This window comes from Mesoplodon mirus (genome assembly GCF_964341445.2).
Source record: "Mesoplodon mirus genome assembly, chromosome: 10".
Lineage (NCBI taxonomy): Eukaryota > Metazoa > Chordata > Mammalia > Artiodactyla > Ziphiidae > Mesoplodon > Mesoplodon mirus.
In genome coordinates this window covers 70,253,560-70,397,738 of record NC_138986.1, presented here as the reverse complement: position 1 = coordinate 70,397,738, position 144,179 = coordinate 70,253,560, and the positions used below count along the sequence as shown (strand labels likewise).

The 144,179-nt window shown below is 42.1% G+C and overlaps 1 protein-coding gene across 1 annotated transcript; it reads left to right on the top strand.

Annotated features, from left to right (window-relative positions):
* Positions 1-123,766: 123,766 nt before the first annotated feature.
* On the top strand, positions 123,767-125,624 carry LOC309811498 (NEDD4-like E3 ubiquitin-protein ligase WWP2). The gene has a single exon (XM_082634299.1). It carries the CDS (start codon positions 123,783-123,785, stop codon positions 125,427-125,429), a length of 1,647 nt encoding a protein of 548 aa, XP_082490425.1. The 5' UTR covers positions 123,767-123,782; the 3' UTR covers positions 125,430-125,624.
* The last annotated feature ends 18,555 nt before the right edge of the window (positions 125,625-144,179 follow it).

The window sequence follows — 144,179 nt, the reverse complement described above, 5'->3', positions numbered from 1 at the left end:
AAATGACTTTTTCCCCTTCCAAGAAGACTTCCAATGCATGGCTCACGGTAGGTTGGTTTGTATTTGTTTTTTAACTAAAATGGCTTGTACAAATTGAATGCATTTCTGTCATCTCTGCCTGCAGCTCATTTACCCAAATGGAGCTCAGCTCAACACAAGCGATATACTTGCTACAAAAATTGTTCATCGCATCTCTCATGGCTCACCGCTGCTCCTTCCATCAGGATCGCAAAATTCGCCTCCTTCTCATCTGGGGGCAGGCTCCATATGTACCATATGAAAAAGGAGTTAATAAAATGCACGTTGGAAATATAAAGCAAGGTCAGGGGCGACCGTTTGGCTGAAGGCCTTTCTTTAAGTGTGGAAAACAAAAGAACAAAATTGCTTTAGCAGTTGCAGCTGTGGGGAGAGGCAGCTTCGGGCGGGGAGTGGCAACCGAAGTCTTTGCTACCTGTTTCATGCGTCCATCAGAACCACTGTTCTCTCCCCAACACAAATATCTGCACAGTCGGTGCCCCAACCTTTAGAAAGTTTCAACAGGAAAAAAGAAGAGAACAATCCCCATCTTGCTCCCCAAGGGAGCCCTGGGGATTGGAGGGATGAAGAGTGGGAGGTGTAGGGTCAGCTGAGGGTGGGAGGGCCTGCCTGAGACTTCAGGCTCTAACCTCCCCCCCCACCCCCCGCATCCTCATCAGCCAGCAGTGATGAATGACGTTACTGTGTGCACCGAGAAAGCCACCCGGATTGGACGCAGGTCAGCGGGTAGGTTTTTAAAAATAAGTACTTAAGATTCTGTGGTCAGGTTCATCCAATGCCAACCAAACCGGAGGAAAAGAAAACAACATGGTCAGTCAAGCAGTTGCTTGTTCGGCAAGATCTCAAATACGCCACTTGACAGATTTGTTTTCTTAATGAACTGACTGGTTACTTTGGCATCGCTTAAGAGCCGCCGAGCAAACAGTGAAACTCAATCAGAACTTCATCCTTTTTAAATGAAGATGAAAGAGAAAACACTTAATAATTATGTCACGGGACAATGATAATGAACCCACAAAACCCTTTAAAATATGTGAACATAAATCAGTTTACCAGAGTAGCTGTGACCCAGCCAAAGAGAAGACTGTATTGTCTTGACAAAGAACGGGAAGATAGGTCATCCCAACGGGACAAGCCAGGCTCCCAAAGAGGGACAGGTACTGTGGCTGGCGCAGGGAGTAGCCGGGACCCCAAAAGCATGGATGGACAGCACAGAGACATCATCCCCACCTGCAACCCGTTATTCTGTTCTTGGTGGAGTAACTTCTCCGCTTTAGCCATGGTTTCCGCATTTGTGAAAAGGGAGACAGAATCTCACCTTCCCAGGATCAATCGCACAAGTACACAAAGAACTTGGCATAGCCCCTGGCACATAGTAAGGGCTCAAGCAAGGTTAGAACATGTGTTTCTCTTTCCTTTTGCTGCCTCTAGCCATCCCTGGAAACACCTTAGCTTAAGTGAACCACCACTTGGCATGGTGCATTCGAGACCAGATCGTTGTTGTCTGAGGAAAATCTTAACCTTATAACAGGATTTACCTACACTAGAAGCAGTGAAAGGATCTAAGCCAATGGGCTCAGAAATTCCACAGTGTGAGACTTAAGAGGACAGTGGAAAGAGCCTTCCACACCACCTTCTGTCTCCCTTCCATATCGACCGTCACAGTTCAAAGATTCATCTGAAACACCCATTGCTCAAGAAGTGTGTTCTCAGAGCAGCGGCAACATCACCCAGGAGCTTGTTAAAAATACAGACACGCCCCCATGCCCTCCTACGGAGTCAGTTTTTGCAGAGATTCCCAGGTCATCACTATGCACATTCAAGCTGGGTAATTTTTTTTTTTTAATTCTAATCTGGGGATCAAATACTAGGCTAATTATTATCAGAACCTCTGGGGTTGAAATCCAGGCATCAGTACTTTTGAAACTTCTCCAGATGATTCCAATGTGCAGCCAGGTTTCAGCACCACTGCTCCAGTCCCATGAGCAAAAATCAGCCTCGAAAAAATAACAAAATACCGAAACAAGAAATATAGGTAGAAGGGACTACCCTTCAAGTAGATCCATCAAAAAAAGAAGCTTTCACATTTATGCTGAAAGATATCTACATTTCTAAGATCCTAGTGATAGAAGGAGAACTGGCAAACATCTTCGTTTTTAAACCTTGGCCCTTACACACCTCTCGGGTAACAAGGTACCCAGGTGGGCAGAACATTTATTGACCTAAGTCCCCGTGTTTATGGATGCTGCCCACTTTCCACTGATTTTAGAACTCTGTAGGGGAGGTGCTGTGACTTTGAAAAGGCTATTTTTTATAATCAAATTGTTTTACTTAAAGGTTTATATAACATGCTATGCTATTAAACAGTAAATAAAAGCTACTGATAAATCCCGGGTCCCCCACAGGTAGTTTGGCACATGCTTAATTATCTGGTTTATGAGCAAACTGCCACCTCAGCTTTTGTTTTCAGCTTGTTAGATGCATGTGTGTGCACACACTTTTTACTTGGCAACCTCTCAGCAGATTCAGTCTTTAAATGACGTTGCCAAAATATGTCAGGGGGAGTGCAGGGAAGGTAGTTGTCGAAAGCAAAAGGGCTGAACTTTGGGGTTGGAGTTTTGCTCTTTTTGTTTTTGTTTGCAGCAAAGACTTACTTTGATGAATTTTTTAAAACAGTGCACACGAGAACCAGAAAAGTTTACTGGTGACAGCTGACTGCATCAAAATAAATCCACTTATTACACTGAAGTTTTCTGTGAAAGCCGAAATGCCTCTCCCACAGCACCCCTACCTGTGTTTGCTACATCCTACTTTTGTGCTAGCAAGAACTGCTCGGCGGCTCCCCAATCCCTACCAGCAATTCAACCTTCCAAAGAGGAAAATCCTTCTCTGTGCCTTCAAACTTAAACTACATAGCATTCTTCAATGGCATTAGATGATTTTCGTTTGTACTTTTACTGTTTTACAAACGTCTGCACTCATTGAGTCTCCCAAGTGTTTACAATCATCTCTAATCCCAGAACTCCATGAAATCAACGTTTGTCTTCTGGACCTCAGTGCGTCCTGTGGGTTCTGACCGACGGGCTCTCCCTGGCAGCTGCATCCTGCTTCTCCTCTGCTGTTCTCATGGGAAAACTCTTAGGATTCACTGAAGGACTCAGAAACAAGAAGTGTGAGACAAAAGGAGGGAAAACAGTGGGCTGTCCAGCCTCTTTGGGAATCGGTTCTTGTGACGAAATGTCAAGAATTAGCTTTTTAGTCAAGTTCCAGGTCCTAGCACCTTTACTGCCCAGGCACCAGAGGATGCACAGGACGAGCATTTATGGACGCCCCCTTCCCCAGGCCATGGGCTCAGGCTGTTTCAACAAGGCACGCGAAGTATTTACAAACCATTGCAAACTCCTGCATCCGGTATTGATTAGACAGTGTCTGGAGCTGGCAAACATTATTAATATATAGAATGCTGTAGAGATTGATTGCTCTACTTTCGTTTTCTTCTTCCTGCCAGCCCCCTATAGGAGAAAGCCCCGCAGCTGTTCTGAATCCCATGGTCAGAGGCATATTATAGCTTGTTTTGATGTTTCACCAGCAAGTCCTGTTCCTCGTACAGGCATAAGCCAACGAGAACATCCCAAGTTCCAACCAGAGGCCGAGGCACAATCACCCTGTCAGGTATTGTTAGTAAGTCAGGATCATAAAAGATAATAAACTCTCTCCCATCTTTTATGACGGCACACCAAGATCAAACACTTTCCATACCAGAGCACAAAGCCCCCAGGACCCGTCCTCCCTGACAGATGTTCATCTGCTGTCTCGGTATCGACGTGTTGCTTAATTTATTGATCCACAGAGGGAAGGAAATACAAAGACTCTAGAAATCTGGTATTGTACAAGCTGCTTTCCAGGGCTGTGGGCCCTAGAAATAAAGTGGAGACTTGATGTCATGTTTTAGGAGTGGTGTGAATATTGCCCTTTTATTGTTTTTTTTTTCCAGTGTTTAAATCAAAAAAAAATCACTTAAAGAAAAAGGAGTTGAACAAAAGAATCCTTTTCTTGTTTTTCTTCGTCTTTCATCCAATGAACAATACACTTAGCGCTGGCCATCATGCTTTGCTATTCTTTGTTAACTTGCTTGACACTCACCTGGTTCCCTCAATCCCAGGTACAAAAAGCCTGGCTCACCCTGGACTACAGAGTATGATGAAGCATGGGGTACAACAGGAGTTCACAGTGCAATGCTACGAAATCCAGTGTTTCTCACTGTTCCATTCTGCACTTGACCTCCGGACTGCTCACGTTAAAGCAGCACTCTGACTGCATGTCTCCAGGTGGACAGACTCTTGGCAGCCAAAGGGAGGACACACACCAAAGGGTGTCCAAGGGCTTCCTCCTTGGGGTCCCCATAGCCTCACCAGTCTTATCTTCAAAGATTCACTTTCCCATGTTTATGCCCCAGCCCAACTGGATTAATTACTCGTTCCTCTTTTTTTTTTTTTTTTTTTTTTTTTGCGATACGCAGTCCTCTCACTGTTGTGGCCTCTCCCGTTGCGGAGCACAGGCCCCGGACTCGCAGGTTCAGTGGCCATGGCTCACGGGCCCAGCCGCTCCACGGCATGTGGGATCTTCCTGGACCGGGGCATGAACCCATGTCCCCTGCATCGGCAGGCGGACTCTCAACCACTGCGCCACCAGGGAAGCCCTCATTCCTCTTTCTTAACCTCTGACTTTGCTCTTAAAGTTCTCGCCCATCTCTACAAATAAAAATCCTTGAAGGGTCAGGAAAACTAAATCTCCCCTTCCTCTGATTGCTTGTAAGCCCTTCTTTGTCTTACTCCAGAGGCTACTAGTGTGTATGGTTCTCTCTCTGGACTTAAGAAATCTGAGTAAAGAACCAGATATTATGCATCTTTTGACCTCACTCATCCCTTCTCTTCATATAGTAAGTGATTGCTAACTCTGTTCAGTGAAAAAATAAATTAAATACCCTGCTCATCTTGGAACCCGTCCCAAAGCCTTCCATGATTTTGCCAGACTAAGAAGAAAAGTCAGACTCCTTGGACTACCCTCAAATTTGGCCCCTAGAGTAAACTTTAGAATTGACTCTAAACTACCTAGATAAAAACCTTCTGTCAAACTGTCCACTCACTGTCTCCCATCACATTCTACCACCAGCCTGGACGGCCCCCACCTCCCCTTCCCACACAAACCCACACACCTTCTTTCGGTTATGGGCTCGAGCACACCCTAACCCTGTCTTTCCCATGCAGCTTTCACAAGCAGTCCCAGCCCTCAGAGATCTCTGGAGTCATCCAGCAGCCCATATCTGTTCCACATATTTGTCAACTAGAACCTGCAAAGCTTCATCATCATCATCAGCCAGAATTTGAAACTTGCATTTCTTAAATTCTGAAGGCATGAATTATATTCTCTTCATCTTTAAACTCCCCACAGCTCCTAGCATTATGCCTTGTTCATAATCATCAAGCGTTCTGTCACTTTGTAAGAACCCAGAGAAAAGTGGTTGAGTTATAGATTACATCGAGCCGAAGGTTTTTCCATGTGATGATTCCAAACCAAATGATTTGCCAGTAGTGACTAGCCAAAATTTCTCTTTCTTTATCCATAAAGAGAAGTGATCTTCAAAATTTAACCAGGATTTTTTGGAAGACATGACAACCCATCACACAAACACACCCACACACACATAATGAAAAGTTCTCAATTCAATATTTACTCCTACTTTGTGTGATGCAATCTAGTATTTTCAATTTTATTTCATTTCATTAAAAAAAAATACTGATCATGGCTCACTAATGATTTTCTGATCTACAAATGGGATACAACTAATGTGCCAGTGTTGAAAAACATTGATCTAGAGACTCCTAGATGTTTCTAGCTACTAGAGAGTCTCCAAAACCTTTTAAGGACAGAGAAATATGGATTCTTTTTTCCTGTCCTAAATGAATAATCAAACTCCAAGACCATACAATAAAACAGCAGCAAGGCGTCAGTAGCTTCCATGGTAATTCCAGTAAGGAATTCCCAAGCTGAAGTGAAATAGCCATGGATGGTCCTGTTGACTTCCTAGCCAGAAAGTGTATTGCTTGCCATTGTCTTTAGCTGATTGATTAGGGAGTGAAAGCATCACGCTGGTGTTGCTGAGGTCATGGGTCAATCAATTTCTCTATTTAATTTGTATCACACCAAGCTCTTACCACTATCAGTTTCTTACGAATGGGCATCACTGGCCACTTGCAAAGAATTGTTTAACTTACCAAAGAGAGTGCTTTTATTATCGCTTTTTCTTAGGAGTGGTTCTCAGCAAGGTCTGATTTTGCCCCCAGGGAACATTTCATAGTGTCTGGAGATGTTTTTATAGCTGTCACAACTGTGAGGAACGAGTAGAGTACTACTGGCATCTAGTGGGTAGAGGCGAAGGATTTCACGAGGCATCCTACGAGGCACAGGACAGCTCCCAAGGAATCACCTGGCCCAAAAGGTCCATCATGCCACTGTTGAGAAGCCGTGTTCTTAGCATCGTTATGCATCTTGTTTCTTTATTACGGCGATACCATATTGAAGTCCACCTAGGCACGTGAACAAGGAGGAAGAGCCCTGATCATCACTCAGAGACCTCAGTCGGTATCATCTCTGCCTGTGGGACTTCAAATTAGACTCTCTCAGCAAAGTGGAGACCTGTCCTTGAAAGGTTCCCGTCATCTCCAGCCAACTGTGTTTACAGAGGACCAAAACCCCCACAGCTTAACTACTTGCAGCCTCCAAACTGTGGGACTTCCAGACCACAGCTTAACAGTGGGGCACAGCTGCAGCCACCAGAAACTAATCAGGGAAATGAAGACGCTCTTCCAACATCTGTAAGAAATGTAATATCTGGATCCCTAATTCAAAACACATTACTAACCTGAAAACATGTCCCCTTTAAAATGGTCCTTGCTGCCAAGTCCTTTGTTGTGCAAAGGTGTGTTCGCAGCTGCTAAGGTGTTCTCTACAATCACCCAAAGGAAGCCAATAATTATTTCCTATGTATCTGTATATTGGAAATCTCAGCGGGCACCCAAGCTGTGACCTCTTCAGCCTCAGGAGTGTCTGTAGGGCTGGAACCTCACGTTCTCTGTGCTTTCTACCTGACAGACCAGGACACTTCCTCAACAAAAATTCCAGGATTTATGTCATATCTTCCCAAACAGTTCTCTGACCACCAGTCTCTCCTGCCTCTATTCTAATCTGTATTCAACTACCAGATGGAATTTTTCTACACTATTTTGTCTTATGATTTTTTTAACCCCAAAACCTCCCATGACTTCTCCTTTTCACAAGACTCCAACATCTTGGTATTTGATGTCTTCCTACCTGGCCTCTACCATCTTCTCCAAACTTACCTTGTGTGGTACATCCTCTCACTTAACCCATTCCTCTGCTCTGACTGGGTTTGCCCAAGCTTGTTTCTGTGCTTGGTCTCCATCCATTCTGTTTTCTGCACCTGGAAAACCTCTGATGTCAATCAGAGTCCCAGCAGGAGGCAGGACAGTGGCACTCAAAAGCCGTAGCAAATGAAGGGACTCTTTACAGAGGTGTGGTCAGCGTTTGGGAATCCCAGCAAGGGAGAGCTGTCACCTCGTCCACCTGCCCAGCAAGAGGAGAGAACAGGTCACATGGAAGAGGGGCTGCCTAAGAAGAGCTATGGCCAGGGACTTCCCTGGTGGCGCAGTGGTTAAGAATCCGCCTGCCAGTGCAGGGGACATGGGTTCGAGCCCTTGTCCAGGAAGATCCCACATGCTGCGGAGCAACTAAGCCCGTGCGCCACAACTACTGAGCCTGCGCTCTAGAGCCCGCGAGCCACAACTACTGAGCCCATGTGCCACAACTACTGAAGCCCACACGCTTAGAGCCCGTGCTCCGCAACAAGAGAAGCCACAGCAATGAGAAGCCCATGCACCACAATGAAGAGTAGCCCCCGCTCACCGCAACTAGAGAAAGCCTGCGCGCAGCAACGAAGACCCAACGCAGCAAAAAATAAATAACTTTATTTATTTATTATTATTATTTTTAAAGAGCTATGGCCAAAAGTGGAGAGGATGAGGGAGAACTACACCAGCCTCTCCACCTGCCTGCTGTTGGCAAGCCTCCCATTGGTTGAACCAATAGGAAGCCAGAGGGCAAGGGAGCTGGTGATGCAGTCCATGGAAGTCAGCCTTCCAAGACTCAGGAGCAGGGCAGAAAATGGGTGTGTGTGTGCGTGCGTGTGTGTGAATAACCAACACATAAAACTTTCTCCACTCCACCAAATTGCCACCTCCACATCTGTGCTCTCTCCTCCCTCTGAGCCCCTTGAAAATGCACTGACGTGGCTCTCATTGTATTTAATATCTTCATTTGTTCTTTTACTGATTCACTGTTACTTAATATATTGTGTTTTATGTATTTTCTCCCTAATTGCAACTGTGAACAAATTGGGGGTGGAGTGCTATATTCTACGGCTTTGCTTTCCCCTCTGGCTAAACCAGTGCTGTGAATATTGAGATGCTTGGCAAGTGTGTATTGAATGAATCGGGGGAATCAGTAAGAATCAGGAAGTTCTTTGATGGATGTTGGAAAATAAGTACACATTGTCCAAAATTACATATGGAGGACAAAATATAGTTAAAATATAGTTACATTTACATCCTAAATTCTACCAGAGATGGTGCCAACCTCTCTGAGGCCCACCACCCCCATCTCCCTTCTGCCTCCAATGCTGATCCACTTCAAAGATAAAGCAAATAATTCTCAAAAATAGAGCAGAGATGTGGTCAGAGCTGATGAAGTCTTGTGACTCTTTCTGTCCATTTCAAGTCCTACCCAGTGATATATAATACCTTCTAGCACAAGAGGGGAACTCAATGAGTATTGAGTTTTAATGATGTAGAAAATAGAAAAGTGTAAAAGACATATATTTAGAATCCAAGGAATTAAATAATATAAATCCTGTGGCTATGAGAACAAGCAGTGAGCTCTTAAAATATTCCAGTTCATTTTGATGACTATAGGGTCTTTCAATTATCTTCAAAGCCTGTCTAATTTTCTTCCTCATCTTGAAAAGGATCTTTATTTTTAGCACCAGTTCACTCTCTGAAACACTTAGAAAAATCATAAGTGTTTGTTCTACTAATAGTGCAGTTTGGGGAAATTCAAGTAGATAGATATGTGGCATTCTACAGTAAAGTGCTTCAGGAAAGATTTAGCAAATTCCATGTGGTTCCACAGAGCAAAATCTATTACTCGAGAGATTTTAAATGAATAGGTGTGCATTTTGGCAGGTCGAACAGAGGAGAAGATATCACGTGAAAAGTTTCAGTGGGAAAAGTGAGTATTTGCATAGTCAGGGAATCTGAAGATAGAGCTGAAAGAAACAGATACCAACATTATTATTAGCTAATTTCCTGTAATAATATATCTTGGGAAGATTGGGTGATGGAGAATGGCCATCCCCAGGCAGAGACCGTGAGGAAACAGAGTGCTTGCTGGTACCTGAGTTAGGAAGATTAAAGGATTGGGGGTGTAGGGGAACAGCTGGGAAGCCCAGAGTGAGAAGGGTGACAGGTGTAAGTAAAAGAGCAGATTCTCTAACAGGGCAGCCTCTTGCGGTCATGAGCAAGTCTTCCCAGCTCAATCCTTTGATTGCCAAAGGATTCTAAATCTTTTTTTTTTCAATCTAGCAGCTCTTTAAAATTTTGCTTGAGCTTTTTATCCACAAGGTTATAAGAGGTAAAAATGTTAAGAAATTTTTTAACCTAAAATAGGTGTTTAGGTGCGATCCAGAAAGCAGAGAGCTTACCCTCTAGAAAACAACAAAGATCAGCGAAGCAAGGCGATTCATTTTTACTTGGATAGCAGTGATTCTCGCCAGAGCCCAAGCTTCCAACAAAGCACATGATGTGGAGAAGAAAGCCCACGATGCCTTCCACCATTCCCATGCAGCCGCCTTCAACTCAACTCAATCCCACGTGGTACAAATGCAAATAAATGTTATAATGAGAAAGAAGTTTTCACCACTCTGGTCAGCTAAGCTTTTCCAAAATGATTTTTTGAAGCAAAAGGGTGTTTTATTCACTTAGGAATTTTTTGGATGCTTTTTGGATCTCACTAAGAATTTTTTTAAACTTTATTTGTAAGCTTCCAAACCTGGAATTAATTACATACAGTGATCCTGAATAGGAATAAATCCCAGGCCTCTTTAAATCTATCTGTTTTGGAAATAAATGAAGGGAACATTTATAAATATGAAGTGTATTCAGAATGTGATTCCTAGTTTCTCTACAGAAGTCCTTTTTAGATCTGTAGGCTTTTCTTCTGACCTGTAAGGCCAGGAAAGTCACACTGATGGGTTTGCTCAGCACTGCCCCCTTCAAAGAAAAGTCACAGAAGACAAATGTTCCCTGACAACAGCCTGAATCCACCCCTCAGAACTGTGTGAAAGTAAAAAAAAAAAAAAAAAAAAAAAAAGTTTATTAAGCTGTCTTGATGTCACAGTAGAACTCACCCACATCTTCTCACCTAACCTCATGATAGTCCTGTGAGGTGGATTTTATTCCCATTTTCACAGATTGACAAAGCGAGTCTTAAGATAGATTAGGAACTGGTGCAGAGTCGGAACTTAAAAGCAGATTTTTAACTTGTCCTCTCTGGACTCTCCCATAGTGTGTTTTACATGCTAGTGTCATGCTCCTAAAGTCCAGATGATTCTAATCTCCTATTTAATTAAGAGAAAGATAAGGTTTAAACCTTATTTCCTTAACAATGCGGCTCCTTGAGCATCTCCCCAGAAAACTAGCCACACTTAAATGTGTGTGAGAACCAGTGGTCGTCGCCCCTCTCCAGCATCCTCCTTCAAAGCTGAACAGCCTCTTAACAGAAAAAAAAAAAAAAAAAAAGAATTTCTAAAGGGCATATTTCTTGGTGTTCTAAGCCCCCAAAGTTTCCTCTGGTGACAGAGAAGTATATAGGAGCACAAGGAATTCTGTCACATTTCATGGGTAACTTGAGTCCCCAAATTTCTTCCTGGAGTTTTAGAAAGCCAGCCCCCAAGTTCTGAAAGCATAAAAATAGAAAGGAGAAGCTGAGTTGGGGAAAAGGATGGAAAAGAAAGGCCAGGGGCGATGTTTGTATCTATTCTTCAACCCACTCACTATAGAAAATTACAATTCTCTCCCTCACCGCCACTCACCCCGAGACACACACGCTGCAAGATATGCTCCATCGTCACTGCTCCCAGACCAGAGCACAGCAAATCAGGCAGAACCATATAATTTATTGCACCAAACTGGAATTACCCCCATCCACTTAAAAACTCTGGCTTCATTTCAGGGTAACAGCAGCCCGGCTCTGGCAGAGCTCAGTCAACGTGGGTGATCTATGACATGTGGCAGAACTATAGAACTCATCAGATTTAATAAACCAAAGTTCCACACACGACTGGAAGGACTCTCTCAACAAAGGCCTGGAGGAGTGACTGCAGGATGTCCCCAGGCTTTCTGGGGAAGCCACCTCCTCTGAGTCCAAAGCTCTCTCTTCACTCAGAAGTCATGAAAGACCAACGGGCTGTCCCGGCACACACGGGAGGTGGTGGAGTCAGGAACCAACGCGGGGAAAACACATGCAACGTTTTGCAGCAAGAGAAGTGGAGGTTGCAGCAGTGAGTGTGGCCACCGTGGGCGATGGGTTATTTTTCATCTCTCTGCTCTCTGGGGGAGGGGCGTGGGTGTCCCTTAGCATTCCGGGCGCAGGCGAGAGGTGCCCTCTGCTGTCAGCCAGCTACAGTACACCAGGACGATGTCAAAACTGGTCCCCGCACCCCGGCCATGAGTCCCGAGAAACAATGGGGTGCCTGGAAATCCTGTTTCTACTGCAGTGACACTGGTCTGTGGTATGCATAAGCCACTGCCCAGATCCTGCCAGGATAGCTGTGGCTTCCCAGAATGCCCACACGGTTGCACTGCACATTTTAGAGAACACAGCTCTAGAGGCCACTACCAGGGGCCCCAGAGCAGGAGGGAAGCACTTGGATTGCATCTCCCTGCTGATCCAATCAGCAAAATGGAAAGACAGGCAGAGAGAGCCAGACAGAGGCTTCGCAGGTGAAGAAAGAGAAGAAACGCATTTTGGGGGACATTCAGTCCCTAAATATTGGTCATTGGGACCTGGGCTGTGTAGGACCCCACCTTCCACTTCTTGGGACACTTGTGCCTCTGGGAGCATTAATAATAGCTCCAATGAGTCACCTGCCACGACACCAAGCATCAGACCGCAGCTCTGGAAGGTACTGTCATCCTCACTTCACAGATTAGGAAAGCAAGTTCACAAAGTAATTTGCAGAGGATACATAAGTGCCCCCTAAGTGCTAGAGTCAGGATTCCAACCAACGTCAATGCAGCTGCAAACCGCCCCCCGCCTTTCCTCCACACGACACCACCTCCTATGTTGTTGAACAATCGACTAAACTCCCCACTGTGGAAGGTCAGCCAATGAAAGCCTAACCCCAGTCCTGCAAAAAAGAAGTCAACTTCAGTGAAATCAGACCCCACGGGCAGGAGGCATGCTTCTGCATGTGCTGAGCTGGCACTCTGACTTTCTTTCTTTTTTTTTTTTTTAACATCTTTATTGCAGTATAATTGCTTTACACTGTTCTGTTAGTTTCTGCTGTATAACAAAGTAAACCAGCTATACATACACGTATATCCCCATATCCCCTCCCTCTTGCGTCTCCCTCACACCCTCCCTATCCCATCCCTCTAGGTGGTCACAAAGCACCCAGCTGATCTCCTTGTGCTATGCGGCTGCTTCCCACTAGCTATCTACTTTACATTTGGTAGTATATATATGCCCATGCCACTCTCTCACTTCATCTCAGCTTCCCCTTACCCCTCCCCATGTCCTCAAGTCCATTCTCTACGTCTGCGTTCCTGTCCTGCCCCTATGCTCATAAGAACATTTTTTTTCTTTTTTCCTGCCCCTATGTTCATAAGAACATTTTTTTTTTCTTTTTTAGATTCTATATATATGTGTTAGCATACAGTATCTGTTTTTCTCTTTCTGACTTACTTCACTCTATATGACAGACTCTGTCTAGGTCCATCCACCTCACTGCATATTACTCAATTTCGTTTCTTTTTATGGCTGAGTAATATTCCAGTGTATATATGTCCCATACCTTCTTGACCCATTCATGTGTCGATGGACACTTAGGTCGCTTCCATGTCCTGGCTATTATAAATAGAGCTGCAGTGAACATTGTGGTACATGTCTCTTTTTGAATTATGGTTTTCTCAGGGTCTATGCCCAGTAGTGGGATTGCTGGGTCATATGATAGTTCTTTTTTTACTTTTTTAAGGAACCTCCATACTGTTCTGCATAGTGGCTGTATCAATTTACATTCCCACCAACAGTGCAAGAGGGTTCCCTTTTCTCCACACCCTCTCCAGCATTTATTTTTTGTAGATTTTTTGATGATGGCCATTCTGACTGATGTGAGGTGATACCTCATTGTAGTTTTGATTTGCATTTCTCTAATGATTAGTGATGTTGACTATTCTTTCAGGTGTTTGTTGGCTGTCTGTATATCTTCTTTGGAGAAATGTCTATTTAGGTCTTCTGCCCATTTTTGGATTGGGTTGTTTGTTTTTTTGATATTGAGATGCATGAGCTGCTTGTATATTTTGGAAATTAAGCCTTTGTCAGTTGCTTCATTTGTAAATATTTTCTCCCATTCTGAAGGCTGTCTTTTCGTCCTCTTTATGGTTTCCTTTGCTGTGCAAAAGCTTTTAAGTTCCATTAGGTCCCATCTGTTTATTTTTGTATTTATTTCCACTTCTCTAGGAGATAGGTCAAAAAGGATCTTGGTGTGATTTATGTCATGGAGTGTTCTGCCTACGTTTTCCTCTAAGTTTTATAGTGTCTGGCCTTAGATTTAGGTCTTTAATCCATTTTGAGTTTATTTTTGTGTATGGTGATAGAGAGTGGTCTAATTTCATTCTTTTACATGTAGCTGTCCAGTATTCCCAGCACTGCTTATTGAAGAGGCTGTCCTTTCTCCATTGTATATTCTTTCTTTTTTTATATTTGATTTAATTTTTAGAGAAAGCTATACGTTTTTTCAATATCTTTATTGGAGTATAATTGCTTTACAATGATGTGTTAGTTTCTGCTTTATAACAAAGTGAATCAGCTATATGTACACATATATCCCCATATCTCCTCCCTCTTGCATCTCCCTCCCACCTTCCCTATCTCACCCCTATAGGTGGTCACAGAGCACCCAGCTGATCTCCTTCTGCTATGCGGCTGCTTCCCACTAGCAATCTATTTTATATTTGGTGGTATATATTACTCCATGCCACTCTCTCACTTCGTCCCAGCTTACACTTCCCCCTACCCATGTCCTCAAGTCCATTCTCTACGTCTCCGTCTTTATTCCTGTCCTGCCCCTAGGTTTGTCAGAACCTTTTTTTTTTTTAGATTCCATATATGTGTTAGCATACAGTATTTGTTTTTCTCTTTCTGACTTACTTCACTCTGTAAGACACACTCTAGGTCCATCCACCTCACCACAAATAACTCAATATCGTTTCCTTTTATGGCTGAGTAATATTCCACTCTATATATGTGCCACATCCTCTTTATCCATTCATCTGTTGATGGACACTTAGGTTGCTTCCATGTTCTGGCTATTGTAAATAGAGCTGCAATGAACATTGTGGTACATGACTCTTTTTGAATTATGGTTTTCTCAGGGTATATGCCCAGTAGTGGGATTGCTGGGTCACATGGTAGTTCTATTTTTAGTTTTCTAAGGAACCTCCATACTGTTCTCCATAGTGGCTGTATCAATTTACATTCCCACCAACACTGCAAGAGGGTTCCCTTTTCTCCACACCCTCTCCAGCATTTACTGTTTGTAGATTTTTTGATGATGGCCATTCTGACTGGTGTGAGGTGATACCTCATTGTAGTTTTGATTTGCATTTCTCTAATGATTAGTGATGTTGACTATTCTTTCAGGTGTTTGTTGGCTGTCTGTATATCTTCTTTGGAGAAATGTCTATTTAGGTCTTCTGCCCATTTTTGGATTGGGTTGTTTGTTTTTTTTGATATTGAGCTGCATGAGCTGCTTGTAAATTTTGGAGATCAATCCTTTGTCAGGTGCTTCATTTGCAAATATATTCTCCCATTCTAAGGGCTGTCTTTTCCTCTTCTTTATGGTTTCTTTGCTGTGCAAAAGCTTTTAGTTTCAGTAAGTCCCATTTGTTTATTTTTGTTTTTATTTCCATTTATCTAGGAGATGGGTCAAAAAGGATCTTGCTGTGATTTATGTCATAGAGTGGTCTGCCTATGTTTTCCTCTAAGAGTTTTATAGTGTCTGGCCTTAGATTTAGGTCTTTAATCCATTTTGAGTCTATTTTTGTGTATGGTGTTAGGGAGTGTTCTAATTTCATACTTTTACATGTAGCTCTTCAGCTTTCCCAGCACCACTTATTGAAGAGGCTGTCTTTTCTCCATTGTATATTCCTGCCTCCTTTATCAAAAATAAGGTGACCATATGTGCATGGGTTTATCTCTGGGCTTTCTATCCTGTTCCATTGATCTATATTTCTGTTTTTGTGCCAGTACCATACTGTCTTGATTACTGTAGCTTTGTAGTATAGTCTGAACTCAGGGAGCCTGATTCCTCCAGCTCCGTTTTTCTTTCTCAAGATTGCTTTGGCTATTCGGGGTCTGTTGTGTTTCCATACAAATTGTGAAATTTTTTGTTCTCGTTTTGTGAAAAATGCCATTGGTAGTTTGATAGGGATTGCATTGAATCTGTAGATTGCTTTGGATAGTAGAGTCATTGTTACAATGTTGATTCTTCCATTTCAAGAACATGGTGTATTTCTCCATGTGTTTATATTATCTTTAATTTCTATCATCAGTGTCATAGTTTTCTGCATACAGGTCTTTTGTCTGCCTTAGGTAGGTTTATTCCTAGGTATTTTATTCTTTTTGTTGCAATGGTAAATGGGAATGTTTTCTTAATTTCTCTTTCATATTTTTCATCATTGGTGTATATGAATGCAAGAGATTTCTGTGCATTAATTTGGATCCTGCTACTTTACCAAATTCATTGATTAGCTCTAGTAGTTTTGTGGTAGCATCTTTAGGGTTCACTATGTATAGGATCATGTCATCTGCAAAGAGTGACAGTTTTACTTTTCCAATTTGGATTCCTTTTATTTCTTTTTCTTCTCTGATTGCTGTGGGTAAAACTTCCAAAACTAAGTTGAATAATAATGGTGAGGGTGGGCAACCTTGTCTTGTTCCTGATCTTGGAAGAAATGGTTTCAATTTTTCTCCATTGAGAACGATGTTGGCTGTGGGTTTGTCATATATGGCCTCAATTATGTTGAGGTAAGTTCCCTCTATGCCTACTTTCTGGACAGTTTTTATCATAAATGGGTGTTGAATTTTGTCAAAAGCTTTTTCTGCATCTATTGAGATTATCATATAGTTTTTATCTTCCCATTTGTTAATATGGTGTATCACACTGAATGATTTGCATATGTTGAAGAATCCTTGAATTCCTGGGATAAACCCCACTTGATCATGGTGTATGATCCTTTTAATGTGTTGCTACATTCTGTTTGCTAGTGTTTTGTTGAGGATTTTTGCATCTATGTTCATCCGAGATATTGGCCTGTAGTTTTCTTTTTTTGTAACATCTTTGTCTGTTTTTGGTATCAGGGTGATGGTGGCCTTGTAGAATGAGTTTGGGAGTGTTCCTCCCTTTGCCATATTTTGGAAGAGTTTGAGAAGGATAGGTGTTAGCTCTTCTCTAACTGTTTGATAGAATTCTCCTGTGAAGCCATCTGGTCCTGGCATTTTGTTTGTTGGAAGATTTTAAATCTCAGTTTCAACTTCAGTTTTGTGATTGGTCTGTTTATGTTTTGTATTTCTTCCTGGTTCAGTCTTGGAAGGTTATGCTTTTCTAAGAATTTGTCCATTTCTTGCAGGTTGTCCATTTTATTGGCATATAGTTTCTTGTAGCAATCTCTCATGATCCACCATATTTCTGCAGTCCGTGGGTACTTCTCCTGTTTCATTTCTAATTCTATTGATTTGAGTCTTCTCCCTTTTTTTCTTGATGAGTCTGGCTAACGGTTTTTCAATCTTTTTTATCTTCTCAAAGAACCAGCTTTTAGTTTTATTGATCTTTGCTATCATACCCTTCATTTCTTTTTCATTTATTTCTGATCTGATCTTTATTATTTCTTTCCTTCTGCTATCTTTGGGAGTTTTTTGCTCTTCTTTCTCTAATTGCTTTAGGTGTAAGGTTAGGTTGTTTATTTGAGATTCTTCCTGTTTCCTGAGGTAGGATTCTATTGCTATAAACTTCCCTCTTAGAACTGGTTTTGCTGTATCCCATAGGTTTTGGGTCATCATGTTTTCATTGTCATTTGTTTCTAGGGTTTTTTTAATTTTCTCTTTGATTTCTTCAGTGACTTCTTGGTTATTCAGTAGCATATCGTTTAGCCTCCATGTGTTTGCATTTTTTAGTTTTTTTTTTCTTGTATTTGATATCCAGTCTCATAGTGTTGTGGTCAGAAAAGATACTTGAAATGATTTCAATTTTCATAAATTTACCAAGGCTTGATTTGTGACCCAGGATATGATCTATCCTGGAGAATGTTCCATGAGCACTTGAGAAGAAAGTGTATTCTGTTGTCTGTGGATGGACTGTCCTATAATTTTCAAATAAGTCCATCTTGTTTAATGTGTCATTTAAAGCTTGTGTTTCCTTATTTATTTTCATTTTGGATGATCTGTCCATTGGTGAAAGTGGGGCATTAAAGTCCCCTACTCTTATTGTGTTACTGTCAATTTCCCCTTTTATGACTGTTAGCATTTGTCTTATGTATTGAGGTGCTCCCATGTTGGGTGCATAAATATTTACAGTTGTTATATCTTCCTCTTGGATCAGTCCTTTGATCATTATGTAGTGTCCTTCTTTGTCTCCTGTAATAGTCTTCATTTTAAAGTCTATTTTTTCTGATATGAGAATTGCTACTCCAGCTTTCTATTGATTTCCATTTGCATGGAATATCTTTTTCTATACCCTAACTTTCAGTCTGTATGTGTCCCTAGGTCTGAAGTGGGTCTCTTGTAGACAGCATATATATGGGTCTTGTTTTGTATCCATTCAGCTAGTCTATGTCTTTTGGTGGGAGCATTTAATCCACTTACATTTAAGGTAATTATCGATATGTATGTTCCTATTACCATTTTCTTAATTGTTTTAGGTTTGTTATAGTAGGTCTTTTCCTTCTCTTGTGTTTCCTGCCTAGAGAAGTTCCTTTATCATTTGTTGTAAAGCTGGTTTGGTGATGCTGAATTCTCTTAGCTTTTGCTTGTCTGTAAAGGTTTTAATTTCTCTGTCAAATCTGAATGAGATCCTTGCTGGGTAGAGTAATCTTGGCTGTAGGTTTTTCCCTTTCATCACTTCAAATATGTCCTGCCACTCCCTTCTGGCTTACAGAGTTTCTGCTGAAACATCAGCTGTTAACCTTATGGGGATTCCCTTGTATGCTATTTGTTGATTTTGCCTTGCTGTTTTTAATATTTTTTCTTTGTATTTAATTTTTGCTAGTTTGATTAATATGTGTCTTGGCATGTTTCTCCCTGGATTTATCCTGTATGGGAGTATGGGACTCTCTGCACTTCCTGGACTTGATTGACTATTTCCTTTCCCATGTTAGGGAAGTTTTCAACTGTAATCTCTTCAAATATTTTCTCAGTCCCTTTCTTTTTCTCTTTTTCTTCTGGGAGCCCTACAATTCGAATGTTGGTGCATTTAATGTTGTCCCAGAGGTCTCTGAGACTGTCCTCAGTTCTTTTCATTCTTTTTTCTTTATTCTGCTCTGCAGTAGTTATTTCCACTATTTTATATTCCAGGTTACTTATCCATTCTTCTGCCTCATTTATTCAGCTATTGGTTTCTTCTAGAGAATTTTTAGTTTCATTTATTGTGTTGTTCATCATTGTTTGTTTGCTCTTTAGTTATTCTAGGTCCTTGTTAAATGTTTCTTGTATTTTCTCCATTCTACTTCCATGGTTTTCTATCATCTTTACTATCATTACTCTGAATTCTTTTTCAGGTAGACTGCCTATTTCCTTTTCATTTGTTTGGTCTGGAGGGTTTTTACCTTGCTCCTTCATCTGCTGTGTATTTCTCTGTCTTCTCATTTTGCTTAACTTACTGTGTTTGGAGTCTCCATTTCGCAGGCTACATGTTCATAGTTTCCATTGTTTTTGGTGTCTGCCCCCAGTGGGTAAGGTTGGTTCAGTGGATTGTGTAGGTTTTTTGGTAGAGGGGACTGATGCCTGTGCTCTGGTGGGTGAGGCTGGATCTTGTCTTTCTGGTGGGCAGGGCTGCATCCGGTGGTGTGTTTTGGTGTTTCTGTGAACTTAGTATGATTTTAGGCAGCCTCTCTGCTAATTGGTGGGGTTGTGTTCCTGTCTTGCTAGTTGTTTGGCATGGGGTGTCCAGCACTGTAGCTTGCTGGTCGTTGAGTGGAGCTGGGTCTTAGCACTGAGATGGAGATCTCTGGGAGAGCTCTTGCCGAATGATATTACATGGGGCCAGGCGGCCTCTGGTGGTCCAATATCCTGAACTCGGCCCTGCCATCTCAGAGGCTCAGGCCTGATGCCCAGCTGCAGCACCAAGACCCTGTCAGCCACACGGCCAGGTACATGGGGAGTTTTTGCCTTTTGGGAAGTCTGAGGTCTTCTGCCAGCGTTCAGTAGGTGTTCTGTAGGAGTTTTCCCACACGTAGATTTTGTTTTGTTTTGTTTTGTTTTTGCAGTATGCGGGCCTCTCCTGTTGCGGAGCACAGGCTCCGGACGCGCAGGCTCGGCGGCCATGGTTCACGGGCCCGGCCGCTCCGCGGCATGTGAGATCCTCCTGGATCAGGGCATGAACCCGTGTCCCCTGCATCGGCAGGCAGACTCTCAACCACTGCACCACCAGGGAAGCCCTGTAAATGTATTTTTGATGTATTTGCGGGGAAGAAGGTGATCTCCATGTCTTACTCCTCCGCCATCTTCAGAGGAAACCCCTGGGAAGAGTCTTGCCCTCATATGGACTTTGGAACTTTGGCCTCTGGAACTCTGAGGAGCAGATGTCAACCCATTTCAACACAAAACATTGAGAGTTGCCCCATCTCTTTGTTTCCTTTGCCCCTTTGATGGTCCTGCCACAAGGCGCAGACTCAGCTGTGGGAGGCGACTGGCCCCAGGAGAACGAGACACTGGAGCAAAGTTGAACTTGACCCCAACCAGTGGTTCAATGCTCAGATGCTGAGTGTGGTTCCCGGGAAAGGAGGGAGCTTGGCGGGGCTGCTCTCACTGCTTTGTGTACTCACTGCCTCTGTAAAAGCTTAGCTCCCTGCTAGCACACTAACCCCAATCTTGCTTCTTGCAAAAAGCACAGAAGTTCAGTTGAAGGTGCTGAAACATTACCAGAGAATCCCAGAGAGTGAGAAGCACAGGGACTTTTATCTCCTCTCTATGGAGCCTCATCCTCAGCACTCGGCTGGCTCATTTGCTTCCACCTTCTGCATGCATGTCTCTGATGCTGAACACTGAACTGAATCTCAGAGACAGGGTTTTGGGTGAAGTAGAAAAGAATAGCTTTATTGCTTTGCCAGGCAAAGGGGGCCACAGTGGGTTAATGCCCTCAAAACTGTCTGTCCCCTTACTTTCTTATTTTGATGACTTGTGCCAGGTGGCTAAACATCCCAGGACAGTCCTGACTCAAGTGTGCCTGGAGAAGGGAGTCAGTGGGCTTGACATTGAGTTGAAACTGGGGGCGAGGGGGGTGTTCAAAGGGCCTGGGACTCAGACAGAAGCCCTGTGCTCTCATCCAGGCTGTGCCTCTCAGGAACGTCAACTTTTCAAGTTTGTCAGTCAATTTCTCCAAGTCCCAGTTTTTTCTTTAATAAAATAGGCATGCCATTTTATAAAGTTAATGTGTATGTAGATATGTACATATGTATAGAGGTATATGTATTATATATGTATATATGAATGATATTATTTTATAAAGTTACAGGAATTAAATGAGAACATGTATTCCTATTCATACGTGTCTACCTTTACATACATACACCCACACACATCCTCACTCACTAACTCTGTGAAATGAAAAAGTGAGGTGTTAATATATAACCAGAGCAAACAATGCTTTCATATTTTTCTCATCTAAATGAAATTGATGACATGTTCTATGAATAACCATAGAAGAGGGGCAAATATTAAGGTTCTTAAAGAATCCATAATATTTGTAGTTTGCCTCTCTCACTTGGGGGGTAAAGTTTGGGGAGAAGATGCATTGGGGAGGCAGCTTCTGTAAGAGCATATGCAATCCTGCTCCGGAGTCCCTGCCCACAGACCCCCCAGACGTCAGATGAATTCTCTGAAGGCACAAGGATGGTCCTTGTAGTGTTGTACCCCTTCAGCTCTGGGCTCCATCTAAGACTGAGAACAGGCCCCTTGCTTCACTGTCCGTGGTTTGGCACCTGCGACACAGAAGCTAGGCCGTGTCCAGAGGCTTAGGAGGGCGAGGAGGGTGGCAGCCACCCTGCACCCCAGCTGCACACGCCCTTGCTGCAGTCCTGACTCCTGTCCGGTCCCCTGTCTTCTGTGACTGTCAGGACCCAGAAGTGTTCTGTGCTGTGGACAGCTGACCTTTCCTCACCACTGACCAGCACTTCCTGTATTACTGAGGAGACAGACATCTGCAGATTCAGTAATATTTAAGAAGGATCTGGAACACACGTGTGCTCTGAGCCTCCATTTTTCTGATTTTGCTTTACTAAGACAGACTTTTTAAAGACACTATTAAAAAATAAAAATTAAAAAAATAAAATAGACTATTAATAGATGATACAAACCCCCTTTTTTAATTCTTCCAGCTTCCCCATAATATGCACCGATTCCTCTGACACTTTGTACCAGTGGCAGTCTGAGGGTTACCATACTCTCCCTGCTCACAAGCCAAGTGCTCTTCATATTTTGCAAGCCTATCTGCTCCCAGGACTTTTAATATTACATGCGGTATTTGCCAGAGAAGGGCATTCCCAGCAGTGAAGTCATCCAGAAGAATTTTAGCTTATCCCCTGCCACAGAAAGTCACTAGGACCTGAGTTGCTCAAATGAATTTTAGCATCAGAGAAACTAGATTAGAAAGTTGTTGCCCCAGGGAGATCAGCTCTGTGCTTTGTGACCACCTAGAGGGGTGGGATAGGGAGGGTGGGAGGGAGACACAAGAGGGAGAGGATATGGGGACATATGTATACATATAGCTGATTCACTTTGTTATACAGCAGAGACTAACATAACATTGTAAAGCAATTATACTCCAATAAAGATGTAAAAAAAAATAAAAAGAAGAGTAAACCTGAACCTGTCAAAGGGAATTAAATGATATGTTGCACCAGGAAGAAAAGAAAAAGGAAGTTGTTGCTCTACCAACAAGATTATATGAATGACTAGGTAAAGTTAGTTCTTTATCCACATATTCCAATAAAGAAGTACACTGTGGAAAGTATGGCATTTGTCCTACACAACAGATAAGATCTTTATTTATTTTTTGGATGGGGCAGTGTATTTTTTTTAATTTTTATTTTACATTGGAGTAGAGTTGATTTACAATGTTGTGTTAGTTTCAGGTGGACAGCAAAGTGATTCAGTTATACTTATACATATATATATTCTTTTTCAAGTTCTTTTCCCATTCAGGTTATTACAGAATATTGAGTAGACTTCCTTGTGCTATACAGTAGGTCCTGGTTGGTTATCTATTTTAAATACAGTAGTGTGTATATGTTAATCCCAAGCTCAGATATAATTTTTAAAAGATATGTCTTGATCTTATTTCAGCTACCAACTCCTAACTTGGGGGGTGTGTGTGTGTGTGTGTGTTTGTGTGGGTAAGGACTACTATGGTGAGTCTTCTTTTAAGGAGGCATAGCTGAGTGGTTGAGCATTCATTCTCTAGTACCAGTCAGACCCAGTTCTAATCCAGGCTTGGTCCCTAACCAGATGGTGACTTTGGGCAAGCTACCCCAAGCCTCTGAGACTATAAAATGGAGATAATACCAAATTCCGAGATTTACTTATTGAAACATATGAGGAAATGTTAACTAGTAATATTGCCACCTAACCTACTTGTTTGGGAAATTAGTATTTTTATTGCTTGTTTTTTGAAGTGAAAATCTCTTTTTTTGATGCTTCCTCTCATCACTTATTTGGAATTTTCAGGTTCTAGACAGCTTTTAGTGACAACCTTATCCTGATGGGCTAGAATTTTTACCCAACTCCAAATTGCTGTCACCAGGTAGAGATGGAGCCAAATTCTGAGAACATTGCATTACAGCCGCCTCTGCCCATGCGCTCTCCCCATCAGTCAAGTGTGCTGGGCTCTGCTGACTGCTGGTTCACAAAACAAATAAAAGTACTGTTGTGGTTACCTGCCCCCTGCTGCATTGTTTCTTCTATCCTTTCAGATCTCACTTATTTAGGATACAATCAACTCCACACAGCCAACAAACATCACACGCACACACACACACACACACACACACACACACACACACACTGGTTATGCAGGAAGAAGTTAAACTAAAGCTGAAATATTCAGCAAGAGCTCATTCTCTACACACTTGGGATTTTCAGAAGGAAACACGTCTCTAACCTTAGCTGTCAACACATCAACAAAACTGTTCCAAAATTCTACGATAGTTTTCTCTGGCCCCCTGGAGAACGCTTAGGAGCAGACTTTTCTCCATGTCAGTTTTCTTCATCTTCTAGCCCCATGCTAGGGTCATCCTTCCCGGACCTCTACTGTGCTCCACTCTGGTGGTTCTGCTCCTTCAATCAGAATCTTTATTGCTCAACCCCTATCTCCCAACCCAAACACAAAGTCCAGAGTCCGCCCCCACCATTGCCAAGTCCCCAATCTTTGTCTCTTGGTCCCAAATTGAGTTCATCTTTTTCTTTGTAATTCGAAACAATAAACTTCCAATTGGAAGTGGACAAATAAAGCACAACTGTTGAATCAGAGTTCAACATCATTGACCTGGTAATAAAGACAACAAAATTAATCAAGAAGGGAATAAAGACACAGACCTACTAGAGAATGGACTTGAGGATATGGGGAGGGGGAAGGGTAAGCTGTGACAAAGTGAGAGACTGGCATGGACATATATACACTACCAAACGCAGAATAGATAACTAGTGGGAAGCAGCCAACTAGTGGGAAGCAGCCGCATAGCACAGGGAGATCAGCTCGGTGCTTTGTGACCACCTAGAGGGGTGGGATAGGGAGGGTGGGAGGGAGGGAGACGCAAGAGGGAGGGGATATGGGGACATATGTATATGTATAACTGATACACTTTGTTATAAAGCAGAAACTAACCCACCATTGTAAAGCAATTATACTCCAATAAAGATGTAAAAAAAAAAGAAGAAATTTTTTTACTTATCACCTAAGGTGCCTCAGATATTTCAGAGATACTCTCTATTTTAATTGCCACAATAATCACTAAATTAAGAAATTGGAGCCAGAGTGGTCATTGACTTTCCCAGAGTCACACAGCAAGTAAGCCACAGATCAAGACTCAAAGCTCGGACCGTCGGATTCCAGAGCCTGAGTGTTTGAACTATTCATCACCACACTTGGTTCCTCAGACTTACCAGGAACACTAGAGCTTCACACAGCACAAGAGAAAGTCAAGCAACAACTCACCTAGTTATTCATACCCAATCTGTGGTTTAGGAAACAAGGAGTGTGAGGCAGCATCAGCAGGGACCCCTTTACTTAATGGGATCAGGTCACCTCAGACACTCAATCCTGCAATCTCCCTCTCCTCAGACACAACACAGCACTTGCCACAGTGCCTGGTATTTACGGGGTTTGTTCTACACATCCGCCACCTAACCAGACTGTGAGCTCCTTGAAGGCAAGAACTATTCTTGTTTATTTATGCATCCCAGTGCCTCACTTAGCAGATGTCCCACTGCATGTTTATTTATGAAGCCAAACTGAGTCCAGCATTTCTGATTATGACATCTCTTCCCTGACTTTCTCCTCCTTTCTTATCTGCTGCCATTGCTTTTTTAGATTTATATTCTTTTTTACCTATTTTGTATGGGGGGTTTTGCTTGTTTCTATTGTTCTCATATGTTGGGCTAAGATAGAAAGCAATCCCAACATACACACACTACTATATATAAGAGAGATAACCAGGGCTTCCCTGGTGGCGCAGTGATTGAGAGTCCGCCTGCCAATGCAGGGGACACGGGTTCGTGCCCCGGTCTGGGAAGTTTCCACATGCCGCAGAGCGGCTGGGCCCGTGAGCCATGGCCGCTGAGCCTGCGCGTCCGGAGCCTGTGTTCCGCAACAGGAGAGGCCACAACAGTGAGAGGCCTGCGTACAGCAAAAAAAAAAAAAAAAAAAAAAAAGATAGATAACCAGAAAGGACCTACTGTATAGCACAGGGAAGTCTACTCAATATTCTGTGATAACCTATATGGGAAAAGAATCTGAAAAAGAATGAATATATGTATATGTAAACTGAATCAGTTTGCTGTACACCTGAAACTAACACAACATTGTAAATTAACTCTACTCCAATAAAATTAAAAAAACAAAAAAAGAAAGCAATCCCAGAAAGACAGTCCCTTTTCACTAAAGGAGGAAACTGAGTCATGGGACCAGATGCTTCTAGCCTCATGACTGTACAAATAATCCCTTCTCCTATTGAAATCCAAAGTATGTAGAGAATTAAAAGAAAAGTTTAAAACACTTCAAAATATGTAAGCAACTTCAGTAATAAAATCTCAAAATACAGAAGCCCAAGGATGAAAGGGGGAAAAGTTTCCAACTCAAGCATCCCATTTCTGGTGCTTTGGGTTGAGAATGACTCTAAGCCCAAGCTAAGGCTCAGTGAGAAACGGGGCTAAGATTATCAGGGGATTGGGAGATGGCCCCACAGACGTTTTGTATTTGCCATCCGTGGGATAACATAATAAAATAGTATTAGTTAACCATCGCACAATTTTATATTTTTTAGTACTGCTCAGCAGGACGTAACCTGAGGATTATGAGCATACCTGTTTGCACAGAGGGCAGTGACAATCCATCACTTTCCGTTGTTGTTTCATCTCCCAGTTCTGCCTTAAGTAACTATATTTTATATTCTTCCTTGTTGATAATAAAAATCAGAAGTCCAGAAATGACTGGTGAGGAGAAATACAGAATTTCCAGGAGGGGCCATTCTGTCATTAGTTACAATCAATATGCAAGGCAGCTAATTCCACACCATCAGGGAAGACCAACAACAGGCCAGAGGCACTTCCTGACCAGGACTAGTGAAAACAGGCACACAGGGAGGGTGACTCATATTTCTAGCAAGTGACCAGAGTACGGGTAATAATAATAAACAGCAGCTGCTCCCACGTTTGACTGCCTCCTTTATTCCAGGCCCCAATCTAGGAGCTTCACATACATTAAGTCCAGAATAATATCCCTCAAATGTTAAGGTGAAGAAACTTGCTCAAGGTCAAAGAACAAACCACATTCCCAAACAAAGTCTATTAAATACGCCAAACTGTATCCTGTACCAAACTATTTAATAGCCGACAGAAAGGATCAAACTGTGAAAACACCCTGGAATAGCCTTTGGGTAAGAGTAAATAAATAAATATTTTAAAACTCACCTTTTGCTGTAATTTTTAGTGACCTTTGTACCTAGAAGTCTTTTTTTCCTAGATGTTTCTATTTTTTTATTTTCTCACAAGTCTTTTTAAAAAATTAACTAATTCTAGTTTGTCATTCTAAATAATTTTGTAATCTACTGGTGAGCATGTTTGGAATGGGTCAGTCCTCATCTTTTTTTCTATTCCTGAAAAATCAAAAGAAAACACACACACACACACACACACACACACACACACACACTCTACTTCTTGGCTACCATACGAGTCTAGCAGACAGGGTTCCGGCTACAAGTGGCCAAACATCCCATTCAAACCACTTAAACGACTTTATTATTTTTTAACATCTTTATTAGAGAATAATTGTTTTACAATGGTGTGTTAGTTTCTGCTTTATAACAAAGTGAATCAGCTATACATATACATATATCCCCATATCCCCTCCCTCTTGCGTCTCCCTCCCACCCTCCCTATCCATCCCTCTAGGTGGTCACAAAGCACCGAGCTGATTTCCCTGTGCTATGTGGCTGCTTCCCACTAGCTATCTATTTTACATTTGGTAGTGTATATATGTCCATGCCACTCTCTCACTTCATCCCAGCTTACCCTTCCCCCTCCCTATGTCCTAAAGTCCATTCTCTACATCTGCATCTTTATTCCTGTCCTGTCCCTAGGTTCATCAGAACAATTTTTTTTTTTTTAGATTCCATACATATGTGTTAGCATATGGTATTTGTTTTTCTCTTTCTGACTTCCTTCACTCGGTATGACACACTCTAGGTCCATCCATCTCACTACAAAAACCCAATTTCGTTTCTTTTTATAGCTGAGTAATATTCCATTGTATCTATGTGCCATATCTTCTTTATCCATTCATCTGTTGATGGACACTTAGGTTGCTTCCATGTCCTGGCTATTGTAAATAGAGCTGCAATGAACATTGTCGTATATGACTCCTTGAATTATGGTTTTCTCAGGGTATATACCCAGTAGTGAGATTGCTGGGTAGTATGTTAGTTTTATTTTTAGTGTTTTAAGGAAGCTCCATACTGTTCTCCATAGTGGCTGTATCAATTTACATTCCCACCAACAGTGTAAGAGGGTTCCCTTTTCTCCACACCGTCTCCAGCAAAAATATGGAATGCTTCACGAATTTGCATGTCATCCTTGCACAGGGGCCATACTAATCTGCTCTGTATTGCTCCAATTTTAGTCCAGCACTGTAGCTTGCTGGTCGTTGAGTGGAGCTGGGTCTTAGCATTGAGATGGAGATCTCTGGGAGAGCTTTTTTCATTTGATATTACATGGAGCTGGGAGGTCTCTGTTGTACCAATGTCCTGAACTTGGGTCTCCCACCTCAGAGGCACAAGCCTGACACCTGGCCGGAGCACCAAGACCCTGTCAGCCACATGGCTCAGAAGAAACGGAAGAAAAAAAGAAAGAAAGAAAAAAATAAAATAAAATAAAGTTATTAAAATAAAAAATTTTAAAAAATTAAAAATAATTTTAAAAAGAAAGAAAGAGAGCAACCAAACCAAAAACAAATCCACCAATGATAACAAGCACTAAAAACTATACTAAAAAAAAAATGGACAGACAGAACCCTAGGACAAATGGTAAAAGCAAAGCTATGTAGACAAAATCACACAAAGCATACACATACACACTCACAAAAAGAGAAAAAGAAATATATATATATATATATATATATATATATATATATATATATATATATATAGAAAAAAAGGAAGAGAGCAACCAAATCAATAAAGAAATCTACCAGTGATAATAAACTCTAAATACTAAACTAAGATAAACATAAAACCAGAAACAAATGAGATGTAGAAAGCAAATCCCACATCTACAGTTGCTCCCAAAGTCCACTGCCTCAATTTTGGGATGATTCATTGTCTATTCAGGTATTCCAGAGATGCAGGGTACATCAGGTTGATTGTGGGGATTTAATCCGCTGCTTCTGAGGCTGCTGGGAGAGATTTCCCTTTCTCTTCTTTGTTCGCACAGCTCCCGGGGGTTCAGCTTTGGATTTGGCCCCGCCTCTGCGTGTAGGTCGCCTGAGGGTGTCTGTTCTTCGTTCAGACGGGACGGGGTTAAAGGAGCAGCTGCTTCGGGGGCTCTGGCTCACTCAGGCTGGGGGGAGGGAGGGGTACAGATGCGGGGCGAGCCTGCGGCGGCAGAGGCCGGCATGACGTTGCACCAGCCTGAGGCACGCCATGCGTTCTCCCGGGGAAGTTGTCCCTGGATCACAGGACCCCGGCAGTGGTGGGCTGCACAGGCTCCCGGGAGGGGAGGTGCGGATAGTGACCTGTGCTTGCACACAGGCTTCTTGGTGGCGGCAGCAGCAGCTTAGCGTCTCACGCCCGTCTCTGGGGTCCACGCTGATAGCCGCGGCTCACGCCCGTCTCTGGAGCTCCTTTAAGCAGCGCTCTTAATCCCCTCTCCTCGCGCACCCCAAAACAATGGTCTCTTGCCTCTTCGGCAGGTCCAGACTTTCCCCGGACTCCCTCCCGGCTAGCTGTGGTGCACTAACCCCTTCCGGCTGTGTTCACGCCGCCAACCCCAGTCCTCTCCCTGGGATCCGACCAAAGCCTGAGCCTCAGCTCCCAGCCCCGCCCGCCCCGGCGGGTGAGCAGACAAGCCTCTCAGGCTGGTGAGTGCTGGTCGGCACCGATCCTCTGTGCGGGAATCTCTCCGCTTTGCCCTCTGCACCCCTGTTGCTGCGCTCTCCTCCGCAGCTCCAAACCTCGCCCCCTCTGCCACCGCAGTCTCCGCCCGTGAAGAGCCTTCCTAGTGTGTGGAAACCTTTCCTCCTTCACAGCTCCCTCCCACTGGTGCGGGTCCCGTCCCTATCCTTTTGTCTCTGTTTTTTCTTTTTTCTTTTGCCCTACCCAGGTACGTGGGGAGTTTCTTGCCTTTTGGGAGGTCTGAGGTCTTCTGCCAGCGTTCAGTAGGTGTTCTGTAGGAGTTGTTCCATGTGTAGCTGTATTTCTGAGGTACTTGTGGGGAGGAAGGTGATCTCCACGTCTTACTCCTCCACCATCTTGAAGGTCTCTCCTAAACCACTTTATGCAAGAAAAGATCATTTATTGGCGGTGCAACAGAGAAGACTAGCTTCACATAGGTTGGTTCAAGGCTCAAACAATGTCATCAGGGACCAATTTCTCACTCTTCACTCCTCAGCGTTGCTCCCTTGGCACTGGCTCCAGATTCAGCCTCCATGTGGATGCAGGATGCTCACAGCAACTGCCTCCTCTCCTCATAAATCCAAGGACGCCCCCTGCACATTTCCTAGGAGCCCAGGAAAGGTCTAACTGCATCTAATGGACTCTCTGCTTCAAGGCTGGTCCCTGAAGCAGCCCTTGTGGCTGAGAGGCTCCGAGGAGCTGACTTACCCATAGAACCCATACCCACCACTGGGATCAGCACCATCTACATCACACGGACTAGGGGAGGGAAAAGGACGACTCCCCAGAGGAAATTAGAGGCAGTATAGGTACCAGGAGAGTTTATAGACACCAGAAGTCAGGATGCATAACAGAAGGGCCCCCCGCAGTCTCTCAGAGGCAAAGTCACAGTGGGGGCCCGGGAGGGTTTTTGACCTCACTGCAGGACACCCACAGAAACCCCACGGCAGGAACATCATGTTTGAAACCAGCAAATGTTGTCTGAGATAGAGTCCAGAGCCTCCCACAAGGGGAGGAGAATTTTCTCCTTTAGTGAACATGAATGATATGGCTCAGAAATGTGCCACATCCCAGAGAGAAGTTCTAACCCCAAAATGAAGAGCTTTGCTGTCTGAGGCCAGTGGGAGGAAAGTGGACCCTGGGAGTTATCACTGAAATATGCATGTGTCCTTAGCGGGAGAGTCACATGAACGCTCATGCTGTCCTCTCACAAAACAAAAAACATAAAAAAGAACCCAAACCATCATTGAAATATTCTCCAGGAGGGAAGAACAATGCATCAGGAAACTCAGGAGGCAAGGTTTAAGGAAGGGCTCATTAGTCTTAAGCCTAAAAGGAGAAAGTCACATTTCTCCTCACCAAGAGTCTGTTATTGTCATAAATGACAAATAGAAGTGAGTGGAAGATTTTTCTTATTAATGGGGAAACAGCCCAAGATAGCAATGAATAGTGCTGGCCATCTTAATGATCACCAATTTACCCAGTTTTGAAAGGTTTTATGAAATGCATCTCTGTCCCCTTGATAGAAGAGGGAGATTATAATTTTTGAGCAACAGACATCTCTGTGATGCCCCACATGGACCGTTAGTCACTCACTAAAGAAAGCAGCAGAACAGCATGTTTGGGTGCAGTGACCTCTAAATGGGACAAGGGGGGTTCCTGAGGAGCTCAGATTTATTTAAGGTGAGGGCAGGGAAATCCCAAGGGGCACATGGTAGGAAAGAAGGGAACCAGAAATAACTGGATTAGGAGGAGGGAGACTATTCATAGGTGAAAAATGAGAAGGGCTATGGGATCTTTTCCATCTGGATCCTAGTAGAAAACACACACACACACACAATAAAATTAACAGCTATATTTATCACCTTGGACGAACCAGCTGATCTCTGAAACCTCAACTGCCTCATCCATTGAAAATTCGATTCAAAACCTTCCCTCTGAGAATGATACACTGCATCCTTTGTAGTTAAGAAATCTGACTTGAGTCTCTTTGTCATCCACATTACTTAAATGCTTTTGGTCAGATTTTGGGAGACATTTTCAAGATGTTTGTTTTTCTAGTAATCCTTCTATGTTTAATAATAAGTACTGGATTATGAGATTTTGAATTTTGTTTCCAAATTAAGGCGGAAACGGGGCTAGGAAAGGGAGAAGAAATGACACCAAGAGAATAACCTGATAAACACTCTGACACTTGTTTTATAACCACAGAAATGTTGGTACTTTGAAGTTTATCAAATAGTTCTCGGGAGAATCCAATAAAAGCATTTGCGAATAAATCTGTACCCTAGAATAGCATTCACAGAAACACAAGATCTGAAAACTGCCTTATGCCATAAAGCAAATCATATCAGCAGATCCTCATGGGTCTCATCCTGGAGACTGAGGATTCCGGTCTGTTCACACTGCTCCTCACAAGATGTGGGGCTTCCTCTAGGCTTAGACGGGTTTCTGCCTTTGGTTCTAGGGTAATTTTGGAAAGAAAAGTTCAAAGGCCTCCAGAGATAGTACCAAAAGAATAGAAGAAGAATTTATCTAAAGTTGTGAGTGCATCTTCTCTTCAGTGAAGAGAATAAATAATTCATGTGACTTATTCAATTTTAACAAGGGCTATTTCTTGCCAATGTTGAGGATGTCAACTTGACTCTGAAATCATCATGCCTTTAAAGAGATACAATGTTATCTCAAAGAATAGGGATGAAAGGAAAGTAAATTCTGCATCAGAGCAGGGATTAGCAATCTTGCCAAGGTTGGAGGCCAAGTCTGTTCACAAGCTCCCTTCTAGTAAGAGGGTATCAGCAGTGGCAGGAGACAGGCCTCAGCTGCCTTTGTCCTCATAGAGATTCTGCTCTTTTGGCCAAGTGTAGTGACAGTGCTGCTTGGGAATGTCCCTAAGACCCCAGCTCTAATCTGTGCCACCCCTCAAGAGGCCTTGGATGGAAGCCCCAGGGAGGCCAAGGTTGAGGACCCTGAAGCAGGCCTTCCCAACCACTCTGTGCCCACCATCCACATGCCCCTGCGGGCACTGTGCCCAAGTGCGGAAACCCTCTATCTCAAAGGGCCCAGAGCTGCTCCAACAAAAGAAAAGACTTATTTGTTATTGCCTTTAGTGTTAGCATATTCGTATTAGTAGGAGTGTTAGTATTCAGAGAACCAAAGCACACCCCAAAATCAGTCTGTCATCCTATTAAGCAGAATATGCCTGGCCGTACTTGGGGAGGAATACGTTTAACAGATTTTTAAATACTCATATTTTATATCTTCTGGCTTGCAATGAATAGACTCTGGATGAATGAGCTTTAACATAGCTAATGAAAGTGCTCATACTATCTGAAAGCCTGAGTTTCAAGAAGAAGTTAAAAATAATTAAAGTTGGGCTTCCCTGGTGGCGCAGTGGTTGAGAGTCCACCTGCCGATGCAGGGGACATGGGTTCGTGCCCCGGTCCGGGAGGATCCCACGTGCCGTGGAGTGGCTGGGCCCGTGAGCCATGGCCCCTGAGCCTGCGTGTCTGGAGCCTGTGGTCCGCAATGGGAGAGGCCACAGCAGTGAGAGGCCCGCATACCACACACAAAAAAAGGAAGATAACTAAAAATCATAATGATCATATGGAAGAGAAGTTATACCTACTCATTGATAACACATGGACAATTTTGAAAGTCTTCATGTTTACTAATAGAAACTTTAATTTCTAAAAAAGGTAAATCAGCTTTGAAGAGATGAGCAAATGATAACATCGAAAATATAATTAAAGCTTTTAGATGAAGGACCGAGGTAAATTTATCATCACCTGATATGATTTTCAGAATAATTTAAATAAACAATGAACACAGAATCCTGTCCGGCTCACACATCTAGACCCGTATCTGCTGTGTTTTATGCTACGCCAGCATTAAAAAGAACACCCTAGCCAAATTTTTCAGCATCTTTGCTTCTTAGAAATGTATCCTGTGTCTGTCTAATAGAAGCCCTACCTTTATACCATTATAATATATTATAAATTATAATATATATTATATTATAAATGTGTATGTTTCCAAAAGCAAAACCATTATATTATAAATGTGTATGTTTCCAAAAGCAAAACATGAGGTTTATTGAACTTTATTCACATGCATTCATTCAACAGATACTTACTGAAGTTCTTCTCTATGTTAGATTCTGTGGGGGGATGCAAAGCTAAGTGAGACAATCCCTCTATGCCAGGAGCTCACAATATTAAAGGGCAGCCATGCATACACATTAGCCACAACCTTCCCCACTCCATTCTCCCTCCTCACCCAGATCCAAGCCCGCCAGTCATCCCAGAACTCCAGGGGACAGTGTGGGGAGGGGGGGAGATGGGCACTTTGGTGGGAAGGATGCAGGGGTTACTAGGCAAGTTCCCTCTTTTCTTCTTCACCCATTAGGGCTGCACACAGTGTTCCTGAACTACCTTTATACTCCCATGGCTTCAGCCACCAACCTGAGACTCTGAAAACTGTATCTTCAGACCTCAGTTCTCCTGATCCATGTATCCAACTGATGCTGGCATTTCTACCTGCATGTCCCATGGGCCCATCATCCTTCAAAAGTGGAAAGTATTGTGTCCCTCCCCCTCCCTCCCCCGCTCCTCTTTAACTAGTCTCTGTATTGGCACATTCTCCTGCAGGGGCTGCTGCCTGGATAGAATGCCCACCCCACTTAAATTCCTGAAAACACCCTCCCAGCCTCAGCTAAAGCAGCAACTCCTTTAGGACAGTCACTCTGAGCTGAAAAGCAGAAATGAGGGTCTTGCTCTCTACTACCAGGGGACCGTGTCCCAATGTCTGTTGAGACCTCTCATCACACTGTTTTGCAATGACATGTTGACTGACTAGTTTGTGATGCCGTGGAGCGGCAGCTCTCAGCCCTGGCTACACTTTGGAATCCTCTGGGGAACATTTAAAACACATCTGAGATTCCAATTTAATTAGTCTGAAGTGCAACCTGGGCATTGTGATTTCAAAAATCTCCCCAGATGATTCTTGTGCCCAGCTAAAATTTAAAATTTCTGGCCTTGAGGAGAGTACTTTTATCTTGATTACCTATGTGTGTTACACAAGGGGCTCAATAAGTATTTATTGAATGAATGAATAATTACAACATCTACCCAGACACCTGAATGAAAAGCCACGGAGTCCCAAATCCCATCCATCACAAAGGTAAATCAAGAGGAATAAAAATACCTATGCAAATCAAAAACAACTAAATAAATGGAGCGATGTTCCATGTTCATGGATAGGAACACTCAATATTGTCAACAATCAACAACTGTCGATTCCACCTCTGAGAACTCGTTTTTATCCACGCTCTCATGTATACATAGAACTACCACCTTGTTTCAGGTCCTCACTTTTGCCTACCAGGCTATGATGTCTCATCTTCATTTTATCCTTGTCTTAAAGTCCTTTAAGGTGTCCTCTAAATTACTGCTAGAGTTATCTTTCTAATAGTCCAACCATGTCCCCTCCTGCTTAGAATGGATTGATGTTGCCTACACAATAAACTCTAAACTTTGCCAAATGAGCACCTTAATTTTCCTCCATCTCTACCCGGCACACTTCTACTCTTCCTTCAAGACCCATCTCAAACATCAACTCTTCTTCCAAGCTACCCACCACCAACTCCCCCAGAAGAAGTTACCAAGTCCCCTCTGAGCCTCCACAGTACTAGGCATGTTGCTTTTCCTACTGTGTTGACATTATTTGTTCACATATCTGTCCCCCACATGAACTCCTTGAGGGCAGAGGCTGTGCCCTGTCATCTTTGTGTCCCTACTGCCTAGTACAGGGCTAGTGGGTAGCCAAGCAAATATACACTGGATGGAAGGATAGATTAATGAGAGTCAGAGAGAGAAGTGTGAAGGATGGTATTTCTGTTTAGAGGAAGAAGCAGCCCAAGAGGGTAAGGATGGAGACAGGAGGCCCCTGGGGGAACCTTAGACTCCTACTCTGCAGGGATCTATTCCTAGTCACAAGAAACCCTGAGAGATGGTGTCAGAGGCTAGAACACCTGGGTCAGACATCACTGGTCGCCCACCTCCACAGCTTTTATCCACAGCCTCCTTGTCAGCTCAGTGTTCCCTATGCTGATGGTCACCAGGGCAAAATGACTCCAACCTGAGTATATCCACCATTAGAAGTAAATCTGAACCACAGGAAGTTCTGGGGAAAGCTTCTGGCCTCCCTTACCCAAGATGATGTCTACACATTTAAAATTAACTTGTCACTCTAAAGGAACAAGAATTTACAACTTGGATTCTTTCAGTCTCACTTCTAAATTGCTCACACATCCTATAATTTGCTGCATCAACTTTGCACTGTGGGAATGCTCTCTCCCCAAAGAGCAACCAGAGGTGATTATTCTTTAGGCACTGGAAGAGCCATGATCAATCTGAACACTTGCAGATCCACGTTTTATTAGTGGGAGAGGGAGGAAGCTATAACCTTCCTCTCTGGCCCAAGGAAGGGTGGATCCACTTGCCTGTAGCATTGGCAACTGGTCTACACAACACATCCCTCTCCATTGTTACACTTCTTGCCTTAGTCTGTCAGGGGAATAAGTATGAAGCCATTGTCTGTGATGATTACATGTTAGATGTGAACTATACAGTCAGTGACAATTATGGATTATTGAGGTGGTTATCTGTGTTTGATTGACAGAATGTGTGCACCTCTGTGGAAAGCTTAGTGTTTCTTAATTTCTGGCACTATATACTCTACAGAAGAAAGTACTGTATTTCTGAGGAAACATGAGAAAATATGTATAATAAAAGTTGTGCATTTCTGGGATAAGAGGGGATCCTTTCATAAGGATCTACCTGAGATAGGTGATTTAGAGATGGGAGTGGTGGGGGAGAGGGGAGTTTGGAAAACCAAGAGTGACCATGGGTTTAAAGCCAAAGAGTCCGTGAACTGACCCACACCAGCCCTACCTCTGCTCCAGTCTTAGAAGAAGAGGCAAACACCTTCTTGAGAAACACCTTTGTTATCCTCTGAAAGTGAGTAAGAAGTATTAGAAGACCATTTCCTTAGCATTATCAAGCATTAATTGTTCAATACAACAGTCGGACTACTGACTCTACATCAGATTTTAATTAGATACTATTCAGACCTATAGCTTCACAGGCAAACACACACACACAGACACACACACACACAAACAAACTGCTTTATTCCACCTCAGAAATTGCTCCTTATTTTCCTGTAACCTTCAAAACAATAAGAAAAACAAGCACTGTCACATACAGGCAGGGTTACTGTCTGTGTGGCTGGCTCCAAAATGAATACCAACAAGAAAAGGAAAAATGTCTCACTGGAGTATGGAGTTCTCTGTGCAGGTATTTTCTGGTGGCACAAACTGAGGGTCCTGGGTAAAAACTGTCAACTATTTGACACTTTCTGATTTCCAACCTTCTCCATCATTGTGGAAGAACAAACTTGAGTGTTACTCAATGATTCTAACATGATTTTGTGGTTTTCTAATTTCAACCTAAAACTAAAAAATGAGTATAGGCACAGATCTCACATAGATTATGATTCTGTAGTAGCTCTATGTAAGCCAAAATTACCCCAAAACTGCCTAGAAGTTTGCCCACTGCCCTGCACTGCCAGTCAGCATCACTTGCCTAAATGTTCTGACATTCATATGACAGAGAAAAATCTTGTTCGGGAATTCCCTGGCAGTCCAGTGGTTAGGACTCTGTGCTTTCACTGCCGAGGGCCCAGGTTCAATTCCTGATCAGGGAACTAAGGTCCCACAAGCCACACGGCCAAAAAAAAAAAAAAAACTCTTGTTGATTTGTGGTTAGTGTTCTCATTAAATTGCCATTGATTCAGGGAGAAGGGGTTTAGTGGATCAAAAAGGCCAAAAACGTACACCTTTTTCATACAAGGACAATTAAGAGGGCAGTGGAATTCCAGGAGGATGACTTAGGCACAATGGTTTTCTAAGCAGAAACCCACGTGATGAACACTGGGACTTTTCCAATACTCCCTCTCTCCGGAATTCTATTTATTCCCCACAGACTGGAAACCATTCACCAGAGTGCTGCATCTGTGATTTCTCCCATGCCATTTCAATGCAGCAGGACATTTAAATCCAGGCTGCAAATCCAGCCCTGAGGGAAACTACCTCCTTAGATCTGCAGTGGCTTTCACACTTGAGGAATGAATTCAGTTGGGAGTGGAGGTGTCCATAAAAGTAATATATTCCCAAACAGAAAAAGCCGCCCTGAGCAAACTTTCTTTTCCGAAAAGGTTCTATGAGGTGCCAAGAGAATGACTTTAAGAACTGTTTGTGGAACTTTCTTGACCCCAGAATGTTTTCAAGGTGTCAATTTGGGCTAATCCCCAATAACAGCAATCCATAGTTTAGTCAGATGTCAGGTTTGAAAGTGTGTGGCTTTTTTAAGCTGGTTTTTGTTCCTCCTCTCCCTTCAGTCACAGGCCCAAAGTAAACGCTAGTTCAAGTCCATTATTTGTGCTTTGCAATTACAAATCTTGTATCTTTTTTCCTCTCATCTCTCCGCCACCACCTCAAATGAAATCAGCAGAAGACAGGAGCGAATAGGAACCATCCAGCACTGTGGGATCCCACTCAGGGGACATCTTGCTTAAACTTCCCAAATCTTCTAGTACATGCATTCATGGATGACCATTTATTCAGGGGAAAAGTTGAGGTTTAGGTTTCTGATTTCCAAAACTACAAGAAGTCAAGTCAATGAAGTAAATTATTCCCCAAAGCATAGAAAGAGGCTAAATAAGCAATGTAACTAGAAATTTCATCCGATTTTGAGGGTTCCCCGAGGTATTCATCTTCTCTCCACAGATTTGTGTGTGTGTAGTCCTAAGTGGCAGAGATAACTTTGATTCATTAAATCTTGTTTTATTTTCCTCCTGGGCATACGTTGAGACTACACTTCCTAGCCTCCCACACAGATAGGTGGGGTTCTGTGACTGGCCAGTGGAACAAGGGCCAGAAAGGACGTTTGCCACTTCCAAGCCTGATCCATAAAAATCGCCCACTTCTCATCTCTCACTGCAGGCCAGATGCAGAAGATCCAGAAGAGGCTTCCAAAGGCCTGGAGATGGGGGACTTTTCTGATGAATGAACCTTAATGACCATGTGAAGTAGACCCCTCCACACACACTGTCCCTTCAGCCTACACTGTACCATGACAGAAGCAAGAAATAAATGCTCACTGTGTTAAGCCATTAAGACTCTGGAATTGTTCATTACAGCAGTGAGCTTGTCCTGGCTAATACTTGGTGCATGGAAAATACTGAATTATATTTCTTCCTAGAATAAAAAGCACTAATATGTAATAGGATAAGCTGCTATAACTTCAACAGAGTATTAAGCCCGAGCTCGATGATTTAAAGCCTTTTATAAACACCAAGTTGTGGTTAATAAGACTGATTTCCCCATTTCATAAAAAACCCTGACCTCAAGGCATAGACCAAGTACCTTTCCTTACCCTTTTGGGAGAGTACTTCCTAGCCTCTATGATATTGTTTCTTCAAATTTACTTCCTCCTGAAATGGGATTCACTTTTTGAAGATGATCAATGTCATAAGATGTTGTGTTTTTCCACCCACCCCACAAAAAACAAACATCACATGTTATTTGGATAACTATTAACCAAATTTCATCAACATTCATCACCTCTGGAGCAGGTTTATGGTAGGACAACTAAGAAAAATGGAAAATGCTGACTGTTCTAGCTAAAAAATGACCTTGTTTCCTTCAGTCTAGAAAATACAAGCTTCTTTAACGAAAAGAAAAAACTCGTGTCATCCAATGTTTCCCAGCAAGAATATTTTATATATATAAAGTTTTCCTTTAGTAGAAAGAGGGGCAATCTTTGCTATTGAGGTAGCAGAACTGAGTGGGGGGGCTTGAAAGCTCTAGAGCCTGGGTGCCATAGTATCTGATCCAACATGAGCTCTGAGCCACAGTACAGCCCTCATCTTCCTAAGCAAGGTAAGAAATTGTTTCCACTATGACATGCCACTAGCTGTGTGGCAGCCAGTATTTTAAAGTGGTAACAAAGATTTGCACTATACAACTCTGTATTTAGAATATGATTAGAAAAAATAGTCTTTGGCCTTTAAACAGTGAATATCAAGTTTCCCTTTGGAATTTAAATGTATAGTCAGCTTTATCACTTAAACATTAAGGATTTTTAAGATGCAAAATCTAGCCAACTTTTAGCTGTAGTTTAAGTCTGCCTAACTATAAAAATAGATACTTCCAGAAAAGACTGCAAAAAATAATTGCTCTGCTACAATAAAAAGCAGTAAGGTATGTTATATATACTCAGGCATCAATGTAACCTCAGCACTTTTAAAGCCCTTACCACAAGTTTGCAGCTAGCTGCATTTCACTGACCTATATATGTAGCATAATGTCTTTTAGGGAGAAAGAGAACTGTTTCCAGCTCTACAAAAGCAGTTCTGGGAAAAAATACTTGCAAAATACATATCTGATAAAGGTCTGGTATTCAAAATATACAAAGCATTCATAAAACACAACAACAAGAGAACAAACAATCCAATTAACTATGGACAAAAAAACCTGAAAACCTCCCCAAAGAAGATATACAGATGGCACATATAAACATACAGAAAGATACTCAACATATATGTCATTAAGTAATTATAAATTAAAGTAACAATAGGAAACCACTACATACCTATTAGAATGGCTAAAATTAAAAAGAAACTGGCAATACCAAATGCTGGTGAGAACACAGAGCAACAGGAATTCTTATTCATTGCTGGTGAGATGCAAAATGGTACAGCCACTTTGGAAAACAGTTTGACAGTTCCTCACAAAGCCAAGCAAACCCTAAGATCCAGCAATTATGCTCCTATGCATTTACCCAATTGAGCTGAAAGCTTAGGTTCACACCAAAACCTGCACACATCCTGACAGTGGAATATTATACAGTGCTGAAAAGAAATGAGCTATCAAGCCACACAAAGACATAGGGAACCTTAAATGCATATTATGAAAACTATACACTGCATGTTTTCTATGACATTAGAGAAAAGGCACCACTTTATGGAGAGACAGTAAAAGGGTCAGTAGTCGCCAAAAGTTTGGAGGGAGTGGAGATGGATGAATAGGTGAAGCAGAGGGGATTATTAGGCCAATGAAACTATAATTTCACTTGCTATAATGGGATTCATTGGCTTTTTTGTGAAATTGGTCCACATTCCTATTAATAACATCATTGTTCGTGGCTGAATACCTTTTTAGAAAATTGTTTTTCAGACTTCCCTGGTGGCGCAGTGGTTAAGAATCTACCTGCCAATGCAGGGGACATGGGTTCGAGCCCTGCTCCAGGAAGATCTCACATGCCGTGAAGCAACTAAGCCCGTGCGCCACAACTACTGAGTCTGTGCCCTAGAGGCCACGAGCCACAACTACTGAGCCCACGTGCCACAACTACTGAAGCCCGTGCGCCTAGAGCCCATGCTCTGCAACAAGAGAAGCCACTGCAACGAGGAGCCTGCGCGCCACAACAAAGAGTAGCCACCGCTCTCTACGATGAGAGAAAACCTGCGCAGGGCAACAAAAACCCAATGCAGCCTAAATAAATAAATAAACAAATAGATTTTTTAAAAGAATTTTTAAAAATAAATTAAATTGTTTTTTAAAAAAAGTGTTTTTCATCTTGGGTATGGTGAACAAGTGAGGATTGAGAAGCTCATGGAGTAAAAATTTCCTATATATTTTGTGTTTTTCTTTCTTTTTCTTCTTTCAATATGCTTTCTATTTCTAAATTAAAATACTTTCAAAATAATATATATATGTTCTATATGATACTGTAATGGTTGATTCATGACACTACGCATTTGTGAAAAGCCATAAAACTGCACCATGCAAAGAGTGAAATTTAATGTAAACTATGGAATTTAGTTAATAATAATGTATCAACATCTATTGTTAATTAATTGCAACAAATGTACCACACTAATGCAAGAGGTAATAGGAGAAACCATAGACAGGGGAGGGAGGTATATGGGTATGTACCTGTTCTATTTTTCTGTCCTAAAATATAAAGAATATTATTTTTTTTAAAAAGCAAGTCAAGAGGCCCTGATTATAATTTAGCTGATTTTTCCCTGATAAGGCATTTAACACATGGTCTGACTCTCTGCTCTGTGAAGAGAAATGTTAATTTTGTACAAGGCCTGGGATTGGTTGTCAAGGGAACTGCAAGCCATTCACTGACATCATGTACCATGTTAGGTTAATAATACACATGCTGATTCTGCTTGAGCATCCTGCATGCCTGAGCACACACAGCAGGGACAGAGAGCAAGGGAAGAGAGAGGAAGTGTTGGTACCTGCCTTATCCAGGGGCTTCAGAAATGTCTGCACAGAATTCAAGAGCAGCAACTGTTAATGGTCCCAAGTCACCTCTTCGGGGCCACAGGACCGATGGGCTTTACAGAGGATGGTGTCACTGAGGATGCCCGCAGCAGTGGACGCAATGGTGAATGCTTTTGTCACCAGCCCCAGTCACCTGGGCATGCACTCCCAGCCCTGCAGAGGAAACAAAGGGATCTCAGGTGCCTGCATGGTGCAGGAAGATCTCCTGTGATCTGGAGATGACCTTCCCTCACACCATGAAGGTTGGGACATATTTGGTGGGCAAAATGATCAACAAGGGCTCTTTGCCAAAGTGATGGAAAAGCTGTGTGTGTGTGTGTGTGTGTGTGTATCCCAATTAACCATGTTAATATATATTAAAATCAATTCATTTTCACAATTGATAAAAATAAATCCAAAAATACAAGATAAAAATAATCACAGCATAACTTCTATTTGGTTTTCTTATTCAAATAAAATCCCTCTTTATCTGTTCCCACTAAAAACAAAGGGAGAAATTCTTGCTGTCAAACTAACAACTATTAAAAGAATTAAGGAGGAATTTTAACGAGTTTTCCTAGAATGCCTTATAGCTAATTTTATTGGTGTATAGGATTTCTTTCCAAATTTAACTATTTTTCTTTCTGAACTAATTATGTCTTTTGGTTTTTGTTGATATGCATTCTAAGATATAAACCATTTATTAATTTTTTATTAATAAATGTGTCCTCTACAATTAAAAGGCTAACCCTATCAGCTTTGTTGACCGCTATGTCAGAAAAGTCCACACAGTGTAGTTAATAGATTGCTGAAATATAATTACATTTCAGTATAGCTACTATCAATCCTGACCTTCTAAAAACTTCAGCTTCAGGTATACATAAGAATATAGTGTCTCATTCATGTCCCAATTTAACAAGGTTACATTAGTTTAGAAAATGTCTATCATTATGCATTCTCCCTGTTGTATGTTTGTGTGTGTATGTGTGTGTGTGTGTGTGCACGTGTGTGTGTTTAATTGAGCCTGCTTTGGCTGTTTTTATTAGTTAACCTTCGCTGGGCATCATTTATATCTCCAGTGATGTAGGTAGCCATCAAAATCATCAACAAGAAGAAAGCAAGTGAGACTTCTATGTTCTAAAGGATATAAAGTATGAATCTTGGATCCAGCAAATGGTTAAACACCCTAAAATTACCCAGCTGTGTGAACACTGGAGACAGACATCTCTTATTATATGGTGATGGAGCTATACCTTGGCAGCAACCACCTGGATGAGATCTGGGATCAAAAGAAACTAAGTGAACAGCAAGGTCCTACTGTATAGGACAGGGAACTATATTCAGTATCTTGAAATAACCTATAATGAGAAAGAATATGAAAAAGAATATATATATATGTATAACTGAATCATTTGCTGTATACCTGAAACTACCATAACACTGTAAATCAATTATATTTCAATTAAAAAAGAAAAAGAGGGACTTCCCAGGTGGTCCAGTGGTTGACACTCCGCCTTCCAATGCAGGGGGTGTGGGTTCAGTCCCTGGTTAGGGAGCTAAGATCCCACATGCCTCCCCGCCAGAAAACCAAAACATAAAACAGAAGCAATATTGTAACAAATTCAATAAAGACGTAATGGTCCACATCAAAAGAAAAGAAAAAGAAAAAAAAAAAACGGAGTGAAAGGGAAGTGAAAGTGTCAATTACTGACACTGAGCCCAGCACAGGGTCCATAGCCAAGTTCACTGGAGGGAAGATCAGTGTCCTTGAGAAGCTCGTCACTGGATATGCCATCGAGAGAAACTGAGCACCAGCTCCCACATCCATGTGAGAACAGAACTGAGGCAACAGCGGCCATCTCTTCCTCTCCTTTCCAGGGCTCAGTTTGAGCTCATAAGTAACTGTGTTTATGTGAAAACTAGGACTACAGTTTAGAGGGAGATTTTTTTCTCTTTTTATAAATAAAATATATCAAAGTAACAGAATGTGGCACTGATGAATGTGAGAGGGATTCAGGCAAACTTTTATGGGTTTACTGATTGGGGGGAAACTCTATTGAGGCCAGCCTATGGAATTAGCTGGTTTACAATGTGTCTATTATTCCCATCCACCCAGATTTTTCAAATGCCTTATAAAGTGTCTTATGATTTGGGAAAGATCACAGTAACTTATTCCCAAGATCCCGACTACACTAAACTATACATAGCTCATTTCACGTCACTGTTCTCCATCTCTCCTTTTCAGTAGAATTCCAGAGGCTAGAAAGGGATTTCAAGTCCTCCTATAACTTAGTGCTATAGCTTTTCATTCCTGGTCATCCTGGCATTCCTATATACACGACCCCTTTCCATAACACACAAAAGGCACTGATGTACGGGCTCCTCAAATGGGACAGACTCCAAGAAAGGAGAATAATGGACTTCAAATAGAAGAGATGCTGAAGATACTCATCTGAGCAACGGGGGAGATGGTTTCTGACAAATTTAAAGCAACTCGTTCACTTAATTGCCTAATGGCTGTCAAACGTTTAATCACTCAAAACCACTTGGATGGGTAAACACAGCCATGACTAGAGGAAGCAGAAGGCTCTGCTGTCCTTCACAGCAAGGTCAGGGCAGAAGAAGGCAGCAGAGTCCCCTGCAAGGGCCTGCCAAGCCCTGCTGTTCCAGCTGGGTTCCCATTCCCACCCGTACCATCACCTCTCCCTTGCATAAGCCTATACACCAAAGAGAGGAGAGATGAACAGGAGAACAAACAGCCCTGATAGAATGTGTGGCAGTGGGGAAAAGGAAGCAAACTAGGTCTGAGAATGTGTTCTTGTTTCTAATGATCATATTTTAATTATTTGTTTTAAGTCCTGCCCTGATTTCTTCTCCCTCGTTATATTTCTGGCTAAAATATACAGAGATCACCTACTACATTATCTTTGTACATAATGGCGATGATACAAATCTATCATGTTATTTAATGCCCTTGAAACTCCTGGGAACATTACCAAGGAAACCTGGAGTTGGCCATTCTGCCTTTGGTGCCTTCCAAGGGTACTGCACATTAGGGGTCTTTCTTTGGACCTCCGCTTAGGGGACTTGGCCCTACCAAATGAATCACACAATTGGGTGACTGAGAGAAAATTAGAAGAGTTTTGTTCTAGTTTTTCAGTTAGCTGATTCTTAAAAAAACCAAAAAAAATGTGGCTTCTATGACACTTGATGACAATACTTCTAAATTCTTCCATGCAGACTCCTGAGAAGACCCTTCTCAGATACTCGGGGTGTTCATTCATTTTAGCCAAATTTCACCTGCCTGAAATACTGGGCAGGAGGAGAGTCCTCTGCATGATTTACCCTGAGTCCCATGCCTCTAAGAGACAATCCCGAAAACAATGCTATATTTAGACAGGATTCTGGATGGTCGCCTAGGAGCCAGTCAGTGATTTTAACTGCATTCTTTCCAAACATGATTTGATTAGAAAAGAAGAAGCTCCATTTGTCTGGTCAATTTCTTAATGATTCATATAAAGACTGCTTATCATTCATTTCTCAACAAGCTTCCCACTTTAAAATGAGATGATTCTCAAGTTAGTAGGCTGTCGATGTCAAGACAAAGCTATGAACAGAAATCTGAAAGCATATTGCCCTGTTTTCTGATGTTTTTTCTGGGAACTCAGAATTTTAATCCATTATCACTTTTAAGACTCAAGTCAAGAAAGAATCCCCGGGCTTCCCTGGTGGCACAGTGGTTGAGAATCTGCCTGCCAATGCAGGGGACACGGGTTCGAGCCCTGGTCTGGGAAGATCCCACATGCCACGGAGCAACTAGGCCTGTGAGCCACAATTACTGAGCCTGCACATCTGGAGCCTGTGCTCTGCAACAAGAGAAGCCGCGATAGTGAGAGGCCCGCGCACAGCGATGAAGAGTGACCCCCACTTGCTGCAACTAGAGAAAGCCCTCGCACAGAAACAAAGACCCAACACAGCCATAAATAAATAAATAAATATTTTTTTTAAACAAAGAATCCCCTTTAGCCTACAGCTGCAATATTCTCAAATACAAAACACTAATATTAGTAGGTAACACTTACTTTTCTTGGTCTATTTAGGGACTTGAAGGCTGAAATTTTTCTTCTGGATGAACATAGCAACATCGAAATTGTTAGTAAGTATAAACGTCTATGTCTACTTCATCACTCCAGCCGACTACGACGTTAATTCTTTAAAACACAGTCTCAAAGAATCTCAGGAGGCAGCACTAAGAGTTATGGCATTTTTCTCCAGGTGAAGTGATATTATTTCAAAACGTAGTGGAGGGCTTCCCTGGTGGCGCAGTGGTTGAGAGTCCGCCTGCCGATGCAGGGGACACGGGTTCGTGCCCCGGTCTGGGAAGATCCCACATGCCGTGGAGCGGCTGGGCCCGTGAGCCATGGCCACTGAGCCTGCACGTCCAGAGCCTGTGGTCCGCAACGGGAGAGGCCACAACAATGAGAGGCCCGCATACTGCAAAAAAAAAAAAAAAAAAAGTAGTGGAAATTTAATAGTGGATGCTTTGATGGAAATATATGATACACATGCAGAGTCTATTTTCATATTATGCTATCATGTAGTATGTTAATTCAAGTGATGTCCCATTTAAAATGTTGTATAAGTGCAAGTGAAAAAAAAATCTAAATTCAGGGGAATTCCCTGGTGGTCCACTGGTTAGGACTCTGCATTTTCACTGCCGAGGGCCAGGGTTCGATCCCTGGTCGGGCAACTGGGATCCCACAAGCCATGCGACCAAAAAATAATTTTTAAAAATCTAAATTCATCATTTTATAAGTGCAGTTACTCTGTTGTCTGTAAAACCAGTCTGTGATTTCTCTCAAAATGTTATCTTATTCCAAATAAGCTTGACAAAATAATCTTGAGAGGAAAAATTCCTCATGCTTAAAAATTTTTGCTGTTTTTCAAGAATTGCTACCTGAATTCAGAGAGATTCCCACTGAAGTAATAAAACCGTGAAACCAAACTGTGTTGTTACAGCTGAGAGGTCTGCTGTGTGGGCTTCAGAGGAGCCTGGCTGTCAATCTCACTGTGCGATTCACTGATGGTTTACAGCTTTGGGGACACGGCCCCCAGCCCTGAGTTTTTCAGGCCAGTCATGCTCACTGGTGGGTTTTTTTTTTTTTTTATGAAGATGTTGGGGGTAGGAGTTTATTTGTTTATTTATTTATTTTTGGCTGTGTTGGGTCTTCGTTTCTGTGCGAGGGCTTTCTCTAGTTGCGGCGAGGGGGGGCCACTCTTCATCGCGGTGCATGGGCCTCTCACTGTCACAGCCTCTCTTGTTGCGGAGCACAGGCTCCAGATGCGCAGGCGCAGTAGTTGTGGCTCACGGGCCTAGTTGCTCCACGGCTTGTGGGATCCTCCCAGATCAGGACTCGAACCCGTGTCCCCTGCATTAGCAGGCAGATTCTCAACCACTGCACCACCAGGGAAGCCCCCCTCACTGGTGGTTTTACATAGACCAAGACCCCAAGGAACAAAGCTCTGTCTGTCCCGCTGCTGCCTTTGTGTCTAGGGGAAATTCTGCGGGCCCTGAATTGGGGACCACTGGGTCCTTCTCTCCCTCTGACCTCTCTCAGGCCTTGGCTGTCCAGGTGGAGCCAGCTTTTTCCTGCTGAACCATAACTGCCACCCAGCAGGCACTGTCCTCTCCTCTTACATGTAATGAGCAGCAAAAGCTGTTCTTCTTCCTGGCTTTGTGGAAACAAATTGTGCAAGAAAAAAATAGTGATGATAATAATAATATCAATAACAGTCACTGATATCAGTGGAGCACTTTACAATGTGCTCTAAGCACTTAACCTAGGTGAATATTTTCAAACCATATAAAACCCTATGAGGTAGACAGTAATATCCCATTTTACAGATGAGGAAATGGAGGCACAGAGAGGCAGAGCTGAGATTCCACTCTGAGAAGAATTAGGCAGAAAACAAAAATGAGTCAAGGGAGCCAGTTTCCCAAGGCGATAGGGAATGGGGGTGTGGAGGCGGGAGAGGCAATGTTTGGATTAAAAGGCCGATATTATTTGGCCTCATCGTGGTTCTGCTGTCAAATAAGAAACTTTACAATCTACTGGAATGTAAATGACAACTTACGAAATGCCAGGCATAAGCTAAAGCAAACATTCCTAGAAAGCTGACTAAAAGAAAAACTCAAGAATTTAAAGCCAAAAATCAAGCGATCTTATGTAAAGACAGTGTCTCACCCCATTTTCCTGCATCTCTATTCCCATGAGAATTGCTGCTATTAAAAAAATGTTTTTACTGACTATTTTATCAGGTATTCATTGACCCTCTTTCTCCAACTGCTGCTAAGAAGAATTAAAGTGTTCTCAGCTGGAGGTGAACTTTTTGCTCCGCTGGTTTGTAAATCCTTCAGATTTTGGATTGAGTAATACCATGAAGTTGGAGGGTCTTTCTCAGGAGCAGTTAAGCACTCACTGTGCAAGCCCTGCCTACATGGCCTCTGAAATGCTTGTTCATCAGAAAAACCGTCCAAAAGTGGATGTCTGGTCCATGCGAGTAAATCACCAAATCCCCGAGTCAGGTTAGGAACCCTGAGTGATAATCCCTGCGGATTTAGAGCTAGGGAACCCTGGCCAGTGAGAAGGATAGGGTGTCACGGAAAGCATTTCTCCCCACCTTAAGTTTAAGAAATCACATGTATGCATCACCTACCCCTGGGCAAAGCTGCCACACAGCTGTCCTGTTGAAGATGTGGGGTATCTTGAAGATATGAAGCCCCTGTGATCTTGTGGTCAACTTTTTACTTCAGTCTCAAATCCAAAGCAGCACAAGAATTTGAAAGGAACACATCTTAAAGTCCTCCTGATCGGTTCTTCAAGGCATCACCCAACGTCACAGCCTCCATGAAGCTATCTCAGACAATCCTGATCCTCGTGCCAGGCTGGTTGAGTGCCCTGTTCTCCAGCTCCAACAAGTTTTCTTTTCCCTGCCTTGGAGCTCTTACCACCCTGTGGGGTCATCATCTTTTGGCTCATGGGTCTCCCCATTATACACTGTCCTGTCACCATCACTGCCGAGCTAGCCCCTATACACCACCAGGGCCTTAGCAGGGATTTCCTAATTCTTTATTGAATGGACTTCTGAATCATCTAGAAATGTCCACAAGCCATTTGTCTTCCATCCGCCATTAAGAGTTCAAGCAGAACATTCCAATCACAAAGCTCAAGTTTAAAAAATTTGTGAAACTTGTACGAAAATATACCAGTGCTCACCAATTGAGTCCAAGAAGGCAAACAGGATGGCTTTAAGGAAGAAAAGCCCGTTATTAACTAATGTGCCAGAGTTCTATAAGCACTTCATCATCTTATTGCCTGGTGCAACCTAAGATTCAATTGTCTGTAGTAGCTTACAGTCAATGGAGAAAGTCTGCAAAGGACTTTATCTTCTTTTTCCCCTTTGATTGATTGACTGATTTTTTTTAGAGTACAGACTTTATTCTATAAACTCAGGGTCAGCAAGTTACAGCCTGCTGGGGTGAAGTTTTTGTAAATAAACTTCTGTTTTTTTATACATACACATGTATCTATCCTTAAAGGACTTTATCTTCATTTTAAAACATCCCTCGAAAATCATGTTTCCACTCTTCATTCTTTTAACAAGCCTTTTCCTTCATAAAAACTGCAAAGAATGTTGTCAGAATCATTGTATCCAAAAGGCCACAATGTCCAATCCAGAAAAGCCTAAATTAATTTCATTTTATTATATGAAGAAAGACAGTGGGCTGAAATAGTTTTCTTTTTAACATCTTTATTGGAGTATAATTGCTTTACATTATTGTGTTAGTTTCTGCTTTATAACAAAGTGAATCAGTTATACATATTCATATATCCCCATATCTCTTCCCTCTTGCATCTCCCTCCCACCCTCCCTATCCCACCCCTCTATGTGGTTGCAAAGCACCAAGCTGATCTCCCTGTGCTATGCGGCTGCTTCCCACTAGCTATCTATTTTACATTTGGTAGTGTATATATGTCCAATCTACTCTCTCACTTGGTCCCAGCTTACCCTTCCCCCACCCCGTGTCCTCAAGTCCATTCTTGAAATATAGTTTTAATGGCCAAAAAATAAATAAGGAAAGCAAAGAAAAGAAAAAATGAGAAGGTAACAGATGGGCCCTAAAGACTTTTTCCTCCCACGGCTTCTTCAGCCACTTTTGGATTCTGCCAAATTTCAACCTAGACTTGGGGAGTTTGTCAAAGCATAAATTTTTACCTGTAAATTTACACATTTAAAAGAAACCTACTAGATTAGCAGTCCTCCTAGCTTTGCCAGTCTTTGATTAAGTACTTTTTCATGGCTAATGTGCAAAGATGAACGTAATCAGAATATAGTGAGGTTTTGTTTTTCTCATTTAATTGTTTTGTTTTGGGGGAAACCAAAGTGTGCATTAGCTCTGACTTCCACTCAACACATCCAACACAAGAATCCACAAAGGAAACACCCACAGTCACTGTGCTTGTTCATCATTTGTGCGCATCTAGTTTTAAGGTCCTTCGGAGGGCTGAGGCATGATTAAACTTCACGTAAGTTGACTAAATTAATAAACCAGCTGTTGTCTTTAAAGCATGTCAGAGATTTCAGTGGAGTGGAAGAGTTACTTTCTGCTACAGCTAATAAATTTTCAAGTTAAGGTATCATCGGGTCTCAGTTAAAATTAAATCTCAAATTCACAGTGGTTGTACTCAACACACACAGTGTGTATCACCTTTTGAACCACTGCCTGTAGAAGTCGAACCCAGCTGCTTGTTTATGTCTAGTTCCTCTTCTTTGCAATGTTCATACTCCAGTAGGTGCACGGGAAGTATGAGAAACTTGTGCTCCACTCACCTCTACGAGATGTGTGTCTTCAGCAGACGGTGCTGATGGCCCAGGAGCACAGAGACCATGGAAACGACCACTGTGTCATCAGAGCAGAGATTTCCCAGTCACTCCCCGGTGTGCAGGCTCTCCCCACCTGATTGTTTAAGTCTAAGCCCCGAACTAAAAACATGACCTCATGCGGGTGCAGGCAATCTGCTCAGAAGTGCTGCTTCTCTCAAATACTAATACTCGCCACCTCCATCTCAAAACAGCTTTTGGCACAGCCTGGCTGGAAAACAGCTGAAAAATATTTAAATCCAGTGCTTAAGTGGCCTAGAGGATTAGTAGTGGGATAAAGAGTTTTTGCAGCTCAAGGTGTCTGATTCAGTGACAAACTTGGTTGATGGTGCATGGAAATCCTGGTTGCTGGTGAGTGTGAAAGTCATTATTACTTCCTTACAGGTCTTCTTGGGCCTGATCATTCCCCATGGTTCTGGCTCCTTCCTCGGTCCCTTTACAAGAAGTCTCACAACTACAAGATGATAAAAATGTCTCTGAGGAACATCTGCATGTTGGTCACAAATTCCAAATGGATTTTGTTCTGCTTTCTTATAAGTCTCTGTAGTTTTCAGAAGTTTCTAATCTCTTTGGCTCAACCAGGTTTAAATGCTGGAAATCCCAAGATTCCCACCAAACGAATGGTTTCTCCATTATTTTGTGGCCTGGACACATAAAGGACACTAAAGGCGACGCACAGTTAAAGACGTGCACATAGTGGTTGAGAGCCTGGAGTCTGATGTCAGACCCCTTGGGTTGAAAGCCTGACTTTGCTACTTCCTAACTGTGAGTGCTTGGAAAATCAGCTTAATCTACTTGCTGAAGGGGCCATGGCACACACACTTCTGACAGGATGCATCCAGGGTGGGTGGCAATGTTTATGGAGAAATTCTTTTAGGTAGAGAAATAACAGCACTCTTCCACCCCCTTCATTATGCCAAGGATAATTGTCAGAGATAAGCAGGGGTAAAGCATTGTGATGCAGCCCACACTTGGCTTTTGTACATTCCAACCTCCCCCATTCTCACTATGCTTCAAAAATGGCCCCGTTTCTTTCCCTCCCTTCAAATCTCCAAGTTAAAAATCCTAGATTCCTTTTTTTTTTTTACCACCGCACGGCACGTGGGATCTTAGTTCCCCGACCAGGGATCAAACCCATGCCCCCTGCAGTGGAAGCGCAGAGTCTTAACCACTGGACCACCAGGAAAGTCCCACTCAGATTCCTTAAAATCTGATTTGTCGTTCATAATCTAGTATGAATACAGGCTTGACCCTACTGGGATGTACTTCCTTGGTAAATGAGGAGCTTATTCACCAAATAACTCATTTAACTAGTGAGTTCAAAGAGGGGGTATATTAGCCAGGGTCCTAACAAGTCAGATAATGTGTTCAAATGAAGATAAATTAAAGAGAGATCATTTACAAAGAACTGATCACAAAGTCGTCAGCAGCTGTACGGGAACCACGAGGGATAATGCGGGAACACGGGGCTGACAGTAGCAGAGTGCCCACCACTCCTAGACCCAAGGGACATAGGGCAGAAGAGGGTCCCAGAACCTGGAAGGAGAGCCGTGGAGCACTGGCTTTCTAGACAGGAGAAATTACCTTATGTCAAGGGAGCAGCCAGTCTAAGACAGCCTAACCGAGACAGGGACAGGGAATAACACCTTGACCTCACCACCTTCCTTCCCTCCAAGCCCCACTGGCTGAACCCAAAAGAAGCCAGAAGTTTCCAGAGTCCACCCGTTCAACCCACACACGTGGGCCTCGGGGCAGAAAGCAGGCTGGAGAAGGGTGGAGAAGAGAAGCAGAAGAGGAGATGGGAACATCCAGCAGAGGGGTTGTGAGCCATTCGGGGCTGGACCATTCACTCCATCCTCTCCCATACCCCTCATCTCTGTTCTTCTCATCTCCCCCATAGGTTCAGGAGTCAGCAACTTGGCACACAGCTTCTGAAGTTGTGTGTTCACAAAGGAGTAGAACTCTATATGTCTTCTTCCCACCACCATACAGCTCCCTCAAAGTTTAAAAAACAATCTAATTTTGACCGTCAAGCAGGCAAAGTAACTGTGGGAAAGGCTATATACCCCTTTGGCACACACCCATAGCTTAGCGCCGGCCTCTGTCCTAAAAAGGCATTTCTTGAGCAGTCATATATCTCCAGGCTTTGCGTGGAAGCAAGGAAATAAGCAGAACATAAATTTAACATCAAAAATGAACCTAAGAGTCCCAATCAAATCTCAGGAAAAGGGTGCTTTGTAGGGAATCAGAGACCGTGACTCACACCTAAGGCAGGATATGGAAGTGGGGAAAGAGACCCAACTTGAACACACACACCATGTAAATCCTATTTTACTGTCAGCTCACGTCTGAAGGTCAATTCTAAATGCATTTTGCAAACATCACAATGCAATGGAACTGCATTGAAAGAGAAAAAGTGTTGGCAGTATGCTTCTGGCAGGGGTCAACGTTATCTGCGTGGAGATGGGTCGGGCAGGGTCCAAGAACCACAAATGCACGAAGGCAGATGGAAGCCGCTATGCTCTCACTGGGTGAAAATAATGTTCTGAGCCACAGTTAATACGTGGGGCCCTTAACTGAACATACAAAGAGGTGAGGTTGGGACCTGGAAAAATGTACTAAATTTGTTCTATGGCTTCAAGACTGGCCGTCAATATGATACAATGAAAACTCATTTGCAACCCCGGAGAACTGGTTTTTTAGGATGTATTTTTGGATTTTAACTTGTCTAGCCCTGGGTGGAAAATACAAAATTACATTAATATAACATAAATGTACAAGAAATAGAACCAGACCCATTAGGAATTTGTGACCAACATTCAGATTCTCTTCTGAGACATTTTCAACATCCTTTTGTTGCAACACATAGTGCTACAAACAGACACACATAAAGAGCCAAAAATACAAGTCCCAGGGAGTCTTTCATGGGGCTGGAGAGACTCAAACTCCCCAGTTATTTTTAAGAAATATGGGGGCTTCCCTGGTGGTGCAGTGGTTGAGAGTCCGCCTGTTGATGCAGGAGACACGGGTTCGTGCCCCAGTCTGGGAAGATCCCACATGCCGCGGAGCAGCTAGGCCCGTGAGCCATGGGCACTGAGCCTGCGCGTCCGGAGCCTGTGCTCTGAAATGGGAGAGGCCACAACAGTGAGAGGCCCGCATACCAAAAAAAAAAAAAAAAAAAAAAAAGAAAGAAAGAAATATGATCTGGGCTTAACTATTCTTATTTTCTCTATGAGACAGAGTGGTACACTAACTAGGAAAGTATCATGCATCTTATGCTGTTGTTGAGAGATTATAGCATCCTCCCGGTCCTAAAGCAGAGTTTCTTTTCAGTTCAGTCCTCTCCTTTTCCTTGATAGCGGGGCGAGTGTGCTTGCCATGTTGACTGGCACCTTGTCATTGAAGCCATTCAGTAACAAGCATCTTCTTTGCATCAGAAGATGGCAAATGGTGAAATCTGCAGTGTTCTATCTGGAATCTCTTTTGGTAACTTGCTCTGGTCTCTACTTTGGGTAGCAAACCTCAGGAAAGAAAAATGGCCAGATTCCAAGGGCACAGAGTATCTTGGGTTACTTTGGAGAATTCTCCATTTCATTTTTCAAGTGTTCAATATGAACCTTTTCTAGGAACATTTATATCCCGGTATGATAACAAGAAACCCACAATATTCATTTGAGATCTTTTGAGATGACGGCCCAAGGATGGTGATTTTATAAGAACATCACTGCTTTTGGGTTAGCCAGTGGCTTCTACTGCCCGTCTTGTAGTATACAAGCCAAAAGTAACTGAATGACGGTCAGAAAGCATTGCCGATGCTACTGTGTGTTAGGACTTACACTGTGCAAACTGAGCATGGACCAGTTGTGACTACTGCCACTCATACCATCTCTAAAAGGTTGCCTTCCTTACTTAATTGAACTGCTTTCATGTTCAATTTTCTGTCCAAACGAGGATGTGCAAGATAAGATGGCAAAAATTGCCTGGCAAATCCACTAGCCCAAGCTCCCTCTCAAAGAACATAAAGAGAAAATGAAATTTGGAAAATTGAGAGATACATTAACCGTTGGACAAATAATCTTTTCAACTCTTTTATGACCGCTGTTATGCAAGAGCTTTACAATACATCAGTCAAAACTATCCTCTCGTTCTTTCCACCTCTTCTTCTCCCTTCTCCTCTTCCCACTCATCCATATACTAATTTTCCAGAATAGGAAGGAAGACCCACAAAATTTAACTGTCTAAAATAAGCACTCAAATCTTCACAAGACATGGTGAAGCTTTAGTTTGGGGATAAATGTTTATCTAACTACTACAATTAGAAATTGGGTAATGGGCAAAGTTTTTTCCTTATAGTTGATTTACAATGTTGTGTTATTTTCAGGCATATGGAAAAATGATTCAGTTACACATATATACATAAGTATATGTATTTAGCCTTTGGGTGACTCTAAGATCAGTGGATTAATGCACAAAACCTCAGGGTTTTTCCTCGTTTTTTTTGTTTTTTTTCACTGTTGTGGCCTCTCCCGTTGCGGAGCACAGGCTCTGGACGCACAGGCTTAGCGGCCATGGCTCATGGGCCCAGCCACTCTGCGGCATGTGGGATCTTCCCGGACCAGGGCACAAACCCGTGTCCCCTGCATCGGCAGGCAGACTCTCAACCACTGTGTCACCAGGGAAGTCCTTTTCCTCAATTTTTAAATCAGGATTTCCCTCCAGGAGCTGTGAATTTCATGACCTTGCCAAACATCCTGATATAGAGGAAGCAAGGAGAGACAAATGGCTGAATGAAGGAAGTAAAGGGAAATGACTGAGTTTGCTAATGTACAAAAACAGGTAATTAATTCTCACCTTTCTTATGCCTTATTAACCATGACCTGTAGGACACCTTCAATATGGCGGAGGAGTAAGATGTGGAGATCGCCTTCCTCCCCACAAATACAACAAAACTACATCTACCTGTGGAACAACTCCTACTGAACACCTACTGAACGCTGGCAGAAGACCTCAGACTTCCCAAAAGGCAAGAAACTCCCCAGGTATCTGGCCGTGTGGCTGACAGGGTATTGGTGCTCCCGCCATGTGTCAGACTTGAGCCTCTGAGGTGGGAGACCCGAGTTCAGGACATTGGTCCACCAGAGACCACCCGGCCCCATGTAATATCAAACGGCGAAAGCTCTCCCAGAGATCTCCATCTCAACGCTAAGACCCAGCTCAACTAAACAACAGCAAGCTACAGCTGGACACCCCATGCCAAACAACTAACAAGACAGGAACACAACCACACCCATTAGTAGAGAGGCTGCCTAAAATCATACTAAGTTCACAGACACCCCAAAACACAGCACCGGAAGTGGTCCTGCCCACCAGAAAGACAAGATCCGGCCTCATACACCAGAACACAGGCACCAGTCCCCTGCATCAGGAAGCCTACACAACCCACTGAACCAACCTTAGCCACTGTGAGCAGACACCAAAAACAATGGGAACTACGAGCCTGCAGACTGTGAAACGGAGACCCCAAACACAGGAGGATAAGCAAAATGAGAAGACAGAGAAATAAACACCAGATGAAGAAGGTAAAAACCCTCCAGGCCAAACAAATGAAGAGGAAATAGGCAGTCTACCTGAAAAAGAATTCAGAGTAATGATAGTAAAGATGATCCAAAATCTTGGAAACAGAATGGAGAAGATACAAGAAATGTTTAATAAGGACCTAGAAGAACTAAAAAGCAAACAAATAATGATGAACAACAAAATAATTGAAATTTAAATTTCTCTAGAAGGACTCATTAGCAGAATAACTGAGGCAGAAAAATGGATAAGTGACCTGGAAGATAAAGCAGTGGAAATAACTGCAACAGAGCAGAATAAAGAAAAAAGAATGAAGAGAATTGAGGACAACATTAAATGGGCCAAAATCCGAATTATAGGGGTCCCAGAAGACGAAAAGAAAGAAAAAGGAACTGAGAAAATATTTGAAGAGATTATAGTTGAAAACATCCCTAATATAGGTAAGGAAATAGTCAATCACGTCCAGGAAGCGCAGAGTCCCATACAGGGTAAATCCAAGGAGAAACAGGCCAAGACATATATTAATCAAACTAGCAAAAATTAAACACAGAGAAAACATATTAAAAGCAGCAAGGGAAAAACAACAAATAGTATACAAGGGACTCCCCATAAGGTTAACATCTGATCTTTCAGCAGAAACTCTGCAAGCCAGAAGGGAGTGGCAGGACATATTGAAAGTGATGAAAGGGAAGAACCTACAACCAAGATTATTCTACCCAGCAAGGATCTCATTCAGATTCGACAGAGAAATTAAAACCTTTACAGACAAGCAAAGGCTAAGAGAATTCAGCACCACCAAACCAGCTTTACAACAAAGGCTAAAGGAACTTCTCTAGGCAGGAAACACAAGAGAAGAAAAAGACCTACAATAACAAACACAAAACAATTAAGTTAATGCTAATAGGAACATACATATTGATAACTACCTTAAATGTAAATGGATGAAATACTCCCACCAAAAGACACAGACTGGCTGAATGGATACAGAAACAAGACCTGTATATATGATGTCTACAAGAGACCCACTTCAGACCTAAGGACAAATACACAGCGAAAGGGAGGGGATGGAAAAAGATATTCCATGCAAATGGAAATCAAAAGAAAGCTGGAGTAGCAGTGTTCATATCAGACCAAATAGACTCTACAATAAAGACTATTATAAGAGACAAAGGAGGACACTACATAATGATCAAGGGATCAATCCAAGAAAGAGATATAACAATTGTAATTATTTATGCACCCAACATAGGGGCAACTCAATACATAAGGCAAAGGCTAACAGCCATAAAAGGGGAAAGCAACAGTTATACAATCATAGTAGGGGACATTAACACCCCATTTTCACCAAAGCACAGGTCATCCAAAGTGAAAATAAATAAGGAAACACAAGCTTTAAATGATACATTAAACAAGACGGACTTAATTGATATTTATAGGACATTCCACCCAAAAAAAAACAGAATACACTTTCTTCTCAAGTGCTCATGGACCGTTCTCCAGGATACTTCATATCTTGGGTCACAAATCAAGCCTTGGTAAATTTAAGAAAATTGAAATCATATCAAGTATCTTTTCTGATCACAACACTATGAGACTAGATATCAGTTACAGGAAAATATCTGTAAAAAATACCAACACATGGAGCCTAAACAATACACTACTTAATAACCAAGAAATCACTGAAGAAATCAAAGAAGAAATCAAAAAATACCCAGTAACAAATGACAGTGAAAACATGATCACCCAAAACCTATGGGATGCAGCAAAAGCAGTTCTAAGAGGGAAGTTTATAGCAATACTACCTCAAAAAACAAGAAACATCTCAAATAAACAACCTAACCTTACACCTAAAGCAATTAGAGAAAGCAGAACAAAAAAACCCCAGAGTTATCAGAAGGAAAGAAATAATAAAGGTCAGATCAGAAATAAATGAAAAAGAAATGAAGGAAAAAATAGGAAACATCAATAAAACTAAAATCTGGTTCTCTGAGAAGATAAACAAAATTGTTAAACCATTAGCCAGATTCATCAAGAAAAAAGGGAGAAGACTCAAATCAACAGAATTAGAAATGAAAAGGGAGGAGTAACAACGGACACTGCAGATATACAAACGATCATGAGAGATTACTACAATCAACTATATGCCAATAAAATGGACAACCTGGAAGAAAAGGATGAATTCTTAGAAAAGCACAACCTTCCGAGATTGAATCAGGAAGAAACAGAAAATATAAACAGACTAATCACAAGCACTGAAATTGAAACTGTGATTAAAAATCTTCCAACAAACAAAAGCCCAGGGCCAGATGGATTCACAGGTGAATTCTATCAAACATTTAGAGAAGTGCTAACACCTATCCTTCTCAAACTCTTCCAAAATAGAGCAGAGGGAGGAACACTACCAAACTCATTCTACGAGGCCACCATCACCCTGATACCAAAAACAGACAAAGATGCCACAAAAAAGAGAAAACTTCAGGCCAATATCACTGATGAACATAGATGCAAAAATCCTCAACAAAATACTAGCAAACAGAATCCAACAGCACATTAAAAGGATCATACACCATGACCAAGTGGGGTTTATCAGGGGAATTCAAGGATTCTTCAATATACGCAAATCGTCAATGTGATACACCATATTAAAAAATTGAAGGAGAAAAACCATATGATTATCTCAATAGATGCAGGAAAAGCTTTCAACAAAATTCAACACCCATTTATGATAAAAACCCTCCAGAAAGTAGGCATAGAAGGAACTTACCTCAACATAATAAAGGACATATATGAAAAACCCACAGCCAACATCATCCTCAAAGGTGAAAAACTGAAACCATTTCCACTAGGATCAGGAAGAAAACAAGGCTGTCCACTCTCACCACTCTTATTCAACACAGTTTTGGAAGTTTTAGCCACAGCAATCAGAGACGAAAAAGAAATAAAAGGAATCCAAATTGGAAAAGAAGAAGTAAAACTGTCACTATTTGCAGATGACATGATACTATACATAAAGAATCCTAAAGATGCTACCAGAAAACTACTAGAGCTAATCAATGAATTTGGTAAAGTAGCAGGATACAGAATTAATGCACAGAAATTTCTTGCATTCCTATACAATAATGATGAATAATCTGAAAGAGAAATTAAGAAAACATTCCCATTTACCATTGCAAAAAAAGAATAAAATACCTAGGAATAAACCTACCTAAGGAGACAAAAGACCTCTATGCAGAAAACTATTAGACACCGATGAATGAAATTAAAGATGATACAAACAGATGGAGAGCTATAACATGTTCTTTGACTGGAAGAATCAACATTGTGAAAATGATGATACTACCCAAAGCAAGCTACAGATTCAATGCAATCCCTTTCAAACTACCAATGGCATGTTTCACAGAAGTAGAACAAAAAATTTCACAATTTGTATGGAAACACAAAAGACCCCGAACAGCCAAAGCAATCTTGAGAAAGAAAAACAGAGCTGGAGGAATCAGGCTCCTGGACTTCAGACTATGCTACAAAGCTACAGTAATCAAGACAGTATGTGCATTAATTTTGTATCCTGCTACTTTTCCAAATTCATTGTTTAGCTCTAGTAGAGTTCTGGTAGCATCTTTAGGATCAAGTTGGGAAAGTAGCAGGATACAAAATTAATGCACAGAAATATCTTGCATTCCTATACACTAATGATGATAAATCAGAAAGTGAAATTAAGAAAACATTCCCATTTACCAATGAAACAAAAAGAATAAAATATCTAGGAATAAACCTACCTAAGGAGACTAAAGACCTGTATGCAGAAAATTATAAGACACTGATGAAAGAAACTAAAGCTGATACAAATAGTTGGAGAGATATACCATGTTCTTGGATTGGAAGAATCAACATTGTGACAATGACTCTACTACCCAAAGCAATCTACAGATTCAACGCAATCCCTATCAAACTACCACTGGCATTTTCCACAGAATTAGAACAAAAAATTTCACAATTTGTATAGAAACACAAAGCAATCTTGAGAAAGAAAAACGGAGCTGGAGGAATCAGGCTCCCTGACTTCAGACTATACTACAAAGCTACAGTAATGAAGACAGTGTGGTACTGGCACAAAAACAGAAATATAGATCAATGGAACAGGACAGAAAGCCCACAGATAAATCCACGCACATATGGTCACCTTATCTTTCATAAAGGAGGCAAGAATATACAGTGCAGAAAAGACAGCCTCTTCAATAAGTGGTGCTGGGAAAACTGGACAGCTACATGTAAAAGAATGAAATTAGAACACTCCCTAACACCATACACAAACATAAACTCAAAATGGATTAAAGACCTAAATGTAAGGCCAGACACTATAAAACTCTTAGAGGAAAACATAGGCAGAAAACTCCATGACATAAATCACACCAAGATCCTTTTTGACCCACCTCCTAGAGAAATGGAAATAAAAACAAAAATAAACAAATGGGACCTAATGAAACGTAAAAGCTTTTGCACAGCAAAGGAAACCATAAACAAGATGAAAAGACAACCCTCAGAATGGGAGAAAATATTTGCAAATGAAGCAACTGACAAAGAATTAATCTCCAAAATTTACAAGCAGTTCATGCAGCTCAATATCAAAAAACCAAACAACCCAATCGAAAACTGGGCAGAAGACCTAAACAGACATTTCTCCAAAGAAGTTATTCAGATTGCCAACAAACACATGAAAGAATGCTCAACATCATTAATCATTAGAGAAATGCAAATCAAAACTACAATGAAATATCATCTCACACCAGTCAGAATGGCCACCATCAAAAAATATAAAAACAATAAATGCTGGAGAGGGTGTGGAGAAAAGGCAACCCTCTTGCACTGTTGGTGGGAATGTAAATTGATACAGCCACTATGGAGAACAGTATGGAGCTTCCTTAAAAAACTAAAAATAGAACTACCATACGACCCATCAATCCCACTGCTGGGCATATACCCTGAAGAAAACATAATTCAAAAAGAGTCATGTACCACAATGTTCATTGCAGCACTATTTACAACAGCCAGGACATAGTAGCAACCTAAGCATCCATCCGACAGATGAATGGATAAAGAAGATATGGCACATAGATACAATGGAATATTACTCAGCCATAAAAAGAAATGAAATTGATTTATTTGTAGTGAGGTGGATGGACCTAGAGTCTGTCATACAGAGTGAAGTAAGTCAGAAAGAGAAAAATAAATACTGTATGCTAACACGTATACATGGAATCTAAAAAAAAAATGGTTCTGAAGAACATAGGGGCAGGACAGGAATAAAGACGCAGACATAGAGAATGGACTTGAGGACACAGGGAGGGGGAAGGGTAAGCTTGGACGAAGTGAGAGAGTGGCATGGACATATATACACTAACAAATGTAAAATAGATAGCTAGTGGGAAGCAGCTGCATAGCCCAGGGAGATGAGCTCGGTGCTTTGTGACCACCAAGAGGTGTGGGATAGTGAGAGTTGGAGGGAGACGCAAGAGAGAGGAGATATGGTGATGTATGTATACGTATAGCTAATTCACTTTGTTATACAGCAGAAACTAACACACCATTGTAAAGCAATTATACTCCAATAAAGATGTTTTTAAAAAAAGAAAAAAAACAAAAAATTATGACCTGCACGCTCACTTCTCTGAGTTTCTCAGTACCACAGGGATAGGCTTTAGCCAAACTGGAAATATGTGCCCTAATAAAGGTTCACTATAGACTCATTGAGAACAGGCCTGTTTTTAATACTGAAAATAGAAGAACCGTAGAGGTGTCCACATGGAAGAATTTCCTGTTCCTGATTACACTGTGTGGTTTGGGTTCTACACTAAGCCTAGGAGATTTAATCATTTTTGTTTTTAGAAGGAAGGAAGAAAATCTCACTTCTCTTCCTATCTAGGTTTAAGGTCATAGTACATTCAAGGCATCTGCAAATCAGCCCTGGATTCTATACACTTTAGTCAAAGGTCAAATACCTTAGCCTAACAATCCACTCTTCTGTCCAGAAAAGTTTTGTCCTTAGAATCTTCTTACAGTTCTGGAAAATCGTTGATTTTATCTAATATTTTAGATTAAAGAAATGAGGGGAACTACAAAAATCTTTCTTTCTCTTTTGCATTTTTAATCTCAAAAAAATAAAAATAAAAACTTTCTAACACAGTATCAACAATAACACAATAACTTGATGTGCTCCACCATCTTTTACTTATTTTAATGACGTTCTCTTCGAGAACAGCCCTGAAATGACTTGATTGAAATGGGGGAAATGTTGGAGGGTCTAGAAGACCTTGTTACTTTTGTTTCAGAAATGTTCAACTATAATTGGCCGAAACTTTGAAAGTTTTAAAGTACAACTAGTCCCCAACTTTCAAACACTAGGGGAGTTATTCACTTCCTGGTCCCTCCTCCCTACTCTACCTTTTGGGAGAACTTGGAACCTTTAAGGAATCTGTGGGATCATACAACAAAAAAACTGGGAAACTCAGAAAAATGTCTGTGTAGTGTTTCTCCAATGTTTCCTCTGAGAATCCAGGATAGCAGAGCTGCAAACTGGTACCCTGAAGAGTCTGCTGGCATAGCTTGAAGTAGCCCACTGTAAACAGGAAATGTAATTGAAGTCTAGCATTTTATTCAAACGAGTCTGCATTCTATCACCAATACTTCTGTATTTGCTTCAGTATTTATATACTTTAAATTAATTACCATGAAGAAAATTGACACTCCAGGAATATATACCACATCCCCTGCCCAGGCCGACATATGGATGCCAGTTTTAGAAGCAAGACTTGAATGTCTGCTCTGAAGGACAGACTAGGATTCCTTACAGAGTGTTTCTCCCATCCAAAGTACACTTACTTCTGCCCCAATTCTGCTTAAATGTATCATTTCACTTTCTTAAATTCTCTGGAATTCTGCTACTTAAGCATTTGTTTGACGTTTCTTTAAAAATATTATACCACTAGAAGAGTTAAGTAACTACCAATCATTGATATATTAGTATGAAGAAATTCAATCAGACTGTTTTCCTGTTAGCTTGTAGTTGGCACCAGCTGCCCTCAGGATATTCAGTGGTAAACTTGTGATTTCCAGGAAAGGAAAAGTATATCATTTCTGCAGCCCAAGAGCTCCAAAGATAGGAGAGCTGGGGAATAAGCCGGGGTGCAAAAAATGTAATAGGAAAGTGACTCCCTCCAAAAGCATATCCATTTGGAAATCTCATTGAACTCAATCTTGTACCCTGTAAAGGATAAAGAGCTTTCTATCTCCTTCCCTCCTCCTTTACTACATGCCCCTGATGTCCACAACCTAGAATGCACAGTAGTATAATAAGCATTTTGAGTTTACTAATGGTTAGTATTAAATATATTTGATTGGGCTTGTCTAAAAACTGAAATGCCATTTATAGAATTATATGGAGAAATTGGAAAAGTTCCGGACATTTAATTTATACATGAACTTTTGGGATACAATTTAATCTATAAGATAGATTCTGTTATGAAAGCCTATAAACAGCTAACAAATGTCTGAGTTTGCTGGATGTGGGGGGGTGGAAATGAGTTATATTGAGGAACAATCTACTTCCTTCAAGTTCTGGCACTTTTCCTCCATGAAAAGTAATGAGTGAATGGAGAGATCCATAGGAGAGGGACAGGTGTATCAAGACAGAAATACAAGTCATCAATTTAGTGAACTGAAAGGAATCACAAAGGATCTTATAAAGCCCCCCCCCCACCTCCCTGGCCAAGATCAGGTCCAAGAGCACCTTAAACCACACCAGAATGTCAGAAAGGCTATCTCACTTCTAAAGTATGTCAGTGAAATCTTCACCATCTTCTTCAACAACTCTTGAAACTATCACGATATAGATTTTCAAGCTTACCAATTTTACCTGGAAGAAATAATAGCTAACATTTATTGAGTGCTTACCATGCTCCAGGCATTGTGCTAAAGTGTCATCCATATACATAAAGTACTACATAGATTCATCCATTTAATTTAATCCCATAATCCTCTGACATTCTGAGACCACAAGCAATTTCGAATAAGAGATTAAGTAAAAATAGTCAGTCAGTAAACTGAGTTAGAATTCCAGTCTCAAACAGTCTGATTCCAGAATTTGTGCTATTAGCCATTCATCTATGTCCAGAATCAGGGGGACAGACCAGATCGCTGTCTCCCTGAGTGTCCCTGCCTCTTCCCATATCCTCAGGACTATCATCCTCTGAAACTTCACAGCCAATCCCAAGTCTCTTATGCTGCTAGTGCACAGGGGCTTGGGGGCGGGAGTGGGGATAGAGCTGGCTAGATTGTGCACAGGACAACATATGAGGATCAAAATAGCTCAAAAGCATTGCTGGGTACACCACTGCCTCTGACTTCTCCATACATACACAGCCACAAAAATGAAGCTTTTGCAAATACACTGTACATTCCTAGTGGCACTGAACCAAAGTCAAAAGATCTTACTTGCCATAGTAACCAGCTACAACTAATTTAGAGCGTGTTTATATTTAACTTAAGCCCTCTTTCTTCATTGTGGGTCCTAGTTAAAGACCTCTCTACTCAGGGAAGATGAAGCAATGATGTGTACTTTTTTATTACCTAAATATAGGTCCTTAACAGTCAAGGATTTTGCAATTATATAAAGTGCAGACCCACTGAGGATGCCTTCAGAACATTAAAGGAACATGGTGGTGACTGGGGTAGGTAAATGATGCACCCCTCTTGTGCATGCACAGTAACTCACATAAGAATGATCACAGGGCTTGAGGCCATGCAACCACCCACAGTGAGCATTGCACTTCTCAGGGAAACGCATCTGAGAAGGGCCTGGTTGTCATTTCATGTCAACCTCAAAAGTCGTATTTCTAAGGGAAAGTTCCCTTATTCTAGGAATTCTCTTGTATCATTCTCAGTATGTAAGGAAAACCAGGTAAAACTTTATTTCTGGGAGAATTTTACATCATACTGATGAACTTTGGTGCATGGTCATTGAGAAGAAAGCATTATGGAAACTTGGTTCATTTGGGTTCATGACTCTACTTTCACTTGTTCAGAAAACGTTTCTTTCCTTGGCATTTCAGACTCCAACCTGAAGATCTCAATGCTGCTGTGGTGAACTACACAGCAAACACCATAGAACCTGGTCTTTCAGAAATCATCAGTGTCTTGGTGAACAAAAGGCCTTCTTCTATGATGACTTCATACAACTGGTTATTGAAGAAATTAGTCAAGTATCAAAAAGAAAACAAAAGCTTGAAAGTAAAATGTCATCTTCGGATTACATTATGACCTCCAGAAGCATTAAAAAAAACCTTGACAATTAAAATGACAGAGCTACCTATCTCATCAAAAAAACTTCAGATATGATTTTTTTATATAAATTCAAATGGAAATCTAGCTCTATATACATACATAATATATAATGTATATATAGTACATATATATGTCATTAAGTGCTATTTAATGATGTTGAAACTGGGTTAGTTTCAATTAGTTCATATTCATATTTAGCTGTATAAACTTGAAATTGTGGTTGGAACTTTCCCAGCCCAAGAGGTTTTCACATGGTTTATTCCATTCATATTGGAAGGTTTACTATGGGCAATGCATCTGGTGAATAAAAAGACATTCAACAATATGCTATGGTGGGCAAATTGTGGTCTTTAGAATCAGATGATACAGTTTCATATAGTGGGCCTCAACTTCACTATCAAAGTGACATTTTTTAAAAAGCTATTCCCTCTTTTGAGCTGCAGTTGCTGCATCTGTAAAATGAGAATAAATGTAACATGCACAGTTGATTATTGTTATTCATGCTAATTATGTTCTATAAAATCCCCATGAATATAATTAGCACAGTCCAACTCCTTGACTGTGCTAGTCAACTTCAAATCCTTTTTTTAAATTTAATTTTTATTTTATATCAGAATACAGTTGATTAACAATGTTGCATTAGTTTCAGGTGTACAGCAAAGTGATTCAGTTATACATATACATATGTCTATTCTTTTTCAGATTCCTTTCCCATATAGGTTATTACAGAATACTGAGTAGAGTTCCCTGTGCTATACAGTAGGTCCTTGTTGATTATCTATTTTATATATAGTAGTGTGTATATGTTAATTTTCCATTGAATTGGAAAATGCTAAATTCTTGTTCCTAGGGGAAATATAGGGTTGATCCTAGCAAATCTCTGCTCACAACATTTTTGTCACCCCTTCAGTACATATGTGTGTTTGTACTTAAAGACACCTTATTTAATATATATTGTTGATTCATGAACATTGAAGTGATGGCCAACAGTGCCATAACTCATGCTTGAACAGAGCTTATCTAACACGGGTGTTTTCTCCATAAGGCACATCACAGCCTTCTTGCACTTAGGAACACTAGATAGCACTTCAGCACTACACTGGGGAGCCATTGTAAAAAGTGAAATCACCAACAGAAAACACAGAAATGCAAAAAACACAACACTAAATAGACTGTGCAAAGGACACTTGTTGTCAGCACGAGAGCTAAATAAGAAGGCTAGAGTTGCTTTGATCAGTTGCTTTGGGAACGAGCATGAGAGGCGGCTCAGATTTTTCACTGTTCTAAGCACACACATGTCCATGAATGTCCATGAAAGCACAACTGTTGATTCTAGGGTTATGAGTAAATTTTAGCAAGTAGGCAAATTAGCAGGTATAGGATCTACAAATAACAAAGATCAACTGTATATCAAATCGTTGTTATTAAAGACTAAATCACTTAGGAATTAATGTATAAGAAAATTGGTTTATAAATGATAAAATGCGAAAAATTGTAGTCTAAACTCCTTGACTGTGCTAGTCATCTTCAAATCCTTTTTTTAAATTTAATTTTTATATCAGAATACAGTTGATTAACAATGTTGTGTTAGTTTCAGGTGTACAGCAAATTGATTCAGTTATACATATACATATATCTATTATTTTTCAGATTCTTTTCCCATATAGGTTATTACAGAATATTGACCTACTGTGCTATACAGTAGGTCCTTGTTGATTATCTATTTTATATATAGTAGTGTGTATATGTTAATCACAAACTCCTAATTTATCCCTCCCCCCTACCTTTCCCCTTTGGTAACCATAAGTTTGCTTTTGAAGTCTGTGAGTCTATTTCTGTTTTGTAAATAAGCTCATTTATATCATTCCACATATAAATAATGCAATATTACTCAACCATAAATAAGAATGAAATAATGCCCTTTGCAGCAACATGGATTAATCTAGAGATTATCAGACTAAGTGAAGTAAGTCAGACAGAGAAAGGCAAATATCATATGATGTCATTTATATGTGAATCTTCAAATCTTTCTACACTAACAGTGACTACAATAATCAGAGATGCTCAATAAACAACTGTTGAGTAAATAAATGATGAATCTGGCTTGTGCCTCAAGCTTCTGGTGATCTCGATAGGGAAGCATGGATAAAACACATGGGAAGTTACAGTTAGATGACAGAACAAGGCACCAGTTCAAGAGATTCTGAACCCAATTTCCCACTGGAGGTACTTTCCTCTGAATTGTTGGGCTCTTTCCATTTTTGGATCATATTTGGACAGTCTGGGGTACCCAAGAGGCAGCACTGTCACCTGGTTTGCCAACGTGGCACAGATACCTGGGTGAACCTAGTAGTGAAAGCCACGACTCCACCCCTAACAAGAAGAAGAGACAAGCATATTCATGAGAAAGACCCCAAGATCCTTTAGCACCTCACTCCCTTAGAGATTTCCCAACACGTTCTCCTCCCACTGTCTAGACTATTTCAAATCCTTTCACCAGCTGTAAACTAGCCAAAAACCAGGGTATATGGTATATTTTCTATAGACTGCTAGGTTAAAATAACTTTCCCTTCCTGGCTCCCTCTTTGCTTTGCAAACCTCTTACTGATTTTCCATCTTTCCTTTTAAAACCATCATAACTGGAGCTTCTCTACAGCTTGATCATTAAAATCAGGCAGGCAGCGATTTGGCAGGCAAAGAAAGGGTTTCAATTCTAACATCCAAGGCACATGTGCAACAGGGAACTTCTCAACTTGAAAAAGAAGAGAGATTAAAATTTGGCCCACAGCTGATTTGATCCCTAGAGAATTTTTGTTTCTTTCATCCAGAACTGCTTTTCAACTATAGAGTTTACTCTCTTTCCACCCTCACCTCGCCCTTCAACTGAAATTCTGCAGGTTTTGTTCCTTTGACTCTTGGGACACTTTCCTCCTTTAAAATTCCTCCTTTAAAATTTGAAAACTGAAAATGGATACTATTCTTTATGCTAAGTGTCTAAGATGGGTTCTTCATTTCATTTGTTCTACTGTCCATGTTAAAAAAACATTGCACAGAACAATAAACTTTGGATTTTGCATATTTATAGGATTCAGGTTAATTGTAAGTTTATCTATTCCTCCCCCTCTCTTTTGCCTTTTCTAATCAGTATCATCAAAAGTAAAAGAAACAGGGCTTCCCTGATGGCGCAGTGGTTGAGAGTCTGCCTGCCGATGCAGGGGACACGGGTTCATGCCCTGGTCCGGGAAGATCCCACATGCCACGGAGCGGCTGGGCCCATGAGCCATGGCCACTGAGCCTGTGCGTCCGGAGCCTGTGTTCCGCCACAGGAGAGGCCACAGCAGTGAGAGGCCCATGTACCCCCCCCCAAAAAAAGTAAAAGAAACAAAATTACCAATTACCTTATTAACTATCATCATTTGACCCTTTAAATGCAGAAATTCAAGGTAATATGGGGCTCTATGTTAAGTCTAGTGTGAACAAATACCAATACTCCCCTCCTCGTCTCCATGAAGGCTTTCCTTTAATGATTCTTTTGTCATTAAATCTGGAAGAAGATGGAAAAGGAAGAGGAGGAGGGAAGGGAAGATGACATAAGACCAACAAAAATCTGGAACTTAGAAAACAGATGCATAATAGGTAATTAACCTGGGAAAGGACTAAGCCAGGTGGAAAATCCATGACTCAATCCAGTTTCCACTGTAGAATACCCAAAGGCTCAAGAACTAGGGACACCAGATACTTTGGAAAGTGATATGGTGGGGGGGGGGGAGTAAAAACTGGAAGATTGGATGAATGTCCAATTAAAAAGAGATCACCTCCCATCTCCTCCCTCATGTCAGCAGCAGACTAGAATTTTATTATCTGGAGAAGATAAAACAGGTTTCTGGACTGAGGAACACTAGGCACAATTAAGAGCATGTAATATTGGATGAAAACAAGGAGATTAAACGACACTTTACACACTGAATACTGAAACTCCCCACTCTTTCTCCACTTGGCTCTCAGGATGCTGGCAATCAGGCAAAGAGCCTCTAGACTGGATACTGGAATAGTCTTCCCTGGGGAGTCTAACCATCTCAAAAGAAATGACCTAAAGATACAAACGTCAGGGTTCCCCAAGGAAATTACACAGTCATGCTGCCGTGAAGTCTGTCACGGAGACCCGCCCATTGGCACACATTTTCCAATCAGCCTTTCAGGGCTCCACTCTTATATCTCACTAGGCAGACACAGAACAGCCAGCAAACGGGGAAGGCTTCTAGCTTTAAAGTAAGGGCCCAAAGCAAACAGGACAAGAGCAACTTAAGGAAATAAAGACTTTGAGAGCGAAGGAGAAATACTACGATAATCGTCATCAAACAGATAAACAATATTACAACTACAAAACAAGAATAGGACACTATTTTTAAATTACTTTAAAGAAATATTCAGAGAATAAGAAGAGCTCTTGGAAATTAGCAACATAGTTTATCGTATAAATGATAAATTCGATATTAGACCTGGTAGGAAAATTTGAGAAAAATCTCACAGAAAGCATATAAAAATATTAAAAGATGGAAAATAGCAAAGAAGGATGTTCTAGGAAATCCTATATTCAAATAATAGGAGTGTCAAAAGGAGAAGACTGGAAGGAATAATTGAAGAAACCATTCCAAAAAAGTTTCCCAAAACTAAAAGGCTTAAGTTTTGAAATTTCAGTAGCCCACCGCACAAAATGTGGTGCAACTATGTAGAAAAGCAGAAACTGAAAAACACACACAGTTTAGAATCATGCTCACCCATGAAAGGGAAGGACAGGCAATGAAATTATAAAGCAGCATACAGGGAACTTCAAAGGTGAAAGTAATATTCTTTTATGTATAACTGGGTAAAAAATGCTATTGGGGCTGAGATTAACACACAGAGCTCTGTTGAAGTCTTACAGAGCAACCTACCAATGCTCTGTTCCTCTTAAAGAACAGGGTAGAAAGGCTTGAGTGGGCAAAGAATTGTGAAAAAGCTAAGTATTGGGTTGGCCAAAAGGTTCATTCGGGTTTTTCTGTAAGAAAAGATAGGAAAAACCCAAACGAACTTTTGGCCAACCCAAAACATGTAGGAAGTTGTCTTTTCTATAGCAAACATGTAACCCTAATGACACCTGGCCCCATGTGGTTCAGTCTTGGAGTGGTAATGCATTCAAAAAACACAGTTCAATAGCCAAAAGTAATTTAAAAGGAATTCCACTCTTTGCTATATTTCTAGAAAACCATAATGAGGATCCCAATTCACAGTCCTCAGTAACACTTACTAAAGCTCCACATCGCTCCTGTCCCCGTCCTGCACCCCTGTAGTTCCTTCCACACCAACTATTGGGTTAACAATTATACGTCTCTTTGTCAGATTGGGGGTATGGAGAAGTGTGCTGTGAACACCCATCTCACAAATTTTGGCCACCATAAATTAAGACAAAGATTGTATAAGAGATGTGACAATAGGACTTCCCTGGTGGTGCAGTGGTTAAGAATCTGCCTGTCAATGCAGGGGACATGGGTTCAATCCCTGGTCTGGGAAGATCCCATATGCCACAGACCAGCTAAGCCCATGTGCCACAACTACTGACACCTGCTCGTCTGCAACCCGTGCTCCACAACAAGAAGCCACCGCAATGAGAAGCCCACGCACCACAACGAAGAGCAGTCCCTGCTTGCCGCAACTAGAGAAAGCCCACGCGCAGCAACGAAGACCCAACGCAGCCATAAATTAATTAATTAATTAATTAATTAAAAGATATGACAACAACATCAAAGGTTCTGAGAAACATAGGTATGAAACTTATCAGGCGTGGCCTTATTTAAAATATACTAGTCCATTTTCTCCTCCTCCCTTCTCTAATTTAACAACTTAGGAGAATTAGAAAGAGACAAAGTTTAGGCCATCAAGTCCCTTTCTTATCTAATGGTATGAAATAATACATTCAGGGAGAATTTGTGGTAAGAAAAAAGTATGTAAGATTAATTTATATGTTTTAAATGAATATAAAAAATTTAGACCCAAAACCAGTAAGAAATGTACTCCTTTAGCGCCAAGTTATGACCGAGAAACTACTTCCATATTCCAAATGAGGCTCTGCAATTTCTTCAGCTTACACATTAGTATTTTTGTGTGCTCTGTAGTAAAAAAAAAAAAAAAAAGGAGGGCCTGATTACAATTCACTATCCAGAATTTTATGGCTAGAACTTGAAGGAAACAGAGTTTCTGCCAAAATAGCTTCCTGCCCAGGTGCTGAACCAATTAACTCTTAAGCAATCAGGCAGTAAAACCAGTAATGGTGAATTTTCTGAAGTGCTATATGTAAGGAGACAGCTTGGAAAAATAAAGATGAAAATTTGTTTTCATAACCAGGAGTGTTTAAAATCCTGAGAGACTGTTTGAACGCCTTGCTGAAATGTATGTGACATTGAAAATTCCCAAATGATCTGATGGTTAAAGATCTCTGCAGTCAACACTCACACTTTTTTTCCTAAATGTTGAGAAAACTATTTTATTATAATGTGTAATAGAGAGCCAGTGAATAAATTTGCTTTTGGAAAAAAAGGTATTTAAATGTAAAGTTGGCTATTAAAATATTTCATCCAACTAGCAGCATCAAAATAAAATCACAGCCACATGGCTTCTCTTAAGAATGAAAAAGAAGCTGGTAGTCAACTAGCAGCATTATCTTCTAAGTCTGCTACCAATATAACATTGTACTCTTTTAACAACTCAGAAATAGTACCAATGTTTACAGAAGAAGAATGTGATTGTAAAACATGATGGTAGGAAGCATATGATTCCAGAAGCAAAAGTTCCAGGTCTTTGCAAAAATGACACATCCAGGTTTGCCAGTCTCCAGAAGCACTGCAATGAGCTCTTTCCTTCTGCACATCTTACAAGAGGATGAAATTGATATACTTTGGAAAACCAAGGTACTGAACACAGGTCTGGCTTGATTTCTTTCTTTCCTTCTTTCTTCCTTTCTCCCTTCTTTCCATGCTTCCTTCCTTCCTTCCTTTCTCTCATTCTTTCTAGTAGTCTTCTAAGGATAATTAGGGGGGTTTAGAGCCCCAGGTAACACACTAACCTGAGAATTGAAAAGTCTACTTGTTTTGTTGATTTTGCTATTAATTGGCTTAATAACCTAAAGTAGATACTTATTATCTGTGCATTGTGACATTAAAAAAAAAGGCATTGAAATCCACATACTCCTTCCCAGGGGATTATGAAGATAGGGTTTCATCATACACCATGCTTCGTTCTGATTGTACAGAAAGTACAATGGGAATATGAGTACAATAAACAGTAAAAGTCCAAGGGAGAAGATTCTAATCAGTGATTGAGCAAAAGGAGGAAGATCTAGATAATTATAAGCCCTCTCCAGCTCTAACTTTGACAATTCAATGGGAACAAATACATTAGGTGAAGATCAGCAAGTGTGGAAAGTGATGATTGCAAACAGTTATTTTGATGGAGAAATTAAAACAATAGGTACCATGGGACAGGCTGGCAGCAAGACCACAGGAGGGCTGAAGAATAGAAAACCAAAGAGAGAGAAAGGAAAAGGATTTATTTATGTGTGGGCGGCCCTACTCAACTCCACTCTTCGAGCATTTATGGAGCACTTCTTGAGGCCTGGCTCTGTGTTAAGGGCTGGCCTAGTCCCAGGCCCTGCTTTGGGAAGGCTACAAATGTACGGGGGCAGAACAATATGCAGGTGGTAAGCTGCCCAAAGTGTGGGAAGTGATATCACAGAGATGGTAAAAAATGCTAAGAGAGCAAAGAGAAAAGACTAATCCATCGACAGGGATTAGCAGAGGTCATGAGACCACACTACAATTATTCAAACCTATGATTTTTTTCAAGACAAAAGATCAACATTAGATTTTCAGCTCAATTTCATTTTCATATTTCTCACATTTTCTACGTGATACAGAAAGCTAAACCCTAAGTATAATCTTCAGCTTCCATGGGCTTCAGGTGATGCAAATGAATTCTCCCACTCTACCAGAGGTCTCATGAGTTGTCTATCAAGTAAAACCTTGCCTGTCCTTCAATGTAGTGAATTGCCAATTCTTCCATGAGATTCAGAAGAAATTGAACACACACACAAGAAAAGTTTTAATTATAAACTCAAGCCTACTTGTTGTCTCAATCCGTTAGACTTACAAGCTTTATTCTACAAAACACCAACTCTCATATTAAAGTTTCCTTCACAAATCGCAAACACAAAGGTTAGTAAATAAAGAATGAACAGTGATGTGTGTATCATTTCTTACTGGGCCTCGTAAGATCACCTGGGAGGTATAATAGGAAACAGCAGGCAATTAGTAAAAACAAAAACAAAGGGGTCTAGTTCCTAACTCAGTTCTCCACTTGACTTTGTGCATAGGTGAAATCAGACAGACCCAATTGTCTATCTTGTCTGCTAAGTAAGTCACCTTTGTTTATATGTCCTTCATGTGACCAGAGATTTCCTTATCTTGTTTGTTAAGATGGAGAAGGAGGTTTCCTGTCAGCACCTTCAAGCTGCAATTGTAAAGAGTTCGGGAGAGCCAATGACTTGGCCTCTTCCTCTGGGTCTCCCAGAGACGCTCTATGGCTTAGTGACCTCCCCAAGGCCAAAACTCACATCTCCCTGAAGTGCCCCTTCCAGGGCTGAATGATTACCCAGAGTAGGTGCAAACCAGATCTCCAAGAGATGGTGGAAGCAGCAGAAGTATCCTCATGGGTCCCCATCACTACAGACTAAACAGCTTCATGAAAGCCATGGATGAGAGGCTCCCAACATCATGACCACAGCAGGACTGGGAGAGGAGAGATCTCAGTGAATGGGTCTCCATCACTTTCCCCAGAGCCCGGACTCAGACACCCCACCTTGAGAAAACCTTCATTGATAAACAAGTTCTGGAGTAGAACCTCACACGAGATGCCAAAGGAATCATCTTTTTTCATGGTCAGCAAATCCCGGCCAGCTATGTGCCCCACCTCACAGACAGAAGTCCAGGCCAACATAAAGAAAAACAGAAATACTGTTAACTGCAAGAAGACAAGGATAAACTTAGGAGAGCAAAAACATATCCCTGAAGCAAGAAGTCTTAGCCTCCCGGGGTTACTTCTTCCACCCAGACTTGGTCAGACAGAGAGCCCATGACCCCAAAGTTAGCTTGTATGATGGGAACATCATGTTTGCAGAATTCAAAGGGCCTGAGGTCAGGATGGCTGGGGCTGGAGGTAGTATAGGAACTAAGGGTGTCAGGAGCCTAAATTATAAAGTCAAACCTATGACTTTAGCCTTAAGATTTCAGTGTATCCTTAAGTTCTTAGTTTATGCCTTCATATCTCACTCATTTTCCACATAATGCAGCAAGGAGAGATGAGGTTCTGCAAGGACAAATGTGGAAACAACCTGGAGTTTACGCCTATGAACAGTTTTGAAACAGTCTGTGCTCAGCCTAAGAGTTATCTCTATAACCATGAGGGACAAGTAGTCACCCAAAGATTCTGAAAGGACATTTTAATCCTCTGTTTCTAAATTCACCAGTTAAAGCATTAAATGCAAATGTTCACATGGGAATTCAGTTTCACTTAATAAGTTATATACTTCCTCTCACTTATGGTGACAAAGGATAGCTAGAACTAGATTCTACAACGGGTTCTAGCACAGACCCAGAGCAGATGTACAATGGTTCCAGACTAGGGTCTGTCCTCCAAACTCCAGCCCAGAGATGGTGAATATGGAATATGACCAAAGTCATCCAAAGAGGCTCCAAAGCCTTCTGGAACATGAGGCTCACTTTCGAACATGGATACAGCTGCTCCCAGGGTGTTGAATATGATACTAGCCTTTAGCCCACTCAGCAGCAATCTACCAGCCAAATGTTCATGTTCAGAGAAGTAAACCCTTGCTGCCATCCCTAAAGTTACTCCGAGAGGTGACAAGAAGGAGAGAAACAGCACACCCAAGAACTTGATCTAAAAGTGACTTCTCGGTGTGTTATGTATATACAATGGAATACTACTCAGCCACAAAAAAGCATGAAATAATGCCATTTGCAGCATGGACCTAGAGATTATCATACTAAGTGAAGTAAGTCAGACAGAGAAAGAAAAATATCATATGATATCACTTATATGTGGAATCTAAAGTATGACACAAATAAACTTATTTACAAAACAGAAACAGACTCATACACACAGAGAACAGACTTGTGGTTGCCAAGAGAGGTGTGGGGGCAGAGATGGATTGGGAGTTTGGGATTAGCAGATGCAAACTATTTTATATATAGAGAGAGAGAGAATGGATAAAAAACAAGGTCCTACTGTACAGCACCTGGTATATTCAATATCCTATAATAAACCACGGGACTTCCCTGGTGGCACAGTGGTTAAGAATCCATCTGCCAGTGCAGGGAACACGGGTTCGAGCCCTGGTTCAGGAAGATCCCACATGCCGCGGATCAACTAAGCCCGTGCGCCACGATTACTGAGCCTGCGCTCTAGAGCCCAAGAGTCACAACTATTGAGCCCGCATGCCACAACTACTGAAGCTTGCACGCCTAGAGCCTGTGCCCACAAGAGAAGCCACCGTGATGAGACACACCCACGCCGCAACTAGAGAAAGCCTGCACTCAGCAACGAAGACCCAACACAGCCAAAAATAAATAAATTTTAAATAAAATAAAATAAACCATAGAGGAAAAGAATATGAAAAAGAATATATATATACATATATATATATATGTAACTGAATCACTTTGCTGTACACCAGAAACTAACACAACAATGTAAATCAACTATACTTCAATTAAAAAATATTTTTTAAAATCATTCCAAAACTCAGTGTCTCTAAACAACAAAAACCATTTTATCATCTCTCATAGTTTCTCTGGGCCATGAACACAAAAGGGCCCAGCTGAGCAGTTCTGGAATGGAATCTCTCACGAGATTGTTGCCAAACCTCACGGGAGCTGGAAGGCGAACACAGTGGGGATGGCTGGGCACCTCCTCTCCAGGTGCTCATGGTCTCTCTCCATGTCAGCCCTCCACACAGGTGGATTTGGGCTTCCTCACAGCATGGAAACCAAGAGTGGAGGCTGGGCTCAGGCCCAGCAGCAAGGTTTCTTCTCACCAAAGGTAATCTAGCTACCGCCATTGCTGAGCGCCCAACTCAGAAGAAGCAAATTAGCCTTTACCTATCCCTGAGCTAATCATGTCTGGGACACATTTGATACAGCACCTGGAACCTGTGGCATATTGAATAATGTTATGACTCCCACTTAGTGCTTTACAATAATACCCATTGTGTGCGTGTCTGTCATCTAAATGAAACAAGTCAGACGATCCCATTTATATCTGGGCAAAACGTATTTCATGTGTATGTATTTAAAAGTTATAATGGGCCTCCCTGGTGGCGCAGTGGTTGAGAGTCCGCCTGCCGATGCAGGGGATACGGGTTCGTGCCCCGGTCTGGGAGGATCCCATATGCCGCGGAGCGGCTGGGCCCGTGAGCCATGGCCGCTGAGCCTGTGCGTCCGGAGCCTGTGCTCCGCAACGGGAGAGGCCACAACAGTGAGAGGCCCGCGTAATGCAAAAAAAAAAAAAAAAAAAAAAAAAGTTATTGATAAGTTGAATCCATCCTTGAAAATATACCCTCTCGTAATAAAGTTGACGTATACATTATATTCAAGAAATATTTTCCATGTGCAAAGCACCGTGTGCTGGTTCCTCTCTTCCTCTGGGGTCTTATAACACGGCAAGGTAATGACAACAATACATGGCAAAACGGGGCAAGAGCCATGGAGGGAAGTCAGAATACAAGGGGCAAAGAAGGGAGAACTCAGGAGAGCTTCATGGAGGAGTTGCCCTTGGAGGTCAACTGTGAAAACAGTTACAGTTTCAACCAACAGATGGTGGGAGGTGGGATATGGGGCAGGTATTTCAAAAACAGGGGACAAAGTCACACAGACAGGGAAATACAGGGCAAGTTCAGGCAACAGGTAGTGGTAGGGAATGCACATAACTTTCAAGAAATCAGTAGGAAAACAAAGCTGTAAATATAGATAGAGCCCATATTTGAAAGAATCTGAAATGCTAGGCTGAGCAGTAATTTCATACTTCCAGAAGATTTTTTTTCTTTTTGGAAGGAGAGCAGGGGGAATACAAGTGTGAGCTCTGCATTCAGAGCATTACTCTGGCGACAGTACGTAAGAGGAGGCGGAGCATGGAGAGAGCAGGAACAGGGAGACTAATTAGGAGGCTAGCGCTGTGGTCCAGGAAGAGGTGATAAGGTTGAACTGAGAAGGGAAGGGGCAAGGGGAGTGGTGCCTGAGACATTGCAAAGGTGACATATGGGTATTAAGCCTTCAGTTCCCAGGTGCACGGACATTCGTGCCTAAGTGGATTGGTGGTTGCAACAAAAGTACGTTAAGCGTAAGGGAGGGGGGTGATCAGAGGCAAGAAGAAAGGCCAGATGACCAAAGCTTAGTGCAGCAGGCGCTGCCGGTGTCCTTAGGACTCACCTCTCCGGGCACTGCTCATGGATAGCTTCTTTGTGCTGGCAGCTGCCCCTTGCTGCCTGAGGGCTCCTTTGGTGGCCACAGGTCACGGCGAGTTAAGACTCTGTGGGTGGCCCCAAGCGATGACAGGCTGGAGTTGGTACAGGAAGACCCCCCTTTCCTCACTCCTCAGGAGACACTCTGGGACCTGTTCTACCCTGTCTCCAGAGGTCCCAGCAGGGTCAAGCCCTAGTTACCCACAGTGACAACTGCTCCATTCTGCTTCCTTTACTGGCTTCCTTTCCTTCCCTGTATCACTTGCTCACTCCACTCAGGGCTTCCAGGATCACCTCCCAAACAAACTTTTTAGATGATTGCATTCTTCTCAGAATCAAACTTGGGGATAGAAAGATGTCAAGTGACAACTTAAAGGAAATACGAACAAACGGCTGAAAAGCGAGAGGCAAGTCACTGGAGATGAGCAGGTATTAATGCTGAAGGGCTTGGGATTGGACCAGAGTTTCCTCTGGGGATGAGATGGGAGACACTAAACCAGAAACAGGGATGCAGCCAAGGGGACAGAACATCCAGGGGGTGGACAGAGGACGGGGGAAGAGAGAGGAGAGGATGCTACAAAAATCATGTCAACCTCCAAAGAGGGGAGGGCACTGAATGAAGACAGTGGAGCCAGACCCTGGTCTGGTGGGATGAGGTCTTTTCTCATTCAAGTTATTCTCTCCACCCCCCTCACTCTCAGGACACAGCAGAGCTGGATTGTTGATTGATTGATTTGGGTTACATTCATGTTTTCAAAGTAGAAGAGGCACGCTTGGGGTGAGTTCTATTCCCTGTAAAAGTGATGTAAGCCACCTAATGTCTCCTCTGCCCCGAATGTCCTTCTCTATCTCCTTCACCTAAAACACTCTGTTCATCCTTCAGGAGGAAGCTGAAGCTTCATGGAACCCAAGGAGCCTCCCACCTTGAGGATCATGGGTCTCCCATTATCATTGCCTCTCCCTGCACCTTCTACTCATTTGTCCACATTTTCCTCTAGATAGTGATTTTCATTCGTCTGTGGACCCAGTGCTTAGAACACAGTTGGTGCCTTATACATGCGTGCTGAGCTCTTAAAATCCAGCTCTTAAAAGAGCTCTGCTCTTCCATGGATGATCTTGCTCAGCCCTCACTGCAGCACTGTCAGATGGATGCTGTTATTATCCCTAGTTTACTGATGAGGACACTGAGTTTAGAGAACTTGACAACGTGGCCAGAGTCATTCAGCCAATAATTGGCAGAGCACAAATTTAAACCCAGACAAAGGTCTCTGACCTCAAAATCTAGTTTCTTAGCCATTAAGCTTTCTCCCGTCTCTTACTTTCTCTAGACTGAGTGACGTATTTAAACATAATGCAATTTTTATGTGGTTTTCCCTTTTCAAAAAAGGACCAACGCACAGACGTACAGAATAAATCTATGGATGCCAAGGAGGGAAGTAGGGTGGGATGAATTGGGAGATGGGGATTGAAATATATACACTATTGATTCTATGTATAAAATAGATAACCAATGAGAACCTTTTTAGAGCACACGGAACTCTACTCAGTGCGCTGTGGTGAGCTAAATGGGAAGGAAATACAAAAAAAGAGGGAATATACCTAAGACCACCTTTAGAATAGAGCACTTTAAAGCAGCATTTTTCAGTCCAGACGTGGTACTGCCTGATTTGCAATCTAATTCATCTTCATCTCATTGACCAGCCATGCCATTTACAAATGAAAGCTCTTGGAGGTAGATGTGAAACTGAGTAAAGAAATATAAGGCTGTCATACCTGCCACACAAACCATATTGGCTAATAGGCATCTAAATAGCAACAGTCTAGGTACCTAGACTCAAAGAGATAAAATTGATGTTTTGCTTATGACTGGACTAGGACCACGACTGTATTATTTTGTTTTTCTGTTTCATATCTGTTAAGAGCATTAAATAAGGACCCTATTTGTGATCTGGATTATGTCACTGACTGACTGAGCCAGCTAAGCTTATCACAGCCTCAGTGTCATCTTCTGTAAAGTGGGAGAAATACCTGCCTGTTCTTTCTCTCACCTGTACCAAAACTAGAACAAGAATTTATATAGTTTTAGCTGAGAATTTAAATGGTTCTCACCTGATAAACACACATGTGTCAACCATCCTTCTGAGGTGTTTTCCTCCCTTAACATGAAAATACACTTATTTCAAAACTGTTTATCTTTGGGAATAAATATCTTTTAAATATTTAAGTATTTATGTAAAATATTTATCCTTGGAAAATGTTTCATGGCTCAGTTCCTATGTATGTTTCACGGACTATTCTATTTATAAAAAATAAAAATTCATCAATAAATTAATACGTATTATACAGCTGACTTTATCAGAAAACAAGACATTACACATAGTGTGTGAATTTCCCACAAAACCGCGCAGGCTTGAACCGCAGCCCCGCGGCGCGGAGGCTGATGAGGTCCGCGCCGAAAGGCGGTGTTGCGGGCTGGAGGCAGCGCGGGAGCGCCGCATCGAGGGGCCGGCCTAGCTGGGCGCCATGTCCCTGCCTCTTCTGGCTGCGACGCGGGTGCTGTCCACGCTCCGGGGCCGGGAGGCGAGCCGGGGCCCCCAGGCGGGTGTGGGCATCGTATCCGCAGCCAGCGTCCCTGAGGCCGCGCTCGGGCCATGATCACTAGGGGAAGCTGTGCCGCGACAACGCGGCCGACTTCCTTCCGAGCTGTGAGAACCTTGCGCGTTGCAGGACTCCGTGGCTCTGCCCGCCGTGTGCGCTTCCCCGAGGGAGGTCCTGCTGGACTTAACGCCCACCGCCTCCGCGGAGTGGACTGAGTGCCGCTCTTCAGCACCCTCTGCCCCTGATCTGGATCCACAGCTTCCTCCAGCCACAGCTGGGCGAGACAGGATCTGGGGTTCACACCATCTGTTGTCTCTTCTGCAAGGACACTTCAACTCATCCCCTGGTTAAGAGAAATCAGATTATTCTTTGCATCCCATTCAGGTGTTCTGACAAAAATAAAGTTTACAGAAGTCGTGTTCCTGCGATAAGAAATAAAGATGCGACCTCGCAGTTGTGTAAAGCTCTTAAATGCTGTGTACGTGCGTCGGGTGTGCTAAGGGACGTGGAGCTAAATGGGCTAGTTCTGAGACAGAGAGACTTAACTGTGTTAACAAGGGCACCACAGAGAGAAAAGGTGTGGAACTATTAGAAGCAAGACGGATATCAACCCTGTTTCTGGGAGGCAATTCTGACGACAAGGGCAGGAGATTCTCTGAAGCCAGGTGCCTGGGTTTTTAGCAACAGCTAAACACGGAAGCTTAGGAGGAGGGGGCAGCTCACCACAATCCCTTGTCAGGGGAATCTTCCTCTTGCAGGGCCTACTGCTGGCAGATGCCAGGGAAGAGGAGCTTCTTGCTGGGATCTGCGAAGATGTTTCACGCTGCAGCTCCTTCCCAGACATCGGTGAGCCTGTTGATTGGAGCCGGTGGTCTTCACCCAGCACTTCATTTTTTGGCCTCACCAGCAGCGGGCAGCGGCATGCGGCTGGGACACAGAGCACCATGGCATGCGACTCAGGCTTCCAAGGAAGCAGGACATCTCCAGGATCTCCATCTGAGCGGGTGACGTGGCTTTCCGAGGAGGGGCTCACTGGAGACACCTGGGCGTTCTCACTCCAGTTGTCTTCTGGCTGCTCGGGAAGGAGGTCCAGAGGCTCAGGGTTGCGCTTGAGGGAAGTGAGGACCCCACTGGCCTCCTGGGGCCTAGATGTCAACGGTATATCCCCACTGCTACGGTGGCCCCTCTTCCGATCGTCCTCTCCTTCGGTCTCTGTGTGATCCTCCATCTTTGCCATGCCTCTTCGGGGCTCTTCTTGGACCTTCACCTCCCTCTCCTTTGGGGAAGGAAGTGGGAGGTGACTGGATGGTACCAGCTTCCTAACCTTGACTACCTGCTCAGGTGGTGAACGCAGGAGGGTAAATTGGAGCCTGCGTGGAGGAATCCTGATGGCTCTCGAGTGGCTGAACGTCATGGAAATAAAAGCAGCCAGCACGGGCTTCTTTGGCGAGTCCCTGCGGTTCACCAAGATAAGCACCGACAGGGCCTTGTACCTGGCCTGCCTTGTACTGCGCCTTCTTGGTGCAATGTAAAGGGCAGGCGATAAAGGCGATCGATACTGGTGGGACAGCCTGCGACCAGGGCAGATGGCAGGCGCTGGAAAAGCAGGGTGCTCCCAGTCAGATGGGGCAGCCTCCCGGGAGGTCAAAAGCAGCGGATGACGGCCCAGTGGGACCCCACGGCGGGGCCAGCATTGGCGGGGCCAGGTACGTAAGTTGCACAGTAAACTTCCCATGTAGAACCGGTTGTGGCACCACAGAGAGAAAAGGTGTGGAACTATTAGAGGCAAGCCGGATATCAACCCTGTTTCTGGGAGGCAATTCTGACTACAAGGGCAGGAGATTCTCTGAAGCCAGGTGCCTGGGTTTTTAGCAGCAGCTAAACACGGAAGCTTAGGAGGAGGGGGCCGCTCAGCACAATCCCTTGTCAGGGGAATCTTCCTCTTGCAGGGCCTACTGCTGGCAGATGCCAGGGAAGAGGAGCTTCTTGCTGGGATCTGCGAAGATGTTTCACGCTGCAGCTCCTTCCCAGACATCGGTGAGCCTGTTGATTGGAGCCGGTGGTCTTCACCCAGCACTTCATTTTTTGGCCTCACCAGCAGTGGGCAGCGGCATGCGGCTGGGACACAGAGCACCATGGCATGCGACTCAGGCTTCCAAGGAAGCAGGACATCTCCAGGATCTCCATCTGAGCGGGTGACGTGGCTTTCCGAGGAGGGGCTCACTGGAGACACCTGGGCGTTCTCACTCCAGTTGTCTTCTGGCTGCTCGGGAAGGAGGTCCAGAGGCTCAGGGTTGCGCTTGAGGGAAGTGAGGACCCCACTGGCCTCCTGGGGCCTAGATGTCAACGGTATATCCCCACTGCTACGGTGGCCCCTCTTCCGATCGTCCTCTCCTTCGGTCTCTGTGTGATCCTCCATCTTTGCCATGCCTCTTCGGGGCTCTTCTTGGACCTTCACCTCCCTCTCCTTTGGGGAAGGAAGTGGGAGGTGACTGGATGGTACCAGCTTCCTAACCTTGACTACCTGCTCAGGTGGTGAACGCAGGAGGGTAAATTGGAGCCTGCGTGGAGGAATCCTGATGGCTCTCGAGTGGCCGAACGTCATGGAAATAAAAGCAGCCAGCACGGGCTTCTCTGGCGAGTCCCTCCAGTTCACCAAGAGAAGCACCCGCAGGGCCTTGTACCTGGCCTGCCTTGTACTGCGCCTTCTTGGTGCGATGTAAAGGGCAGGCGATAAAGGCGATCGATGCCGGTGGCACAGCCTGCGACCAGGGCAGAAGGCAGGCGCTGGAGCAGCGGGGTGCTCCCGGTCCGATTGGGCAGCCTCCCGGGAGGGCAAAACCAGCGGATGACGGCCCAGTGGGGCCCCACGGCGGGGCCGGCAGCGGCGGAGCCAGGTACGAAATTGGCATAGTAAATTTCCCATGTAGACGCGGTTGTGCGCCAAGCGATCCGAGAGTAGAGTGTGAAACCGGCAGAGCTTCTCCCTGGCTTCACCTCCTCTCCAGGTCTAGCACGCACTGGACACTGGATGGCTCAGGCTGGCGCTTGTGACATGTCCGTTGTACACGTCACAGAGAAAGGGCGGGGTGCGCGGGCGGGCGGGCGGGGGGGGGGGCGCGGGGCGCGTGCAAGCCCAGCCCGCCAGAAACCCCAGCCCAAGGGCAAAGGGCGGGGCCCCAGAGCCTGACCCCTTCTGGACTTTCTAGTGGCTGGGACTTCTCGCTGTGGGGAGCAGGTGTTTGGCACCGGATGGGCCACCGTGCGGACACTGTTGGGGACTGTGGAAGCCTTCTCCTCCAGAGCTCACCCTGCCTGGGCACCGGCTCTGCAGGCCCCTCAGCCCTGGGTATGTATGGGCCAGCCCTTCCCCGCAACGGGGCCCAGAGACCAGAGCCTGCTCAGAGCTGAGTGCAGGAGGCACCCAGAGCTTGCCAGGCTGTGGACCAGCCTCCTCCAGGGACCTCCCCAGCTTCTCTGCGAGGCCTGGAGACAGGATCGCCTTCTCCAGGGCTGCTCAGCTGCCAGCATCACCATGAGCCAGGCGGCGAAGGTTTCTGAGCAGGGGATGCAGAGCCCTGATCCGACTGGATCCTGCACCCCACGATGTCCGTTCCTGGCAGATAGGTTCTTTCTTCACTTCTTTTTCGAAATCTGGTAAAACAACATTTAAACCTTCCACTGTTCTTCAGGGTATACAGATGCTAGTGGCTTAGCGGGGATTTGAAACAAGCCTGTGTGATTCCAGAGCTCGTGCTCTGGACTGTGGTGCCTCCTTATCACATATGCTTCATCTTTTACTTTTTGTTGTTGTTTTCTTGTAGTCCTTATGGTACTTAGCCCTAAGTGCCGTACATGTAACGAACACATACACTGCGCTGTAGGAGGTCTTCTTTTGTTCAACCCATGAATTGGTCATCCACCACACTGGGTTCTAGTCTCAGAAGATACAGGTCAGGGAGCACCAGTTGTCGGCATAGCAGCATCCCACATTTCTCATTGAGGCTTGCAACCCAGATTTTCCCTTTGGTCTAGTTTGAAGGATCCAGATATGTCAAGATTATATTCTAGATAAACCATGGGCTATCCCGAAAGAAATTCACCAGTAAATTATTCCAGTTTCTCTGGCCTTCCTGGAGTATATTCAGTAAGGCATCTCATTCATGTCTGGAAAGCAAATATATCATTTATTGCAACTTCATTGTGGAGTGATGTATTGGTTTAAGGTACGATCGACACAATTTGGTCATTGTGAGTATGCCAGCTGGCTCCACTCTTTACTACACATATGTAACTCTAGAGATTCTTATGCCCAAGAGAGGAGACATACTCTTGGGTGTCTAGGGCAAGGGAAACATGTGTTGTTATTCAGGAGCTGGAAGCTACAGCATGATCAGAAAGAACTGAAAAATCCTGGTCTACACATCCCTTTCCCTTGTTTGAAACTTGTTTCTTTGGCTTGCTTCATTGGAGTGTTTTCTCTCTCCTGGGGCTGACATATTGTGTGTTATGTATCACGCATGTGACATGTAGAAGTTTCAGAATGCAGAGTGATATAGATCATTAAAAATTTATTTATACATTTTAGTTTAAAATCTATTTAAAATAACACTGGGCATAATTCATATATTCCAAAATTAGTTTGACCCTCTCTGCTCATGAGATTCTTTTTATGGTATGTGACAGCAAATTTGGACTTCCATCCCCAATCAACTTTGAGGTTGAAGGACACAAAAGGTTTTGCTCAGACCTAACTTCTGTCTGAAAAGAAAGGGTAAATGTTATAAGCCCTTTCTAACCTCTCCAGGAGCAGAAATGATTTACAGCTGTGGCATTTAACCATAATTCCTTGATCTCATTTGAGAAGAGTTCAGTAAGAAAGTGTCTTGATTTTTGTTCGTTTTGTTTGTTCCCTGTTTTCTTGTCTTGCTTACCAACAATCCATTGTAATTCATGAGTTAGTATGGCAACAGGCTGAGTGTTCCCTGGAGCTCATTAAATGAACAGTTTTCCTAAAAAAAAAAAATTTCCCACAAAACTGAAGTTAATTATTAATCACTAAAATGTTGGCCATGTTGATGACAATGTTTCTAAAACATATTACACCACTCTGTCGATTGAAATCAGGAGTTTGAACACATTCCGTTTTACCACAGGCCGTATTGACCTCTCCTGCTCTCTGCTTGTAATACAATCTGCAGATCCTTAGGTCAGCTAGGCACCCCGCAGGAAGTCCCAATGACCCACACATGGAAGACATTGTGCCAGGTGGACCTGGGCACCAGCAGGGAGTGGCGAGTTCCCTGGATCCCCTAGCAAAACACATACGTTCCAGAGTCTAGGAGATAAACTCCCCAAATGTCCAACAGGTGCCACAGTGGTGACCTCTGGAGAGGTTTAGTGGTCTGCAACATGCCAGGACACTGCCTCAAAGGCAAAAGGGCAAGCTGTTGCACCTTACATCTTGTCCTACTAATTCTGAGTCTTATAACTTGGTGTGCTTCTTTGCATTTGGGAAGCAATACGTATTTCACTTGGGATTCCTCTCCAATTCACAAACAGGTGATTTGAAAGGCTGTCAGTTTCAAATAGTGCCCGGAGCAGAGGAGAGCTCCACCACAGGCCCAAGCTTCCCTCTCGCTCAGACAGTATGATCCAGTAGATCCCATCTTCCTAAAGGTGTCCACAGCCGATAAGGAGCTGCTATGTGGAATCTCTGGCAAACTGTAATAGGACAGGTGCAGAGTAGACTCTAAGGTTCTGGAACAATGTCATGACCTTGGGGGCAGAGAACTATGCCTATGAAAGTTTCACAGTAGAGTCTGAACACCTGAATCACCCATGTGAGTAGGTATAATTATGAGCTAGGTGTTATTCACTGAAATGATATATTTGAGACCAGGCCCAAGTGGGCCCAGAAAGCACAGGTGACTAGCATTAGCGGTTGGCCCAGACTCACATATGACCCACCTTTGTTTCAATAATGTTTTTCTCTCATATGACACCTAGGGCTCTTATTCCCTCTGACAGCTGACAGAGGAGGAATGATGACTATGGTTTACTGGTAGGCTGATATCTTGATACTGGCCAGAAACAGACTGTTGGTCTAGTACAGCTTGTTCCACTGTCTACTGTAGCAGCATAACAAATCATTCCAAAACACTAATTTGAAAAGATACACACACCGCGGTGTCCATAGCAACACTATTTTCAATAGCCAAGACATGGAAGCAATCCACATGTCCATTAACGGATGAATGTATATAGATGTGGTATCTATATACAATGGAATATTACTCAGACATAAAAAAGCATGAAATAATGCCATTTGCAGCAACATGGGTGGACCTAGAGATTATCAAACTAAGTGAAGTAAGTCAGACAGAGAAAGAAAGATAGCATATGTTATCACTTATACGTGGAATCTAAAAAAAAAAAAAGGTTCAAATGAACTTATTTACAAAGCATAAATAGACTTACAGACATAGAAAACAAACTTATGCTTACCAAAGGGGAAAAGGAGGGAGGGAGGGATAAATTAGGAGTTTTCTATTAGCAGATACACACTACTATGTATAAAATAGATAAACAACAAAGACCTACTGTATAGCACAGGGAACTATATTCACTGTCTTATAATAATCTACAATGGAAAAGAATATGAAAAAGAATATATATATACAAATATATGTATAACTGAATCACTTTGCTGCATACTTGAAACACAACACTGTAAATAACTGTACTTCAATAAAAAATAAAAATAATAAAAATAAATGTGACTTCTCTCTACACTTTCATCAAAGTTTCCTCACATTTCTAAGATAGGCAGTAAATATTGTCATATACTTTTGGCATATTTAGGGAAGTACGTAATCGAGAACCCTCTATTCTCTCTGCATCAATGAGGCACCAGTCTGCCTCCATGTGCTGTGTCCCCAACACTCTTCAGTTTCCCACCCACCTCCTTGCCTGAATTGTCTGTCTCAGTGTGATGTATAACTTCAGCGCACTAGGGTAAAGTGGAATTGAAGCAGAGTCAAGGGGATGAGAAAGAGAGATGAAAGGTGGTGTTTGATCCACACTAGGTTTTCCTCCCTCTGGGTAACTACACACCCTTAAGGTTTTACACACAATTTTGGTTACTATGAAAAGCAAAGAAGAACAAAAATCTGCTTCATTTTTGGCATATTTCTGGCACTGATGCCTCCGTGTATACTGTAAAGCCACTTTTTGTAGACAAGAATTATAGAAATTTCACTTTCTGTGAACTGTGATGGAATTCTTTCAAGGGAATAGCCATGACATTCTCCAGCCTCAGATTAGGTTTCGAAGTGGACGGTCAATCAGTCAGCAACTTTCTGAACACGCGTTGTGCACAGAGATGGATTTTTACCAGCAATATTTATGAAATAAAAAAAATAGACCAATAACTTAGGATCTGATTGAGAAAAGGGGGCAAAATAAAATTTACCAGCATCTGCAAAAGCAAAAATGAGCAAAGCATAAATGTATACATGTATTAACATATTCATTCAACATTTATTACTTGCCATGTGTACACACACAACATTCTCATAGTAAAGCAAAAACTATACTGAGGGGTAGGTAGTGTCTTAAAATAGACTCTAAACACTTTCTTGCCAGTAATTCTCCATTACCTCTAGTAAAAGAATTCAACAGAAGAATTCACTGCTTACACTATGCATTGGATAACTAAGATAATATTTTTCTAATAAAATGGCATGTACTAAGTTCTCAATAAATGTTAGGTTCCTTCCCACCAGTATTTGTTCCAAATCCTTTCTGTTTAACTTGATATTGCTGAATAATATCCAGAATGTTTGGAATGTTTACACCACTCCTACATTCTTAGACATAGAAAACAAAAGGCCTCTGAGTCCAAGGACATACACTATGGATACAAATTTTTTTTCTTCAATGGAATTATAATCATTTTAGTGCAAATAAACAGAGTATTTGGCCAGAGTTACATATAAATTATGATCTGAATTTATTGGACTGAGAAATAATGCTTCCTGGTTATTTGGCTCAAGAAGAGTGGAACAACCAAAATATAAAATAAAATGGAACTACTGGGAGAGAGGTAGGTTTCTGGAATAACAGAGTCAGAACCTCCATAAATCCAACCCTCCATCAAAGCCATGAAAATACTGGCAAAATTATCAAAATCAACTTTTTGAGAACTCTGGAAATTAACCAAAGGCTTGCAACCATCTGAAGAGAGTTTATTCCAAAAAAACTACTAAACCTTGGTAAGAAGACAAGGGACTGAGACATTTTAACTTGAGTTACTCCTATCTACCTCCTTCTCCAACTACACAGCATTAGCCTGGAAAGCCACCGGCCTTGCAGCCAACAGAGAGACAGACAGGCTCTGGAGCTTCTCCCAAAGCCCTATCCTCAGACCATGGTCACTATCTGACCTGACTCACAGCTCCCTGAAATAGCCACATTCACAGATTATTGTGTATTTGACTCACTCAGAGCTCAGCGCCACAGGAAAGACTCTGTCCCTAGGGCACTGATGGAAATAATCAGCTTCAGTTATTTAAAATTCCATTTAACTAACAATGCAATACTAATTGGGGCAAATAGAGGCCTGGCAGAAAATATAAAAGGAAGATCTGGGGGAATGAGACTTGCATAGAGGGCTTTGCAAAGCTCTGACATATTTCTGGGGCTCTAGAAGACCATACACATGTGCAGGGCTGTTCTCATGCTCAAGGAGGACCAGAGAGGGCACCAATCACTCCCCACTGGCTGACCTTGAAGCCCTGCAAAAGCAGGAAATAAAGACTAAGATAGACTTACAAATGGCCTGAGAGTTGAAGGTATGTCCCCAACACACACACACACACACACACACACACACACACTCCTCATATCAAAATGTGGCTGGGTCAAGGCATTTAAGGAAATCTTTCGACCAATCAATTGCTGACTATAAAAAATTAATAAAAAGAAACCTCAATTAAGTAGAGTCAAGAGACCAGAAGGGGGAGCTCTCACACCCTGTGAAGATAGCAGAGCCCCACAGGAAGGAGAAAGACTCTTCTTGTTTCCTAGCAATGACTCAGCCAATGGAAAGCCATGGACTGTTTACTACAGCCCTCTCAAATTCCTTTTCTCCTCTGTAAAAGTGTTCTCCTTCCCTTGCTATATGGGAACTTGCACCTGGCTTGTCATGGTTGCATATCCTGAACCGCAGTTCTCTCTAATGCAGAATAAATTCATCTCTGCTGAGGAAATATCTGGCAGTTTATTTATTTTAGGTCAACATTGACCAATAAGCTATGCTGAACCAGGTCAACCCCTACAAAGATAGGCTTAAAAATAAAATTAGGAATTTGTTTAAATAAGTGACTTTTTTAAAAAGCTGAGAGTTTAGTGGTCACACACTGTAGGGAATACAGATTCTACAGAAGTTATCCAGAGAAGTCACTAAACAAACAAACAATAAAGCAACAACAACAAACCCTAGGGGCAGAGGCATTAGAAATCTAATTCCACAGACACATAGATCAATGGAAAAGAATAGAGAACCCAGAAATAAACCTACTCACTTATGGTCAATTAATCTGACAAAGGAAGCAAGAATATACAATGGAGAAAAGACAGTCTCTTCAATAAGTGGTGCTGGGAAAAGTGGACAGCTACATGTAAAAGAATTAAATTAGAATATTCTCTAACAGCATCTATATAAATAAACTCAGAATGGATTAAAGACCTAAATGCAAGACTGGAAACCATAAAACTCCTAGAAGAAAACAGGGAGAACACTCTTTGACATAAATCGTAGCAATATTTTTTGAATCTGTCTCCTAAAACAAAGGATATAAAAGCAAAAATAAACAAATGGGACCTAATTAAACTTATAAGCTTTTGCACAGCAAAGGAAACTACTGACAAAACAAAAAGACAACCTACTGAATGGGAGAAAATATTTGCAAAAGATATGACTGATAAGAGATTAATATCCAACATATATAAACAGCTCATACAACTTGACATCAAAAAAATAAACAATCTGATTAAACATGAGCAGAAGACCTGAACAGACACTTTTCCAAGAGGAAATGGAGATGGCCAACAGGCACATGAAAAGATGCTCAACACTGCTATAACCATCAGGGAAATGCAAATCAAAACCACAATGAGATATCACCTCACACTGGTCAGAATGGCTACCATCAAAAAGACCACAAATAACAAATGTTGGCAAGGATGTGAAGAAAAGGGAACCCTGGCGCACTGTTGGTGGGGAGGTAACTTGGCGCAGTCACTACGGAGAACAGTATGGAGCCTTCTCAAAAAACTAAAAATAGAACTACCATATAACCCAGCAATTCCATTCCTGGGTTTATATCCAAAGAAAATGAAAACACTAATTAGAAAAGATACCTGCAACCCAATGTTCATAGCAGCATTATTTATAATTGCCAACGTATGGAAGCAACCTAAGTGTCCATCAACAGATAAATGGTTAAAGAAGGCATGGCATAATATATATATACACACAATGGAATACTACTCAATCATAACAAAATGAAACTTTGTCATTTGCAGCAACCTGGAAGGACTTAGAAGGCATTATGCTAAGTAAAATAAGTCAGACAGAGAAAGACAAACACTGTATGATATCACTTATATATGGAATCTAAAAAATTACACTGGTGACTATAACAAAAAAGAAGCAGGCTCACAGATACAGAGAACAAATTAGCAGTGCCGGTGGGGAGAGGGAAAGAGGGAGGGGCATTATAGGAGTAGGGAATTAAGAGGTACAAACTATCATGGATAAAATAATCTACAAGAATATATTGTACAAGACAGGGAATATAACCAATATTTTATAATAAAGAAAAGGAAATCTAATTTCAGAGTGGCAACATTGTATCAGTTTTCAGTGTGCAATTCTCAGCCAAAAAAAAAAAAAAACTGCGACATCCAAAGAAACAGGGAAGTATAGCCCATACACAGAGGGGAAAAAGTGGTTAAAAGAAATTGTCCCTGAGGAGGCCTAGATACTGGCTTAGCAGATGAGGGTTTTATTTTTAATTTTAATTTTTTTATTTTTTGGATGACTTGAATTATATATATATATATATATATGTATATTTTTATACAACAGATTCTTATTAGTCATCAATTTTATACACATCAGTGTATACATGTCAATCCCAATATCCCAATTCATCCCTCCACCACCCCACTCCCTACCACTTTCCCCCTTGGTGTCCATACGTTTGTTCTCTACATCTGTGTCTCAATTTCTGCTTTGCAAACTGGTTCATCTGTACCAGTTTTCTAGGTTCCACATATATGCATTAATATACAATATTTGTTTTTCTCTTTCTGACTTACTTCACTCTGTATGACAGTCTCTAGATCCATCCATGTCTCAAAAAATGACCCAATTTCTTTCCTTTTTATGGTTGAGTAATATTCCATTGTATATATGTACCATATCTTCTTTATCCATTTGTCTGTCGATGGGCATTTAGGTTGCTTCCATGACCTGGCTATTGTAAATAGTGCTGCAATGAACATTGGGGTGCATGTGTCTTTTTGAAGTATGGTTTTCTCTGGGTATATGCCCAGTAGTGGGATTGCTGGGTCATATGGTAATTCTATTTTTAGTTTTTTAAGGAACCTCCATACTGTTCTCCATAGTGGCTGTATCAATTTACATTCCCACCAACAGTGCAAGAGGGTTCCCTTTTCTCCACACCCTCTCCAGCATTTGTTGTTTGTAGATTTTCTGATGATGCCCATTCTAACCAGTGTGCGGTGATATCTCATTGTAGTTTTGATTTGCATTTCTCTAATAATTAGAGATGTTGAGCAGCTTTTCATGTGCTTCTTGGCCATCTGTATGTCTTCTTTGGAGAAATGTCTGTTTAGGTCTTCTGCCCATTTTTGGATTGGGTTGTTTGTTTTTTTTAATATTGAGCTGCATGAGCTGTTTATATATTTTGGAGATTAATCCTTTGTCCGTTGATTCGTTGGCAAATATTTTCTCCCATTCTGAGGGTTGTCTTTTCATCTTGTTTATGGTTTCCTTTGCTGTGCAAAAGCTTTGAAGTTTCATTAGGTCCCATTTGCTTATTTTTGTTTTTATTTCCATTACTCTAGGAGGTGGATCAAAAAAGATCTTGCTGTGATTTATGTCAAAGAGTGTTCTTCCTATGTTTTCCTCTAAGAGTTTAATAGTGTCCAGTCTTACATTTAGGTCTCTAATCCATTTTGAGTTTATTTTTGTGTATGGTGTGAGGGAGTATTCTAATTTCATTCTATTACATGTAGCTGTCCACTTTTCCCAGCACCACTTATTGAAGAGACTATCTTTTCTCCATTGTATATCCTTGCCTCCTTTGTCATAGATTAGTTGACCATGGGTGCATGGGTTTATCTCTGGACTTTCTATCTTGTTCCATTGATATATGTTTCTGTTTTTGTGCCAGTACCATACTGTCTTGATTACTGTAGTTTTATAGTATATTCTGAAGTCAGGGAGTCGGATTCCTCCAGCTCCATTTTTTTCCCTCAAGACTGCTTTGGCTATTCGGGGTCTTTTGTGTCTCCATACAAATTTTAAGATTTTTTGTCCTAGTTCTGTAAAAAAAAAAATGCCATTGGTAATTTGATAGGGATTGCATTGAATCTGTAGATTGCTTTGGGTAGTATAGTCATTTTCACAATATTGATTCTTCCAATCCAAGAACATGGTATATCTCTCCATCTGTTGGTATCATTTTCAATTTCTTACATCAGTGTCTTATAGTTTTCTGCATACAGCTCTTTTGTCTCCCTAGGTAGGTTTATTCCTAGGTATTTTATTCTTTTTGTTGCAGTGGTAAATGGGAGTGTTTTCTTAATTTCTCTTTCAGATTTTTCATCATTAGTGTATAGTAATGCAAGAGATTTCTGTGCATTAATTTTGTATCCTTTTACTTTACCAAATTCATTGATTAGCTCTAGTAGTTTTCTGGTGGCATCTTTAGGATTCTCTACATATAGTATCATGTCATCTGCAAATAGAGACAGTTTTACTTTTTCTTTTCCAATTTGTATTCCTTTTATTTCTTTTTCTTCTCTGACTGCTGTGGCTAGGACTTCCAAAACTATGTTGAATAATAGTGTTGAATAATAATATATTGCTGAATAATAATAATATGTTGAATAATGTCAGCATCTGACTAAAATAAAGCTGAGAAAAAAAATATTCATTAGTCACTAAATGGACTGGAATGTCATTCAGCTAATAGTCTCTTGTGATAGCTCACTGAAGACAGAGACACTTATAAAGAATGATCTTCGTGTACACATGTTCAATTCGCCAGCATCCCAGGTAGCAGTGTGAGCTTACTAGAAAAGCTGTAGGGCCAGAGTCAGCCTCAGAGACTCTTGGTGCCTGCCGGGGACCACTGGTATGAATTTCTCTGAGCCTCATGAAGATCCTCTGGGAGCTAAGCTCTTTCCATTCTTCCAGAGCAGCAAGGAAGGGAGCTCCTAGAATGGTACATCATTATGGCATCTCTGTTGTCAATGTCATATTTGGAACCCAACATCTTTCAGAGAAGCCAGCCAGCCTGGTGTCTAGAGAATGACGGTGACCCAGCCAAGAAAAGAAACTAAGTGGTTCTGAATTCCTCCACCAGTGATTCCCTCCGCATACAAGAAAGGCTGTTTCTAGACCCTTTGGAAGTAGGCATAGCATGACTTTGGTTCTCCTTGTGTCCTTTCCTGAGACACTTTCGTAGCACCACTCCCCCTGCCCCATCTCTAATCCTCAGCCCTCAGTTTGGGGTTGGAGCCAGGCCAAGTGGCCAAGAGTCCCTTTCCCAGTTCCCAACTCTTCAACGGAACACTCATCCCCTCAGGATCTGGTGTCAAAGGCGATCACTTGCTATTCTAACAATCCTCACCAATATCAGCAGTCTGACAGTCTGATGGGAGGAGACCACTTCCCTTCCCGGCCCCACCCTCCACCCCTGTATAATTAGCACTTGTGCATTTTCCTGCAGTTCCTGCGTTGTCTCAACAAAGAGGGCACTGTTCTGGAGTTTAGTCCAATGGCAAAAGTCTAGATCATTTCAATTACCCTAAAAGGGCATTTTCTTAAAGAAGTCTGAAATCAAAACAATAAATTTTATTGTCTCCTGGAGCCCACCTCTAAACCAATTCAATTCAATAAAAGATTACTGCCCTACAGGCCCACTGTGCCTGTGATTTAGGGTCAGCACGAATGAAGCTGTCCTGCTCACATTACACGGGTCTCTGAAGAGCAGGGTGACCGTGCAACTGGTTTGCCTGACAAGTCCCAGCTGTCCAGGGGTAATTATTGATAGCACCCCCTTCTGCTCAGATATTCTCCCAGTTCACACAATTGTCCATATGGCCGTTCTACTAAAGAGCCAGCCATTCTGGGTCCTCGGGGCTTTTCTCTTTCCCTTGCTCTTTTACTTCTATCCCAAAACATCTTGAGAGGGCCTCATTCTGACACTGCTATTTGTCTCCAGCACCCTTGAGACTGCCAGGCTTCAAGGCGCCAAGTAGGGCTGTGTCCCTGGGGTCCTCTATGTGCCAAAGTCACACCACCTTCCTTGAAAAAGTGAAGAAAGTCTCTCTTCCTCTCTGCACGCTGCATCTCTTGGGCCCCAGAGCAGCACCAGTCTATGACCTGAGACCCCCAGAGTTCCCTGACCACTGAGCCCACAGCCGTTCTCTGCAGGCCTCAAACTTGCCTCTTTGGAGTGAACCAGGGGACACAACAGATCTCAACCAACTCTGTCCTTCCCCCACTGGTGTGAACCCCTGCCCAGGCTCCTGCCCCCACCAGCACACCAGACCTGAATACCTGCTGTTACAGGTTGAATTGTCACCAAAAAATATATATGTTGAAGCCCTAACTCATTGGTACCTGTGACCTTCTTTGGAAATAGGACCCTTGCCGATGTAATCCAGTTAAGATTACACCTAGGGTGGGCTCTAGTCCAAAATGACTGGACTAGAAGAGGAAAACGCCAGGTGGAGACAGAGATACATAGGGACAATGCCGTGTGATGACAGAGGCAGAGATTGGAGTGATGCAGCTACAAGCCAAGGAATGCCAGGGATTGCCGGCCACCAACAGGAGCTAGGAAGAGGCAAGGAAGGATTCTACCCAGAGTTTCATATGAAGCATCACCATGCCAACACCTTGATTTTGAACTTCTGGCCTCCAGAACTGTGAGGGAATAGATTTCTGTTGTTTTAAGTCACCAAAGTTATGGTAATTTGTGGCAGCAGGCCTAGGAAACTAATCCAGCCACTTCGGCTGAAGCTGGGACACCTGCAGCTACACCTGTCCTGAGATGGTATAAACGCATTTCATCTCATTATGCTGCATTTCCCTGACCTTGTAGTTGCTAACCACAGAAAATTAAGAGGCAAAACAGAAAACCTTGCTCATTCTAAGAGTAGGGGAGAAGGCCAGGAGACAGACTGATTTTCTGCTATTTTTTCAAAATCCGCCAACACCGACGTTCAGCGTCCTCATTATCCTATGAGATAAAAAGCCTTCCACACTTCGCTGCTGGATAAGCTACAATCAGGACATGGGAGCGAGTTTGGGTGGAGGCGTGGGGCAGGACAAGATGTGGAAAGGAAATTGCCCATTCTGACACCTCTGGAGTGATATGCTCAAATATCATCTTGATATCCAATCCAGATCAGCTGGGAGGTCTCATCCTTCTCCCAATGTGTTCACAGAGAAACACACATTTTTCCATTAAATGCCGAGGTCACCGGCAGGGTGCTTTGGCAGAGCCGTGTGGAGAAGTTGTACAGCACCTGCCTACATATGTTTGGCCCAATGCCCTCTTCTTGCTTCCCCTCTCATCAGAAGCACACTTATCTGCAACGTTTTTAAAGTCAGAAAAATAAAGAATCTCTCCTAGTTTTGATTTTTTAAAACCAATTCCAGACCATGCACAATATTTTGATTGACTTCCAATTATGACATCCTACTGCATTTATTTTGTTCCAACAGAGCACAGAGAAATCTTCTATGAATATCTATTGCTGCAAAGAAGAGCTCTTCTCTCATTTCTCCTCACTTCCCTTTCTTTGCAACTTTTTTTCTCTCTCTCCTCTTTTCCCCCGATCTGAGTGTCCCTCCTCCCGGATTCACTCAGTCTTTCCCATTCCCCACCCCTCGACAGCCATCACAGCCAGCCCAAGGCAAATCCTGAAGTAGGAAAATGTGTTCTTCCACACAACGTGTTCCCTTTTATGCACCATTTCTGCCCTCGGCTCACCACTGCTGGATATCCAAGGATACTGAATATCTTTCTGTGCCTTGGTTTCCCTATTTGTACAAAAAAAAAAGACTTGTTCTTTCCATTTGTAAACTAAAGATAATCATGCCGCCTTCAAGGGAGTTATTGCAAGGATTAAAATGTACAAGAGTCTAAAACTGTGGATATTGTCTAAGTTTTACCACCCTCCTGCATCCCAGCCCTCCTCAGGCTCTGCTTCCTCCTCACTCTTTATCCCACATCCTGACACTGGCCGTTGATCCATAGCGCAATTTTAAATCAAGGTGAAACTTCTTTCAAGAGTGCTTATTTCCTCATTTCCAATTGATGAACAGAAATCTTTAATAGTTGGTCAAAGCATTTTAGCCTTGGGGAGAGGGATCAGAAAAAGAGAGGCACCTCCTCTGTCCAGGGGAAATGCCAGCTTCAGATGCTCCACGATGTCACAACCCATCCTGCTTCCTCCACCTTGATCTGCCTTCTTGTGAGACAGAGAGAGAGAGAGAGAGAGAGAGAGAAAGCAAGAGACAGAGAAGCAAAGACAGGCACACAGAAGGCTACAGTCCAGGTGTCCAAAGGTCCACTAGCTACTCTGACCTTGTTCCCTGCACCCCACCCCTAGGACACAGTGGTTAGAGATGTCCCTCGCTTCTGACTTTACTCAAATGTGTCCTAACTGAAGCTCCAGAAAGAAATGGTTGAGATCTTCTAATCCCTCTCCTTGCCAAGTTCAAGCCTCCCTACTGAAGGAATGAAAGCCTCCATACATGTATTCTTTCCATAGTTACCAAAGCTTTGCTTTGAACAGATTGACCTGTGTACCCCAGGTGTCATCTGAGGCTTTCCCAACCCTCACAAACCTATATACACTTGAGAAATCAATTCCATAGTCGGTGACAGTTCAAACCCTCCCATGGGTTCCGAAAGATCCTTAGGGTTTGTTTCCATGACGTCTCTTCCAATTCTGCCTTCAGTGTTGAGCAAACTGTCTCTGTGTCACTCCACATTAACTCAGAAACTAAGCCTCTTTTCTGATTTACACAAAGAGATCTGTTCTTGCAAGATGATGCGTGCGGTAAGTTATGTCACTGAGCACTGGGAGTGTCCCATCATGTACTGTATAGTATCCCATGATCCCATGGCCATTTCCTGTCCTCCCTCCACAACTTCTCAGCAGTCCACAGATTTCTCTTTCTGCCCCACACAGTAGCTTCACTCTCTTCTCTCAAGGCTTGATGCCAGCCAACACCAGGGCCCCAAAAGAGTGAACCTCTGCCCAAGAGAAATGACTGTTGACAACTTCTAGGAGAACAAGTGTCTCCTAATCACATGCATAGGACAACTCAGCAGAGGAGACTTTGTGTAAGGAAAGAGGAAAAACCAGGAGCTTTAGCAGCCAGAGTTGAAAACCATGCATCTGTCACAGATGCTGACCCAGAGTGTGATAGGGATTAAGTGGAGAAAATGTAGCCAAAGACGGGGAAAGAGAAAGGTAGAAAGCAGTGCTGTGACCCAGTGACAGTTAAAGGTCTGCTCAGAGAACTCAACCAAGACATTTGCCACCTCTCTGCCCTGTTTCCTTATCTGCAGAATGTTATCCTCAGGACTGAGTCCTCATTCTCATTTCCTCAATAAAGATACCAAGGATGAAAGAAACCACATAACTCTCCAAAGCAGAGGTATTTTACGCTATGTGTTTGGTATTTGGAAAGGGATATCAGCTTTTTTACTACACTAGGGCACTAATTAGTCAACTGAACCAATGTACAAAATAGAATACCAGAGTGAATGTCAGGGTAATTTGACTATATCGTTTGTCATCCCATTGATGGTCCAAACTTATTCAGCTGGTCAAGCTGGCGTCACATGGGAAGGAAAGATGGAAAACTCTGAAGACAGAGGAGGGCAGCTCCTTGATTGTGAACCTATGAATAGCTGTGTTTCCTTACAAGAACCTTCCAGCATGCTCTATCTGTTAAGGACAGAATGTATACATTTATCTTGGAGGAGAGGATGAGTTTCCCAAAATCCATGTCCCCAAATTGTTAAGTCCTATACCCATCTCCTCTGCCACTTCTCTTTTCTAATAAAGCCTCTCTACCATTTCCAATGTGGTTAACAGAAGCCAGCGCATGTAGGGGTAGTAACATAGTTACACCATGTGCTAATGTTGACCTGGCTTGACTTGCTGGGCTAAGGTTGTTGTGATGGGGCGGGGCTACCTAACACACACTGTCATTTCATTATCACCTCTATGATTCTGGCTTCTGCTGAACATTCACAAAATGTTAAAGAATCAAATCAGTGAATGCTTCTGCTGTTTGGGATTAACAGCCTGTTTCAGATTTACACAAATCAAAGGAACAAAATCCAAACACAACACAGAATTTGCAAAATAATGGTAATAAAGTAAAGGAGAACACACAATTTCCCATTGATGCGGAGTCTAAAGAAAACAGAAACCCTCAGTCCTGGGAGCCTTCAAGTCTCTGGTTTCCTTGGGAAGTGAAATCTGTAGGTTTCTGTTTATTCCTTGGTAATGAATGATGAGATGGTAAAGCATAGGTTAAGCAAAGATCTTCTTCCACATATCCGTAGACGAAATGTCAACCAAGGGGCCCAGGATGTAAGTGGAACACAGCACATGTAATCCAAGGCGTCCTTCTCAGGTGTCCAAGCCATTGGTGTGACCATAAGCCCTCTACGGACAGAGATGGGAGGAGGCTGAAAAGTGACTCTTGGGCTTCCTACAATCAGGGTTTTCATATGTGAATTTTCGATGTGGGTTGTCTGTGAATGCTTACTTGATTAAAGTGGGGCTTCACAGAGGAAGAAAATGAGAGAGAAAGAGAGAATTCCAAATATCAATTTTAAATGAGTGATTCGATTTTTCTTCATTTTAAATTTATTCCTACAGCATGTACACACACATGCCACAAATACAAATAATCTAGAACTGACTTAAAAAAACAAAACAAAAAGAAAACGTAAGACCAGTGCTTGGAACTTTGCTTCAGAAGAGTGTCAAGTGAGAGATCTTTCTCCATTAACAATAATACAAACAATGTCTGAGAAGACCCACAGAAAAGTCAAGACCAACTCAGCTCCAGAGCCTCCTAAAGCAGCACCATCCAAATTATGCAGGCTGGAAAAACACACCCCAGGTCCTGCCAACTGCAAACGTGATTGCAGAAATGGAGCTGGAGGATGCCGAACAAGCAGGTAAAAGGGAACATAGAGCTTGCTGCCAGGTAGAGGTTGCCAAGTACGATGACCAGAAAATTCCATCCTGCCGGAGATTTGGGTAATTTGATGGCAGCAAATGCACAACCTGAACACTTTTAAAGGGCTCCGTTATCAAAGCCAGAGCAACTCCTGACCGTCAGTGATGCACTTGCCCTCACGTCAATCACAAAGGCAGATACTGCTTTTTCACGCTGATTGCACTTAGGCCTAATGATGGCTATTTTCTGAGTCTCTTTAGAGGAGGCATCAGTAAACGCCCATAAAGGTCAGAGAGTAAACATTTTAGGCTTTAGGCCATGCAGTCTCTATCACAGTTATTTAACTCTGCTGCTGTAGCCTGAAAGCAGCCACAAATTACACATAAAAGACTGATCAGAGGGCCTCCCTGGTGGCGCAGTGGTTGAGAGTCCGCCTGCCGATGCAGGGGACACGGGTTCGTGCCCCGGTCCAGGAGGATCCCATATGCCGCGGAGCGGCTGGGCCCGTGAGCCATGGCCGCTGAGCCTGCGCGTCCGGAGCCTGTGCTCCGCAACGGGAGAGGCCACAACAGTGAGAGGCCCGCGTACCGCAAAAAAAAAAAAAAAAAAAAGACTGATCAGAGCTATGTTTCAATAAACCTTTATTTACAATGATAGACACTGGCCAGATATGAGTCACAGGCTATAGTCAGCCAAGCCTTGCTTTAGACAGTCAGTTTGTAGCGCCAACATGCCCCATAGTTCAGAGTGGAAGTGAATAGAGACGGACTTCTGTGTTAGTGTCACATTTATACACTTACTCATATCAGCTCTCCACGTAATGCTCTGGGAGATTCAAGGTGGCTGCAAGTTTTCTGAAACTCTTCCAGTGGAAGAGGTAAGAGCCTTCCCCTCTCCTCTTTAATCAGAGCTGTCTCTGTGATTGCTTGACCAGTAGGATACAGCAGAAGGGATGCTGTGCCAGTTTCCAGGCTGGCAGTTTCTCATACCTGCTTTTTTTTTTTTTTTTTTTTGCTGTACGCGGGCCTCTCACTGCTGTGGCCTCTCCCGTCGCGGAGCACAGGCTCCGGACGCACAGGCCCAGCGGCCATGGCTCACGGGCCCAGCCGCTCCGCGGCACATGGGATCCTCCCAGACCGGGGCACGAACCCGCATCCCCTGCATCGGCAGGCGGACTCTCAACCACTGCGCCACCAGGGAGGCCCCATACCTGCTTTTTATTGCACTTGCTTGTGGAATCCAGCTGCCATGCTGTGAGGAAGTCCGAGCAGCCCCATAGAGAGGCCCACATAGAGGGGAGTCAAGGCTCCTGGCGATACCTCCAGCTGGGCTTCTAGCCTAGTCCCTAAAGCACCCCTCACAAGGTCCTCCACATACCCTGTTGTCTGCTATTAAGATGCAGAGGGTCAGCAGGATACTCTAAGGTCTTGGGGAATGATGAAGCCACTAGAAGAAGGAGCCTGGGTCCCTAAAGAACTGAATGGGACAGAGACCTCTCCCCAATACTGCACCCCACCAACCTGTTGCTATTTATCTGCACTGGACTCCAGCAAACCTTTACTTATTAAGCCACTGGGATTTTTAAGGTTGCTACATACTCCGTACAGTTGGCACACCCTAAAAAAAAAAGAAACAAGGAAGGTATGCCACTCTGGACAAGTGTCACAGCAGGACATCAGATATATCTAAAGACAAATTAGTAGGGCTCTATAATTGACTCACACTGTGAATCAGAGCTTTCTGTGTTCTAAAACCTAAATGAGAAGTGTTTATTCTCATAAACACTTGTTGTTTATTCAGTGAAACCTACTCACATTGGAGCTTATTTATATGGGGCTGACCAGACACACTTGAAAGATGAGGCTCTTTCCACACTTGGTGTCCAGGAAACAAGAAAGACAGGCAGTGGTCTCTGAGCTGTGAGAAGTGGTGAAAGCTTCCTCACGACCCCTCATACACACAATGCCTGAAATTGCTAATTACCTTTTTGGTTAAAGAAATTTAATGTCCCAGTAATATGGAAAAATTATCTGAAAGAACTTACACTTTAGATCTGGGATCAGCGAACTATGGCCCCAGGGCCAAATGCAGCTTGCCACTTATTTTTGTATGGTCCGTGAGCTAAGAATGGCTTTCATGTTTGTAGATAGTTGAAAAGGAATATTCTACATCAAATGAAAATTATATGAAATTCATGTTTCAGTGTTGCATGAATAGTGGTTTGTTGGAACACAGCTATACATTTTCTTTAAAGGTTGTCTAAAGCTCCTTTCTCACGACAACAGCAAAGGCAAGCAGTTGTGACAGAAACTCCAGGCCCGCAAAGCCGAAAGTACTTACTACTAGACCCTTCAAAGAAAAAGTTTGCAGGCCTTTCCTTTGGACCATTGTGGTCCATGAACTCTTTATCCTGAATTAATTTACTGCATTGGCCCCAGTCCTAACAAGCTCTGAGGAACTCATCCTGACAGTTTAATAAGGAAGCAGGAGATGGATTGAAGGAGAAAATCAAAAGCTCAGAGCAGGACACCCTGCCCAGGCAGGGAGGGACAAAGGAAGGGTCCCTGAACGTCAGGAGGCGTCACCAGGCACCCGGGAGAAGGATGTCCGGCCCAAGGGAGTAGTCAGTGACCTAAAGGGAAGGAAAAAAGGTGGAAGACAAAAAATTAAAATGTTCCTTGAGTTGTCCCAACTCCCCTCAACCTGTGAACACATCCAGTGGTTTTAATATTTTATTAAAGTGAAACAAACTGATCAAAAGAATCACATATAAAGTATATTTTTAAGTTTTTAAAAAGAAACCCAAAGGACAGACTCTCTCATTGCAATACAACATTTTCCGGTTTTGTGAAAATTATTAATTCAACACTAATACCACCTGTCCCCAGACCTGCTCTCTCAGTGAGGGGTCGCTGGTCCTGTCCATGTGTCCAGCTGACCTCCTTTCTTACCTGCCGCTTCACAGGGAGCTGGGGTCTCATCCTGGACCTCCATGTAATGGAAATAACAGAAAACTCCCACAGAAGCTTCAAAGGGCTCTTCATTCAGGCCAGCTCTGAAGCCACATCTCTGAAGACCTCCTAGAATTTGGCTTTGGTAGGGCCCAGGAGGGCCAGTAAGGGATTAGGAGAAACAGAAATCTTTGTTCATGCTCTGATCTCCAACCTGACATCAGCCCAGAGTTACAGCCTGGACAGTTGGCACATGTTGGCGCTCGGACTCAGGTGGATTAACTTCTTGGAGATTTGTTCTCAGTAATCTTTACTGTCACATGGTTGGGAAAAGCTTCAAAGTAACAACCATGATTCATGAGCTTTTTCTAAAAAATAATAATAATACAGATTTGGCATCTGTGCGGATTTCAACCACAAACGGAGTCAAGGAAAGACGCCTTTAAATAAAACCTCTCCTGGGACTTCCCTGGCAGTCCAGTGGTTAAGACCCCTGCTTCCACCGCAGGGAGTGAGGGTTCGATCCTTGGTCTGGTAACTAAGATCCTGCATGCCGTGTGGAGCGGCCAAAAACAAAAACAAGTAAAACCTCTCCCACTTCTACCTTCTTCCACACGTTTTCATGTTCTTTACACTCCCCCTGCCCCTCACAAACTTCTCACTAACTCCCTCCTCCCTTTAAAATTCCCCTGATCCACAATTCTTCCTCTAAGGCTCTCAGTGACCAGCCCTTCCTAAGGTGTCTTGACAAGACTGCAAGAAGCTTACTTTTATTAGAAGTCAACAATTAACAATCCTTTAAAGACCATCAGTGGCTTAAAATGATCATCTTAAGGAACTTTAGGCCATATAAATCCTGGTCATAAGCATGATGATACACGAAAACAAAGATGTCAAATATGGTAGTGAACCAAAACCTAGGCTGTTAGGACTGGAAAGAAAGTGAGGCGCAGTCCAGCTCAGCCAGGTGGAAGACCAGCTCCGGGCTGTCTCCCCAGTTCCCTGGCTAGCACTGCCTCTGAGACCCCCTACTCCCTCCAGCTTTTCTTTCTGTCCTCCCCAGCCTCCCAGGTCTGTTGTCTTCAGAACCAGCCAAGCATTTCGCCTACTAATCATGATACATATCCTTACGAACCTTTGTTGTTTTATGTAGAATTGCAGTGACGCTTCTCATGGAATGCCACATGGGTGCTCCTTGTGAAAACCAAACAATAAGCTATCATAATCCTCTGAGGATGTGGGACCCAACTTAAATACCTAAGTAAATTGGATCCCTAAAGAAAGCCTGTGATAATCCCTTTAACAAAGCAAATAATAGGCTTCCAATCTATCCAATTTATTGCTGACTATTGATGTTTACAACTGACTTTTCTAAGAATATTTTCCGAACTTTAGATCCACCAAAGAAGAGGCTCTATCATATAGAGAACTAAGACAATTTAGCCTGTAGGGAACTAAGACTATGGGACTATAAGCTAAGACCATATAGTCATACAAAAATGCAGGATTAGCTCGATAAGCCAACTTATCATTCCAACTTCATTCACAAAATATGGTTTGCATAAACTACATCATATAAAAGGGCCTGTGCATTCAGCCAAAGGAATGGGAGTGCAGACTGGGAAAGGTTTAGGTAAAGATGTGGTGTGGATATTTTCACTGTAGAATCACTCAGTGCCACATGCCAGACTTTACCATTATACACTACGTACAATACGTACCAAATTTTATTTCACATATCGCTGACTGACAGTAAATCAATGAAACCAGAACATAATTCAAAGTATCAGAGAGAAGTTAACCTGGCCCAAATCAGCAGCCAGAGTGGTTTATTCCACCTAATTGTGGTAGTGGAGGTGGCATTTTACACGTAATGCAGATCAAATGAAAAACAGGAGCTATTAAAAGAATAATGCTATACTTATTCCAAAAAATGTGTCCTAATAGGAAAGTCAATGATAAGTGTAGAAAAATTGAACTGGGCTTGGAAAAGACAAGTTGCAAGTGACTATAGAAAAAAGCAACTTGTGTAGTATGTCACTGTCCCCTGGGGTCTTGGTCATGTAGAACTGTCTCCGTGGTTTTCGATGCAGACAGCACAACAATCACCTGAGGATTATCTTAAAATACACAGGGGCAGGCCCCAACACAACAATTGAACTGAATAATCCTGAGAGTGAGTCAGGGCATCTTCATTTTTTAAAAGGTTCTTCAGGAGATTTGAACATGCAGCCAGCATTGAGAGCCACTGCACCTCCCAGGGACACCCTCCAATGTCCAAAACCCCCAACTGGGAGAAGAGCAACACCAAGATGGCTTACAGGGTAACTTGGAGGCAACAGCTCAGCAGTTATGAAAACTGCTTCTAGGGAACTCCCTGGCGGTCCAATGGTTAGGACTCTGTGCTCTCATTGCCAAGGGCCCGGGTTCGATCCCTGGTCTAGGAATTAAAATCCCGCAAGCCACATGGCATGGCCAAAAAGAAAGAAAGAAAACCACTTCTAGATTCTTCTTTGTTCTAACAACCAGCCTTCCCAGAGAAGACATCCTGAGTCAGCACCCATTCCCACTCCCAATCCATACACAACTTTCTTCCCAGCTCCAGTGCCCTGTAAGATCTGCTAAGGAGATGATGACCCAGACGAGAAGAGAAAGTGCATAATAGAGAATTGAGAGCCATCGGAGCTCAACAATTTTGCCTGCACAATTATCACAAGCATACTCTTCTGCTGGCATACTGCCTAGGCTGATGGGGCTACTCAAAATGTTCTTAGATAGTTGTGTTTCCTACAGGTGTTATGAGGTTGATGGAATTTTTGTCTTGAAATAGTTCTACAAGTTTTCATAAGTAAGTCTGGAAGACCCATTTCGAATAAGTTTTCCTTTCTACCACTGAATTCGAAGCTATATTCCTTAAATATACAATGTTTTTGGCCTTTTAAATATGTTGAAGATCTGTTAACCACCAACACATGTGTTATATAATGGTTTTCTTTGGACAAAATTAAAGCTATTCATCCCCCCAAATCCCTCTAGCTGCTTCAAGGTGTCTTGAGTCCAAAGCACAGTTAATTTAGTGCTTGCTCCACTGTGGCTAATTAAAATATGCTTTAGGTGGTTCAGCATATTTTCCCACGCAATTTCCCCCCTTGAGCTGGTCTACTTCTTTCCTTCCTTCCTTTTATTTCTGTGATTCACCCAAGGATTATGTTATTTGACAAACCATGGTGCAAAAAATAACTATTGGCCAAATCTAGCTGAAATGCAATATTAATTCCTAATTTATTTTTCTGAGGAAAGTCACGCTCCAGCATCCTTTCATTCATTTTCCAGAGAGAGCTAAGCTTTTGGCCCAAACTACCTTAATGGTAGCTTCCCAGATGGAATTCCAGCCTGCTTTCCGACCCAGGCACCACAGGGATGCAGGTGGAGGAGAAGAAGCTAAATTTGAATTGAGTCAGAAGCTTCTGGACATTCCTTTCAGGAAATAATCTTGTAGCAAACCTATCTAATGAAAATCAGATCTCATTCAGAGGAGGGAAATTTGCTTTCCTGGATAAAACATAATTGGTCCCATAAGATCTATTACCCCAAGAACAAAAGGTCCTGTCTACACAGCACTAAATGAAGTGGTCAATGAATTTAGCCAAAATCCCTAATAAAAAAAAAACCCAACATATTCTCTTGGAATCCAAAGCCTTTTAGGGAACACATTGGAGAGAGTGACTCATATTTATTAATGGGTTTCAGGCACACTTGTTCCTTGATCAAATAAATACACTGTTAATCAACAGATATATCTGAATGCTCACTATGTGCTCAGTCAGAACTGTGCCAAGTCAGAAAGGAGATCTGGAAGATGCATAATACCGATGCAAAAGAAATGAGGGTTTTGCATGACTTCTGCTTTCAATTATAGGTTATGAAGCAACGTAACACATATATGTTCTGAAATTTTGGAATTTTTCTCTTTCGCTACCAAAAAAAAACAAAAAAAACAAATCAAAGTCATCTCCATGTTAGCTACCAGAACCTAGTATGGTGAATGGCACATAGCAGGTCTTAACAAATATGTGTGGCATCAACAAACAAGTGAACACATGAACGAATATTTTTCTGAGCATATAGAGTACTTTACACCGAGAAGTCATAGTAATAGACACTCTCTTAAGCACTAGTATACTTGGTACTAAAGACCGCTCACTCTTTACCAAAATCCATGTCATTTCCTTCTTCCTCTCCCTGAGCACACAGTTGATCCCCAGTTTGCAGCCCCCCTCGCAGGGATGAGTTCTAGCCAATGGAGTCTGCGTGCAAGATGGATGAGCCACTTCCGAGTCTCACTTCCATGCCCCTCCCCTTCCTGCTAACTGGGATGGGGCAACCACCCGAGCTTGAAGGCCATGTGCTTATGATGGCAGCGCCCCTGTCAGGCTGTACCCCTGCACGGCAGCAAAGCCTTTCCACCAGCCCAGGCAATACTGGTACTATTATCCCATTTTTACAGGTGAGGAAACTGAGTCACAGGGAAATTAATCATAGATAATCAGAGGCAGCAAGGGATCTGAACTGGAACACATTTCTATTGCAACCCTTGTATTCTTCCTCAAAATGCTTAGAGAAGCTTCTGAATCATGGACCTCTAAATTCTTCCAGTTGACCATTCCCACAACCTGGAATAAAAGTGATGATCTCTCCCCATGTGCCATTCACGGGCTTCCACCTTCACCTCCTCCCTTACCTCTCATAGATGCGACCCATGATGTGGGTGCACATCAAGACAGCATACCCCCTTAGTAAGTCTGTCCCAGATCTGCCATAACTTTCTATCCGGTACTGGCTATTTTGTCCACCTCTCAAACAACACCATGCTGCCTGTTCAATAATAGACTTATAACAGCAAGACAGAACAGAGTTCAAGCATTCAGTAATGTTTTCTTCATTTGAAACAAGCAAAAAGGCATAATTAAACAAATCTTGCAGAAGGTCAGCAAGAAAACCACTAAACATTTTGCTGTTTTGCTATTCAGATGTTCCCGTTAAAGTCTTCAGAAGCAGGGGAGCAATACCTGTAGAATTCATTGAAAGGTTACATACACTATGCTCAAATATTTCTATAATTCACTGTAGTATTGAAGGTGACAGGCATGACTTAGAAATCAGAATGTTCTCTTTAACTGAAATGTCCAGTTAGCTGAGGGTTAATTCATTTATTCAGTAAAACTCGTCAGGGCAGAGAGGTCTCTGAGCTGGGGGGTGCCCGAGAAAGTACACAGAACTTTAAAATAGCCCCGTGCAAAGCGAATTTTATCTCCAATGGCTTGATCACACACAATCCAACTAGAGTTGAAATAAATATCTTGCCCCTGAAACTTCTCACATGCAGAGGACAGAAACTTCACACACAGAGAGCAGTATATAAAGAGTGTCATGCATTTCACAAATCAAGTGCAATTTAAATCCCAGAGACCACAGCTGGCCCCACAAAGCAAACTGGGAAGACAGCTGACCGTACATTCCAACTCCTGCTTTGTGTGTCTTGCTGACCAAAATCAATACACAAAATCCCAGTGGTGACTTTGTAAACATCCTCTTTCCTTTGAGGACATCAGAGCTGATGTGCCGTCATTTGGGCAAGTGCTTATTCCAGATTCTGGCCATGTTCTCCAGGACCCCAGCTCTTCTAGAATCCCAATAGTAATGATATAGAAACACAGACAAATAGCTGCCTCCCATCTAAATCTTCTGAATGAAACTGGGTGTACTGTTTTCATAAATTAAATTTTTGAACCAAATGCCGACTGCTACAAATATTGATATTCATTATATCATTGTCTTACAAAAGTCTTCAGGTAAAACAAAGAAAGGCCACAATAAGCTATGGATGGAATTGTGGCAAAGGTGATGCAGACGTCAGTATGAGACTGGTGCTAGAAGACATTCTCTACTTGACTCTCAACTATATATAATAATAGGGATAGGGAAATGGTCAGGACACTGGCTTTTAATTTTTAAATCATTTTATTTGCCATTGTAATGGATTTTTAAATATTATTTGGGGCCACTGGGCCACTTCCAGGATAAATGAGGAAGAGATATTAGAATGGACCAAAGAGAAGGATGGATCTGATCAGTTCACCCTTGGAAAACTGCTAGTGCACGCCAGCTTTCCCTCATGGGTGGAAAAATTAGAAACAATAAGGAAAATACAGTAAGTTTTTCATAGAGTTTAACTTATTCAATTTAAAGGACTGTATAATTGTAAGACTATGTCATTTCTATTCTTTTGATGTGTCAACGTCCTTTTCTAGGAAATAATATAACTATATGAGACAGTTGGTAGCATTTTGGCCACAACTGGCAAAATTAAAAAGTCAGCAGCTCTCTTCTATGGCCAAAAGGATGTTTTTGAGATTCCTCTTCTGGTCCATGGAGTCTAAGTTCTAGGAGCTAATCCAGTCTCCCTCCTGCAATATGCAGCTAAAATATGGCAACAGCAGATGAATGTGAGATTTCCTTGATGCTCCCCACATGAGTGATTTACAATGGATACCAGAGTTTTCAAGACTAGAAGTGTTTCCTGACCATCTTCTGTGGACTCAGTACAGATCTTAGAATTGCTACTGAAGAGAGAAAGAGCTGTCCCTTCCAAAAAAGAATTTACAATCTAGTTGTAAAACAACAAGCACCCACGTGAACTACAAAGAAAACATACACACACACTCACACGCGTGCGTACGTGCCTTGCCAAGGGTGAGGTTGTGCAGCACAGACTAAGGGCAATTGAACTGTTGAGAATAAAGGTGAATGTGGGGCTGCGTAACACAAGAAATAATTCTTGAGCTGGTTGTTAATGGAAGAGAGGTGTCTGTGTTGGCTACAAAGTTACAGAAAGCTTTCTGAACGGATACAAAAGCACTAAAAAGGAATCAAGGCGACTTGGAAAACAAACTTATGGTTACCAAAGGGGAAAGGTGGGGGGACGGATAAATTAGGAGTTTGGGATTAACATATACACACTACTATATATAAAATAGATAATCAACAAGGACCTACTGTATAGCACATGGAACTCTGCTCAATACTCTGTAATAATATGTATGGGAAAGGAATCTGAAAAAGAATAGATATATGTATATGTATAACTGAATCACTTTGCTGTATACCTGAAATTAACACAACATTGTAAATCAACTTACTCTAATATAAAATTAAAATTAAATTTAAAAAAAGGAATCAAGGAGAGAATGATGGTACATCATTAGATGTGGAAGAAAGCAAAGTGACAGGCTCAGCTATTATGGATGGGTCCTAAGAGGCTAGAGGAATCAGGCATCAAGCAGCCCCTCGGCAGAGGCCTAAAATAGATGCTATGGAATTTAGGCACAACTTTGTGACACACTCATGGCTATCATACTTAATCCAGTACAAGGTCAAGCCAGGAACAAAGTGGCGAGGAAATGTCAAGGAAGATCCCCAAATTCATCCTATCCCACCAGTCTGAAACCAAAAATAAACGTCCATCCAAAGTCCTTTGGTCTGTAGACCAATTTAAAAGCTTTAAATGTATCAAGCCCAGTGATGAGCTTATCACAGTAATTCATGTGGCAGATGAGGCAAGTATAGTCTAGACTATGCATTATAATGGTTTATAATACTATTTATGACAATAATATTTGTGACAAAATACTATTTCTTAGTATTCGGTTTTTGATTTTTCTCATTAGGGAGAAATTAAATTCCTTTTAATTTTAGTATAATTCATTCATTTAAATTTAATTCATTTTTCTCCTTAAAGTGGTGACAATTTAAAAAGTTGAGAGACATCTGTCTAGATCTAGAAAGAGCACCAGATTCAGTTTTGTTAATGATGCTTCTCTTACATATTTAGTCATGAAGATTGTCTTCAGTGTCTCAGGTTCCCAACTTTTAATGCTTTTTCCTCTTTTCTGTTCTGTCTCAGGTGACAGGTTCTGGTACACAACTTTTTTTGTACTGAGGAAAATATTTTCCATGTGAGTTGCATATACCTTAGAAAAATTTTAAGGCAAGATTTGTCTTTTGTAGACATATCTGCATTTTAAGGGTTTTATCATACTATGGAATGAAAGGTATTGGTCTGTCACATGCATTCATCCCTCCTAGGTACAAAGATCTCTTTGTACCAAGGAGCAGACATTCTTCCACCGAAGCCTGGGCTCCAAACAGTATTATGACCAACAGGGGGTGGCCATACTAGCAGTAAATAAAACTCACAACGTTTTTGCTATGGTCCAGGCATGTTCACATCACTACACGTGACAAACTTCATTAATCCCCAAAACAACTCTACGAAGCAGGTGCTATTATTGTTATCACCCCTATTTTATAAATGAGGAAACTGAAGCAAGAGAAGTTATGCTACAAGCCAGGTCACATCCAGCACGTGCCAGAGCCAAGGTTTGACACCAGGGCTTGTGCCCTGAAGCACTCCATGATACTGCTAGGGAAACTGGCTCAGAGCAAGGGCTCTGAGCCTGGCAGATCTGCATTCAAATGCTGTCTCTACCATTTCCCACCTGGTGACCTTGAACTAATTACCCAGCTTCTCTGAACCTTAGTTTCTGCCCTTTGCTTGTCTCATGGGATTATTATGAGTTGTAAATGAGATCATGCCTGGCTGAATGTAACCAAACTTAAAAAATAAATAGGATCAATCCTGTCAAAATGTCAGTTCTTCCTGACTTGATCAATAGATTCCACAGATCTTTAGATCCAGTCAAAATCCCAACAAGTTATTTTTTGTATATCAACAAACTGGTTGTAAAGTTTATATGGAGAGGGAAAAGCCCCAGAATACCCAACACAATATTGAAAGAAAAGAAGAAAGTTGGAGGACTGGTGTTATCCAACTTCAAGACTTATTATAAAGCTCTAGTACTCAAGACAGTGTGGTATCATCAAAAGAATAGACACATAGATCAACGGAACAGAAGAGAGAGCCCGGAAATGGACCCACATAAATAGAGTCAACTGATCCTTGACAAAAGAATAAAGGCAATACAATGGAGAAAAGATCGTCTTTTCAACAAATGGTGGTGGAACAACAGGGCTTCCTCATGCAAAAAACAATTAATCTAGATAGAAACTTGACACCCTTCACAAAATTAACTCAAAATGGATCATAGACCTAAATGTAACACAAAACTATAAAACTCCTAGAAGATAACACAGAAGGAAATCTAGATTACCTTGTGTATGGTGATGATTTTTTGATACACACCAAAGGCATGATCCATGAAAGAAAAAATTGATAAGCTGGACTTCATTAAAATTAAAAACTTCTGCTTTGCAAGAAGCACTGTCAAGAGAATGAGAAGACAAGCCACAGACTGGGAGAAAATATTTGCAAAAAACATAGCTGATAAAGGACTGTTATCTAAAATATACAAAGAATTCTAAAACTCAACCAGAAAAAATAAATGATGTGATTTTAAAAATGGGCAAAAGACCTGAACAAACACCTTGCCAAAGAAGATATACAGATGGCAAATAAGCATATGAAAAGATGCTTCACAGCACGTGTCATTAGGGAAATGCAAATTAAAATAATAATGAGATACCACTACACACCTATTAGAATGGCCAGTATCCAGAACTCTGATAACAGCAAATGCTGACAGGAATGTGGAGCACAAGAACGCTCATTCCTTCCTGGTAGGAATGCAAAATGTTTCAGCCACTTTGGAAGACAGTTTGGCTAAACAGACTCTTCCCATACAATCCAGCAATCACACTCCTTGGTATCTATACAAAGGAGTTGAACATTTATGTCCACACAAAAAACTACACAAGTATATTTATAGCAGCTTTATTCGTAATTGCCAAAACTTGGAAGCATCCAAGATGTCTATATGGATAAATAAAGCTGCAGTACATCCAGACAATGAAGGATTTTTACAGCACTAAAAAGAAATGAACTATCAAGCTATGAAAAGACATGGAAGAAACTTAAATGCATATAAAGTGAAAGAAGCCAATCTGAAAAGGCTACATACTCTATGACTACGAATATATAACCTTCTAGAAAAGGCAAAACTGTGGAGACAGTAAAAGGATCAGTGGTTGCCAGGAATTAGGAGGGAAGGAGGGATGAACAGGCAGGATACAGAGGATTTTTAGGGCACTGAAACTACTCTGTATGATACCATAATAGTGGATATGAAACAGGAGGGAAGGGGGCAGGGCACCACCTTTAAAAGAATGACATAGTCATAGGACATGACAAAAACTGGTTAGACACAACTAGGTTCAAGATGGTGGAAGATTTGACTTCCAGTGGACCTTGAGCCTCATCAAATGCTCATTGTAATACATTAGCTAAATGACACACCCACAGGTGCCATGACAGTTCTGAAGCTAACCATCAAAGATCAAAAAGTGGGTGGTGGCCCAATTCCTGGAAATCTCCACCCCTTCCCCAAAATTGTTGAAATAACCCTCCCACTCATTTACCCAGCCCATAAAAACTAACCACACCAGATTTCGGGGCCTCTTGCCTTCTGAGATAGCCCACACTCTTGTCTGTGGAGTGTGTTTCTCCCAAGGTAGTTCTCGTCTGTTGAGATGGACCACATTCTGTCTATGGAGCGTGTATCTGTCTATTGAGTGTGTTTCTCTCTAAATAAATTGACTTCTTACCTACCACTTTGTCTCTCACTGAATTCTTTGGGCCACAAGACATCAAGAATCTGAGCTTCATTAAGTCCTGAGACCACGTATGTGATCTCAATTAAAAGACATGGGTTCAGGGCTTCCCTGGTGGTGCAGTGGTTGAAAGTGCACCTGCCGATGCAGGGGACACAGGTTCGTGCCCCCGTCCGGGAAGACCCCACATGCTGCGGAGCGGCTGGGCCCATGAGCCATGGCCGCTGAGCCTGCGCATCCGGAGCCTGTGCTCTGCAACGGGAGAGGCCACAACAGTGAGAGGCCTGCGCACCTCAAAAAAAAAAAAAAAAAAGACATGGGTTCAAGTCCCAATCTGGGTTCTGGCCAGGTTCAAGTCCTGGCACATGGGTTCAAACCCTAATCTAGGTCTTGGCTGGGTTTGAGTCCCAGCACTGGGTTCAAGTCTCAATCTGAGTTGTGTGGTTTCAGATACATTGCCGTTGTACATCTGTCCAAAGTCACAGAATGTATAACACCAGGAGTCCACCCTAAGGTGAACTATGGACTCTGAGTGGTAATGATGAATCAATGTAGGTCCTCAACTGTAACCAAAGTACTCTGGTAGGGGGTGTTGACAGCGAGTGAGGTGGGGTGGGTCGGGGGGTAGTGTATGGGAAATCTCTGTACCTTCTGCTCATTTTGCTGTGAACCCAAAACTGCTCTAAAAATTAAAGTCTATTTAAAAGGGAGAAAAAAATCAGGATAGGCTTGACGATGGAAACTAGAAAGCTAGAGGAAGAAGAGGCTTATGGGTGAACAATCTTCTGAGCCCCAAGGTCCAGGACAGCACACAAGGAGCAGACAAGGGAAAGATAAAAGCTGAATCTAGGTTGCTGGGAGCCACCCAGACAAGGGTAGGGAAGAGAAGTGACTCCGTCTGGGCTGACCAGATGTGCTGGTGACTGAGAGCCTGCTGAGCCATCTCCTTCCTGGCCTGAGTCCCCAGGGCAGGGTCTCCACCCCTCCCCTTCCTGAATATATGAGAAGATGTAAAGGGTGTGCTAGTTAAACTCTTGTTGAATTCCTATGATAATATCGGAAACAATATACATCACTTCAAATGACTACAAACCACTGAGGGGGCTACAGGGATGAATGTTCTAAAACAGCCAGGAACCAGGAAGCTCTGCTTCTTGAAATCAAATACCGGCCAAAAGGCACTCTCACCTGGTAGCCTCAAGCATATCACATGACTCAGAGGTGTTGCCAAAAACCCAGATTAAAAAAAAAAATTAGAGGGACTTCCGGAGAAGATGGCGGAAGAGTAAGACGAGGAGATCACCTTCCTCCCCACAGATACACCAGAAATACAGCTACACATGGAACAACTCCTACAGAACACCTACTGAACGCTGGCAGAAGACCTCAGACCTCCCAAAAGGCAAGAAACTCCCCACGTACCTGGGTAGGGCAAAGCGCAGAGATTCCCGCACAGAGGATCGGTGCCGACCAGCACTCACCAGCCCGAGAGACTTGTCTGCTCGGCCGCCGGGGTGGGTGGGGCTGGGAGCTGAGGCTCGAATTTGGTCGGAATGCAGGGAGAGGACTGGGGTTGGCAGGTGTGAACACAGCCTGAAGGGGCTAGTGCACCACGGCTAGCCGGGAGGGAGTCCGGGGAAAAGTCTGGAACTGCCGAAGAGGCAAGAAACTTTTTCTTCCCTCTTTGTTTCCTGGTGCGCGAGGAGAGGGGATTAAGAGCGCTGCTTAAAGGAGCTCCAGAGACAGGTGCGAGCCGCCGCTAAAAGCGCGGACCCCAGAGACGGGCGTGGGACGCTGGGGCTGCTGCTGCCGCCGCCAAGAGGCCTGTGTGCGAGCGCAGGTCACTGTCCACGCCCCCCTTCCGGGGAGCCTGTGCAGCCCGCCACTGCTGAGGTCTGGGGAACCAGGGACGGCTTCCCCAGGAGAACGCATGGCGTGCCTCGGGCTGGTGCAACGTCACGACGGCCTCTGCCGCCGCAGGGCCGCCCCACCTCCATATCCCTCCCTCCCACTGGCCTGAGTGAGCCAGAGTCCCCTAAGCGGCTGCTCCTTTAACTCCGTCCTGTCTGAGCGAAGAACAGATGCCCTCTGGCGACGTACACGCAGAGGCGGGGCCAAATCCAAAGCTGAGACCCGGGAGTTGTGAAAACAAAGCAGAGAAAGGGAAATCTCTCCCAGCAGCCTCAGAAGCAGCAGATTAAAGCTCCACAATCAACTTGATATACCCTGCATCTGTGGAAGACATGAATAGACAATGAATCATCCCAAATTGAGGAGGTGGACTTGGAGAGCAAGATTTATGATTATTTCCCCTTTTCCTCTTTTTGTAAGTGTGTATGTGTATGCTTCTGTGTGAGATTTTGTCTGTACAGCTTTGCTTCCACCATTTGTCCTAGGGTTCTATCCATCCGGTTTTTTTTTTTCTTCATGATTATTTTTTATTTTAATAACTTTATTTTATTTTATCTTTATTTTACTTTATCTTCCTTCTTTCTTTCCTTCCTTCCCTCCTTTAGACAACGAATCATCCCAAATTGAGGAGGTGGACTTTAAGAGCAAGATTTATGATTTTTTCCCCTTTTCCTCTTATTGTGAGTGTGTACGTGTATGCTTCTGTGTGAGATTTTCTCTGTATAGCTTTGCTTCCACCATTTGTCCCAGGGTTCTATCCATCCGTTTTTTTGTTTATTTGCTTGTTTTTTCTTAATAATTATTTTTTATTTTAATAACTTTATTATATTTTACACTTTATTTTATTTTACTTTATCTTCTTTCTTTCTTTTTGTCCTTCCTGCCCTCCTTCTCTCCCTCCCTACCTCTTTCATTTTTTTCTTTCTTTCTACTTCTACTAATTCTTTCTTTCTACTTTTTCTCCCTTTTATTCTGAGCCGTGTGGATGAAAGGCTCTTGGTGCTGCACCCAGGAGTCAGTGCTGTTCCTCTGAGGTGGGAGAGCCAACTTCAGGACACGGGTCCACAAGAGACCTCCCAGCTCCACATAATATCAAACGGCAAAAATCTCCCAGAGATCTCCATCTCAACACCAGCACCCAGCTTCACTCAACGACCAGCAAGCTACAGTGCAGGACACCCTAGGCCAAACAACTAGCAAGACAGGAACACAACCCCACTGATTAGCAGAGAGGCTGCCTAAAATCATAATAAGTCCACAGACACCCCAAAACACACCACCAGACATGGACCTGCCCACCAGAAAGACAAGATCCAGCCTCATCCACCAGAACACAGGCACTAGTCCCCTTCACCAGGAAGCCTACACAACCAACTGAAACAACCTTAGCCACTGGGGACAGACACCAAAAACAATGGGAACTACGAACTTTTTGCCGCCTGCAAAAAGGAGACCCCAAACACAGTAAGATAAGCAAAATGAGAAGACAGAAAAGCACACAGCAGGTGAAGGAGCAAGATAAAAACCCACCAGACCTAACAAATGAAGAGGAAATAGGGAGTCTACCTAAAAAAGAATTCAGAATAATGATAGTAAAGATGATCCAAAATCTTGGAAATAGAATAGACAAAATGCAAGAAACATTTAACAAGGACCCAGAAGAACTAAAGGTGAAACAAGCAACAATGAACAGCACAATACATGAAATTAAAAATACTCTAGATGGGATCAATAGCAGAATAACTAAGGCAGAAGAACGCATAAGAGATGTAGAAAATAAAATAGTGGAAATAACTACTGCAGAGCAGAATAAAGAAAAAAGAATGAAAAGAACTGAGGACAGTCTCAGAGACCTCTGAGACAACATTAAACGCACCAACATTCAAATTATAGGGGTTCTAGAAGAAGAGAAAAAGAAAGGGACTGAGAAAATATTTGAGGAGATTATAGTTGAAAACTTCCCTAATATGGGAAAGGAAATAGTTAATCAAGTCCAGGAGGCACAGAGACTCCCATATAGAATAAATCCAAGGAGAAATATGCCAAGACACATATTAATCAAACTGTCAAAAATTAAATACAAAGAAAATATATTAAAAGCAACAAGGGAAAAACAACACACAAGGGAATCCCCATAAGGTTAACAGCTGATCTTTCAGCAGAAACTCTGCAAGCCAGAAGGGACTGGCAGGGCATACTTAAAGTGATGAAGGAGAAAAACCTGCAACCAAGATTACTCTACCCAGCAAGGATCTCATTCAGATTTGATGGAGAAATTAAAACCTTTACAGACAAGCAAAAGCTGAGAGAGTTCAGCACCACCAAACCAGATTTACAACAAATGCTAAAGGAACTTCTCTAGGCAAGAAACACAACAGAAGGAAAATACCTACAATAACGAACCTAAAACAATTAAAAAAATGGGAATAGGAACATACATATCGATAATTACCTTAAATATAAATGGACTAAATGCTCCCACCCAAAGACACAGATTGGCTGAATGGATACAAAAACAAGACCCATATATATGCTGTCTACAAGAGACCCACTTCAGACCTAGAGACACATACAGACTGAAAGTAAGGGGATGGAAAAAGATATTCCATGCAAATGGAAACCAAAAGAAAGTTGGAGTAGCAATTCTCGTATCAGACAAAATAGACTTTAAAATAAAGACTATTAGAAGAGACAAAGAAGGATACTACATAATGATCAAGGGATCGATCCAAGAAGAAGATATAACAATTGTAAATATTTATGCACCCAACATAGGAGCACCTCAATACATAAGGCAACTACTAACAGCCATAAAAGGGGAAATCAACAGTAACACATTCATATTAGGGGACTTTAACACCCCACCTTCACCAATGGACAGATCATCCAAAATGAAAATAAATAAGGAAACACAAGCTTTAAATGATACATTAAATAAGATGGACTTAATTGATATTTATAGGACATTCTATCCAAAAACAACAGAATACACATTTTTCTAAAGTGTTCATGGAACATTCTCCTGGATAGATAATATCTTGGGTCACAAATCAAGCCTTGGTAAATTTAAGAAAATTGAAATTGTATCAAGTATCTTTTCCGACCACAATGCTATGAGACTAGATATCAGTTACAGAAAAAGATCTGTAAAAAATACAAACACACGGAGGCTAAACAATACACTACTTAACAATGAAGTGATCACTGAAGAAATCAAAGAGGAAATCAAAAACTACCTAGAAACAAATGACAATGGAGACACGACGACCCAAAACCTATGGGATGCAGCAAAAGCAGTTCTAAGAGGGAAGTTTATAGCAATACAATCCTACCTTAAGAAACAGGAAACATCTCGAATAAACAACCTGACCTTGCACCTAAAGCAATTAGAGAAAGAAGAACAAAAAAAACCCAAAATTAGCAGAAGGAAAGAAATCATAAAAATCAGATCAGAAATAAATGAAAAAGAAATGAAGGAAACGATAGCAAAGATCAATAAAACAAAAAGCTGGTTCTTTGAGAAGATAAACAAAATGGATAAACCATTAGCCAAACTCATCAAGAAAAAAAGAGAGAAGACTCAAAACAATAGAATTAGAAATGAAAAAGGAGAAGTAACAACTGGCACTGCAGAAATACAAAGGATCATGAGAGATTACTACAAGCAACTCTATGGCAATAAAATGGACAACCTGGAAGAAATGGACAAATTCTTAGAAATGCACAACCTGCCAAGACTGAATCAGGAAGAAATAGAAAATATGAACAGACCAATCACAAGCACTGAAATAGAAACTGTGATAAAAAATCTTCCAACAAACAAAAGCCCAGGACCAGATGGCTTCACAGGCGAATTCTATCAAACATTTAGAGAAGTGCTAACACCTATCCTTCTCAAACTCTTCCAAAATATAGCAGAGGGAGGAACACTCCCAAACTCATTCTACGAGGCCACCATCACCTTGATACCAAAGCCAGACAAGGATGTCACAAAGAAAGAAAACTACAGGCTAATATCACTGATAAACATAGATGCAAAAATCCTCAACAAAATACTAGCAAACAGAATCCAACAGCACATTAAAAGGATCATACACCATGATAAAGTGGGGATTATTCCAGGAATGCAAGGATTCTTCAATATACGCAAATCAATCAATGTGATACACCATATTAACAAACTGAAGGAGAAAAACCATATGATCATCTCAATAGATGCAGAGAAAGCTTTTGACAAAATTCAACACCCATTTATGATAAAAACCCTGCAGAAAGTAGGCATAGAGGGAACTTTCCTCAACATAATAAAGGCCATATATGACAAACCCACAGCCAACATCATCCTCAATGGTGAAAAACTGAAAGCATTTCCACTAAGATCAGGAACAAGACAAGGCTGCCCACTCTCACCACTCTCATTCAACATAGTTTTGGAAGTTTTAGCCACAACAATCAGAGAAGAGAAGGAAATAAAAGGAGTCCAAATCGGAAAAGAAGAAGTAAAGCTGTCACTGTTTGCAGATGACATGATACTATACATAGAGAACCCTAAAGATGCTACCAGAAAACTACTAGAGCTAATCAATGAATTTGGTAAAGTAGCAGGATACAAAATTAATGCACAGAAATCTCTGGCATTCCTATACACTAATGATGAAAAATCTGAAAATGAAATCAAAACAACACTCCCATTTACCACTGCAACAAAAAGAATAAAATATCTAGGAATAAACCTACCTAAGGAGACAAAAGAACTCTATGAAGAAAACTATAAGACACTGATGAAAGAAATTAAAGATGATACAAACAGATGGAGAGATATACCATGTTCTTGGATTGGAAGAATCAACATTGTGCAAATGACTCTACTAGCCAAAGCAATCTACAGATTCAATGCAATCCCTATCAAACTACCACTGGCATTTTTCACAGAACTAGAACAAAAAATTTCACAATTTGTATGGAAACACAAAAGACCCCGAATAGCCAAAGCAATCTTGAGAATGAAAAACGAAGCTGGAGGAATCAGGCTCCCTAACTACAAAGCTACAGTAATCAAGACAGTATGGTACTGGCACAGAAACAGGAAGATAGATCAATGGAACAGGACAGAAAGCCCAGAGATAAACCCACGCACATATGGTCAACTTATCTTTGATAAAGGAGGCAGGAATGTACAGTGGAGAAAGGACAGCCTCTTCAATAAGTGGTGCTGGGAAAATTGGACAGGTACATGTAAAAGTATGAGATTAGATCACTCCCTAACACCATACACAAAAATAAGCTCAAAATGGATTAAAGATCTAAATGTAAGGCCAGACACTATCAAACTCTTAGAGGAAAACATAGGCAGAACATTCTAGGACATAAATCACAGCAAGATCCTTTTTGACCCACCTCCTAGAGAAGTGGAAATAAAAACAAAAATAAACAAATGGGACCTAATGAAACTTCAAAGCTTTTGCACAGCAAAGGAAACCATAAACAAGACCAAAAGACAACCCTCAGAATGGGAGAAAATATTTGCCAATGAAGCAACTGACAAAGGATTAATCTCCAAAATTTATAAGCAGCTCATGCAGCTCAATAATAAAAAAACAAACAACCCAATCCAAAAATGGGCAGAAGACCTAAATAGACATTTCTCCAAAGAAGATATTCAGATTGCCAACAAACACATGAAAGAATGCTCAATATCATTAATCATTAGAGAAATGCAAATCAAAACTACAATGAGATATCATCTCACACCAGTCAGAATGGCCATCATCAAAAAATCTAGAAACAATAAATGCTGGAGAGGTTGTGGAGAAAAGGGAACACTCTTGCACTGCTGGTGGGAATGTGAATTGGTACAGCCACTATGGAGAACAGTATGGAGGTTCCTTAAAAAACTACAAATAGAGCTACCATATGACCCAGCAATCCCTCTACTGTGCATATACCCTGAGAAAACCATAATTCAAAAAGCATCATGTACCAAATTGTTCATTGCAGCTCTATTTACAATAGCCCGGAGATGGAAACAACCTAAGTGTCCATCGACAGATGAATGGATAAAGAAGATGTGGCTCATATATACAATGGAATACTACTCAGCCATAAAAAGAAATGGAATTGGGCTATTTGTAATGAGGTGGATAGACCTAGAGTCTGTCATTCACAGTGAAGTAAGTCAGAAAGAGAAAAACAAATACCGTATGCTAACACATATATATGGAATTTAAGGAAAAAAATGTCATGAAGAACCTAGGGGTAAAACAGGAATAAAGACACAGACCTACTTGAGAATGGACTTGAGGATATGGGGAGGGGGAAGGGTAAGCTGTGACAAAGTGAAAGAGCAGCATGGACATATATACACTACCAAACGTAAGGTAGATAGCTAGTGGGAAGCAGCCGCAGAGCACAGGGAGATCAGCTCGGTGCTTTGTGACCGCCTGGAGGGGTGGGATAGGGAGGGTGGGAGGGAGGGAGATGCAAGAGGGAAGGGATATGGGAACAGATGTATATGTATAACTGAGTCACTTTGTTATAAAGCAGAAACTAATACACCATTGTGAAGGAATTATACTCCAATAAAGTTGTAAAAAAAAAAAGAATCCAAAGTTAAAAATAAATAAATAAATAAATAAATAAAAATTAAGTGGGAGGAGAGTGGGGAAGAGAAAACAGAATCTCTCCCTAGGACCACACTAAAGGCATTTATTAGCCTGACCCACCCTGTAGCACCTTAGAAACAAAAAGTCCCCATCCAAATGCAAACAGACTGTGACTGCGTTTCATAACTCTTGCACTTCCTAACGTGGAGCCACTCCATCTATGAGGTCATTTGTTTTCCAAAGAATTCAGTTACGGAGCCTGCCAATCATTCAGATTGCAGGCACTGGCCAGGAAAGCAGCATTAAGTCCCTTACTGCTCTTTCTTAAGTCAGTCAGAGCATTCGAATCCCATACAATTGTCTTTTCAATAAAAAAAAAAAAACTGTGCTTACAAAGATAACAAGTTCCAAATGCTGTCTTTTCTTAAAGGTATGTTTGTTTCAAATCATATGTTTCTAATCTATAACAAAACAGCCTGAGTTATAATTATTCCAACTCCACACACTACTCAAAAGCCAAGAGATAGCTTGCAGAAATGATGAATGTGTTATTGGTGATATATAGAGTCAATCTGTTGATTCAAGACATAAACAGAGTCACAAGGAAAGAGAAGAAATGGTGAACAATAGATCCAATTTGCACTATGCCTGCTCCTAGAACAGCCCAGTTTCAGGTCCTCCAGATGAGAAGCAAAGGATCCCTCCTTTGTGGAAATATTCTGGTGCGAGTCATTTACACTTCAGTGTGAATTTTAAATACTCAGCTCCTATACTCTATTTGCGTTTGAAATTTTAGCTATAATTGAGAAATAAAAGGCTTTATCTTCTTATTAAGGGAATTTGAAACCTCAATGAACAGATAAAATAAATGTGAATATGAAGTTATAGACACACATAAGCTATTGGATTTAGTGAAGTGCTATAAATAATCTTATAAATGCAGTACAACCCATTGAAATTCATATTTTAGAGAAGATCTTGAAGAAGAATGACTCAAAATGTTGTCCAGATGGACTCTGGAATCTTGGAGACCTCTTTCCCCAGTGCCAACCCTTTCCCTCAAACATGAACCCTCAGAACTTCCGCTGCCAGTGTCCCTGTCCCCACGGTGAGCCACAACCATGCCCCGCCTCTGCAGGAGACTCTCCAACACCAGCAGCTGGGAGAAACGCACAGACCCCCGAGGCAGGTTCTACTACGTGGACCACAACACTCGGACCACCACCTGGCAGCGCCCCACGGCCGAGTACGTGCGGAATTATGAGCAGTGGCAGTCCCAGCGCAACCAGCTCCAGGGCGCCATGCAGCACTTCAGCCAAAGATTCCTCTACCAGTCTTCGGGTGCTTCCACTGACCATGACCCACTGGGCCCCCTCCCTCCCGGCTGGGAGAAGAGACAGGACAACGGACGGGTGTATTACGTGAACCATAACACACGCACTACCCAGTGGGAGGACCCTCGGACCCAGGGGATGATCCAGGAACCAGCTCTGCCCCCAGGGTGGGAGATGAAGTACACCAGCGAGGGGGTGCGTTACTTCGTGGACCACAATACCCGCACCACCGCCTTTAAGGATCCTCGCCCAGGGTTTGAGTCTGGGACGAAGCAAGGTTCCCCTGGTGCCTATGACCGAAGTTTTCGGTGGAAGTATCACCAGTTCCGTTTCCTCTGCCATTCAAATGCTCTCCCCAGCCATGTGAAGATCAGCGTTTCCAGGCAGACACTTTTTGAGGATTCTTTCCAACAGATCATGAACATGAAGCCCTATGACCTGCGCCGCCGGCTCTACATCATCATGCGCGGCGAGGAGGGCCTGGACTATGGAGGCATTGCCAGAGAGTGGTTTTTCCTCCTGTCCCACGAGGTGCTCAACCCCATGTACTGTTTATTTGAATACGCCGGGAAGAACAATTACTGCCTGCAGATCAACCCCGCCTCCTCCATCAACCCCGACCACCTCACCTACTTCCGCTTTATTGGCAGATTCATTGCCATGGCTCTGTACCATGGAAAGTTCATCGATACAGGCTTCACCCTCCCTTTCTACAAGCGGATGCTAAACAAGAGACCAACCCTGAAAGACCTGGAATCCATCGACCCCGAATTCTACAAATCTATCATCTGGATCAAAGAGAACAATCTGGAAGAGTGCGGCCTAGAGCTGTACTTCATCCAGGACATGGAGATCCTGGGCAAGGTGACAACCCACGAGCTGAAGGAAGGTGGTGAGAGCATCCGAGTGACAGAGGAGAACAAGGAAGAGTACATCATGCTGCTGACTGACTGGCGCTTCACCCGAGGCGTGGAAGAGCAGACCAAGGCCTTCCTGGATGGCTTCAACGAGGTGGCCCCCCTGGAGTGGTTGCGCTACTTTGATGAGAAAGAGCTGGAGCTGATGCTGTGCGGCATGCAGGAGATAGACATGAGCGACTGGCAGAAGAACACTATCTACCGGCACTATACCAAGAACAGCAAGCAGATCCAGTGGTTCTGGCAGGTGGTGAAGGAGATGGACAATGAGAAGAGAATCCGGCTGCTGCAGTTTGTCACTGGGACCTGCCGCCTGCCTGTTGGGGGATTCACCGAACTCATTGGTAGCAATGGACCACAGAAGTTTTGCACTGACAAGGTTGGCAAGGAAACCTGGCTGCCCAGAAGCCACACGTGTTTCAACCGGCTGGATCTGCCACCATACAAGAGCTACGAGCAGCTGAAGGAGAAGCTGCTATATGCCGTCGAGGAGACCGAGGGCTTTGGACAGGAGTAACTCAGGCTGCCCCTTCCCACACCCCCAGCACATATGTAGTCTTGAGTCCTGCCTGCCCGAGAAACTGCTGGCCGCACAGCCCGGGAGGCCCCTGCGGATGGTGGCCCTGCGTAGGACCACACTGTCCTCAGGCTGGTGGCAGCAGAGCCTGACCTCAAGAGGCCCTGCCCACCCCACCCTCCTACCCACTGGTGGCAGTCTGGAATAAAGCCCCCATGTCACTCTTGGCCCCCCCAAAAAAAAAAAAAAAAAAAATGAACCCTCTACTCTCAACCAAATTAAACGACACAGCCCATGCTGGAATCACTTCAGATTTGTTTCCGAAAACATATTCCTTTTCTCCAAAGAAAGGAATCAGAAATAGTCGAATAGAAAAAAAATGACCTAGGTCAGGATCAATGAGCAATATCACCTAGAATGGAAGGAAAAGATTATATGAGAATGTTCTCTTTCGATTTAACTCAGGCAGGCCTGAAATTCACTCTGGACAGTGAATGGGTCTGGCATTTTCTTCTTTACAAGTGAGCTTCTGATCGGAACCCTCACACAGGAAGCCCAAATTTGTCTCTATTTTTCATTCTTTAATGGAAGCCAACACCACAGTTGTGAAAAGGGAAATCCATGGTGAATTGAAAAACCTTCTTAGGAATCCATTTTACTTCAAGATGCTTACAAATCTTAGTGCATTTCAGATTTACCTCAAAACATATCATATCTCACAGAGTTTTGTGGAGGAAATGAGATTGATAAATGAATATTCCTTGATAGGAAACCCAAATCCTCCACAAGAACAGAAACCTGACTCGTGTCCCTCATAAATATAATAAGCACAGCCTGATGGTAAGCATCAGATTTCCGGGAACTCTACCCGTAATGAATTAGTCTATTCTCTGGGAAAGAAAGGGAAAAATAATCTGTATATACATGTTACAGAAGAAAATGAAACCATTAATTAAATTGAGATACCTCACCATCCTGACACTAGGTGACTAAAATAAATACTAAAATGTTCCAATAACTGCATAAAATAATGAACCAATTTCAAAAGTAATTATAAAAATTTTATTTTATTCCTGCATGCATACTAGTAATATTTATTGAATATCTACCATATGCAGAATGCAGTCCCAGAGAATGCCACATCTCAGAAGGAATATAAGATAAAGCCACTCCTAGTCTTGACAATATAACCACATAAATGCAAAAATAAATTTAAAATTATCAAAACCCCTCAGTAATTCTAAACTATTGGAGAGAAGTATTTTCTGAATTCAGAAAAATTTTTCTGCTATGGATTACACACATAAACAAATACAATTTTAATGCTAAGTGCCTTGTGGCTGCATTTGGTTAAATGTTGTTTAGTAGATATTCTGCACTCAACACAGATTTAAATGTGCCCAAATTATCTGCCTGTTAGCTTTAGTTTACATGGAATTCAATCATGTATATGTAGACTTCCTAAAATGGTGAAACTTCCTAAATGGTGAAAGACACTTCCTAAAATGGTGAAAAAACAGCTTTCTTAAGTAGGTACATATTTCCTTTTAAAGATTCCTGTACATTTTATTTTGCTAATATCTCTTTCTTACTAACAGCTCAGAAGTAAATATAAACTTACTTAGAATTATCATAAAATTTAAGTTACTGAAGCCCTATTCAATAAATTGCAATTTTCATAAAAATCACATGTAAAAGTAACTGCCAAAATTGGAATAAAAGTAACAGCTAACCTATTTTCTGTGCTTATTGTGTGCCAGCCACTATGCTTATGTGTATGTTGATCTCATTTAATCATTAAAATAACCTTTTTAACAGTACTGAGGTTGTTCTCAAAAAACTAAAAATAGAACTACCAATATGACCCAGCAGTTCCACTCCTGGGTGTATATCCAAAAAAAAAACAAAAACACTAATTCAAAAAGATACATGCACCCCAATGTTCATAGCAGCATTATTTACAATTGCCAAGAAAGACATGGAAGCAACCTAAGTGTCCATCAACAGATGAATGGATAAAGAAGCTGTGAGATACACACACACACACACACACACACACACACACACCCCACAATGGAATACTACCCAGCCATAAAAAAAGAATGAAATAATGCCATTTACAGCAACATGGATGGACTTGGAGGGCATTATGCTTAGTGAAATAAGTCAGAGAAAGACAAGTACTGTATGATATCACTAATATTTGGAATCTAAAATATACAACAAACTAGTGAATATAACGAAAAAGAAGCAGACTCACAGATACAGAGAACAAACTAGTGGTTACCAGTGGGCAGAGGGAAGTGGGAAGGGGCAATATAGGGGTAGGGGAGTAAGAGGTACAAACTTTTAGGTATAAAATAAGCTACGAGGATATATTGTACAACTCAGGGAATATAGCCAATATTTTATAATAACTATAAATAGAGTATAACCTTTAAAATTGTTAATCACTATATTGTACACCTGTAACTTATATAATATTGTACATCAACTATACTTCAATTAAAAAAAAACAACCTTTTCAAGAAGGTATGCTATTGCTCCTATTTTTAAACAAGTGAAAACGAGTAGCTTGGGAGCTTAAACATTATGTTATACCGCCTGCCCTCCAATCAAGAGGTGCAAACTGGTATTATCTTGATTTGTCACTTCAAAGCACGGCCTCTGCACGTTTAAATAAAAAGTGAGTGGAGAGATGGAGTGGGAGGGTGGGTTTAGCAGGTGTAAACATTTATACATAGGATGGATGAACAACAAGGTCCTACTGTACAGCACAGAGAACTAAATTCAATGTCCTGTGATAAACCATAATGGAAAAGAATATTTAAAAAAAGAAAGTATATATGTATAACTGAATCACGTTGCTGTACAGCAGTAATTAACATTGCAAATAAAAAAAAATTGTAAATCAACTATACTTCAATTTTTAAAAAAAGAAAAATAAAAAGTGAGTGTCTGAAAAATATCATTCTAACACTTTTTCTAGTACATACAAATAGAATCTGATTTTAAAGAATAACACCATCACGTCCTGTTCTACTTTGTAATTTCCACACCTTGGTCAACCTAGAAGCATATTATCTCTGGAAACAGCCCGACCAGATATGACCTTCTTCCTGACAACAGCATCATCATTTGCCCAGTCTCCCAGCCTTGGAAAGCCTTCCTTCCTAATGTCCCTGGTGCTCTTTTCTTCCTTCCTATTCCTAGTCATCGCTCTGGTTCATGCAGTCACAACCCCATTCTTGGACCATCCCAGCAGGACCATCATAGCTTCACGTTTTCATAGCTTTGCTCACCCACTTTCTGCCTATTTCCTTCTAACTAATGTTTCTCTCCCCAAACCTTACTAGCCAAGCTTTTTAAAGTTCATCCACACTGGTTTCCTCCCGTTAACTTCCCACTTCCTACATTCTGGTCCCTGCCCCCATTTTTATTTTTTCTCAGGCTCCTTCAGATCTCCTCTTCCGCCTCCCACCTTTAAATATGAGTGTCCCAGGAATTCCTAGGTGGTCCAGTGGTTAGGACACCACTCTTCCACTGCAGGGGGCACGAGTTCGATCCCTGGTTGGGGAACTAAGATCCCGCAAGGTGTGTGGCGCAGCCATAAAAACAAAACGTGAGTGTCTCCCCAGGCCCATCTGGACAGGCCCATCTATTGCCCCCACTCTCCACCTCCCCTGGCCCAGTTCATTCATACATGCCAATAACTCCAAATTCTCTATCTCAACCCAGACCACTCCCTATTTCAGCAGATTTTTCCTCCCAAGTAGCTCATGAACCTATCCCCTCCTCTCTAAACCTATGACTACTAAGCTCATGGGAGCCAACCACAACCATCACCTGGACTATTACAGTAGCCTCCTAATGGGTTTCCTGCCTCCAGACACCCCCCAAAATACCCTGATCTCAAAAGACCAACATGAAAACTATGTAAAATTAAAGTTATTATATTTAAATGTTATTTCTGCTAAAGAACTTCAATCAAAAATTTATCTAGGGCTTCCCTGGTGGCACAGTGGTTGAGAGTCCTTCGTGGCCCGGTCCGGGAAGATCCCACATGCCACGGAGCGGCTGGGCTCGTGAGCCATGGCAGCTGAGCCTGCGCGTGCGGAGCCTGTGCTCTGCAACGGGAGAGGCCACAACAGTGAGAGGCCCGCGTACCGCAAAAAAAAAAAAAAAAAAAAAAAAAAAAAAAAAATTTATCTCACCTCTTCCATTTTTAATTTTTTTCTTCCAGTTTTATTGATATAAAACAACAAGGCATACAGTGTGCAGCATAATAATTTGACTTACACACATCATGAAATGATTATCCCAATAAGTTTGGTGAATATCCAACATCTCATATAGATACAAAATTAAAGAAATAGAAAAGTCTCCTTATCTTCCATATTTAACTGATCCTAGTTAACCATAACATGAAGAGAAAAAAATTGATTGAAACCTTGAGTAGACTGTAGGAATAAGCTTCCATTATAGGGGGATTAGAAGCAACATAGCATTGAATGCCCCCGTTAGCCTTATTAAAATGAATGGTTTCATATGTGTGGAAGGAGAATTATTTGAAGAATTTACAATGCATGGCCCCCATCTCCTGCACATCCTTGTTCCCCAGAGTTCCTGCCACCAGTCTGGGCAGCTGGGGTGGTCCAGCCTCATGCCTTCAGAGTTGAAATGTTACTGCAGAGATGCAGAAAGTAGCTGCTTAGGTTGTTTTTTTTTTAATATTTCACTCATGCAAAACTATATAAAATGTTATAAAGATTTGTAATGAAATAAACTCCAATGGGCCCAACATCTAGTGATCCAGCCTCAGCTTTTGAGGTTCAAAATATAATTTTGAATCTTTGGAAGAAATAATGCCTTTGTGAGGAAGACTTTTGAGCTGCAGAACTCTGAATCTTTTGCATTGTTTGAGTCCTGGTTTAAACAAGAAACACAAAAGCAAGTAATATGTGTTACAATGCGTTTTTCAGTCCAGACCCAATAAAGATACTGTGAGACAAGCCTGAAGAAGAATTAGAGGGGCAGCAAGAGGAAGATACTGATGAAAACTCCTTAGACAGAATCCTTGGGTTGTTCCCCACCCCCGTCAGCTCCAATGGGTACAGTTATAGAATGACCCAATAAGTCTGGGAGTCCAAGAGTTTCTGCATGAAACCCTAGAAAATGATGTCATGACCTGCAGAAACAGGCAAAAGGAAAATCTTGGATAGACTGAGTTTTAACCTAAAATGATTATATTTGCATGGCATTTTCTAAGATTTCATTTTCTGCCATGGCATGGATGGAGAGATGGAGATAAATCTGAGTTATAGAAAACTGAAGACAGTTACTGTTTTTGTACACCTGAGAATGTGACTAACACATTTGCACTTATAACATATATTGGTAAAATAATTTTTGAATTTTACTCCCTAGAGACGTATACAAACCACTTCAGAATATTGTATCAAATACTTATATGTAATGGATCAGGCTAATGGAGCAAATCAATTTAGTGTATCCACCTTTTGTTAATGGGAAACACTTGTCTGGGGAAGGAGCTAATGGCTAGTGAACCAACTCTTGAGCACTATAAGGATGGAAAGTTATAATGACCTACTCAATGTATCTTTCACCAATAAATTAAGATAATCTTTGAAGTGCTTTCCAACCCTGAGATTCCATAACTTTGCTCTTCTCTGCTCAGAAAAGGAATTAAGTGTTTGGGGTAAACTCTCCGAGGCCACTCAGTGGCATTTACTCCTCACAATTAGTGCCAGAAAGAGGTGAAGCCCCCTCTCCATTCCAAACAGCATGGGCTCCCATGGCTTCTGAACCAACATTATTCTTTCCACTTTTAAGACCACTTAAGATTCCCATCTTCTTACAAAACCATGAAAAACAAAGGGAAGTAAAACCCAGACCCTAAACGTTTCTAGCTCGTCCACCTCTACACAAAGATCATGTTCGCAATGTGAAACTGGACACAATGAAGATAACTCTTACATGACTATGACCTCTGGTATATGGTTTGCTAGAGCCATCAGATACTGGCCTGTCTTTCAAAGAAGTATTTGATTGTATGCAATTGTGTGTGCACCGTGTGCATGTTGAAATGTATGATTCTTCCAGATTTCTAGAACTCAGGCACCCAAAGCTTCACTTTGTAACCCATGTGTGATGAAGTATGAAGAGTTTGTGGGGGGACTGAAATCAGAAAAATTGGAGTTGAAATCCCAGGCAGCCACTGACCTTGAAAAGCTTACACTCTAGAGAGGATGACAGACATACACCACAAAATTTCAATACAGTGTTGTGAGTGCTTTGACAGACATAAACACATGATGTTATGAGAGTAGAAACAGAGGTGCTGGGGGCAGGAGGTGTCGAGAAATGACCTTTACAGAGAGGATGCCTGAGCCAAGTCTTAAAAGAGACGTAGGAGTCTGCCAGGCAAAGAAAAGTGCTTATTAACTGCTGAACAAGGAAGATCAGTTACACCATCCACATGGCTCCACAAGGAAAGCACACATCATCAATCGCTGTGAAACGGGCAAGAGAATCAATTCTGAAGAAGCATGTTTCTCGTGCTTTTGATGAAAAGTGTAGTAGAGATCTCAGGGGGAAAGATGAAAGATCAGAGAGACCTATAGGTATAAGAACCTTGTCTCTCCACACCATCCATCCACTCAAACTATTTTTATTGGACAGAACTGAAAGAAACATTGTTGGAAATAAAATACCTACCAGAACATTCTGGACTGCTTCATGCTGCATACATGCTCGAACTTTGACCTGTACAGCACAAATCCATATTCAAGTGGTTAAGAGGCCATATAAGATGAGCGCTTGTTATGAATGAAACTTTGGTGATTACATCAGCTACACTAACCCAGAACAGCTGACGACCATTGCCAGTATCATGAGTTCAGCAATCAGCAACATCTTTGGTACAGATGTTCGGGAAACCATTGTGCCAATTATGCTGTAATAATGACAGTAGAGAACTTGGCTAGGGAATTCTCATTTCATGTCCTCTTTGAAAAAGCATCTCTTAAAAGAGGGCAATAGACAATATATACTGTGTATCCTGTCACCCTTTTTGGCTTGAGCTGTGCTCCTTTTGACTCTGTGGATCGTTGACCTTTCTGATCTTGAAGTTGGGATGGTATAAGCTAAGGGGTTTTGGCACACACAAAACCCACTACATTCTTGAATGCTCAAGACAGCTTTACAATGTCTCAAGCTGCATCTGAGCAAACCTGTTTCTCACTAATACTGTCAGTCTTTTTGAATGTTTTCTCTACAAAGGACAAAGGGAGAAAAATATTTGTTAATCAAAACCCATCTCAACTTAGCATAGTTTAACTGATCTTTTCTGCATTCCACTTTTTGGAAAAAAAAATAAAGAGTAGAAGACAGTCTTTTACAGGAAAATAGGCAACGTGTGACCTGGTGTCAATGCAGACTTAAGACCTTCTCTCACATCTTTGTAATGGCAATACTGTGTGGTGCATTCATTTTTTTTCCATCAGATATTCACCAAGCATCTGCAGTAGGGTAAGGACTGCTCCTAATGAGAGTCTACGTTCAGAAATGTGAACCTCAGGCACTACAACATTTTCAATCATCAGATAAAGGTTATCTCACGTTTTCTACATAGAACTTACTAAGATTAGGAAAATGTTCAAATAGGATTTTCATCAACAAGGAAGGAAAGAAAAATGGATTCATTGCCAGGTCTTAGTTAATCAGGTAATTCCATTACAAGCACCATTCTCCTCCTCCACTTTTTTTATTTGAATAAGTGGTGGCATTTATTCAAATAAAGGGGCATTAGATTAAGCAAACGGTTTTAGTTTATGGCCAAAATAAATGAATGCAAGACTACAGAAGAAAGGGGAAGAAGGATTTGTTACAAGGCAGATCTTCAGATCGTGAAGGGGATGCACCTTCGCAGGGCCGTGTAAGTTTAGACCCCAAGCACACTATTGCTTCCAGAAACTGCTTCCAACTGAAAATTTTATAGACATTTTCAAGTCTCATGGGTGAGTTCCTGAAAATATCACAGTTGGTCAAGAAACATATGTGTTTCAAGTCTTTCTAACTTGCTTTGGTGTTAGCTTATAAAAACTCATAGGTGTATATTGGACTCATTAAACTGAGGGACTCATAAGCACCAGCTCGATCAGGGCAGCGTGCTGACAGGCATTATACATTATGCAAGCTTCCCCACATCATTCTGCCAACATGCTTGCATTTTAATCCGAAACACTCCCGGCGTGTCTAATATTAGGCCTCCCTGGAACACATAAAACCAATCATGCCACCTCATGCAGAGGCTCTGTGATGTGGACAGATTTCCACTGGAGACTGGAAGGAACCCACGACAACATTTTCACATGTTACTCCATATCGATCCAAGATCCTCTCTGCAGAGCTAATGTAACAATAAAATAGTAACCCAGGGAAAGTAGGTAGAAGATGGAACCCAAAGCATGCTGGCTTGACAACTGTCAAGCACCAGATTCATTTTTATCACTGAATAAAGGCAGTGAATAATCGTGACTCAGCTACAGACATTTCATCTGAGCACCCACCAGAGATGAAGATGTGTGTGTATGTGTGTGTATATATATATACACACACACACAATTTTATAGAATCTCCCAGGACTGTCAGGATCATATTGAAGCTGAACACAAAAAGATACTTTCAAATCTCCAAATTTTCTAAAGGGGCCACAAAGAAAACTCACATAAAATACTTTACAATTTCATGTTGACAAATTGGCATGTCAAGACAATTAGCCTCATTGTAGCAAGATGGTGGACAGATGCCTAGAAGAATCAAGACTCCGATTGTTCTACAAAAGTCAATAAGGTGGAGTCTCTAACACAGCAAATATGTCAAAGGATAGAGAGATAAGAATTGGAAATCTGATGAAAAACAGCCAGGCAGGAAATACAAAGGGAAGCATGTTGACTTGTGGTTGAAAACGGTTATGAGTAAACTTTGTTCTAAGACGTGTGTGGAGCTGGAAGCAAGACACCCAGGAAGAGTGGATGTGAGCCTCCAATAAGGGGTTTATGACAACCTGAACAGTGAAAAGCTCGTGGGGAAGAGAATAATACCTCATGATGGAATGCGAGGTTCTGCAAACATCATGAGAAGTTAAGAGAAGAGACAGAAGAGCTTTGAGTTCAGCAGAGGACCCGCAAGAGTGATTGGCAAAGTGAAAAAATATATATATTCATGTGCTTCCTTCAATTAAAAATAAAAGATATAAATGCTACAAAAAATTGAGATCAGTTTGACTAACATCTGGAAGAGGATGGGATTTCCCTGGTGGTCCAGTGGTTAAGACTCCATGCTTCCACTGCAGGGGGCTTGGGTTTGATCCCTGGTTGGGGAACTAAGATCCCACATGCTGCATGGCACAGCCAAAATAAATAAATAAATAAAAGCTTTTAAAAAAAATATCATATTAGAAGAGGTTCAGATGATATTTACCAGCCACCATATATCTGAACATGTGCTCATTCATGCCGCTGATTATTTGTGCTTAGTGTAGATCAGTCTCTAGGTTAGGTGGGCCTAAAGATAGACAACTAACAGAAGTGTGTGCAAAATGTCTGGGAAGCTCAAAGGGAGGATATACTGTGCCAGGTCCATTTAGTTTTTTTCTTCAATAAATGAATCATGTTAAAAAGGAAAAAAACAACAGTCCAGAGAATTTGATTTCTCCAAATCTGACATTCTTATCAATAAGTGAAGAGTGTGTGGTCTAGATCATATTTCTCACGTGTGAGTACATAATCAACTAGAGGGCTAAACCCCAAAATTTGTTTATACTCAGCATCAATCTAATGGATGTCGTCGAGTGAGGTGGCTGGCATTCACTAATGACTTTATCTGCAACTTAACTAACAGGATGCAGCACAATGTCACTGGGATCTTCAATAAATTGTGCATAAAGGGAACATACAAAAAAATGGGAACAGAACTTGGTAATCTCAACATATCAGGCTAAAACTAAATAATGTTTTCTAGGAAAGTTTATGGATTAAAAACAAACACATAACTGGGTTAGCAAAGATCTCTTAGATATAACACCAGGGACACAATTTGTAAATTTTTTAATTTTAAAAATTAAGTTGAGGGCTTCCATGGTGGCGCAGTGGTTAAGAGTCCGCCTGCCGATGCAGGGGACACGGGTTCATGCCCTGGTCCGGGAAGATCCCACATGCCGCGGAGCGTCTGGGCCTGTGAGCCATGGCTGCTGAGCCTGCGCATGTGGAGCCTGTGCTCCGCAACGGGAGAGGCCACAGCAGTGAGAGGTCCAAGAACCACAAAAAAAAAAAAAAAAAAAATTAAGTTGAACAGACCTCATCAAAAATTTTTTAAATGTCTGTCCTAAAAGAGAATGTTGAGAGAATGAAAAAACAAGCCATAGATTCAGAGAAAACATCTGTAAGTCATATATCTGATACAGAACTCATATTTAGAATATATAAAGAACTCTCAAAAGAACTCAATAATAAGAAAAGAATCCAATTTTTTAAAAATGGACAAAAGATATGAACAGATTCTTATCTAAAGAAGACATACAGGTGGCAAATAAGAACATGAAAAGATGTTTGTCATAATTAGTCATTAAGGAAATGTAAATCAAAACCACAATGAGATGCCACTACACACCTAGTAAAATGTCTAAAATTAAAAAGCCTGAACATAACAGGTGTTGGCAAAGATGTGGGTGAAATGGAACTCTCATACACTGCTGATGGGAACACAAAATGCTGTATCCATTTTGGAAAATAGTCTGTCAGGGTCTCTAAAAGTTAAGTATAGATTTATCATGTGATCCAGCCATTCCAGTCCCTAAGTATTTACCCTTTTTTTATTTAAGAAAAATAAAAGCATGTGTGCATACAAAGATTTGTACACTGTCCCTTGTCGCTGCTTCTCTCCCCATGGCAGGCACCCCAATGCCAACTGTCTCATGGGGCGCATCTGTTGTTCTTCAAAGGGCACTCAGGGACCTCTCCCTGTATCGTGCCCCCTTCAAGTAAGAAATCTGAGGCTCTGCTTCTTGCTCCCTACCCTCATCCACCAAAATGGGTGTCCCAATCTATCTATCCCTTTTGTGGCTTAAATACCCTCACACAAAAGGACTTCACTCATAGAGGCTCCTACCAAGATGAAGCCTACTTAAGCCCAGGCCCCATCTGAGGTCTCCATGGATCCCAGGGAACTTCCATATATCCTTGTCAAGTCAATCGATGAGGAGACAAGCTGCCCCCCACCCCACCCCAGAGCTCCCTCGCACTTCTGCCATCTCTCTCCTGCTCCTCTTCCTCACAAGCAGTGGCACACATTCTGATGGTTTGGGGTCTAGAAGCACAGCAACATTCAGAGAAGAGACTATTACCCATTCCTCACTATGGAGAGAAGAACAGTCTGAGCACCCCAATCTTGTAGGCAGTCGAAGGAACAAATCAAATGCTCCCTCTTCCACAAGGCAAAGAAAGGGGGAAGATACCATTGCCACTCAACAAATTCTGCGTTCCCCCCAAAATCAGCTCCTTCCCCCCCCCACCCACTTACACTTTTTCTTGATAAAGAACTCAAAACAGTTGAACCTCTCTCAATGAGGTAGGGTGGGGGACTCACATTAAGAAGTGGGTCCTCCTTGGACTTGACCTTAGAGAATTTAGTGAATGTTCCCAACAGGGGGCTCCACTGTAACCCCTGAGGTACTGCTGCTGGATGGCTTCAAGGGAAGAAGATCTCCATCAGTCCCTACACATGTACCATATGAATCCACCTTCTACAGAGCCCTCTGCTAGGTACTCCAAAGAATTCCAAAGTGAATGGGTGGACAGTCTGAGAAGGGATATTCAACAAGCAGCTGAATAACCAGAAGGGTAAGGTAGAACAAATTCCATAAAGGAGCCACAGACAAAGATCAAGGAGAGATTGTCCTGCACCAAACACTGCTCGGGAACTGTCTTCCTATACTTGAAATGGAGGAAGAGCTGTCCTCCAGCTGTGGGATCATGAAGACACTGGCTTTTGTTCTGAACTTCGAAGAGAATGAAGAGTTTGAACTTGTAGACATAGGTGGGGAGGAAATTAGAGGGAGGAAATTTTTTGGAGACAGTAAATCACATGAGGTAACTTATTAACTATCTTTAAATGCAACGTATCTCAACTTCCCTGATTATAGGAATCACTAGGAATGCTTGTTAAAAATATAGATTCCTAGCTCCACCCTAGACCTCCTGGATCAGATCCAGAGAAAGACACAGGGAATCTGAATTTTTAACATGCACCTTCTGGGTGATTCTTATGATGAAGCAAGTTTAGGAAATACTAATGAAGGATCTGAAATTTACTTTGAGTAAATCATGAAACTGCTACCTATCCCACTGAGCAAAAAGGAACAACAGCAGCAAACAATGAGCTCTCATTTCTCTAAAAGTTCGGTGTGGAATAAGGAAGACTCTAATTAGAGGTGTCTAAATATTGCAGTAGGCTTTTATGAGAGTTGGAACCCCCAACCCTGAAAAGCTTTATTAAATGAAGGAAATCACTATTTGCCCTAGAGGGGCTGGCTCTGGGGAGCAGGCAAAGGGTTGAATTATTTGGGGATCATTTGGGAGTTGTGATAAACTAAAACTCACCTAAGAAACATGAGAGCACAAGGGAACCTCAAGGAGGCCAAATAAAGGCACAGAGTTGGGTGTTAGGGAAACTGGAAAGTTACCAGGGGTCTTTTCCCTCCCACTCTTTGGGACCAAATATTCTCCTACAGCTGTGTCTCTCTGCACATATATTTAATTCTCTTCTATCCTCCAGCCAGCTTCTCAATTTAATCATCCACTAATCAATGGCAACCTCATCCTCCAATTCAACATGACTCCCCAGGGATTTCCCTGGTGGTCCAGTGGTTACGACTCTGTGCTCACAATGCAGGGGACCCGGGTTCAATCCCTGGTCAGGGAACTAGATCCCACGTGCTGCAACTAAAGATCCCACATGCTGCAAGGAAGATCCCGCACTCCACAACGAAGATCCCGTGTGCCGCAACTAAAGACCCAGCGCAACCTAATTAATTAATTTTTTTTTAAAAAAGACTCCCAGATACTCAGAGTGAACTGACACAGTCTCCATGACCCAATTCCACATTCCTCCAGGTGAGATAAAATCTGATTGGTCCATCTTGAGACGTGCCCACACCTGATCCAATCAGCTGGTACTCCTTGATACTCTGAAAGTATAGTTGGGAGAAATGATGAAACTCTCATACACAATGGGTCAAATTGATTTTCCACTGCCTTAATTTTATATTTTACTCCAAAAACAATAATGTCCTTACTTGAAAACCTTATTCTTTTAAGAATTGTCCCTCTTGGCTTCATTTTGAAATATGAAAGGACCCCCTGTTGAAATGCCAAGAATAAATACTTACAAACAATGAGTAATCTGGTCTGATTTCAGAATCTTCTGGATAATCTGAAGTCTTATCTAAGAATTCTATGTCTACAAACTCAATGCAAGAAGCACTTTGCTGGAATTCCTCAAACTTTTATGCTAATTAATCTCTGTCATTTTAAAACCCACGTGCCTCAAGATAAATTTCAATGTGTTTCCGATTAAATTTCACTTAGCTCATCTGAACGTTGACTAAGTTATCTAAAGTCCAGAGAGTTTTTTTAAAGGCTGCCACAGAATCCTTCTCTATGAGCAAGAAGACTGACTCTCATCCTCAGCACACGGAATTGAACCCATAGTGCCTCAGCTTGAACTTGGTTGATCAACTTGGCTCCCAAGAGGTTTAACACTAAGTTTATTCAGTGCTAAGTTTATTCAACGTGAGGTTGCCCTTGGTTTTAGGAGGAAAACTGTTCTCTCTCCTGTGGCTAAGAGATATGAAAAAGATGACCACCAAACTGAGATATAATTCTATCCAGAAGTTCTTGTAGCATCATAAGCATTGGTTGGGGGCTGGGGGGTAGGGAATGATTCTACTGTAAGTCTTGCATCAGCACATTCAAGGTCCCCAGTACTCTAAGAACCCACTCTTGTTCCTTTCCCTCTACTACTAATGGGCTCCAACTGACTCCCTCTACTTGCCTTCTATTCATTCTCTCCATGGTCCTCTGCAGCCTCCTCCCAGTCGTGTTCTCCTCTTAGTGAGGCATTCTCATTCCAGAATATAAATTACCATTGCCCAGTGACAGTGGGTTTTGTAGGGTTCTACTTTTACAAATAGGCTCACTTTAGCATCTCCCATTACACTGAGGCTCCAACAGAGAACTAGGCAGGAGGAAAACTCTTTCCTTTACTAAAACATTCCACCGAGGAAACCAGCCAAGGAAACTGAATAAAAGAGCAAAAGCAAAGGAGGTGTTCAGTTTTTGTATTTTTTTTTAATGCACTTGCACTCTGACCCAAGGGCTTTGAAAAGCTAATAGATTATTCATCTCAAGTTGCCAGTTCCAGAGATTCTACCAATTTTCCAGAGTTCCCCTCACTTGCAATCAGGGATAACACTGAACACAGATGTACAGACTCTTGAAAAGAATGTGGGGGCTTCCCTGGTGGCGCAGTGGTTGAGAATCTGCCTGCCAATGCAGGGGACACAGGTTCGAGCCCTGGTCTGGGAAGATCCCACATGCCACAGAGCAACTAGGCCCATGAGCCACAACTACTGAGCCTGCGCGTCTGGAGCTTGTGCTCCGCAACAAGAGAGGCTGCGACAGTGAGAGGCCCGCGCGCCGCAATGAACAGTGGTCCCCGGGGCTTCCCTGGTGGCGCAGTGGTTGAGAGTCCACCTGCCGATGCAGGGGACACGGGTTCGTGACCCAGTCCAGGAAGATCCCACATGCTGTGGAGCAGCTGGGCCCGTGAGCCATGGCTGCTGAGCCTGCACATCCGGAGCCTGTGCTCTTCAACGGGAGAGGCCACAACAGTGAGAGGTCCGCGTACCACCAAAAAAAAAAAAAAAAAAAGAGTGGCCCCCACTTGCCACAACTAGAGAAAGCCCATGCACAGAAACGAAGACTCAACACAGCCAAAAATAAATAAATAAATAAATAAATAAATTTTTTTTAAAAAAAGAATGTGTTTGCCACTAAGAAAATGAGGTAAATTGGGAGATACTATGAATGTATAAATTTCTGGGGGAAGAGATAAGGAGATGAGTTAAATAGTAACTGTCTCTAGTCCAAGGACTTTGGATGGAAAGTGAAGAATGAGCCTCTCTGGGATGGCATAGAAAAAGAGGCAAGCATCCAAACAGAAACATAACATCTCTGAAAATGAAACAAATTATGCTCTCCTTTTTTTCAATTCAAGTGTAGTTGATTTACAATGTTGTGTTAATTTCTTCTGTACAACAAAGTGACTCAGTTATACGTATAAATATATTCTTTTTTATATTTTATTCCATTATGTTTTATCCCAGGTCATTGAATATAGTTCCCTCTGCTATACAGTAGGACTTTGTTGTCCATCCATTCTATATGTAATAGTTGGCATCTATTAACCCCAAACTCCCAATCCTTCCCTCCCCCCACCCTTGGCAACCACAAGTCTGTTATCTATGTCTGTGAGCTTGTTTCTGTTTCATAGATATGGTCATTTGTGTCGTATTTGAGATTCCACACATAAGTGATATCATATGGTATTTGTCTTTCTCTTTCTGACTTACTTCACTTAGTAGGTTAATCTCTAGGTCCATCCATGTTGCTGCAAATGGCATTACTTCATTCTTTTTCATGGCTGAGTAATATTCCATTGTATATATGTACCACATCTTCTTTATCCATTCATCTGTTGATGGACCTTTAGGTTGTTTCCATGTCTTAGCTATTGTGAATGGTGCTGCTATGAACATAGGAGTGCATGTATCTTTTCAAATTATAGTTTTGTCTGGATATATGCCCAGGAGTGGGATTGCTGGATCATATGGTAATTCTATTTTTAGTTTTCTGAGGAACTTCCATACTATTTTCCATAGTGGCTGCATCAACTTATATTCCCACCAACAGTGTAGGAGGGTTCCCTTTTCTCCATACCTTCTCCAGCATTTGTTATTTGTAGAGTTTTTAATGATGGCCATTCTGACTGGTGTGAGGTGATACCTCATTGTAGTTTTGATCTATATTTCTCTAATAATTAGTGATGTTGAACATCTTTTCATGTGCCTATTGACCATCTATATTTCTTCTTTGGAGAAAGGTCTTTTTAGGTCTTCTGCCCATTTTCCAATTGGGTTGTTTGTTTTTGTTGTTGTTGAGTTGTATGAGCTGTTTGTATATTTTGGAAATTAAGTCCTTGTTGGTCACATCGTTTGCAAATATTTTCTCCCATTCCATATTGTCTTTTGTTTTGTTTATGGTTTCCTTTGCTGTATACACTCCTTTTTTTTATTGAGGTGAAATTCACATAACATACAATCAACCATATAAAGTGTACAGTTCAGTGGTGTTTAGTGCATTCACAATGTTGTGCAACTACCATCTCTTTCTACTTTCAAAATGTTTTTCTCATTCCAGAACACCCATCATTCTCCCCTCCCCCATCTGCTTTCTGACTCTATTGATTTGCCTATTCTGGATTTATCATATAAAAAGAATCATCCGGGCTTCCCTGGTGGCGCAGTGGTTGAGAGTCCGCCTGCTGATGCAGGGGACACGGGTTCGTGCCCCAGTCTGGGAAGATCCCACATGCCGCAGAGCAGCTGGGCCCGTGAGCCATGGCCGCTGAGCCTGCACGTCCGGAGCCTGTGCTCTGCAACAGGAGAGGCCACAACAGTGAGAGGCCCATGTACCGCAAAAAAAAAAAAAAAAAAAAAATCATCCAATATGTGTCTTTTTGCGTCTGGCTTCTTTCACTTAGCATAATGTTTTTAAGGTTCAGCCAAATTGTACCATGTCTCAGAACTTTATTCCTTTTTATGCCCGAATAATATTCCATTTTATGTACATATTGCATTTTGTTCATCCATTCCTCCATTGATGGACACTTGAGTTGTTTCTACCTTTTGGCTAATGTGAACATTCATGTATAAATTTCTGAGAAGTCAAATCACTTCTTGCAACCCTCACAAGAAGGAAAAAAAACATATTTAAGGTAGCAATTCAGCACTCATCCTCTACATGTTCCAAGGTGTGCAAAAGTACTAACTTGAAGATTACCCAGACCCAATAAAGTAGAAAACCTGGATGTGTTCTTAGCCACATATCAAACTGGAAAACTCCAGAGGCTGCCAGCGGCACACAAACACATTTAACAGGGACCCTGTTCTCCACCCAGACAGAATCAACAAGGATGAAACTGACCACACTTTACCAAGAATAAAGAAATGTCTTGGCCAACTTCAGAGATGTCTGAACAGGGGTGTTTGCAGTGACTAATGAATTAACATCAGTGAGAAGTGAGCTCTAATGGTCATGTGCCTACAGGCAGACAAGGGGTGGGGGCAGGAAAAGGAATTCTGAACCATTGTCTGCTTTTTTTTTCCAAAAAGCTTGTTTTTTTTTTAATTTACTTTTTTAAGGACTGCACAGCTGCAGGGGTTGTGTGTGCTGCAGGGACTGTCAAACCATCATTTGACTTTGTGAAGAATTCTTCTGAGGTGGATTTTATTGTTTTCAGCTGGAGAATCCATCCCAGCCCACCCCCTCACCAGCACAGAGCCACATGCCCACCAAGCTTTGCCTCTCACTTCTGCCCTGCAGTGTTCAGAAAGCAAGAGTCCACCACAAGGGAAACACCATGAGGAGATAAGGCAGCGATAGCAACATCCCAACAGGAGAAGCAACCCCACAAGGATCACCTTTGCTACGGGCATTTGTCCCTTTGTGGAGTCTGTTTTCTTTTTCTTTTTGGCAGGCAGTGCTCTTGATTTTCTAAGTGCTCAGTAGAAGAGTGTTCAAGATTTTTCCTTTCTGAAACTTTCTGGAGCTTCAGCAGCACTCATGTATTCTGTATGTCAATGGAGAAATATTGCTGGCACCAAATAAATAAAGAGTTTAGGGAAAGGGGTGGGGTGGAGGTTGCTGGGAAGGAAGCCGACATCTGCTCCTGCTCACACATTCAATTCGGCCCACCTCGAAGTACCGCCCCCTCCCGTCCCCACTCGTTGTGGATTCTCTGATGTTCACAGAGCAGCTCACCCCTCCTCCAAGTCACCATGTCAACACAGGGGATCTAACAAAGTGTTGAAAAAGCAACGTAGAGGACCTCCTCCAGACACACACTGTGAACAGAAACGGCAATCAATTCAGTTCTCTTTGCTCAGAAAAACAAATGCGAGCCTTTGCCAACTCTCTGGCTTTGAGGACAAGCTTTGAGGAAGACCACTGCAGGATAATATTTCCCATGTTGGAGATAAATTCTAAATTTTTCCAGGCCCAACATGAAGGAAAAGTTCTTAAAGACAAACGAATCCAGCCAAGCAATCTTCACTTTAGGAACCCTGTGACAACTTCCTCACCATTAAAATGCACTCAAAAGAGACAATTCTACAGACTCCCCAGAGAGAGAGGTAGGGGAGAAGAGAGAGAGAGAGAGAATTCTGGATAGGGAGTCAGTCGGATGTGTCTGGGAGTTCAAGTTCAAGAAGACCTCAAGATCAACAAACTTACAGTTACCAGGGGCTAAGGGAGGGAGGGATAAATTGGGAGATGGGGATTGACATATACACATGACTATATATAAAATAGATAACTAATAAGGACCTGC

Bases quoted from the DNA above. Each gene is read 5' to 3' on its own strand.
- LOC309811498 (XM_082634299.1), top strand. From the start codon at position 123,783: ATGCCCCGCCTCTGCAGGAGACTCTCCAACACCAGCAGCTGGGAGAAA.